Raw genomic sequence first — 144,179 nt, 5'->3', positions numbered from 1 at the left:
CGATTTCACTGTGATTCCGATTCTCGGTGACCCACATCCTCCTTCATCACCCTCTTCAAAATCTTGGTAACATTTTCTTTCTCATTTATCTGTTTTATTAAAAGTTCTCTTGATGGGGCAAATTTGATGTGACGGGTTATAGAAAACAACCTCAGACCTTTCATAGGGTAGGGGTAAGGCTGCTTAAACACCACCCTCGTATGATCAACTCGTGGGATTACACGGGGTTTGTTATCTTTGTTGTTGCTTCAATACAAACATTTTCGGAAACAGTCTCTCGACCTTCGCAATTTAGGGTAGGAGTAAGACTATGTTCACATCATGTTGCTTTTGTTGTTATAGCTTCAATCTAAGCATTATTAGAAACATCCTCTCTATGTTCACATTGTAGGAGCACCCTCGCTTGATCAACTTTTGGGATTATGCGGGGTTTGTTGTTGTTGTTATTATTATCACTTCAATCCAAACATTACCGAAATAGTATCTACCTTCACAGTATAGGGTAGGAGTAAGATTATGTGCGCACCACCTTCCACAAAACTCACTTGTGGAATTATATTGGATATGTTGTTGGTTCAGTCGTTTCTTTTCCCCCAAAAAATCTGTCTTTTTGTGTATTGATTGTATTTCTTCCTTGAAGATGAGAGTGGATTACTATTTGAGTAGCATTTGTGTTTTTGTTGGCTCATTTTTGGCTTCTTCTTTGTGCTCTGCTTTAATTGTTGGAAGTTTGTGTCTACATCACTACTTCTTCTTGTTTTTGTTCTCCTTTTTATTTAAGTTTGTGTCTACATCACTACTACTCATTCTGTTTCATTTTATATGGCGGAATTTGATTTGACATGTAGTCTAAAAGAAAGAAAGAGAACATTTAAGCCCCATTAGACTTGTACTCTTAAATTTGATATTTATATGCCTATAAGAGCAATGTCATTATGCGCAAAATGAGAAGTTTAAACTGAAAAGATTTTTGCGAATTAGTCAATCTTTTTGGAACAACTTGAAAAGGGACTAGTGTCGTAAACTTTCCATTTGTTTGTAAATTTGAATATTAGATTATTAGTCCCTGTTTTTAACCAGAACCTGGTTTTGTGATTAGTGGCTGTGGTATTTGAATTGATCTATGTTTGAACTATTTAAGTTGAATATTTTCTAAGAATGTATATTTATCTTGTTTTTTGCATTCAGTGTCACCAAATTCTACTCATTCTGTTACACTTTATGTATGACAGTATTTGACTTGATACAAAGCTTTAAAAGAAAGAAAAAGAACTGTAGGTGCATACCGGAAGTACATTAGACTTGTCTAAACGCCAGTAAGAGCATGTCATTAAGCACAAAATGAGAAGTTCATCTGAGAAGTGTCATTCTTAAGTGCAAGTGATTTAAGATCTTGAATTCGCCTCTTCTTGAAAATGTACTATGCCATTTGTTTTTATTTTTAATGTTTGATGATAAACATCAAGAATTGAATCTGTTTCACATTGTTGGTGCATTTGCCAGTCATAATATGATGGAGAAGGGATTGAAATCAAGTCTCATACTAGCTAAAGAGACGAACAAGAAAAAAGAAAGAATCAGCAAGTCTAAAGCTACTAGTAGTGCTGCAGCATCAATGAAGTTTTGTGTATGTGCACCCCCAACCCACCCTGACTCATTCAAATGTCGTCTTCACCGAGCCACCACTTCAGCTCACCCGAGAACCGGTAAATACTTTTGCTATGTATGAAGAATAAAGGATCGTGATAAGAAACATTCAATTTTTCGTGTTCTCACAAACCATATGTTTTGTTCTTCTTATCAGTTTCGTCATCAACGTCAAAGAAGATTTGCCTATGTGCACCCGCCACCCACCCTGGCTCATTCAAGTGTCGCCTTCACCGAGCCACCACTTCATCTCACACTGGAAAGTACTTCTGCTACAAAAAAAATGGTTTGTGACAAAAGTTCAATTTTTCGTGTTCTCACAAACCATGTGTTTTCTTTTCCTTCCTTTTTTGCAGTTTCATCGCCTGCTCATCACATAAATGGCGTCAAAGGCACCAAAAACTTGAATGCCTTAAAACTGGTCACGTCTTCACAAAGTGGCGGAGTAAGAAATTCTAGCAAGGGGAATGTTCATGGAAAGCCTAAACTATCGAGATTCGGTAGGGCTGCTCTTACTCATGCTGCTGCTGCTGCAACTTCTAGTGTACTAATCCAACCAATTTCTGCAGAATTTGGACAAATGAGTCTTAGTTAGAGGAGCCAAGCGATGGACAAACAAGAAAAAGAAAAAACTCAAGATCAAGATTCTGCTTTTTAAAGAAGTTACTTGAACTAGATCTTGCTTACTTGCTCTGTAAAGTTTCAATTTGGTAAATACCAAAAGAAAATATATGACAACTATGTAACTGTAAATATCTTTTTCTCTTTACTTGGGAATGGCTTTGTAAATAGAGACATAGTCAAGAAGTACTCCTGCAGCTACACTCAAGTTTTTAGTACTGAGAGTGTCTTGTTTGTTATCAATGCTTGTGTTAACTTGACTGCAAATATCCATATGTTACTATTTCTATCCAATTTTTGGCAATCTTCTTTTTGCTATTCTATTATTCTACTGTATTTACATGTTTATGAAAATCAATACCATTTAATTTAATTTTGATTTTACTAAGAAAAAACAGTAAAAACACCAAAGAGAATGGAGAAATTATATATACAAATTTTATAATTATTTATAGGACAAAAGACAAAAATTACAATACTTTTAAGGTAAAATTACCATTTGTCCCTTATAAGTTTATATTTACAAAATCCCTCAAACTGTTACAATAATATAAGCGTTGATACATTAATCTGATGCGCGAGATATATTAATCGTTAAGTAAGATACATTACATGTTATACATGATACACTAATTTGATGTACATTTTATACATGATACACTTATATGATGCTCGAGATACATTAATTTGATGCGCTGATACATTAATCTGATGAGTGAAAATGAGGAATTTTGGGATTTGTAAAATTAATAGGGAATAATGGTAATAAGAGATCTTAATGGTGGAATTTCTGTCATTTCCGTATTTATATATTAAACTTTACCATTTTCTCAAACCCAACACTTAGATTTTGGCCCAGCTATTAAAATCATAAGACCAAGTCCATGAAAAATCTATTACTTTCATCTTTACTTACCTTATGTCACATTAGATAGTCAAACTTTCTCTTAATTGAATTACTTTATTTATGCAATAATAACTCTTAACATTCTTTAATTAAATCCATAATATTTTTTTGGTAGATTGTTCATGTATTAAGTGTGTGTCTATCGAGATGCATATGCTCTTAAAAAAATTAATTTTATACTTCTAAAATGAAAATATCAAAAAATTCGAATCAAACCGACAACAGCCAAACGAATAGTTATTTTTTTCATTAGGTTTAATATTAGAAATTTAAAATCCAACTAAATTGATTTGGTTTTGATTTTAACCAATAATCAATCCAAATCGAACCATGAACATCCCTACAACCACAATATCCCATTGCAAAATATACAATTTTAAGTTTTAACTTCAAAATATAGGATTGAGCGGAACCCATTGGTTAACGAAATTGTAGTTTTTTTTTCTTGATTTCCCATTTGGTGTTCTATACCTATATTAGAGCCCGACTAAATTTAAATTCACCCCGATATAAGGTAAATTGCTTCCTAACAAAAACGACTCCATACTTAAAGTAACTCAAACGTAAAATCTCTTTTTATTAAGAACATATGAGTACTTATCCCTTTATCGCAACCATTTTCATAAGGAAAAATTGTAGTTAGGAAATCAGAGGCGGAGCTACTGTAGCGGAAGGGGATTTGACGAAATCCACTAGCTTTTTCGTAGATTCTATATTTGTATTAAAATATGAAATACAATATATATATATCCCTCCGAACCCATACACATTGAAGCGTTTGGCCCATGTCGCCGGGCACCCAACTATGTCATTCGCCTCCCGCAGGGCGTAGGTTTGATTCTCGATAGGCGCATATAGATTTTTGGATTAATTTCTAAACGTGTGTTTGTATAAAAGTGCATAAAAAATAGAATATGAGTAAGGAAATAATATTTGTGTTGTAATTATTTTTTTAAAAAAATAAAAAATCGGTAAGAATCCATTAAAAACCTAGGTGGATTTCTATAATTTTTTTTTTTTAAAAAGCAAAAATTGTTAAATGAAAAAAAAACAGAAGGAAAATAGTATTTGTATCGTACTATGAAACTACAATCTCTTACTATTGATTTTTAATTTACATTGAAAAAGTTTAATTCAATTTTTTTTCCTCCAAACGTTAGGGTTCTAACTTTTATGGTTGATCTAATTGCTGCTGTTCAACATCTTGTCTTCGGAGTGTATTTTTATCTTTCCCTTTTTATTTTTATTTTTCTTCATTTTTAGTGAATTTAATATTTATATTTATTCGTTAACTTGATAATTGTTAGTTTATATTAAGATCATTATTTATTTTTAATTTTTTTTAAAAAAATTAAAACTCAGTAACATAAAATTCTGATTCGTCTCGGTTAAAGAATGGACAAGAGTGTGTACATCCCAACCTTAGAAAGCGTGGATAAGGCGGAACCAACCACTAGTAGGGCCCCTCTTGTGGCCTTCCTTTGTTTGTCTTCTTCCTCGATTTTCCCGAGAGAAAAATCAATGGCTATACAGTTCCATTTCTACCAAATATTCTTGTTTTTTATCTTCAAATTAATTTAATGGAGGCAACTTCAACTGCAACTGCGCTTCGTCGTCTTTCTCTTATCTCTTCCCATTTTCGTACTCATTGCTCGTCTCTTCAAGTGTCGCCATTCAGTTGCAGCTCCACCGATGGTGAAAATCATGAAAATGGGTGTGTTTTCTGTATGATTGTTCGAGGTAAAGCACCTGCTTTAAAGGTACAGTCCTTATTATCACATTTGTTAAACATCCGGTTTCCTCACTTGGGTCAATTTGTATTTGTTTTCAATTAGTTTCTATAATCGAATTGGGGTCGATTTTATAGTTATTCAGCTGTTTTAATGGAACCCTTTTGAGTAAAAGAACAGTCTTTGAAACTAATTCCACCTTCAATTTTGTGAATTGTTAATGACTACTACACCAATTAGAAAGTAGAATGTTTGGTTTGAGGTGATTTTGGTATTTGATTCGTATTTAACTTATGGGTTTGGAAGAGTATATTTGAATGGCCTGTAAGCACTGGTACATGATGATCCCCTTTTGGGTACAGTACGCTCATTTTAGGTACATTACTAACATGATTGTTTCTAAATTAGGCATTCTACTGATGGATGTCTTAACTAAATTAGTATGAGATACCAAAAGAACAGGTTTATATAAGCTGTACTAGCCTTAGTGAACAGAGTTTACCCTGTACCTGAATTGGTGGGAAATAGCAGGTAACTCGTGGAATTAGTTGAGTTATGTGCAAGTTGGCCCGGACACCGCGATTATTTGACAGAAAACAAAGAACAGGTTTATAAAAGAATAAGTGGAACTTATTAGTTAATGAATAAGCTATTCTTCAAGTTTCAGAGTTGTTGGAGTTATCTACCCTGTAGGTGCGGGCAAGTGATAGAGTAACCTACATTGGTTGATGGAATGAGTTGTTATGGCTTTATATAGTTTTGGACAATCTTTCACTTCCTAAGTTAGCTTTTAAGATTATGCTAAGCCAAGTATCTGCTTTCTTTATATGGCATTCGTGTTGAACCTGTCCTATTGTTGTATTTACCAAGTTGTGCACCATGCTATGTTATTCACACAGGAGATGTTCATCTTCCTGAGCATGGGGCAGGGGTGTGGGGAGAGGTGTTCTTGGAGTATCCATGTTTGTTAATGGCACAAGTTGTTGTCTCCTTGTATGATCTTGGATAGTCCTCTTTTTATTACTTTAGTTTTAGGATTTGTTGGTTTCAAGGGTCATTTTTACTGCAGCAAGAGGTATCATTTAAAGGAAGCAACTTGATAGGCAAAGCCAAGTTTCACAAACTAGATATTCTGCAGAGTTACTAACTCTGGTTTTGAAATCTTGTATTACTTTAAGTATCAACAATTGTAAAGCACAAAACGTTCATAAGCTCCCAACTTGTTGATTGTGATAATGAAAGCTTCAAAGGCTGAGTCTAAGGACAAAATTTATTGTGATAAAAAGTTGCAGACTTTTTGTGAGAATAAGTAATTACAACGATAGCTACTGATTGACTCATGAGAAATAATTTAATTGGATACCCCAGTGGGATGACCTAACAGTCAAAAGAGTTAGAGTAACGACCTTGGAACCAAGATTCGAGTTCCAGTAGAGGTTATATTAGGTGACTTTTTCCCATCTAGCACAGTTATGTATCAGGTACCCTTAGGTTGGTTGAGGAGTGTGTAACCTGCTCGTTAGCTTAGGAGTGTGCAAGCTGGCCAGATACCGTAATATCCTTAAAAAGGAGTTGAAATGGTTACATGCTCTTCTCAGTCTTGCTTCTTATACATTGTGTACTTGCAAACAAGTTGTCGAAAGGTAGATGAAATGAAAAGCTATTTACTACAAAGATATTTCTAGTGTCCTTTTACATTGCATTTTCCTCTGTTTATTATTCTTTGCCTGAAGAGAAAATTTTCTATACTCTGAGATATTCAAAGGGTGGAGATAGAAGGGGTAAATGATGTGGAACAATGCCTCTGCTTTGTGCTACTTTTGTAATTCTTGGTGCAGTTTGATTTAACTACAGGTCTATGAGGATGATGTATGCCTCTGCATTTTGGATGCAAACCCATTGTGTTTTGGGTAAGGTATCTTCTTCCGACCATTATCTATTTCGGCATCTTATGAATGTATTTCTTGCTATCTTGACATTGGAAGATCCGTTTATCCCAGCATATGCATCATGTCATCTGAGTTGATTCTTTTTGGTGTGTTTGCTGAAAACCTGACCTGCCACATTGGGACCATGATAGGAAATTAGTAATAGAATGGTAATTCAAGGAAAATTCCTTATGCATTCAGTTTATGAACAAAAAGGGAATATGTTGCACATTCTTGAACCATTTTACTCTTTTTTCCTGATAAATGGAAGAGTTCAGTCTATTTTGCTCAAATATGAAAGGAAAAAAGAGAGAAGAATTTACAACAGCCAAGTTTGAACTACATAAATTCGACTATAGGTGTGCTGATTTTTAGTTTTGCTTGTATCCTAATTAAAGATAATTTACTCACATGGGTCAAACAACAGCTAAGTCGACTTATCTAAGGAACTTCCACTGAGAAGCAAGTTTCATGTTCCTGGAGCTAATATATTGAAATCTATAGTTTGTTATTCATCTTAGTTTACCAAATTAATATAGCTGAAAAAGTGTGATTAGCCTTATTATCTTTTTTTATCAATATATCTAGTCCAATAATGTCCATAACTTTTGCAGGCACTCGCTTGTCATCCCAAAGTCTCATTTTACTTCTTTGCAAGAAACTCCATCATCAGTAAGTTGCCCTCTTCAAAAGTCATATACCTTAATGTTTTGCTTAATTGGATTGTGCAGACTGTTGTTACATCTTCCCTTTCTCCTGCATACCCTAATCTATCTTTTCCTTTAGCCCATGTACTGATGTGATTCTTTGAGTTAACAAAGAACCAATCAGCCAGGATCAAGATCTGAAACTGAAACAATAAATGGATGGACACCCTACCCAATGCATGAGCCAAAGTGATACGAATCTTTTCCCCTTCATTGTCCATGTTGAGATGCTTCCATTGTTCCACTAGAATCTGCTGCATCATTGAGCAATACATTCTTAATAATGTTAATATGTGAGAAGTCGTTTGAAATACAACCATCTTGTCATGTTGACTGGACTTCTTCACGCTTTCACGCGTATATTAATAAGTCCTAGTGCAACAACAATCATAGCTAGTATGATGTCACAACCTAAAAATGGATGTGATGACACTCGTCTTGTCCCACCAAGACAAGTCAACCTAAAACCAATAATTTTGATGAAGTGCGGAAGTAAAACAAAAGTCCAATAACAATTACTAATACAAAAAACAAGTCAACTTAATTCAATCCCCAAAATCTGGTTGTCACGTGCACAAGCCTCTAATTTAAATACTAGAATTGAAATAATATACGCAAGTTTCAATTGACATTGTCTTTCAAGTAAAAACAAAATCATAAACAAGAGTAAGAAGGTCTGCTGAGATAACAAAAACTACCTATAAATCTCCACAAAAAGCCTCAGAAATGAAGAGAATAGAAGGTATCACGAAGATCCGGGCTTGTAACCTACAAAAATCTGTTGAAGCAAGGGTGAGTACCAAACCACACGGTACCCAACAAGCAAACCTCTAAGCATAAGCTAAGGGAACAAAATACGGGAACTCCTTACACCCTATCTGAACCTCTACACTCCTGCACAAACCATCGCAACCTAACAATTCACAGTTTACAAAGCACACAACTCAACAACCACACTCTAATAGATTACATATTCTCAATAACAACTCAATATTCAATAGTCACAAGTTTCAGAGAAAAACACTCAGAACACTAGCAAAACACAAGATCAAGTTCATCAATGATAAAATTGTGCAATACAATGTCAAGTATAGTGGTACATGTCTGACCTAATGATAAACACTCGTTGTCTCTCAGTCTGAGACCCATAGGGACATATCTATCCATGCATCTGTCGTGGCCTGTGATACGATCCTCAATATATAGTATTCATCGCGGCGCGCGATACATCCCTTAAAATATAGTATTTATCGCGGTGCGCGATGCGTTCTTCGAAATGGTACATTCTCTTATCACATAATACTTATCACAACCATGTCTCAGATGCAATGCAAATTACATGTTCAAACAAATAATGAGGAGGTAACCATTTTAATAACAAGACACAATTCACAATAATGAAACTGTGATACATCAACTAATAAGTAACAAGCCTTCAAATCATTCTCAAACATCACACATCAACAATTAATCACATCACCTTTTTATTATCCTTTTTCCATCATTAGAATTATTCAACATGAACAAGCCAACCCATCACCAGTTCCCATTACTCCCAAACACATATTACAAGGAAGTACACGAATCCCATACACTTAACAAGGGTTTAGAAATTCACTTACCTCATATAATCGAACAATCACTTCGGGACTTGAGCCTTTCTTTTTCATTGAACTTCCAAATCAATGCAATCTATTTAAGTACATATTCACAATATGATTTCGAAACTAACAGCATTCATATTACTATAGGTTTATCCTGAAATGAAGAATTAGGTTGGGGTCCTCCATGACCCTTTTGGGAAGTACACTATCGCATCAGGTGATCGAGATCTCCACAAGTATAACAAAATCTCTGACCCGAGAACTGCTGTGCAGACCCTGAAAACATACTATAATTGCGTCGCCCCATAGGTCGCTGTTGTGAACCAGGATTCGCGCCATAAGAACCCCGAGGTATCTAGCCACCCTTGAATGTCGACATAGATGCATGAACGGGTCCCTGATGTTGCTGAAAGGAACCACTCCCTCTGTGTAACTCCATGCCTCCAGATGAGGCACCATGAAACTGACCTGATGTACAGACCCTTTTCAGGTCCTCAAACTCCTCTCTCTCCATCAATTCCGCCTTTTTGGCGGCGCTCACAATGGACTGAAAAGAAGCCCCCTTTGGAGATGCTCGAAACACAGCTGATTTGATAGAGAGTCATCCCCCTCACAAATCTAGGATCCTCTTTCTCGTCTGGAATAATAGCCAAAGCATGCTTAGACAACTGGCAAAAACATGCCTCATATTCTATAACAAATAAGTTGTCTTGTCTCAGATTCTCGAATCTCAAACGACTCTCCTCTTTCACGCTCCAAGCGATTAGATGGTCATGGAAGGCACTAGAAAACTTCTCCCAAGTCACTGGAGGAGATCCAACTGGCAAAGCCCCCGAATAAGTCTCCATCAGTCTCTCGATGGCACACGAAGCTGGAGTGTAGCATATCGAACCCCATGTGACTCAACTAATCCAACAACCTCTAGCAACTCCCGGCATATAGTCAGAAACTCATGAGCGTCCTCAGTTTCAGGGTGGGAAGAGTGAGGACGCTCATGAATTTCTGATTACATGTTGAGAGTTGCTAGAGGTTGTTGGATTAGCTGAGTCACATGGGGTTCGATATGCTACACTTCAGCTTCGTGGCCAAACGAGAGAGTTGTGGAGAACTTATTCGGGGGCTATGCCATTAAGATCTCCTCCATTGACTTGGGAGAAGTTTTCCCATGCCTTTCATGACCGTTTTATCCCTTGGAGCGTGGAGAGGATAGTTGTTTGAGAATCTGAGACAAGACAACTTATTCGTTATAGAATATGAGACCCTTTTTGCAGTTGTCTAGGTATGCTTTGGCTATTATTCGAGAAGAGACAGAAAGGATCCGTAGATCCGTAAGGGGGCTGACTTTCTTTATCAAATCGATCGTGTTTCAGGCATCTCGAGAGGGGGCTTCTTTCCATTCCATTGTGAGCGTCGTCAAGGAAGCAAAATTGATGGAGAGAGAGGAGTTTGGGGACCCTAAAAGGGCCCGTACATTAGGTCAGTTTCATGGTGCCTCATCTGGAGGTAGGGGATTACACAAAGGGAGTGGTTTCTTTCAGCATCGGGGACCTTTTCGTGCATCTATGCCGACATCCAAGGGTGGTCATATACTTCGGGGTTCTTCTGGCGGTTCCCACCAGCGACCTATAAGGCGAGAAAATTATAGTGGATTTTTAGGGTCCGCACCGTAGTTCCCGGGTTAGAGATTTTGCTATACTTGTGGAGATCCCGATCACCTATTGCGACAGCGTACTTCCCAAAGGGGTCGTGGAGGGCCCCAACCTAATCCTTCATTTCAGGTTGAACCTATAGTAATGTGGATGTTGTTAGTTTTGAAACCTTATTGTGAATCAATTTGGAAGTTCAACGAAAAGGAAAGGCTCAAGTCCCGGAGTGATTGTTCGGTTATCTGAGGCAAGTGAATTTCTAAGTCCTTGTTAACTGTATGTAATTTGTGTACTTCTTTGTAATATGTGTTTGAGAGTAATGAGAATTGGTGGTGAATTGACTTGTTCATGTTGAATAATTCTAATGATGGAAAAGGGGTAATGAAAAAGGTGGTGTGGTTAATTGTAGGTGTGTGATGTTTGAGAATGATTTGAAGGCTTATTTGTTGAAGTTATATCACGATTGTGAATTTATTATTAAAATGGTTACCTCCTCATTATTTGTTTGAACATGTCATTTGCATTGGTTGTGATAAGAGGATGTACCATTTCGAGGGACGTATCGCGCGCTGCGCGAGGGATACTATATTTTGAGGAATGGATCGCGCGCCAAAATGGATACTATATATGAGGGTCGTATCGCACGTCACGAAAGATGCATGGATAGATATGTCCTCCATGGGTCCCGGACTGAGAAACGACGGGTGTGTATCATTAGGTCTGACATGCATTACTATACTTGACATTGCATTGCATATTTTCATCATTGATGATCTTGTGAGTGCTAATATTGACTTGTTATGGAATTTGTTAGAGTGTTGTTGTGTTGTAGAGGTTCAGATAAGGTGTAAGGAGTTCCCTTAGCTTGAGTTTAGATGTTTGCTTGTTGGGTATTGTGTGGTTTGGTAATCACCCTTGCTTCTATAAATTTTTGCAAGTTACGAGCTCGAATCTTCGTGATACCTTCTATTTTCTTTATTGCTGAGGCTTTTTGTGGAGATTTTTGAGGTAGCTGTTGTCATCTCAGTAGACCTTGTTTCTCCTGTTTATGATTTTGTGACAATGTCATTTGAGATTATTTCAATTCTAGTATTTACATTAGAGGCTTGTGCACGTGACAATCAAGTTTTGGGGATTGAATTAAGTTGACTTGTTTTTCGTATTAGTAATTGTTATTGGACTTTTGTTTTACTTCCGCACTTTATCAAAATTATTGGGTTTAGGCTGAATTGTCTTGGTGGAATAAGATGAGTGTCATCACATCCATTTTTGGGTTGTGACATGTGATCCTACAAATAGGGTTTGGGGAGGGTAGGATGTATACAAACCTACCTTTTTGGTGGCAGAGAAGTTGTTTCCAAAAGACCCTCGGCTCAAAAGAGAAGGAAAAAAAAGAATTCGAAGCCAGGAGAAAACAAATAGAAAGATACAAAGCAAATGTGCAACAAAGAATAAGAAGCTATGCGAATACTAAATGATCCTACTAGTACAGAGAAGTGTAGAGGAGGCTAGCTTTGGATGTGAGTGTACTTGATTGGCCGACGCTCTACCTCATTCACCAAAGTTGGTCTGGCTATTGCTCTGTAGAACTTACTGTTAAGCTTTGCTAACACATTCTTAGCGCACAATACCCTGGAAGTGAGCATATTTCAGCCACATCGCTTCAATATGATCTGTGACATCCTCATCTCTCCCTGTCTACTTGAAACTTCTTCTTTTGGATATGACTTGTGCATCGATCTTTACTTCCACCTCTGCCTCATGCATTACATCATTGAACTTACACTTTAGGTACTTTGTTTAAGTCCTACTTAATGAAAGTTTGCCTCTAGGTTTTGTCTCCATACTTCTAGCTTATCATTAACTCCATCACGTCTCTTGTCAATCAATACTATGTTATCTGTGAATAGCATACACCACAACACTTCCCCTTGAATATGTCGCGTCAATTGCTCATCCTATGGGCTGATCCCTGGTGCCACCTCTTCACATCCTGAAAGTGGTTTGAGTCCTCTCCAACTGGTTTAGCTCAGGTCTTGGCTTCATCGTACATATCCTTAATAACCCTAATGTAAGTCATAGGTACACCTCTAGACTGCGTACATCTCTAAAGGACCTCCCTAGGGACTTTATTGTACGCGTTTTCTTGGTAACACCATGTGTAGGTCTTTCTTCTATCCCTATACTGCATCAACATTTTCCTTACAAGATGAATGATTTCTATAGTCGACCGCCTCGACATGAATCCAAATTAGTTCTCTGAGATGGACACTCCCCTCCTTATCCTTGTCTCCACCATCCTCCCCTAAACTTCTATAGTATGACTTAGTAGATTAATACCTCTCTAATTGTTGCAATTGTGACGATCACCCTTGTTCTTGTACAATGGGACCATTGTACTTCACCTCCACTCTTCTGGAATTTTAGAATGTCCTAAAAGTGACATTAAACAACCCGGTCAGCCACTTTATACCTGCATCGCCTGTGTAATTCCAAAAATCCACCAGGATTCATCTGGCCCAGTTGCTTTTCCTCTTCTCATCTTACGAACAACCCCCTCAACCTCTGCAACCTTTATTCACCTACAACACTCAAAACTCTAGGACTCTCGGAATGTTTGCAGTCCCCCAATACGATATCCTTATCCCCCCTTCATTCAATGATATATGGAAATATGTATGTCACCTCTGTCTAATGTGCGTCTCTTCTACCCAACACTTTGCCATTCTCGTCCTTGATGCCTATCACTTGGCCCAGGTCGTGAGCACTCCTTTTCTTGCCTGACAAGCCTTTACAACTTCATATCCCTGCTTTTGTTCTCGAGCTCTTCATACAAGTGCTCAGAAGCTGTTGTCATAGCCGTTGTGACCACTACCTTTCACCTGTTATGAAGAAAAAATTAGTTCAAATAACATATCTGTAGCAGCTTAACTGTTGATTTGAGTTTTTTCTGCCCTTGAATTTGGACAGCACATTGTATTAGTATACCTGATGAGTTGGATGTGCTTACCAATTCATACCTAAAAACTAGCATGCGTCTTATTTTTTCTGCTTTCTTTGAAAATCTGCCAAAGTAACCATTCAGAGTTATGTTCTTTTGTTATAAGATTTTTACATTGTCATACTCTATTGAAAGATGTTATTTCCTTTTGGGTAGCTTTAATTAAACGGCCCAGCTGCTCGCCTGCTTTCACAACATAGTCAGAATTCTGCTTTATCCCTTAGAATTATATGGAAGTCTACAAAATTTTTGATGAATTTTAATTTATTTATTTTTGCATTTAATTGCAGGTTGTGGCTGCCATGAGTTCAAAATTGCCCTTGATTAGCAGTGCAGTCATGAAAGCCACTGGTTGTGGTATGATAATTTTTTTCTTGATGACAAATCATGACTGTTTTGCTTCATACCATATGTATATTGATTTTCTTTTTCCTCTTTATTTCCCTTCAGGGAAACATATGTTTGTTTCTATAACTGTGTTGATTGTGCTGCTAGTAATTCTGTTCTTGTGACATCTCTCTCAAGTCCTTTGTGTTTTGCTGTTTAAAATGGTAACCAGGCAATTACCAAAAATAGGAGTGGTTCTTATTCTAAAATGGTGCAATTAAGCTGGATAGTAAACCCTTGTGTATAAGCTATATGCTTCTGATGGGTAATACTGCAATATTACAAAACATAGAAGCTCTTTTCCCCCTTTGTGTTATGTGGGATAATATCTTGAGTTTGAATAAGTGTAAGAAGTAGAGAACCTTGAGGTAATGGTTGTGGAAGCAGAGGAGAGAAGGCATTCACAAAATGCTCACCATGAAAATTGATTTTCTTCCTGTTGGGTAATCCCCCAGCTACGGATTGTAGACATCAATAATTAAGCATCAAGTAACTTAACAAAAAATTCTTAAGCTTTAAAGTGTGGAGGATATGTATTGATTCACCTATTTTTGGCTGTCTTGCAGAAAATAGTACTTAGATTTGAAATGATTAGAAGTAGGGACTGTACTGGTTGTAGCACAAGCAACACTGAATTTGTGCTTCGGCACTAAGCACTGTCAGGTAGTGTTAAGTTAACTTCCCCTCCATAGTCTAACTGTCACCTTGGTGGAGGACAGATGGCTAACCTAAAGCTTTTAGGTGTAACAAATATGTGGCTCCACAAACTTGGTGACGAGTTTCACTTGGATACCTCAACTAAAGCTTGTCCCTATAGAACACCTGAACTCCATTCAAATTATCCTATTAGACACAACTTGCTGATATTGCACATGAGGTGAATCTTAATCGTAGTACAGCACGTGAATTGTTCCAGCATTTGTCCTTCCTCATTCTCTCAACTAGCTTCCTCCACCACCATATCCAATATGTTCCCTCTCCCTGCCACCACCTCCACCACTTTATGTTCTCTCACTGTCATCAACTCCACCGTGTATCTACCATTTTCATTCATCTTCTCTTCCAAGCACACCATTATATCCACAATTCCTCTTCATCTTCTCTCCCACTGCTGCCACATGCACGAATTTTCAAATTGCAAAAGCTTATACTTTTTAATTCGAACTGTCAAAACATACCAAATATAATTTAATGGCTAGCACTATGTCAGTCACTGAATTGGGAGGGCGGGTAATCGGAAACAGAGGACTCCAAAGATATGGTGGTTTCATTAAAACTTTCAGTTGATAACTTTCAAAAGAACTTTTTGATGCACCAAATAAAAAACCAAATTTGAAAAATTAGATTTTTTGTTAAAATCCATCACTGCACTTTGATGGCCAAATTGATGGCAAAAAGATTCTCCAGGAAGACCTCATAGGGGCCTATGACGGTGGGAGTTCTGAATAAACATAACAATAGTATAGTATAGCTCTTTTCTGTTGTCAAAAGCCTTTTTCAGACCAAAAGTTGGGTGGTGTTGTCTGATTCGCTACTTTTGCCTTGTCCTTGTGCGTGAAGTTCAAACATTGTGTTTTTTCTACTGACTGGTCATGGATGGTTTAATCGGTACACATTAACTGAAGCCGAAGTATCTAATAGGTACAAACCTCATTTGAGGTATTCAAGTGAAAATTGTTGCCAACTTTAGTGAGCTGCATATGTATTTCACCAAGCTTTTATTAAACACATGTTGTGACTTAATCGGAGAAGATGGCTTCAGTATCTTGAGAGGAAGAAATGAAAGGAAAATAGGAGAAGAGGATTCAAAGACCTCGAAGAAGAGATTAAAAAAACATGTTTTTCTATGGTCCCAAAAATTCCACGAATTTACTTAGTTCGTTGGTTTCTTCTTGAATTCGAATTGTTTGAATTCCTACACAAACTTTACCAAGTTTCGATCTGTCACGGGTGTACTTAATTATAATGTGTCTTTTAGAACCTTTTTGAGAATGGTCACTTGGACAGTGTATCAAATTTGTTAAGAGATTTTGATGTTTAGTTTTTTCAAAGCAAGAAAACTTCTATTAGTCAGTGTTTAGCCTAATTAAACTGTAACCCATATCTCCAATATCCTTAATGTCTGTTTTCCTTATCCACTTTCGCATTCTAATTTTTGACGAACAAAGGCCAACAAGAACTATAGCTACCAAACTAAGCTTTAGGCAGGGGCGTAGCTACCTTAATTGGAGGGGGCCTTCGGCGGAAAATTATATTATTTATATATGGTCAAAATAAGTCTATATGTATATATAGTGGATGTCGAACCCCCTTCGGCTATCTATTTCTACAGATTTGGAACCCCCTTATTAAAAATCCTGACTACGCCTCTGTCTTTAGGGGTGGAAAACCCGAAAATGGCCAGAAGGAATAGTGGAAAATTTGTAGACGGAGATGTTGAATTTCCTAACGTAGGTACTTTGAAGAGTAATTTTATAATCAGTTGGTGTGGGAGTAAATTCTGCAGAACTTTGCTGCTAGAACTCCACTTATCATTAAATGAATAAGGATGGCAACAGTAATTGGTGTTGTCAAAGGCTCGTTTGAGCCTGAAACAAGGTGCAAAACATGTTGAGTGCTTCATTTTGCTTAGCATATGCTTTAATTTCGTTAAAGACTCTTAAGACCGGAAGAGGCGATACTAAATCATTGATATTTACTTTATTGCAATCTTTTTCAATTTCTTAGTCCAAATATTTGTTATTTATGTTTATGATTATTAGTCTTGGATCATACATACGTATTCATATTTTTTTTCTCCATTTACACCTTTCTTATTAGCCCACTATTTGTTTACACTTGCGTTTATTGCCCCAACGAACCTTAGAGCTTTTTTGCACTTTTAGCAGGCATCCAAATGATGCCAATTATGTTTGCTCTCTCCCCTCACCTCTCCCCCAATTTGATGTAAAATCACTGTCTAATTTTACTCACGAAAGTTTAAAATGTGCAGATTCGTTCAACTTGTTAGTTAACAACGGGGCAGCAGCTGGCCAGGTTATATATCATGTATGATCCCAAAACTTGCAAACAATAGTTTGATACTATTATTGATCCAAACAGCTTCTTTTGTGTGCTTTTGCTTTAATAGCTAGTATTCTACTTAAGAATGCTTATACTTGTGATGATTTATTTTTTCATGGCAAGTTCAGACCCACATTCATATAATTCCTCGTAAAGCAAGCGATTGCCTCTGGACTTCTGAGGTGCTAATTTCCCTTTACATTCCTCATTTACGGTTGTTCTGATAGCAGTTGATAAAGTTGATTGTTTTACAGACCTTAAGTAGATGTCCGCTGAAGTCAGACGAGGCTCAGAAACTTGCAGATGGTATTAGAGAAAACTTATCAATTTCGAGCAACATTGAAGATAGTAAGGGGCAAGGATCAAGTCTCGTTGTAAACTAGGGATGTACATGTTCTGTCGTTCAGATCGAGGTATGCATACACACATGCAAAAAAAGAAAAGACGTGTACATATCATGCAACAATCACTGATTCTGAATTCACCGACTCTAGATTTTGAATTTGCCTCTGTTGTAAACTATTGTGATAAACATGAGCATACGAGATGTATTTTCGACTTGTTGTTCCATTTGTTTTCTGATTCAGTTGCTGCAGGACTGATCAAATGAGCTGCATTTGTTGTAAATTAGCTTGTGAACTTCTAGTGAGTGTTGTATATGAGCAATCTTTGTTCTTCTTCATATCTATGATACTTTGGGTGTCCAAAAATTTGCTCCATTCATCTACTTGACACCTCTAATTATGTATGATATAATATTATTTGTTTCGATAGTTTTAACTATCGTAGCAATATCTTGCAATAGAAAATATACTATATCATATAACATAATTAAAGTTATCGATTTCGGAGAAAACATGATTGTTAAAGTAGGAAAAAGGAGAAATATATTTTTAAACTATCGTAAATGTTACGTAGGTATTATCCGTCATATTTTTGTGGCATTGATACCCGTGACGTTGAAAAATTAGAGCATATGTCTTTTATATTAATGGAAATGTATGTGTCGTAATTTTATCCACTGATTTGATATTTATTTACGTATCCCTATTTAGTCTTCTGTTAGAGTGAAGGACATATATGTTTTAGTTTTTGACAACATGATACTAATATTTCAAAAGTATAATGGAGAATATTTACGTATCATTTGCGATAGTGCGAGGTAAGTCGTTTTTCCCTTATAACGAAGGTTTGACAGTATGATATACATAAAGAATATCTCTTTGGCACAAAATTTATTTTCTTTACTATTTTTTGACTAGGTCAATGTATGTTTGTTTGATTTGAATCAGTAACCAATACAAATATATGTAATGATTTCTGTTCAAACTATATTAAAATAATAAAATTGGATAATTTAATTATATGGATTCGTATCCATAGGAAAAATCTAAATTTAAGTAGCAATGATTTGATAGTTCGTCCCAAAAGAATAATATTTTCATATATAATTATAATTTAAGTTTATTTTTTTAATCAGACAAGTTTTAACAGCAAATTTATTGATAACTTGTTTTAGATTACATATTATATACTATATATTGTATTTTAAAATAATTTTTTTTTAAAATTATGAATTTAATTAAATATCATCGCATAAATTGAAACATGAAAAATGATACTTTTGGCACATGCAAGCTTTTTGTATGATCCTATCCATCTTTATCTCCATAAAATCTTGTACTAAAATATTTAAAGTGAAAAAATCATTTTATTTAATCAATGAGTGTGATGGTATGACTAATTCTTTTTAATTAGAGATCTGAAAATTGACTTTTGGTAATAGGGAATTTTTTTTAGAAGAGATTTTATTAAATTATTTTTAATTAAAGTATTCTCGATTAATCTGAATTAATTGAGTTGATAAATTTTAAATATCAAATACTTTAAAAAAAATCACTTAATCATAAAACAAATTCATTATCATTGATATATAAGTGGAACTAAGATTTTGTGTTTAAAAATTTAATATTTAGAAAAAAGGAAAAACTTTATAATTAAGACAAATATAAAATATACACTAAAACTATTGGAGTTTATATAATGATAGGCAGAAGACTAGCTCCGCTCCTAATCACCTATGGGTGAGAGTAGGGTAAATGTGATCGCAAAACTTTTCGAATATCTTGAGATTTGCTTATCCTTAAATAGACGTCTTGATTCGTTTTGATTCAAATTCTGAGAATTAAGAAAATATTATAATCATCTCACTAGATATAGATCTTAATACTAATATTGAATATTAATCGAAAAGCAACACTTCCTTCTCTAATAATACTTATTACTTAACATGAATATGAATTAGTCAGACCAATAAATATCAAAGTGATATAATTATTTTTTTTAAAAAAAAGCATTAGAATATGACCATGAAAAGGTGACTTGGACTTACTATGTAATAGGCTTAACCCTACAAGAAAAGGTCAGCCAAATGAATTTAGCCAACAACTCCTCTCAAAGGACAAGTAGGCATAGCCTTATCAAGATAAAAGATTAAGAAACATTATCCAATTATTCTTCACCAGTACCACTCTTTTATAAAATTAATTAGGAGTATGTCCATCTGGCTGTCATTTTGAAGTGACATTAACCTAACTAGTAATTGTTAAAAAGTCGCTAATATATCCATCCTTGATCAGAGATTTTAGACTTGAGTAAGAAATATAAAATTTTATTTGGGGAAAAAGGATAAATATATTCCCTAACTATTGTTACCGATAAGCAGATATCCTCCGTCATACTTTTGAGAACATAAGTGTTCTTGTTGTCCAAAAACTAGAGTATATGTACCCTTTATACTAACGGACATACACGTGTTATAATTCTATCCATTATCCACCGATCCGACTTCAGATCGATGGATAAGATTGTGCTATGTCCCTATTTAATCTTCCGTTAGAATGGGCATATACACTATAATTTTTGAACGGTAGGTGTATCAATGTCCCATAAGTATAATGTAGGTTATTTGTATATCATTTACGATAATTCAGGAATATATTTATATTTTTCCCCTTAAATTTATTAGAAGTGTTACTCTGAAAGTCTGAATGGATCCTACAATGCTTTGATTTGAGTTGAGTCGATGCTTCAATGTAGGCTCTGAACACCAAATGATGGAAAATCAATTTTTTTCTAAAAGGAATGGTTCAAACAAAGAATAAATACTTTCTTGTGTCTAAAATAATTATCGTGTTTTTTATTCATATGCCTCTTAAAAAGCATTAATAAAGAAAATCTTTTAATTATTTTATCCTCTTAAAATATTGTATCGTGTACATCTTATTAAATGTATGTATATAATCAATATAAAAGGTAAAATTAAAAAAAGAAAAAATACTTGATTTTATCTTGGTTTCTATGATGAGTATTTTGAATAATAAGATAGTTTTAGTAAAGATGACAAATATTTTTGAGATGGAGGGGGTATGGTTTTTTCTTAAATTGGAAAATTTTGTGTTTTCCCTTAAATTATTTGGTATTTATTTAGTGTAGGATTTTTCAAAATATTTTGCATTAATTTATTGGTATAGAATTAATTTCAAAATTTTTTCATCCAATCAATTATATTAATGATAGAATTATTATCTTATATAGAATATGTGATGAAATAGTTCTACGAAATTTCATAAAATATTCTTACTTATTTCATTCTACGTATCAATAAAAATAAAATTAAAATAGAAGCATCATATATCAAAGAATATGTTTTTGATACCGTTGCAATAAAAGAAAAATATTCATATAACTAAAAAATATGTTAAAATTAAACTCCAATTCATTTTATGTATATTTAGAATCAATTTGAATAGAAATGAAACGTGTGCCTATAATCACTTCTATTGCCCGGCCCAAATTATTCACTATACTAAAAATCGAGAATAATTTATTCTATTATTTTTTCCGTCCAATAATACTTGTTCACTATATTAAAAAATAGATGTTCAATAATATTCATCTAATTTATAAAATTAGCAAATAAATTTACACTTAGTTTCTAATTTATTCTTATCATTAATTATAGGCATTTTTCCTGTTACATTTTCAAGAATTGTATTTATTATATTCAAAGGTTAATATAGTAAAAATTACCCTTCTATTTATAGTTTCTTACACTATGTCTGGATCATTATCACTCATTGTTTCACAAGGTATTGTATTGTACTGTATTGTAAAATGTTTGACTAGATTATATTGTTTGTTATTATTTAATAACATTTTTATTGTTTGATTTGACTGTATCATACCTTATTATAATTAAAATTACCTTAACTATTCTAGGATAGGAGATTTGATTGAAATTAAATAATATAGGGTAAAGGGTAAAATAATATTATGAAATACTAAATAAGGATATAATTAGAAAAAGAAATTAAGTAATAATAAGAACATCAAATTAATTGTTTCATAAAATGAAATTTTCATTGTAACATAACAACGAAATATAACAATATAATACAATATATTTTAAGTAACAATACAATACAATTGGTAATTTATTGAAAATAGTTTTTCTATCTACCTGAGGTAACAAAAGATTTGCATTTATCCATCCTTTTTGAATTTCATTTTTGAAAATTACGCAAGCAAGGATGAATCTACGTGGGATATAAGAGTGTTATTTCGAGCTTCTTCGATAAGAAGTTACTCGATATATAAGATATTTTGTTATGTTAAATGTATTTATAGAGTAGTAGAAGTCGTGCTTTGACGAATTCAATATTCACTTTCAGACTTCAAGTTTAAATTTTAAATATTATATTTTAAAATTTTTAAATCTTATAATAAAAATTTTGAATTTGTATTCATCCGTCCTATGGTATTTATTGAAAAACCAAATACAACTAAATTCATATTAAATACAGTATACCTGTTTTTATTGTCGTATTCTACTGTATAAAATTATGAAATCATCTGTTATATACAAATTTGTCTATTACAAAACCTTCATTTATTTATTTTAATTTTTTAGAAGGATCACATTAGAAGTCGTGCATTAAAATAAAATACTCAAAAAATATGCCACGTCAACCTCATATCAATATTTTCTTTGTGGGGTTTATTTTTATCTATAATCCCATGGATAAGATAATTTATAGTACATTTTGGGCCCATTAGTCCATTAATATACATCACTATCATAATGATTATATCAAAAATTATAATAACCGTTAGATTAAATCAAATTTGATCATCAACGGTCCTAATATGCCACGTGAATATTTTGCTTAATAAAAATAAACAAAATCACACAATGGGTATTTGCCGCGTTACACTTTTTACACCATGTTTGGATTAATCATTTTATCTCTTTTTTCACATGGTGTACAAAACGACGACGCTTTTGTTAAAACACAAAACGACAACTCTTTTTTTAAAAAAATTAAAAATAATAATTATCAGAAGTCATCTAGTTCGGGTTGCCGCCGGTAACCAGAGACCGCCATGAACGGCGGTGTCGAAACCAACAGATCGGCACTTCACGGTGTATGCCTGATTCGATGGAGGTAATAAAAACGCCGGAGTGTTCGTCGATGGAGTGATATTCGACGTCCGTTTGTACGGACCGAGCCATTTGTTTTGCATGAAACGGTGTTTCCTCCATGGAGGAAGGTGTAGATCTCTGCTTTTCAACGATCGTCTAGCGGCGTCGCTCATTGTTCTCAATATCTGCTTTAATTCTTCGCTTTTTCCGACGAAAACTTTCGGTAGCGACTGCGATAACCGTTCGTAGGAGTTCGTCGGTCTCGCGATCTCAAATTCCGCGGCGAAATCTAAATCGACGAAGTAACGAGTTTGACAGTTAACAGCGTCCGATCGAACAACATCGATGAACTCATAGTTACCGGCGGTAAGTCCACCGGAACTCTCCCATTTCGCTTTACATACAGCAGCATTATAACCAAAATCTCTCAAACACAGCATCACATTCCTTCTGAGTACCGATTTATTCAATTTCAAACACGAATAAACTTCTAACGCTTTAAATACATGAGAACACAACACATTCCTAAACAAATCTGTATCGCTTTGAAAAATCATTTCCGGTACGTTATCAACTGACGACTCATCTAACTCAGTATCGGAGTTATCATTCTCCGATGACTGATTTTGATCCAAATCATCAGGGAAACCAAAAACCAGACCTGAAAAGCTAGGTGAAGCGACGTCGGTATCAGCATCGGCGCTGTGTTCACTGCCGCTGCTGATGTAACCAAGTTCCCGGAGATCGGCGCCGACGATTCGAGCCTTCACTTTATCGTTTAACGGGTCAGTTACTCTCTTCATTCTGCCATTTCCAGACATTTTTTTTTTCTTCAGAAAATAAATAAATTAAAATTATTTAAAACTTTTTAATTTAAGATAAAATATGATAGAAGGTTTGGTTATATATAGAGTGGAGAAGTTTGTGGGGTTATAACTTATTACCGAATATTCGAAAGTAGCTACGCCTTTAAAAAAAGGATTTTACTATTTTTATCTATGGAACCAAATAGATTTTTGCTTTTTAATAAATGAAAAATATTTTTATTTTTATCCGTAAAGAAATCTAAATCGAGTTTTTATAATGACGTCATTTGTTTATTTTTATGTTGGTTAATATTATTACAAATCTCTTCTTTTATATTTATATAATTATGCATTAAAGTTTATTTCATTTGTGAAATTATACTGAGTATATTGCTGGAATAAGGAATATGCTTTCTTGGAAGAGTTATATTTTCATACTAATAATTATTAGTAAAAAGATATAATAACTTAAAACAAAATAAGAAATTAATATGGAAATTGTATTAAAAAAATTAGATGTGTTATTTAGTAGTAGAGTATACTCAATGATTTTATGTTTGATACAATAACAGTTAATTTTATTTCATATATGATAGAATAAAGAACAACTTTGGAATAAATATTGGAAACATAAATATTTACATAATTATTACATAAAATAAAGCCTTTGCATTATTTAATCATACATAATAAGACATTTTGGTTGGTAAGATATTGTATAATCGAGAGTATAATAGAAACAAAAAAATTTTTAGGATCTGAGAGAAGAATGAAGTGTATGTATACAAATTTTATTTTTATTTTAAAAATATAGAGAACTTATTTTTTTTATAAGTATACAAATAAAGTAAACATATTAGTGTTTGACAATAAAAGAAGTACAATTAATTATTTATTCTAGCATTTATTTTTGTATAAATAAGTTTAAGAACAAAAACCAACCTAAGCACATAGAATATTAACAAAACAAATATGGTCTTATAATAATTTATGTATCATTATCTATTTTGTAATTATTGTGTATCATAGTTGTTGCATACATATAAATATTCATAAACCAAACCATCATCAGCACCTAGATTATAAAAATAAAACGTGTGGTTTTATAATAATAACAATTTTAGATACAATTATCTATTTTATAATATATTTTTACACTATAATCTTTACATTATTGCATAAATAACTCTAAAGAAACAAAGCCTCATCACCTCGAATATTCAAAAGTATTCCATTAGTTTAGCAATAATTCACATATTGTTATCATTATCCTTATTATAACTTTCGTGGAGTATTAATCTAGGGGGATATTTTTTTGGTTTCGATTTATCTTTTTTGGAAAATTATTTAATTATATAAATATTTTTATTATATTTATAAACTTTATTAATAGTTTGGAATAATTATATACATTTCACTATATCAGATTCAAGTTAAATATTTACGTGAGTTACATTAGATACATGTTATATACATATTTAGTGAGAATCATATTTAAATATACGATTCACAAGTGATAATTGTTTATGTATCTCAAATATATAAAAATCACATTATATATATCTATCAAGAATACCAAATTTACGAGTGAGATATGAGAACGACGAACAAGATCATAGAGTCAAGCAAAATTTGCTTATATATACATAGATACATTCTATTTCACTTGGATCAAAATCTAAAATAAATTACTTTTAATTATTTCGAGATACATGTAGCTGAATGTATTCAGATAGATCAAAAATTCATAAGATATTTAATATTATAGATTTACTTATATCTAAATATTATATTTCCTCTGCTAAAAAAGAATGACTTATTTTTTTTTAGTGTTTCTTTAAAATAGAATGCTCCTTTTTTTTTAAGTCTGTTTCTTTAAAATAGAGTGCTTCTTTTCTTTTCTGATAATATTTTTTCACGTGTTATGCTTAAGATCACAAGATTATAAGGTAAATTTGACATGATTTCAAATTGTAAAATATAATTTTTTTTTAATTTTTTAAACAACATGTCAAGTCAAATTAAAATCACGAGATACATATATATCATGTAGACCAGTCATTTTTAAACAGAGAGAGTATTGTTTTATCAGATAAGTATAAATTAAAAAGGGGAAGTGAACTGACACCTGAAAAAGGATATACTGAGTTGTATGCCAGTAAAGGGTAGGGGTAAAATTGGTAATATATTAAAGTTGTAGGAGGCATATCCAAAAGTGCCGATAAGATTATTCTTGTCGTACATACCTGAGACGTGGTGTTCTCTTATTGGTCCACGTATAATTAAGCCATGTGAAGCATTTGTTATGCACGTGATTGTCACGTGAGGACAAAAGAAGTGTTGAAAAGGCATTTAATTTGTACTCATTTTTTGGTTTTAGTAAAGTTCATGTACAAGACTATTAATAGGTTGACCCTTTGGAAATTGGGAAGTTAAGGGAAAGAGTAAAATTAATACTACTCCCTCCAAATCATATTAGTTGGTTACGCCATAACGTATTTAAAAATTATATTTAGAATGATAAGTATATTTTCATAAATCAATTAATAAGTTGATGTTTAAATCATAGTTATAGAAAGTAATCTTTATTAAGAATAATAAGGGGAGAGTTATATTATATAATATATGTTTGATTGAATTAAATAATTTTAATTAAATTTCTTTTATTTTTTCAGAATTATTTTACTTGTCACATTTCTCATTTACATATTTTATGAAAGAATATGTTCTTTGACTATCTTTTATCGTTTAAAAATATTAATCTCTTTAGTCGGAGAAAGGCTGAAAAACTATAACATCTGATGTGAAAAAGATAAAACGAAGGTTAATCTCTTTGCAATAAATAAATAAATAAGTTAATCTAATGAATCTCAATATTGGAGTAGTCAATGCTTATTACTTTCACAATTTTTTTTTTAAGTAAGAGCAAAATAAGTCTAATTATGTCATAATTTTTTAAAAATGATAATTACTTTGGACTTTTAGACACAACCTTAAAAGAATTAGAATGGTGAACCAATAAATATCAAATTTTAACCTTGCCTCTCAGTTTAGAAACACTTTGCTTTCTAATAGGGAAAATACCCAAGTACTTCCTCAGTCTATGCCTGAAATTCCAGAGACACACTTATACTTTACTAAGGTTCTATTACCCTTGAACTTATTTTATATGTAATTTTCTAGCCCTTTTTAGCCTACGTGGCACTAGTTCGGAAAAAAAAGTCAATCATCGTTGGGCCTACAAGATAGTGCCACGTAAGCTAAAAAGGGGTAAAAAAATTATTAATAAAATAAGTTCAGGAGGGTAATAGGACCTTAGTATAGTATAAGTGTGTCTCTGAGATTTCGGGCATAGATTAAGGGGGTACTTGGACATTATCCCTTTCTAATATTGAAACTTTTTGACACAAAATTAGTTTTAATTAGACTCCTAATGCAAATATGAAATATTTAATTAAAACAAAAAAAGAGAAGAAGATACAAGTGTGTATATAAACATAAAAAATAAAAAAAAAACTACTCTGTCCTTCCTTCTTTTTTTTGTGTGTGTATTTATTTTAATTTGTCATAATTTGAATGATATAAAAAATAAATTAAAATAAAATAAGACTCGTCGTATGTCTCAACATGAAAAACAGAACTAGTTTAAATTATATATACATAAATTTATATTTTATTTAGATCTTTGATATTCAATCATTTACCTTAAAAAAGAAATTAATTACGTTATTTGTGCAATATTATACTAGGACAAAAGATAATCCAATCAATCTAAATATTATATTTATTAATATAACATTAATATATAATATTAATATGTTATAAAATATATGTAATGACCATCTAATTAAAAAGAATGCTTAAAAGCAAAATTATTTTTTCTTTAAATTATTAAATTCGATTAAATTCGTAAAAAAAAATAATAAAATTACGTGTTATCTTTAGAACTAGGGCTGTATATCGGTCGGTTCGGTTTTGAAGTTTATCGGGTTGACTTATTGGTTATCGATTTATAGTGATGCTAAACCGTTATAAAACCATTAAGATATTGACTTATCGGTTATTGGTTTATCGGTTTTTGATCGTTATCGGCTCGGTTGTCGGTTTAACCGTTAAGATTTGACCCAAAAGAAAAAAATATTGAAAATCACTTAGAAACAAGGTGACAAACCAAATAAACCATGCACTTGAGTTCACAACAATCAAGTGTTTGAGACAATAAAAAATAAAAGTAGGAAATTAAACTCTAAGTCGAGGACTTTATATACAAAATGATGTAGATATAAATATTTAATTTACTATTGGATTATCAATTAATCCGCCAAGAAAAAATTTTAAACCGTTAAAAACTGATAACTCGATAACAAATAAATCAAAATTATTATTAAAATCACTAAACCAATAACCCAATATTATAAATTAATAACTTTTTTATCAATTTGAGTTAACGATTTCGATTCAATTTTGAATATCCTTATTTAGAACACTTGGTAGATGAGATGATGTAGAGTTTTGGAGTGACCTATAAAAAACTGACAGATGAAATGATGTAGAAATTTTTGGATGTATTTAAATGGATGGTTATTGTGTTATGTCTTTACTTGTGTTAGAAGAAAGTTTGCTGGCATTTGTGGGTTCACAAACATTTTTGACACGTTTCTCCTATCTAGAAATTCCACCTATTATTAGGTGAATTCGCGAAAAAAGATTACGAGATGAAGAATCAAATTCTAATTAATAAAATGAAAATTTAAATAGTTAATTAATTAGCGTAGAGTGCGTTCAAAATTCTCAAATTTGAAGGGCTTCCATTTTCTAATGCAATAATAGGTTATAAATGTGTTTTTTTGGGGGTTGGATAAGTTGAATGAATACTAATTATACAAAAGATAAAAAATTTTATATAAAAGAAATAATTATTAGAAAAAGCATGTCGAGAAAGATTATACAAATTGATTAGATTAAGAAGATATTGATTAGAACTAAGTTATTCTTTACATTTTAAAAAGGCTAGAAAAATACACTTTATTAAATCATTTTTTATTACTTTTTAATAGTTTAACGCAAATTATTCAATTAAGCTATTAAGATAATCCGAATAGACAAATTTAAGGACCTTAATGCGGAATTTATATTTATCATTTTTAACGATAAGAATATTTTACCATGGTCCCGGACATACAATCTCAAAAATAACTTTATCTACAAACCAAACGACTCTTCTATCGTTGTAAGCAATTTCCTTTCTGCCTAAAGGTTTTTGCCATTCAAATCCACTTGTTAAATGGCCAAGCTTCTTCAAAATGGTAAATTTAAAATCCATATAATATAGCATTTTCTGCCTGTGATTATATATGACTACACGCTGAAATGTAGTAAAATTTCAAACTACAAAAAAATGGTAATAATGAAGACCAGTCATCACTTTGAACTTATGGTAAAAGGTAGTGTATACAAACACATACACTCTCAAAATTGAAGCTTGATTAACACAAACTAGTCTGGACATACCGAAAGAATCACTTAAGCAGAAGCACCAGATGCCTTGCCTTTCTTCTTTTGAAGTTTCTTCATATAGAATTCCAACTCTTTCCCTTCCAAAATGTACCTGTCGGTTTCAGTTGAGACGAATCAGCTAGAGTAGCGAAATCCAAAATCAGATTTGGGGCGGGGAGAGGGATTACTGCACCTAAACTTACCCATCAGCTCGGCCACATTGACCAGGGCGGGATGAGATGCAGGCATATAGCCTACCAGAGCTGAATTGCTCTTCAAGGTGACTATCAAGGGTACGATCCTTCTGACGTTTCTCAATTTTCCGGACTACATGGTTGCTCTTCTTAGCTTCCTCAGCAGCATCTCCCTCCTTGAATGTTGACATAAGAAAAGTATCAGTATATACACTAATAAATATATCACACACTTCTCGCACATCACTGAACGAATGGAGTCACTAGCTTATATACACATATAGAGAAAAAGAGGAGAAAAAACAAATTTAGGATGACACTCGTTAGCAATCTACAGATCCTCGCAATAAATAACTTTATGTAGAAGTGTAGAACGGTGTGACTATTTTGAGGTACCTCGGTTGTAGTTTCCTTCTTAGCGGCCCCCTTCTTTTTCCTACCAATGTCAATACCATAGTGCTGGAGGTACCACTGTTTAAATGGTGCTGCATCAACTTGAACAATTGCACTCTTCACAAGAGTTTGTGTACGGACAAGCTCATTGTTCGAGGCATTGTAAACCACATCAAGGATACGAGTCTTGCGTGTGACTGCCTCACTACCCCATGAATAGTTTCCAGTGTCCAACCTCAGTGCCCTCCACTTCACATTACCACCACGCACACGAATTCGTCTGACTGTCTTGTTACTGGAAATCTTGGTATTAGCTGGTTGACGTCCAAGCTCGTACCTTTACATAATAAAAAGAAGATAAGCAAATTGGAACAAACTCAACATGTGCAGCCCCAAATCTTGGTGTGCGTAATAGGTTTACAACAGCATATCTTTTTTTAAAAAACTTTTTTACAACAACATCATCTTCTTAAATAAATTTACTTTTCCACACATTGTACCTCCACAAAAGCCATTTTGTCTTGCACTCAGAAAGAAAACACAGTAAGCTACCAGTACCACTCTGATTTGCTATTAGAAACTAAGTCGAATCATCAAAGATATAGCCTAATTGTCCAGAGGTATTCTTTAGTTACAAAGGAAAAGAATAAAATCAAATTCCATTTTTAAACAAGAGAGCAATTAATCAACCCCAAGAATCTTGTTTAGTTCAATGTCATCGATTCAATAGGAGAACATCTATGAAGCTCAACGAAACTTGACCAGTCATTTATCACACTTCAGGAAAACAGACTGAACAACCTCACAATCAAATGAATTCACAGTGACACATAGTGTTGCTAAAAACAAAAAAAAAGCTCACAAAAGCCACAAGGTAAGAGCTTTATGCAAGAAGCAAAGTACAAAAGCACAATATTCATCTTAATATAATATCTTTTTCAAAATGGAAAGGAAAATGGCCTCAGAACGACATAGATGAAACTAAAACTTGTGAATGACAGACAGGACTGCTACTAATTATGTAACAAGGGAATATTTTTTCCCTACTGGAACCACCTCTCTAGCTCCGGAGGTAGGGGTAAGGTCTACGTATACTCTATCCTCCCTTACCCCACCAGTGGGATTACATTAGCTATGTTGTTTATTATCTATCTAAAGCATCAATTCACAAGTAAGCAAGTCTTTGTTTTGCATTGCTTTTCTATGACGATTAAAAAAATTCAGTAATGAATGAAACATTATAAATTTTGGTATTTCATTAACAGAAGACAAGCTAATGAACACACACACACACCAGTCAATCAACTATGTTCCAACATTAGATTAACCGCGACTCAATTCTAAAACTAGGTAACTTCAGCATATTCAATGGAACACAAACATATACAACAACAACATACACCGCATAATCCACAAGTGAGTCTCGAACACAAACATATACAACAACAACAACATACACCGCATAATCCACAAGTGAGTCTCGAACACAAACATATACAACAACAACAACATACACCGCATAATCCACAAGTGAGTCTCGAAAGGCTAGGATGTATGCAAACCTTAACTAAATATGTGAGATAGAGAGAATGTTTTCGATAGACCTCAAATACACACACACATATATATACACATAATATATAACGATATAGGGGGCAAATTTAACATTATAAATTTTGAACAAAAGAAAAACGAAAAACTGACTTTCGCTTCTTCCTCCAAGTTTTCTGCTTGCCACCAGTGGCGCGTCTCTTGTGCATAGAATCTCTTGAGATACCTTTACAACATACGTAAACAAAACACATAATATTATCAAATTCATCATATTTTTTTCATATAGTTAAAAAATGAAAATATACAAACATAATTATATCGAATGAATCTGCACAAAACAGCAAAAATGGCAGAAAATTTGAGATAATTACCCATGATTGCTGAGAGCTTAAGCCGACCTTACTCCCCTCACTCTGCTCCCCTCCTTGTAGTGATGAAAAGATAACTAAAAACCCTAGTTTCAATTTGGGCCTTAACTAATTTTGGGCTTTGGGCTCCAAATAGTTTTTGGGCCAAAAATTTAGTTTTTTTGTTAGTTAATTTTTTTTAAAAAAACTAGTGGAATGACTCGGGAGATCCCTCTATTTCGTTTGTTAATTGAACCCTTATACTTAGCAGTTTACTAACTAAATCCGTAAACTCATTAGATCACAATATTTCAAACCATTTTCTCATCTAATTATTACTCGTGTGATATATTCAAGTCTGTCTGATTCACTAGATCGTCAGGAAGGAAAACAAAGACAATATATTGTGCTTTAGGCCTCAAAGTCTTCTTATTTTTCTTTAACAAATTAAGTGACGACTTCTGTGTCAAAATCAGTATTTTTGCAAAGTTGAAAGAAGTGAATTGAAACTTTGAATTAAGTTTTTTTTTTTAAAAAAAAGAAATTACTTCATTATTTTAAATTAATAAAACACATGTTATAATGCCATTACAAAATTCTTTTAAAAAATTATTCGACTTATTAGATACCAAAAAATAAAATGTGATTTTCTTTTTTGCCCAATTTTAGGCCACATTATGGTGGACAAAATTTCTAATTTTTCCTAATGTGATTTTGTTTTACTTTCAATCTTTAATGATGTATCATATTTAAAATATTTTTTCTCTTACCACATATTTTAAAATATTAATACAAGCTAATAAAAATTACTAGGTCATGAATTAAATTTTTTAGTTGTAACAAGAAGATAAAGGATCTCAATGTTTGGCAATACAATGACAAATATTTAGAAAATAATATATTTGAGCTATTAGATAACAAAAATAAATGTAGGTTATTATTTTATCTCAACATTTCCTTAAAAATACATTTGAGTTATTAGATATCAAAAAAATAAAATGTTGGCATTTTTTTGCCAAATGTTAGGTCACATTATGATTGCAAAATTCCTAGTTTTGCTTAACTTGATTTTATTTTGTTTTTATCTTATATGGTAGAAATAAATCATGTTCTCTATTATATACATCGAAATATTTTATAATAAACAAAAGATATATTTTATCATTTATGATGCATCGTGTGTATATGATAGAAATATTGTAAATGACAATCTTATTTATTGTAAAATATTTCAACAATCGGCAAAGAGTTCAATAAATATTTATAAGAAATTTTATATACTTCTAAAATAATACTAGTTAAGTGTAAATGTTTTACACAGTGGGTATATAATATAATTTTCTGTGTGAACATTATACTAAGTACATAACTTTAAGAGGCAATATAAAATCTTAGATAAAATTATATTAATAACAACAAATTATGAGTGAAATTAAATGTATTGAACAAAACTTCATAATTAATCTCATAGGTCAAAATTATATTGATATTGACACAGAAAAATACACATCTATTTGTAGCAATAGTTGAATTTAAAGTAATTGAGTATATTCTACAAATTTTTTTAGCTTTGTTAGTTATATAATATTTATAATTATAATATGATCCCTGGTGTATGTTGTAAAATAAGTTTTAGTTGATTCCAAAGTAATATAATTTTTTTTTAAAGATAATATGTGTCACGACCCAAATCGAGCCGCGACTGGCACCCACACTTACCCTCCTATGTGAGCGAATCAACCAATCTAAACCTTAACATTTCAATATAATATCAACAGAAAGTAATGCGGAAGACTTAACTCATTAATAAAACCCAATTCAATAACTTCTAAAAACTCAAACATTTATTATTATTCTTCCCAAAATCTGAAAGTCATCATCACAAGAACATCTACTTCAAATTACTAAATCTAAGAGTATCTAAGAAACTAAAATACATAAACAGCTAGTCCATGCCGGAACTTCAAGGCATCAAGACATGAAGAGGAAGATCCAGTCCAAGCTAGAAGCATTAGCTCACCCTGATATCCGGAGTAATGAAGACTGGCTAGAGTTGCGGTTGAGTTGAAGACGATGGCACGTTTGCTGCACTCCACAAATAACAAAGAAGAAAACATAAAAGTAGGGGGGGTCAGTACAAACACAAGTACTGAGTAGGTATCATCGGCCAACTCAAAATAGAAAACAGTATATATCAGATAACATCATAAAATCAACTACAATACTCAACATGCGACATTTACAATTACCATAACCCTTGGTCATAACACCAAGCACATCAATGAGGACTCACGCCTCCCCATCATACTCATTTGGGAATTAGGTTCATTAGATTGAATATATTAACATCTTTCAAGATTCATTATCTTTATTCCTCTCGTGTCGGTACGTGACACTCCGCTCCTCAATATACTATCCTGGTGTCGGAACGTGACACTCCGATCCTCATTCTATCCTGGTGTCGGAACGTGACACCCGATCCATATTCTATCCTGGTACCGAAACGTGGCACCCGATCCATATTCTATCCTGGTGTCGGAACGTGACACTCCGATCCTCATTCTATCCTGGTACCGGAACGTGGCACCCGATCCATATTCTATCCTGGTACCGGAACGTGGCACCCGATCCATATTCTATCCTGGTACCGAAACGTGGCACCCGATCCATATTCTATCCTGGTACCGGAACGTGGCACCCGATCCCCTAATCTCACTACTTTCGTTCATCAAGCCTTCTTTTATACCAAGGCATCATCATTAACAAAGTAGATTAGGGTTTCTTTTTGAAGATTTAGGATTCAATAGTTTCATCATGCTTATTTCATCACAATTATATCATCACATTCATGCAAGCATACAATTAATCATATAGAAGACTTTACAATACAACCCAACACATATCATTCGCTATCAAGAGTTAACTACGAAAAAAACCATAACCTACCTCCACCGAAGATTCGTGATCAAGCAAGCAATTTCCTCAAGATCTTTGCTTTCCTCTTTGTTTCCCTCTCTCTCTCGAGATCGTTTCTCCCTCTCTTTCTGTTCTTTTCTTTTTCTTATTCAAACCCTCTTTCTTTTACCCTAATTAGCATATAATTAAGTATGAAAGATGATGAGTTTAACCCACTAACTAACTCAAGGTTACCTCTTTTAACCCCCAAGTAATTGAGTTATTAATATTTAACCACTAACTTTATAATTATAAGCCGGAATAGTCCAAAACGCCCCTTAAAATAATTACAGAAATCTGACCCAGTCTGGGATTACGCAGCCTGTGACGGGCCGTCGTGCCTGCGACGGTCCGTCCTGCTGCTCCGTCACAGAGTTCAGAGACTCAATTCTCTGAAGAGTCTGTGACGGTCCGTCACGCCTGTGACGGTCCGTCCTGCCATTCCGTTACGAAGTTCAGAGAGTCGATTTCAGTACCCATTTTTCAGAATTTCTAAGTGTTTTGAAACGAGACCCCTCGACGGTCCGTCGTGCCCATGACGGTCCGTCGTGGGTTCCGTCGTCCCAGCCAGTTTTTCCAGAAATAAAATCTGCTGCTCAAAACGACTAAACAGGTCGTTACAATATGATTGATTTTTTTTAAAAAAAATCATTTGTAAGTGCAATTTAAATTGAATAATCGACACCAATAATGAATCATAAACCAATATTATTTTTTCCTTGCTAATGCCTTTGGCTTTAAAGTCATTTAATAAGATTCTCTAGATCTCATGAATTTTGCTCAAACCCATAATTTGAATATGGTAAAATTTGAAAATATTGAAACGTTTAATATAGGACTTTATAGTTCAAATAAAAGAAAGATTTCTTCTTTTTTTCTATTGAAGTTTTAAACTTTTAAATATTACAAAAATAATTAAATGACAATTTTGTTTAACGTTAGGTCTATTTTAAAAGGTTAAAAAGGCTAACATTATTTAGCTAAGGTTTCTATAATTTTGATTAATGTGTTTTAGTGCAAAGAAAAATATAGAAGACATCAACGAGTCAAATCAAATATAAGATTTTTGTATTGAATCATAAAGTAAGAAATTAGTTATAACTTAAGAGAATTAAACCAGCAAGGAACCAAAATAAATAGCTTAGCTCTTCATTCTACCAAATTTCAATCACTATGATTTTTTGATATCTAGATACATTCAAATAGGGAAAAAGACAGAGCAAAATAATTATGTATCACATATACACGTGAATCACAGTAGATATTGTTTAGAATCTAGCTACGATACATGACCCAATTGATATACTATTAAATTACATTTGGGACAAGCGTTAAAAGGAATGAGCATGTGCACTAAAGATGTCTATGAATATAGGATGAATTGTCTCATTAGGGTTATGTTATGACACGGTACATGTATTTAGTGTGATTCACATGTATTCAGAAAAACCAGAGAGAGGCAAACACGATTTATTATGTATCCACATACACGTGAATCCACTTGGATTCAATGTATCTAAAACAAATTACACTTAATTTTAATCTCATTTATTCCGAGTATATATATCTGGACACACCAAATTTTTTTTGTAAGATTCATAATATTATAAGTTATAATTTATTAAGTAATTAACACCTAAACTAGTGAATTAATTTAAGTTTTTTCCATTTAAACAAGCAATTAATATATAGGTTTAATGAATAAATAAAAAAATAAAACATGCTTAGCATTGAGACAATTATAATAAAAGGGTTAATATATTTTTGGACTAAAAGGTAAAATAAAGATATTGCTGAACTATTTCTAATTGGTTAAACTTATTCTCGAGCAAAAAAAAAAAAGTAAAAGAAGGATATTTATGAGTATTTATAATAAAAACTAGATAAATAAGCTTCCAAATTTGCATACTACTACGTAAATTAGGAAAGAAGTATTAAGTATAATATTTGTAAAAAAAATTTCATAAATTTGAGTTTGTTAATGATTCTACTAACTAAATTTCCATAATTTGAAACGAATTAGTATTCTTGAGTGCGGAGTTAAAACGGTAAAAAAAATTGTCAAAAATTTCAAAAGGGCATATCAATTTCTTTTAAAACTAAAACGGTAAAAACGCTAGCGACTTGTACTCTCAAAAAGTGAAATCGCTGCAATAGCAGCGATTTCTTAAAATTGCCTTTTTTTTTTTTCAAAAAAAAAAAATTAAACAAATCGCTCCACACGGAGCGATTTTCAAAATAAAAAAAAAATTAATTTTTTCTATAAGTCGCTGCAGAAGCAGCGACTTCCATCAAATTTTTAAAAAAAATTTTTTTGCTTTATTTAAAAGAAAAATTGATTCAATTTTTCTTTAAAAAAAATCATTGGCAACGATTTTTAATTAGTTTTTTTTTAAAAAAAAATCAAATCGCCGTAAAGACAGCGATTTACACTAAATTTATATATTTTTTTTAAAAAAATCAATTAAATCGCTGCAAAAAAAATATGAATTCTTAATTAACACATTTTTTGCTTTACACTTAAATTTTATTTTTTTGTAAAACTTAATTTAATCGGCTAATTTTTTTGCAGCGATTTAATTGATTTTTTTAAAAAAATATATATATAAATTTAGTGTAAATCTCTGCCTTTACAGCGATTTGATTTTTTTTAAAAAAATCTAATTAAAAATCGTTGCGAATGATTTAAAAAAAAAATTGAATCAATTTTTCTTTTAAATAAAGCAAAAAAAAATTAAAAAAAAATTAAAAAAATTTGATGGAAGTCGCTGCTTCTGCAGCGACTTATAGAAAAAATTAATTAATTTTTTATTTTGAAAATCGCTCCGTGTGGAGCGATTTGTTTAATTTTTAAAAAAAAGAAAGAAAGAAAGAAAAGACAATTTTAAGAAATCGCTACTCTAGTATTCTTATTCTATTTAAATTAAGCTTCTCATCCTCTCATAATAAAATTACTTTAAATTTCACCAAATTATCACACAATTCAATATTTTCATAATTATAATTTTCAATCTTCTTTAATGGATTGTGTTTGTTCATACTCCAAAATTTCACTGTCTCAATTTCGACGATTTTCTTCATTCAATTTACAGAGTAGTACTCTGTTTAAGAAAAATCCATTGCCATTAATGGTTAGTTGTAGAAATAATCATAATAATAACGATGAAAAATGCATGTTTAATGGATTAACAGCTCCATTAGTGCCAAGGACAGAAACAGGGAGATTGTTGAGTGTGTTTATGCAGAATGACAAAGCATTGTTTAACGGATTTGTGGAGAAAGAATTAGAGAGATTGGATTGTATGAAGAATGATGCATTACTTAGAAGCGTTTTTAGCGTTGGCACTGATGAAGCTATTCTTCATAGGTTCGTAGTTTTAGTTTCAATAAGAGTTTTAAGTTATATGCACTGACGTTGCTTGGTTAGAAACTTTATGTCGTAGAATTTTTGTAGTCATAAGTCTAATTTAATTATGTTTCCTTCATTGTTGTGTCTGTTAGCTTAGGATTAATATGTTGTCGTTGTAGGTCAACTCACTGCAAGAAAATTGTTATTCAATAAGAGTTTAAGTTTTATGCACGGACGTTTCTTGGTTAGAAACTTATGTCGTAGACTTTTTGTAGTGCATTAAACTTAAGTCACTACGAATTTTCATATTAATCCATAAGAAAATCTTCATATAATTCACAGTTTTTTGTAGTGACTTAAATTTAATCCAGGACGGCCTGTTTACCTAGGGATTAGTATGAAAATTTGCAGTAAAATAAGTTTCCTACGAATTTTCATACTAATCAATAGGAAAATACCCATGTAATTCATGGTTTTTTTTGTAGTGACTTAAATTTACTTCAAGGGTATAGCTACCCGTTTAAAAAAAAATTTAGGTCAAAATTTGGTTTAATAAATATAATATATAAGTGTTGACACGTCTTGATACACGTTGAAGGTTTAGTGTACGTGGTTAAGGAGTTGTTTGAGGTTGTGTGTTCTATCCTTATATATTTTTTACTTTATATTTGACATTCTTTAATAAAAATTCTGGTTCCGCCACTGTCTTGCTCTTGATTTTTATGTTTATGTTATCGAAATTTTTTATTTTATTGGGTGTATCTATAGAACATTCATGTGATAGAGTTGGAGTATAGTTGCTAGAGCTTCCAAAACATAATAAACAGAAAAACAAAAGCAGCTTTTAACAATAATAAATATGCACGTCAATAAAGAGTGTTGAAAATCTTTATCAATATTAGTTAATTGTCATTAGATTTAATGTCCCTATATGTATTAGGAACACTAACAAAGATTGCTAATTGTGGATTAAAATGACTAAGTTATGTGACTAATTATATCATATTGTGGATAAATGAATGTTTATTTCTGCATTATGATAGCAGGATGTTATGCATATGAATATAACGAAATGTTTACTAATATTTGAACATTTTGAAATAACAGAAGAATTTCTGAGAAGATAAAGTTGGAGTGTCGAAACACTGTAGAGGATATTATGTACATGTTCATAGTCAACAAGTTCTCTCAGATAGGAGTGCATATGGTTCCTAAGCTCTCCAATTGTATATGCAATGGAAGGCTCGAGATATTTCCGCGTAGGGACTATGAACTCAAGTCTATTCATAGTGTTGAAGTACTCGAAATGGTCAAGGAAATAGGATGGGAAGACATGAGAAAGTCGAATGTGAAAGATAGTTGGGGTCTAACTCAAGTTCAAAAGGATCAAATCCGTCATGTCTATGGTGCTTCGATTTTGTATGGATACTTCTTCAAGTCAACCTCGTTTAGGTACCATTTGGAACAGAGTTTTGTTAAAACGTATAGTAACATCTCATTTCCAAGGTCATGGCTTCTAAAACAAAAAGGTGTTCCCTTAAGTGACACGGGATCAACATCAGTTGATCCAGTGTCACTTAACGAGGGGAAGAAGTATGACAATTTTAGGTCTTATGTTACAAATCTTGACGATGAAATAATGATAATGTGTTCAAAACCAAAATTCAAAGAGGCAAAGAGTCTGATTGAGAAGCATTGTTCTGCACTTTTTGGCAATGAGAGTAATGAGGAAGTCTCAACCTCATTCGCGAGTCTGAAGAGGTTTGTGTTGGAGGCTCTTGCATTTGGTACTTTCCTTTGGGACGCAGAAGATCACGTTAGGAAATTTTATCAACTCGAAGAGTTTTGATCTCATTTACATTTGACATAACGAGGAAGTTCACACTCCACTAGTTTCACCATGTAAGGGAAGGGAGGGGGGGGGGGGAATGTTTTCCCCTATACTACATTGTGTTTTTGTATCCCGTTAATCTAACGGGACACAGAAACAAAGAGCTTCTAGGTTATAGTATGTATATAGTAGTTGCAAAAGTTTACTGCAGTTGTCTTGATGTATAAAAGGATTTTGCTATTATCTAATCTTAAATAAAAGTATAATGGCTTGATCTAAAACAATACATTTGATTCAAAATTTCAATTGAAAAATGTTAAAAGTTGTTTGGAGTGTAAAGAAGGTTTTGCAAAATCGGAGTTTAAAATAATGGCATGAATGAGTCTTTTCTTAAACGACAATGACATAGATGAATCAAATTTTAACAGATGAAATGAATGAGTTTTTTATTAAAGTGACAATTTTTTTAAGCATGACATCTATTTTTAAAAGGTAAAAGGTGAACGACGTTTAGTTAAGGTTTACATAGTTTTAATTAATGTATTTTAGTGCAAAGAAAAACATAGAAGACGATAATAATCAAGCAAAATCTTTATTAATGGCAAAATCAAGATTTTCATTGAGTTTTTTTCTTTTTAAGAAAGACATGCTAAATGATGCTAACAAATAAACGTGTCAAATTACATATTAATGAGTCAGATCAAATACGAAAGTTTATACTTGATTTCAATATTAAATCATTGCGTAAAAAGTTAATTCGAACTTAAAGGAGACTTAAACAAAAATATATAGCTTAGCTCTTCATTGTACCAAATTTCAATCACCAATTTAATTAGGAGAAACTATCTTATTAAACATACTTCATACTATATATGCAAATTTTATCTATTATTTTAAATAATTATGTATTTCACTATTAATTAAATTCATATATTTAAGAGGATATACTTAGATATATATATACTTTTGCTATCAGATACAGTAAAATAAAGAGAGAGGCCATCGAATCTCAGATACAGTAAAATAAAGAGAGAGGCTACCGAATCTCAGATACATATGAATCACATCAGGTACTACTCCATATCTTGTTTGAAAGATAGGAGAGTGACGAACGAGATTTGATATGTATCCAAATATATGCAAATTCACTTGAATACAATGTATGTAGAACAAATTGCATATATTGCTAATTTCGAAATACACGCATCTGAACGCACTGCTAAAATTTATAATATTGCAAACTAGACTGAAGCAATTAACACCCTAAAGTATTGAATTTATATAAGTTCTCCCATTTAATTAAGCAATTAATATATAGGTTTAATGAATAAATAAAAATAAATAGCATTCAGACAATTATAACAAAGGTTATTGGTAACCAAAAGATATAATAAGGATACTTTTAGGAGAAAAAAATTACTCCAAAATTAAGAATTAAATTAAATAAATAAACTTCCAAATTTTAACAACACTACTACGTAAAATTAGGAAAAAACGTATTACTATAATATTTGTAAAATTTTTCATAATTTGAGTTGGTTAAGAATTCTTTTTACTACTAAATTTTCATAATTGGAAACATATTGGGATTCTTCTACTTACTATGAAACATAATAATACTACTTTCAATTTCACCATTTTTAATATTTTCCTCTTTTTATCATAATCAAATTTCGTTAATGGATTGTGTTTATTCATACTCCCATATTTCACTACCTCAATTTCGACAATTTTCTTCATTCAATTTACGAAATTTACAGAGTAATACTCTGTTAAATAGCAAGAAAAAGAAAAATTCATCGTCAAATCGATTGTCGATAGTATCTAGTTGTTGTAGTGACAATAATAATAGTGTGTTTAATGAATTAATGGCTCCTCCATTAATGCCAACAACAGAAACTGGGAGATTGTTGAGTGAGTATTTGCAGAATGACAAAGCATTGTTTTACGAGTTTATGGAGAAAGAATTGGAAAATTTGGAATGTATGAGGAAAGAAGCATTACTTCGATGTGTTTATAGCGTTGAAACCGATGAAGTTATTCTTCACAGGTTCGTATTTCAATAAGAGTTTCAGTTATATGCACTAACGTCATATATATACTATATGTGTATATAATTGTTTGTTGTTGTGTAGGTCACCTTAGTCTTACTTTTATCAAATTTAACTTATAAATCGTAATCGTTCAATAGAATTTTTTACACTATCAGGTGCTAGTAACATAGGCAACAAGTAGTGTCCATGTATTATCATAAGAGTGAGTTCGACTTAATATGTGGAATTACATGTCGTTGTAGGTCAACTTAACCTTAACTTAGAGGTTCTAACGAGTTAATTTTCAAGTAAAATTGACTTCAAGCTAACTTTTTTATAGTTTAATGATGTAAAGTGGCAATAAATTTTTAATTGTCGCTAAATATATATATATTATATTTAGCGGCAATTAACACTCTTTGTATATGTCTCTAAAGCGTTTAGCATTTTTCCATCTAATGACACCTAATTAATGACTGTAAAGACTTTAGCCCTCTTTATTAATATGTTTATTTATTATCGCTAAAAGTTGTTTTTGTTTTAGTAAAAAAAGCTAATTTTCACTACATAACGACATTTAGTTCTCTTTGTAAATGTCCCTAAAGCTTATGGTAACACCAGATCCAATGACAATTAACTAATGCCGGTATAGGTTGTATCGCTCTTTTGAAATGACAGGAAAATCTATGAGATGAAAAAAGTGGAATGTCAAAAAGTTGTAGAGGATGTTATGTACATGTTCATAGTCTACAAGTTCTCTGAAATTGGGGTGCATTTGGTTCCTAAGCTTTCGAATTGCATGTGCAATGGAAGGCTCGAGATATCGCCATGCAAGAACTTGGAACTCGAGTCGATTCATAGCGATGAAGTACTTGCAATGGTTAAGGAAATACGATGGGAACACAAGAACAAGTCGAATGTGAAAGATAATTTGGGAGTCACTCAGATCAAAAAGGATTATATTCGTTATGTGTATGGTTCTTCGATGTTGTATGGATACTTCTTAAAGTCCGCTTCGTTGAGATACCATTTGGAAAAGAGTTTTGATACAACTAATTCTAACAACCTCTCATTTTCAAGTTCATGTCACTTGAAACAAAAGAGTGTTCCCATCGAGGGGAAGAAGTATGACAATTTGAAGTCTTACGTCGAGAAATTTGATAATCAAACAATGAAAATGTGTAGAAAACCAAAATTCAACGTGACGATGAGTCTGATGGAGAAGCATTACTCTGCTCTTTTTGGCGATGAGAATCAACATGAGGAAGTTTCAACGTCATTCACGAGTCTAAAGAGGTTTGTGTTGGAGGCTGTTCCTTTGGGAGGCAGAATTTCACTTTAGGAAATTTTATCGACTTGAAGAGTATAGATCTCGTTATTATTAACCTAACGAGGAAGTTCACACTCGACTAGTTTCACTATGTAAGTAAGGGGGGAAATGTGTTTTTCTCGATACTACATTGTGCTTCTGTGTCCCGTTAAATAGATAGAAAGAGTCTCTACGTTATAGTAATTGTCAAGTATAAATAATTTTACTATTACTGAATTTAAATATTGGAACAAGATTTGGAGATGTATAAAACTTTCATTATTGCCAATAGTAATGTACATTCCTTGTTCTTTATTTTCAACTTCTTTTCGGAACAAATAGCTTACAACTTTCATCATATCGTGACTAATTAATTTCATCATATTGTGACTAATTAGTTTCATCGTATGGTGACTAATTAATTTATGGTGGATCTAAAATTTTCTATTAAGGAAGGAACTGATCCAAAATAAAATAGTGTTGTCTTCGAAAGAAAATCTTCTTCGTGGTTTTTGACTAAACTTTATTCATAGTTTGTTGTACAAAAACAATATGGATATATACATTTATATGTTATATACATTTTTTATCGAAGCTTACTATCTATTGTATTTTCCTTTTGTTTTCTTCTTTTTTTTAAAAAATAATATTAATCATGTTCATTATTATAACTTTTTGTGAAATATTTTTATTATAGAATGCTAATACAAATTTATGCAGTATTTTAAATAATTTGTATAAATTATGAATATAACTCTTATATTTTTTTAAAAGAAAAATCAAATATTTCTCTCAAAATCAATGAACAAATGCATGATAAACTTCAATTTTTTTTAAAAAAAATTAAAATTGTATGACCAAATGCTAGTCGGCCAAAAATATCCTTCAACTATACGTCAAATTTAAACTACATCCTTCAAGTAGTCTTAGCAGAAAACATCCTTTAAGTATTTAAAAGTGAGCAATTTTCATCCTTATATTAAATTTCGTTGAAAAATTTAGTGATCCTACAAAAACATGAGCAGTCACGTGACAATAAATAAATGTTTTCCTGCATAATTTAATTACTTGCTATATATGAAGTTCCCGAAAAAAATATTTTAAATCATAGACATTATTGCTTACGAAAATGAAAAAACGTTTGGAAGGTGTTATTTTTCTTATTTAGTAACGCAAAGAAGTTGGAGATTAATTATCTTTATCTTTTTCATAGTCAAATTGTATTTAGATCAATAAAATTTTTGGATCAATCTGATATTGAAGTGATCAAAATATAGATTATGTCTCGCATTTGAGTTTCTTTCTACATTATTAGAAGCGGAAATTTCCAACAAACGTCACTTCTATCATATTCAATTGAAAATAAACATATTTCAACTAATAATATTTTTAATATAAAATGTTTTCTAATAAATTAAAATAAAAGGATGAAAATTATTCGCTTTACAATACTTGAAGAATGTTTTTGTCACGACCCAAAACGAGCCGCAAGTGGCACCCACACTTATCCTACTATGTGAGCGAACCAACCAATCTAAACCCCAATATTTCAACCATAATAAACAGAATATAATGCGGAAGACTTAAAACTCCTTAACGAAAATCGATTAAATAACTTCTAAAACTCCATACTTATCATTCCCAAAATCTTGAAGTCATCATCACAAGAACATCTATCCTCAAATTACTAAATCTAAGAATGTCTAGGGAGCTAAAACAAATACAAGAGATAGTCCATGTCCGAACTTCAAGGACATCAAGACATGAATGAGAGAGAATCCAGTCCGAGCTAGGAACAATAGCTCACCCTGAAATCTGACGTGGTGAAGACTGGCTAGAGTTGCGATTGAGTTGAAGACGACGGTACGTTTGCTGCACTCCACAAATATAAAAGAAAGAAACATACAAGTAGGGGTCAGTACAAGCACAAGTACTGAGTAGATATCATCGGCCAACTCAAAATAGAAAGCAATATATATCAGATAATATCATAAAATCAACTACAATACTCAACAGGTAGCAGCAACAAATACAATGATCATTGATAATAACGCCAAGTACACCCATGATGACTCAAGCCTCCATACCATACTCATTTGGGAAATAGGTTCATTAAATTGAGTCCATTAACATAATTCAATTGGGTCGGATAGTTAGGGCATAAGTGACCCCTTTCTCTTTTAATATAAATGTCAAGTAATAATATATATAAATGATGTGAAATCCCATTTGGCATTTAAAGAAAAGTAAATTGAGTTGGATATTTTAAGTTGACCAACTAACACCCATAAGGGCATATGTAGACCAAAAGTTGGACGTGAGGGTATAAATGGACCAAACTATAAACGGGGGTATATCTAGACCTTTCGAATAGTTTAGGGGCATATTTGACCCTTTTCCCTTGAATATAAATGTCAAGGGATGATACATAAAAATGACGTGAAATATCCATTTGGCATTTAAATAAAAGTAAAATGAGTTGGATATTCCGAGTTGGCCAACTAACGTCCAAAAGGGCATATGTAGACCAAAAGTTGGACGGCGAGGGTATAAATGGACCAAACTTTAAACGGAGGGTATATCTAAACCTTTTCAAATAGTTTAGGGGCATATTTGACCCTTTTCCCTTTTTTTAAAGACAAACTTCTACCCTAATTATCATATAATCAACTATACAATTTGATAAAAGTGACCCATTATTTATTTTAATATTATTTTCCTAACCACTAACTAAATAAATTAGTAAAACTGCCCCATTAATTTCATAGTTATTATTATGAAATAGTTTAAAATACCCATTTAGAATCTAACGAAAGATATTTTATAAAACACAAGGCTTTAACTCTCAAAACGACCAAAAGGATCGTTACAATTTTCAGTTAAAAGTAATACTTTAAAATAGAGATATAATTTAAGAATGATTTTCACCAAAAACTCGTATATACCCATATTTGAGCTAGAAAATTGTAATCAAATTACAATTAATTCTCGGTTCTCTTGAGGATACCATTTTTCAACCACTTGACACTAGAAAGTTACCCATTTTGTCAAATAGTTATAAATTACAATCAATATCTAAAAATATATTTATTTCCTTTGATTTATTACTTAATGCTTTTAATCATTTAAAAAATTATTATTCAAAATAATCTTTTTACCTTCCCACAACAAAGTTTTCAAATGTAAGATAGTACATATTACAAGCACGTGACTAACATCTTATTAGCTTAAATTAAACTTTACTAAGATATTAAATTCAAATTATAAACGTGTCAAACATAGAAAGGTCAATGACACGTATTATGTCGTCAACACTAAAAAAAAATTAATTACAAAAAAAAACAAGAAACACAATTTGGCACAATAAAAACCTTTTTCTCAAAAGCAAGAAAATAAAACAGGGAATTAGTAAATCAATGCACTAGGTTAAAGCTTTTGTTCTTAAAATAATACAAATTACTCGAAATTATAACCAAAAATTGTACTTCCAATTCTTGAATTACACAATGAAACTGTTTTCTTTATTAGTTTTTATTTAAATTAAACCATTAATCAGAATCTACATGCAGGTACTTTACACACAAGCACAAGTACAAATTTTAGAATTTTTTTATTCAATTTAATTTAAGAATAAATTGGCTAAAGATCAATTAAATTTAATCTTGAATTTACCCTATATGGACTTTTTCCTTTATGTTTTGTTAAAATAAAATGTAATTTAACCTTATTTTCGGAGAAAAAAATATTTTTAATAAACTTTCGATGGAAAGTCGAATTTCGAAACATGCGCCAAAAAAGAAGTGAAGCAATGTTTGGATAGTTGTTATATTTAATATTGTATTATTAAATATAATGTTCATTTCTATTTCTATTTAAATTTTATTATCGAGATATTAAAAAATTTTATCGTCACATAATCATGAAAGTTTTATTAATTTGGTATGATCTCGTTATCTTCTCTTTTATTCTCATAGTATTATTTAATAATCTTATTGTATATATTACTTTACTTTTTTATAATAGTTTTACCTTATATTTGATATTTTTTTACGTTTATTCTTCAAAATGTGTTATATTAAAACAATCGATAATCTATTCAAATGATATATTTATTAAAGCTACACAATATAGTAAGATAATACGATACATTATAAAAATATATCAACCATCCAAACACATAGGGTTTAAAAAAGGATTATTGGTATATATTATACTGTATTATTTTGTTAATTTAAATATAATATTTAAATTAATTCTTATCTAAACTTTATTTCAGCCTATTTTTAAATTTATCGTCCCACTACAATGAAAAATCTTATTTTGCGCAAAAATCAAACTTGGTATGATCGCTTTCTCTTCTCTATTACCTAATAATCGATTTAGTATTATCTTATCGTTATTTTTTAAGTTTTCTTCTCATTTAAATTTTACTTATTATTTCATAATAATTCTAATAGGTGAACAACCTGTAAAATATATATCTACATGAATTAGCTTATTGACTCTCCAAAAATATTGTAATAATCGATATTAAACATCCCCAACTCGTATCTTATAAATTTTTCGATACATCATATTAATAGTAGCGATAAAAAAAAAATAGAATCTAAACGTTATACATGTATTAAAATGATACAATATAATAAAATATAATAAACTATCTAAAAAAGTGCTAAATGATCAAAAAATTCAATCAGATTTTTTTTAACCTAATTTTTTTAAAAATGGAAACAAAAATCAATCTTTTTTCAATTTTTAGTAAAAGATATTAAAAATAAAAATATTTTTTAAAAAAATAAAAAAAATTCATTCTGATTAAATTTTCCGACCAAAAAGATTTTTCCGAAGAAAACATAGTGTAGGGTTTAAAAAGGGAAAAGGAGACAATAGTGAACACAATTCGAGGTTGAAGGAAAAAAAGGAAATCTAATTGGTTTAGATAGGCGGCAGATTAATAAAACACTGATACTGATGATTATGTTTAATTTATTTAATTAAAAAAAAGCATGGGTGGCACACATAAATTAACTATTAATATAATTTTAATAATAAAAAAACCACTTACACAGTTTATATTCAGTGAACAAAGCTTCACGAATATCAACAAACTTGAATTAATTAATCGATAAACAGCTGTATACAAAATATATTACTTTTTCAAATAATTTTTAGAAATTTAACAATAGAAAAAAAAAATTCTCTTTCACTTGTCAAAATCATATATATTTATCATAATATTCATATTAATTTATGAAAAATCTTGATAAATTTGAAAAATAAGTAATTAATTAATAAAAAAATAGATAACTATAATTGATCTTGATGTATATATTAAAAATAATAATAGTAAATATGTAAAAATGAACAAACAAATTATGAATTCCGATAGCAATACTACAACTTGATAAACCCTAAACCCTAGTTAGCTAATCAACATTTTTCCAAAGATGATTAATGTAAATACACATTAAGAGAAAATCTACCATATAATCAATTGAATTATTGCATATGCCTCAATTTAATAAAAATAAAATACTTAAATTAAGACTATACAAATTTCAATTAACACTCTTTTTCTTCCATTTCAGCCACTTACACAAAAAAACACATATAGCTTAACAAAATTGCTTTCATTACAATATTAACAGACTTTAAATTCTGAATATGCTTCTAATCAAAACAAACTTCCGCATGAGTAAAACATGAAGAGAAGACAAGAATTTCTCATACAATGAATAATTAGAGGGAAAATGTGGTACATCATATATAAGATCAAACAACTTCATGAAAATAATGAAATTAATGTCAAAAATATAATTATTGAACCAAACAAGTTTAAATATTTGATTAGCCTCTGTGAAAATACATGTGATGTTTGATCATATCTCTCAATTTTCTTCTCAACAATAGCAACCAAATGAGTAAACACAAAGAAATTTGAAAATTAGAACACATCTACACATATTTAAGTGTAGATAACACAAATCAAACTATATACTTGGTTTAATTTTACAATAAAGTTTTGAAAAAGATAAAATGTATGGAATACATTATCCATACCCTAGTGAAATAAAGAAGTGTTGATTTCTAACAGACCCCTCAACACAATAACACATAACAAATATACAATAAATAACAAAGACACTACTAGTAAGGAGACTATGCCAAGCAAATTTTCCAACAAAATTAACCATTTACGTCAAATTTGGGCTTCAAAGAATTGCTAAAAAGAAAATAGTTTGAAATTTTAGGGCACAAAAGGTGAAACCACTCAAAAATTCCAAAGAAATTGCTTTTCTTGAATTTTCCCCCCAAATCTTTCCTAGGATATATAACCACCAAACTATATCACAAACATAAAAAAAGAAGGGTTTGAAACATAGTAGGTACTCGTTAAATAGTTGAGATACGTGCAAGAATTGCCCCAAACAACTAATTCATAAGAAACCAATTCGACTAAAAGAAACCGAAGAAAGAAGGTAAAAGGGAGCTCCCTTCAGTCCAAGCACAGATAAAAAGGAGAGAATTTATCTCCCGCATCATTCACACATTCACAATAGTATAAGATTACATACTTCCTATTGCGTTTGAATGAATGAGTCGGGAGATAATTCAAATCCTTCGTCTACCTATGAGTGGACTAAAGGAAGCTCTCTTATACCATCTTCCACATTACATCTAAATCACAAAATTAGAATCTTAAAAAAGGGGACTCATAAGTACTTGATATGCATAACATAGATTTTTATAATTCATGGTACTAATCCTACTTTTTGTGTGAATTTTGAAAGAAAAAAAATTAGAATCAATTTTTTTCCAAATTTCAAAAACTCAATTTCAAGTTTGGAATGAAAAATTAACTACCAAATAAAGTTTGAAACACAAAGTTAGAAGAAAAAAATTCATTTTGTGTGCAAATAGATCTTGAATCAAAACCTAAAAGGACAAAATGTTATGTCCCTCTTAACAAATTTTATTTACAAATAAAAATCAAATTATAGTGTTACCTAGTACTGCTATAAATAATATGCTAGCAAGAACCCTAATTCAAATAGCTGAAAAATTCTCACCATAGTAAAATAAACGACAATATAAACAGTGTAATCTCACAAATACGATTCGAAGAAGTTTAAGAGATACCTAATCCTTATTCCAACCTAACACAAGTAAACATCACTTTAGGAAGATTCAATAAAATTGAGACAATACAAAAAAAATTATAACACACAAAGATAAAAGAGGAAAACAACATTAAAAAAAGGCCTAAAATGGCAAAAACAAAGAAGATAATTAACACTATATCAATGACAACATATTAAACATATTTTAAAAAAATAGAAGCATAATCATTCAGTAACAAGACAGACGTTTTCCCCCCTTTTAAGGTAAAGCAAAGGCATTTATATATATATATATATATAAAAAAAATTAATTTTTTTTAAAAAATTATATAGGAAAAAAACGTTTAATTTCACAAATTATGTCAAACATCAAATAGTAATAAAAGGTTTCATCATCAGAGAATATATATATGTGTATAAAAAAACAATAATTTTTCTTAAAAAGTAACATTTACCTGATCTTGATCATCCTGCAAACCCTAATACAAACACAAAATTTTCTTGGATGAAAAAAAAAACCTAGGCATAAAATTAAGATAGAACATTCAAGAGTGTGACTTAACAATCGATGAAAAATCAATAAAGATCTAAATTCAAATCTCACAAAATCAAAAAAAAAAAAACTTTAAAACTATGAAGAATGAAAAGAAGATAAAAAAAAAACAAAAGAGTGTGACTTAACAATCAATGAAAAATCACAAGAAATAAACAAAAACTAAAAGTAAGAAGAAAAAAATAAATACACAAATATAACTTAATGATCAATAAAAACCCACAAAAAATCCAAATTTTTGTAATTTATCAAATTCGAAGAATATAAACTAATTCGAACACCAGAATTATATTTTAAAAAAATACATAAAGAAAAGAGTGTAACCTAAAGTTCTCATGACCAATGAAAAATCATGACATGAACTAAAAAAGAGGGGATTCCTTTCTATCTATTTCCATACTAAAATTTCTATATGTACACCACGATTATTTAAAAAAAAAAAGGAAAAGAGTGGGATTTTGGTTGATGTGGTGTCATTATCTAAGAAGAAAATAATGAAAGTGATATAAGAAGATATATATATATATAGATAGATCTATTAGAAAGGGAAAATATTGAAGAATTTTATTTCCTTTTTTTAGATGAAGAGAAAAGAAGATGATATAAAAAGAGGCAGAGAATGTGCATTTATATACACATAAAACTCCCCCTTAATACGGAAGAAAAATAAGCAAAGTGTAATTGACCATTCATCTTTTAGGTTCTTAACACTTCCCTACTCTATTTTCGTTATTAAAAATAGATGATCTTTAATTATTTGTCTATTTTGATAGATAAAAAAAAATGTTACATATTATATGCTTGATTAATTATTTAAAGAAGGTGGTAAATTTTTTTAAAATCTTAAATTTTTATTTTATTCACTTTACAATTAATAAGGATAAAATGATAAATATACTATGTCGAAAATTGTTTTACTAATAAGTGTGATAGTTTAAAAGTGGATAAGTAATTAAGAATTTATTATTTTACAAAATTAATACATAAATGACAGTGTTTTTCTTATTTACTCTTAAAGTTTCTCTCTGTATCTCTAACTATTTCACTTTAAAATTGACGCACTTATTAATAAAAAATTAATGACATAGTGAATTTATTATTTTATTTTTATTAATTATGAAGTAAATGGATTAAAATTTAAAGTTTTTAAGAAGTTTTATTTTTTCAAAGTAATTAATTGAAGATATAATAGGTAATGAATTTGTTCTTTCTTGATTTGTCAAAATAAACAATAATTAGGGACAATCAAAAAATCAAAAGTGGACAAGTAATTAGGGATAGAGAGAATTTTAGTATTGGAAGTTTGAATTTAATTCGTATAGAAAAACTAAATGATTAATTTATGTTCTTTTGGTCAATTTAATTAATTAAAATAAATTAACTCAAGTGAAAAATTTACTTCAAGAATACTAAATAAGTGTAAAATAATAAACTTACTTGGTTTCTTAAAGAACGCGAAATCTATAATTATGACATATAAATAAAAACGGATGAAATAATATGGTTAGGTGATTTACTAGTAACATCACATTGACTCTTGTGTAGATGAACTTAGGGGTGTTAAATGGACGAAATTAGAGTGAATAGATAGATTAAAATAAATTGAGTTTATTTACCTTCTATAAAAGACATTGCTTGGAGTAAAATGAGCTACTTGAACGGATCGTGTAATTCGTTAAATTTTAATAAGTCCAAATACAATTGTCTATTTTCTTTATTATTGCTATTTATAACATATAAAATTGAAAATTCTTATTCTTCGGGCGATAAAATCGTTTAGTAGCTAGTTAATTCAAATATCATAATACATGTATTAAAGTTTAAATATGTATAAATAATATTATATTTGATAGTTAATCATAAGAACTATGTACACAACTAATACGATATTTAATTCATAATTAGAAAACATAAGTAAGAGAATAAAATGAAATAATCCATACATGAATAGATATATAATAATAAATAACTAAATCCTGCCTATAATAATACATATTTTTTAAATCTATAGTTCAAAAGTATAATTTATATATTTTGTGAAATAATCAATACATAAATATATAATACATCAAATAATTAAATTTAACATATTTTTTCATAACTAATTCAGGTATTACTAATATTAGTATCACTACCAACCGATCTTAAATAAACTATACACAGTATGGCTTGGTGTATATGGTTGATGAATGGGATTCTTAAAAGTTTGGAGTTTTTGGAAATTAAAAAATTTCGATTCAAGTGTATGTTTTATACTTATAATAATGTTTTTGGAATCTCTATCTAAATCATAATGGTATGTTTACGTTTTTGAAGTTGTCATATTAAAGTTTTAATGAATTACATCTGAAATTACTTATTTTATTTAAAATTAGTATTTCTTTTTTGTGCTTTGCGCGATTATATAAAAAATTTAAATATATTTTAAAATAATTAATTTTATTATTTTTTAAACGGAAAAAGACCTAAAATACCTTTAAAGTATTAAAAATGGTACAAAATTACCTTTCATCTATCTATTGGCTCAAAAATATCTTTTTCACCCACCTATTGACTCCAAAATACCCTTGTCATCTACCTTTAGGTTCAAAATTGACATCTTATTTAAAGGTTTTAAATTTGAACTATTTATACTTTTTTTTTTTGAAATATGTGATACTCTACTATTTTTTAAAATTTAACTTATTAGTATAATTTATAAATCAATCCACTACCCGCTCATTACTAATTAAATCCCACCAAATTAATAAACACGTCACATTACTAATTCAAGAACACGAAAGCTACTGTCAATGAGTGTTTTTAAAAATTTGAGGCGAAAATATCTATAGAAGTAAATTATCATACATTCAAGTGTTTAAATTATAAAAATTACTGATAAACATAAAAGTCTAACTATGTTCATCTTAATTATTTTTTCATCTCAATTATGTGATGTTACTTCATAGATAACTTTTTTTAAAAAAATAATATACTAAAGGTTTTAAAACAAATCATAAATATTTATAAAATTATATTTAAAAAAGTGCATGAATCAATTCGGGATGTACTACTTCTTTGCCTTTAATCATAAATTTCGAATTCAAAGTTGAAAGAGAATCTTATTGAAAGTGTCCTCCTAAATAAGCGGCTCAACTTAAATTTAACTGGGTTTCGATTCGAACTCGAATAATTTTGGATGTCATTTTCAGGAATCTATAATTTAGTCGTGTTGTAGTAGTGTTTATGACGATTTTGATATTATAATTGGTTTGTTAATTGGGTGGTGTTTAGTTAGTAATGAGTGGGTAGTGGGTTGGTTTAAAAATTATATTAATAAATTAAATTATAATCAATAGTTAAGCGCCAAGTATATTAAAAAATATTTAAACAAAATTAATTTTAAAATTATTAAATTAAGTGGTCAATTTTGAACCCAAAGGTGGATAATAAGGGTATTTTGGAGTCAATAGGTGGATGAAAAGGGCATTTTGGAGCCAATAAGTGAATGAAGGGTAATTTTGTACCATTTCCAAAACTTCGAAGGTATTTTAGGCTCTTTTCCATTTTTTAAAAACATAAATAATATAATGAAAGAAAGAAACACAAATTGAAATACGATTATAATATAACTTATTCAAAAAATATAGCTATATTTTTTTTCATACTAATAAAAAAGTTGAAAGTGTATAAATATTGATATTAAAAGTAATAACAAATAGTATTAAATAAATAGTATTAAATAATATTAGTATTTACTGTGTACTAATCCTAGTCCTATTAGGATTAGTACTCCTTAATCCTAGTCCTATTAGGATTAGTACTCCTTCCTATATCTCCTATATATATCTCCAATGTATTCCCTTATTAGGTTAACACTTCAATACAATCAATATTCCTTCATGGTATCAAGAGCCAGAAAACCTAGATCTTCTTTTCTCTAGGTTTTTTTTCTCTCTTTAGGGCACCGATCGTTCCCTCTCTTCTATTGGGCGGCGGCAACCATGACAACCGAGGTGGATCCTCTCGATTCACTTTCTTCTGGCGTTAAACTCCTTCTCGGGCATCTTCATGCCCTGATTCCCGAAAAATTATCAGACATAAATTACCCTACATGGAAAATCACCGTTCTTACAGCCCTTGAGGCCAATTACCTTCTCAAATACGTCGATGGAAGCACAGAACCGCCGCCGGCAGTCATCACCACCACGGACAAATCAGAAAAAATCAATCCGGCCTATGTCGTCTAGAAAGCTGTGGATGGCCAGATCCGATCATGTTTAATTGCGGTCATCTCTCCCACGGTTCAGAAACACGTCCGATCTTACACAACTGCTTCAGCCCTGTGGACGGTCCTCGCAACACGGTATGCATCAATTTCCCACTCTCATATTTTTCAATTGCGTGATCGTCTCCACACAATTACCAAAGGCACGAAAACTATGGCGGAGTATTTAGACGAGGTCTCCACCATCATCACAGTCTTCAACACCGTGAACGAAATCATTCCCGAAAAAAATCTCGTCATGAGCGTCGTTCGGGGGCTCCCATCAGCTTACTCCTCCATTAAACAGGCGGTTCGCATCAGTCCAACGCCCGTTGACCTGGCTACTCTCTCCTCGTGGCTAAAAGTGAAGAAATCAACGTGGATCTGGAGAGCAAATTTCTTCTCCGAGAAGCTGCTGTTATGGAGCCGGCCACCGCCCTCACCGCAAGCCAGAACTATCGCAGGGGGCGTGGTGGCGGCCGGCAGGGAAGTCGCGGCGGCTATGGCAGAAACAGCGGAGGCCGCGGGCGCGGCGGTCGGCAGGCAGTCGTCCGCCGTACGACAGTCAGCAGCACGACAGCATCAACAGCCTGCACTCCTTCGGCAGCGGCGGGCAATCATCTTCCAGCGGCGGGCAGGGCACTTACGAGCGGGATCGTCCAACTTGTCAAATCTGTCAGAAAACAGGACACACCGCTGTTCGTTGCTGGTTTCGGTATGAGGAGAGCCGAAATATTGATAACCGTGCCAATTATGCATCTCAAGCCGGCCCCTCCTCTGAATGGCGGTTGGATACTGGGCCAACATGCACGTTACTTCTGATCTATCCAAGCTTAACGCTCCAAATCCATATCATGGCTCCAATGGTATTACTGTTGGCAACGGTGAGTCTCTTAATATTTCTCACACTGGCACGGGTACCATTAAAAACCCCACTGCTATCTTTCACCTAGGTAACCTTACCCGCGTCCCTTTTATTAAAACCAATCTCCTTTCAGTTCACCAATTCACAAAAGACAATAATTACTCACTCTTGTTCACCTCTAATGATTTTCAGATCCTAGACAATACTACCAAGAGGGTGATTTTTCAGGGCCCCTGTGAGCATGGTCTGTATGTTCTTCCTGGCACAAGTTCGTCTGCCCACCCAGTTTCAGAAAGCGTTCATGTGGCTCCGATGGCTCTTTAGGCTGATGGCCACAGTCTGTTGTGGCACAGTCGTCTGGGTCACCCGTCTACTCAAATAATAAATTCTTTGATGTCTCAATTAGGTTTTTCTTCCATTCATGTAAACAATTGTGACTCCTGTTCAATTGCTAAATCTCATAAATTACCTTTTACTTTATCTGAGAAGCGTACAACTGCACCTTTTCAACTTATTCATTCTGACCTGTGGGGTTCTACTGCTGTTCCTTCATTTGCTGGTTTTCGCTATTATATTTGTTTTGTGGATGATTTTACAAAATACACTTGGTTGTACCCACTAAAACACAAATCACAGGCATACACCACCTTTGTCATTTTTGAAAAAAAGGTCAAAACACAATTCAATTCTCATGTTAAACTTTTTCGAAGTGACAATGGAAAGGAATATGTAAATAACATCTTTGGCCAGTTTCTGCTATCCCTGGGAATTATACATCAAACCTCCTGTCCATACACTCCCGAACAGAATGGGGTGGCTGAGCGTAAGCATCGCCATCTCATTGAAACGGTGGTTACTCTTCTACATCAATCTCATCTCCCTGTCTCCTTTTGGGTAGAAGCTCTAGCCACCGCAAACTACCTCATTAACAGAATGCCCAGTCACACCCTCTCCAACAAATCACCCTATCAACTCCTTTACCAAGAACTTCCCAATTATACCAACCTCCGCGTCTTTGGGTGTCTTGCCTACCCTTGGCTACGCCCTCATATTACTCACAAATTACAACCCCGATCCCGTCCTTGTATTTTTTTGGGCTATCATCCTACCTCCAAGGGGTATCGCTGTCTTGACCCACAAACTCATAAAGTCTACATATCTCGTCATGTCAAATTTGTCGAAAATGAGTTTCCCTACGAGTCTATTTCCTCCTCCACAAATACATCATTCATTGGCGTCCTTCCCCTTTTTCCAACATACTCACAGGGTTCCTCACCACCTTCCCCCATACCTCCACCCACTACCCAACCACCCCTCATCACCCCTTCGACCGTCACCCACAACACACCCGCAACCACCACCCACACTCACAACCAACCCGAACCACCCCATACCCACAACATCTCCAGCCCGATCCTTTTTTGGTCCTTTCCGGCCACCCCCGGATCACCACCGCCCGTGCCACCCCCCAATACTCATCCCATGTTAACCCGTGGCAAAGCCGATATCTTTAAACCCAAAACCTTTCAGGCTACCATACTACCAAATACACCCCTTCCCGATAGTGAACCAACAACCTACTCTGTTGCCTCAAAAAATGCTTATTGGCGTCATGCTATGGATGACGAGTTTAAGGCTTTGACTGATCAGAAAACTTGGTTTCTTGTACCTAAGCCCCATGGGCGGCACCCAATGGGCTGTAAATGGGTGTACAAAATTAAACACAATGCAGATAGCAGTATTTCCAGGTACAAGACTCGTTTGGTTTCTAAAGGATACAATCAGGAGTATGGGCTTGATTACTCTGAGACATTCAGTCCTGTTATTCGGCAGGAAACCATTCGCCTGGTACTGTCACTCGCCGTGTGCAACAATTGACTTATCAATCAATTGGATGTTTCCAATGCTTCCTTCATGGCATGCTTGATGAAACTATATACATGACGCAACCACCGGGCTATGTTGATCCCCGCTTCCCTCAACATGTTTGCAAACTCCAGAAGTCTTTGTATGGGCTCAAGCAAGCCCCCCGTGCTTGGTACACACGTCTGAAAACGTTCCTCCAGGGACTCGGCTTCACGTGTTGCGTACACGACACGAGTCTGTTTACTCGACATTCAGCACACGGTACAGTCATTCTTCTTGTCTATGTAGATAATATCATTATTACAGGCTCTACTGCAGCTCTCATTCAGGATGTCACTCGAGCTAGGCATACTACCTTCAAAATGAAAGATCTTGGCCAGTTACATTATTTTCTGGGAATGGAGGTTTCTCGGACAGGCAGCGGCTTGTTTCTTCATCAGTCAAAATATGCTCGAGATCTGTTGCAAAAAGTTGGACTGGAAAAATGCACAAGTCAACCAACACCGATGGCAGTCTCTTCGTCTACGAATGGAGCCGACACCCCCTTTGCCGATATCACCCACTTCCGCAACCTCATTGGGACTCTACAGTATTTGGCCATTACCCGTCCTGACATCTAGTTTGCTGTCAACCGAGTTGCTCAGCGCATGCATCAACCAAGTGAACATGATTACCATTGTCTAAAACGCATTCTCAGGTACATTTTTGGCATTCTTGGTCGTGGTTTACTCATTCGACCCGGGGACTTGGAGCTTCGGGGATTCTCAGATTCAGATTGGGCGAATGATAAAAATGACAGAAAATACATCGGGGTTTCTCATTTTTTTGGGGCCGAACCTGATCTCTTGGTGTACAAAAAAACAACCCAAGGTCTCTCGGTCCTCGACTGAAGCTGAATACCGCGCCCTTTCTCTTCTCGCTGCTGAGACCATGTGGGTCACATATATTCTTCACGAACTCCGCGCCACTCACACTGTTCCTGCTCTCTATTGTGACAACAAATCAACCATCTGTGTGGCCAAGAATTTCGTCCTACACACCAGAATGAAGCATGTTGATACCGATTGTCTCTTTGTTCGCGATGAAGTTCAGGCCGGCACCATGACTGTGCAGTATGTACCCACTGAAGAACAACCGGCTGAAATTCTCACCAAGCCTCTCCCGAGCCGACCGCACGATTACCTCAGTTCCAAGCTTCCGTTCGCTTCCGCTCAGCTCAGCTTGAGGGGGATAATAACAGATAGTATTAAATAAATAGTATTAAATAATATTAGTATTTACTGTGTACTAATCATAGTCCTATTAGAATTAGTACTCCTTAATCCTAGTCCTATTAGGATTAGTACTCCTTAATCCTAGTCCTATTAGGATTAGTACTCCTTAATCCTAGTCCTATTAGGATTAGTACTCCTTCGTATATATCCTATATATATATCCCATATATTCCCTTATTAGGTTAACACTTCAATACAATCAATATTCCTTCAAAAAGCAGTTAATTGACAATCTAATTATTATAGTTTCATGCTAAATTCAACCATTCTTATAGCATCATTATTGGTTCAATCAATAATATTAAGTCTATTCGGTCGATCATAAATTACGTGACTTTCTTTTGTATGATGACACAATAATAAAAATAAATAAATAAAGACATATTTATGGTAAATCACGGTGAAATAGAAATACTTGTATTCTAACATATAGTTATGCACGAAATTCATAAGTTAGAGCTATATATTTTTCTATTGACATTTAATGTTCGCACAGACAATCATCAAATGTAATTTGTGGCTCATAAAATTTATCAATATATAAAAATTTGTGTCTAAATTCTCATTTTCGTACAAGTATTGTAAAAAGAGAGAATTAAGTTGCAATAGTGCATCATTACGATAATGTCATTTTGAAGATGATTAACTGAAAAATGTTGTGCAAGAACAAAAGTATACTAAGTCATACTATTAAATAGTTAAGAAGGTTGATTGAGATGAGGATGAGAAGGAATGTGGTTAAACTCGAGAATCTATTTGAATTCATATCGGGGAAGATTATTAATAGAAATTATTCATCTTTTGAGGAGATTGTTAGAGCAATAACGAAATATAAAAAGAGAGATACTTGTGATTTACATTAAAGTGAGTTGTGACACGTGTATTTGAGTCAAGACTCAAATAAGACAGCGAAAGGAGACTCGAAATACTCCCAATTGAGTTGGGGGTTCTATAAGGGATTGGCCTATTTTTATTTGTCGGTGATCGATGGATATATTGACACAACATATTCAAGCGTGTCATGGTATATATTATTTGTAGATGATATAATAGCGATTGATAAAACACGTGATAAAATTAACGATAAATTGCAGAGTTGAAGACAAACTTGAGTCTAAAGTCTTCAGATTAATTTGCAGGACTTAAATAAAGTATATGTTGTGCAAGTTCAATATCACATCACAAGAGACGAATGAGAAGTACCGATTGATATACAAGTCATCACTAGGAGAAGAAGTTTCAAACATCTTAGGTCTAAAATTATTTTTAAAATGAAGAGAGCAAAAAATAAGTTTTTTTTATCGATTTTTTTTTATATATCATTTAATTATTTTGAATTGTCAATTAGTATAACCTATAGTTATTTTTATTTAGTTTTCAAATATATAAATTTTATTTTTAAAAAATTTAAGAATTTCTATCTCAAATTCATAATCAAATTTTAATTATTTGAATCTCAAATTCTAAACAGACATAAATTGCCAAATTGAGACTGAGGGAGTTTTATATTTTATTTAGATGCAATGATTATTAATTTTAACTATGTACTTTTTCTTTTTGAGCAAAATCTATAAATAATTGACTGAAATTTCATTATTTTTGTCTAGATAATTGTTTCACCAAATAAAATGAACTTCGAGACAAGTTTTTTTAATAAAATTATTTGACCTGACAAAGAAAATTTAAAGAATTGGAAATTTAAAAGAGCAAGAGAAATAATTTTTACATTTCCAAAAAAATGTGTCATGAACAAAAAAAAAATTGTATACCTTTCTAAGAGTCATACCATAAAAGCTAATAACTGAAGTGTGAGAGTTCAAGATTTTTAAGCTCCACATCAATATCTTATTTAATTGATGTGAGATTCAAAATCTCTCTTTACGATAATAATATTATAACCATAAATATATTTCATTATATGAAAAATCGTTAAAATTTATTGATAATTCAAACACGCATCTAATAATTCATGTCAATAAAATTTTCTTTGAAAATAAGCTTATATTTATTTTTGTGTAGCATATATACCCCACATATCTTTATGAAGAGAATCATATCTCCTACGATGACAAATAGACCAATGTGCTGTGTTCAATTCATTGCACAAGGAAATTTGACACTAATTAATTATTTTGACTAGACTAGACATGATTTCCCCCCTTGTTTTAGGGTTTCAAATCGAGAGTTCAAATATATTTTTTTTAATTAAAATAATTTTATATTCAGAGTTCGATTCAAAATCTTTAATTAGTAATAGTAAAATTAACTTATTATTTTACCATACACGAATTTTGATGGTTAGACATGATCTATTTGTATATGCTCTATAAATGCAAAAAAATAAACAATTTTGGTACTAAATAAATAAGAGATGTGATGATCTCATCTTGTTTATTGGGACTTGGGGGAAGGGAAGTTTCCTCATAGCGAACGATAATTCATAAATTACTCAATTATTATTAAACGTTCTCTATTTTTCACGCTTCTAACTATTATTTCGTTTGTTTTAATCTACATGACCAGAAAAAATCTCATTCAGAGCGGAAAGAAAATTAAAGAGATAAAGAGAGTCAGATAAAGGTATATAGATAATTAGATATTGCTTCCGAAAGACTTTTGATTCAAGTAATATATATTAAATCAATTTTTAAAAAATTTCATAAAAATAAACCGAACATAACAAATAATAATAATTAAATTACATACATTTGAAAAATAAAAACTCCAAACATAAGAAACAATTTATAGTAATAATAGAAATTATAAGTCCAAAAAAACTATAAAAATAATATTTTATTACTACTAATATAAAGTTATATAAAAAAAAAGACAAATACGATACATCAAATAACCATCAAAAGAAGAATAAAAGATCAAGAGAAGTTATTCCTCCCAATTAATTTAAAGTCTTTGCAAGATTCTTCTATTCATTTGTTTGAGAAATACACTACATTAACCACCAAAGGAATAAAATACTAAAAAATAATTAATAATTAATTATTTTTTATATATAGATAATCCATATTTTAATTCATAAAACATTTTATCGTTTTAATTATTTGCCCACTCAAAGTTTGTGGCAGACAAGTTGTTCATTTTCTTGATGAATTTGAAAGACTGAAAAATGCAATTTGGTTGGCTATTCCCTTCAAGCGTGGGTGTGGCCTTGTTTTTAGCAGGCAATTGTCGACATTGGTTTTAGGATCTTATATTAGAGTTCATTGATACGATTAAATTAAAATTCACGTATCGTAGAGTAGTTAATAAAAGTGATATTTTTAACAGATTAATTTTTTTATTTTTGAAGAGTTTGTATATGAAAATTTGATCAAGAATAGAGAAAATGTCACCACATTATATAGTTATGATAGCATACTATTAATCGTATGTGATCTAAATTATCTTATGATTATAATGATGAGATTTTTAATTACTACATTGATTTATCCTACCTAAAATATATGAGATAAGATTTCTAAATTGGATGAGATATGATATATATCTTAGAATTATGATTGAAATGTTATTTGTATTGCAGGTAATAGATGATATAAATTTATTCTAAAAGTAACTTAAATCGTCAATTATTTTATGATTATAATGGTTAGATTAATTTATCCCACCTAGTATATGAGATGAGATTTTTAAATTGGATGAGATATGATGTGATATATATTTTCAGAATTAAGCATGAAATAAAATTTTATCATTAGATGATAAAAAATTATTCTCAAATTAATTTATATTGTCAATTAAATATTTTCGTTGTCCTTATTTATTTATTTATTTATCTATTTGACTTGACATACTTATTTAGGAAATAAAAATTGACATAATGAGTTTACCATTACTCCTATAGATTGATAGAATTCCCAAATTAATTTACTCGTTAAAGAGGTTCTGCCTTTTTTAAAAACATTAAGGAGTCATCTGGTAATTGAGTCTTTAATAAAGCTAATGTATGTATTAGTAATACCTAGAAATCCCTCATATTAATAATACACTCTTTAATATACAATCGAGTATAAAATATTTGCATTAGTTATACATAACACGAAAATGTCTACCTAACAAAATACTATCAATACATAAAGTCAATGCTTGCATTATATTCGTTAATACATTCTACCAAACGATGTCTAACTCTCTAAATAAATTGAAGGTATAATAAATTAAAAAATATTTTTTTTGATTTGTCAAAAATAACAAATAAAAAATCAAAATTGAATAAGTAAAAATAACAAAGAGGTACAATAATTTTATTTTTATCTCAAACTTAATTATGAAATATTTCACTTTATTTCAGGTATCAAACCAAACCCTAAATAAATAATTAAGCAAAAGACCACACTTTATTCTAATGAATTTGGTGAGACAAATAACACATGGCCTGTCTCCATTTAAGATCCCACTCAACAGTCCACACAAATAAAAGATGTTAGAAACCTCCAAAACATGGGAGAAGTAAGTACAAATTGGATCATTGATTATTCCATACTCCATACTATTGACATGAAAATGACTATTATATTCATCTCAAAATGACAATATGTAAAGTGTTATTAATTAAGCTATAATTTGTAAACATACAATGCTATTTAATATCTTTGATTGGATTCCTGTTTTCTTTTGTCCATCAACAACTTCAGTTTCATACTAAACATCAATTTTATGTTATTCAATATTTGAATGATTTGCTTGATGGATGATTTACAAATGATATTTCTAGGCAGCCCCGATTGGCCTGTAACGAATATGAAATACATACTCACACCAAATAACAATTTTAATGTCATTCTCAACTCTTGAAAATAATCGACTCAAACTCATCATACCCTTTTTTGTGACTCGACTCAAGCTCATCATAGCCCTTTTTGTGACTCGACTCAAAAAGTCATTCATATTAATAAGATATATATAATGACTTTCTTTAGAATTCTATAGAAGCCAGGAAGATTTTGAGTACTTTGCTAGCAAATTCATATAATGCGTCGTTTGGTTCATGGATAGGAATATTCTAAAATTAATTTAAAATTAAATTTATACTTTATTTGAATAAAAATATAACTAATCTCATGATAAATGTATACCTCAAATTTGATGTTATTTTATCCCACGTAAAAAAAATTAATTCTAAAACTATAATTGACCACATGATGTCACGATCCAATCAATCGGGCCGTGGGGGCACCCACTCTAACACCTAAGTAGGCGAACCCTCGTATTCTAATAGTTAAACATACGAAAACTTTAAAGAAAACAGAGATAATTATAATAACACTCCTTTATACATGATATCTTTAGACAGACTTTCAGTTTAAACTTGTAATGTAATTTAAACAACTCTCATGGATCTAGTCTAAACATGTACAAGAGTTACGAAGAGTACGGTTGAACAAAATAAACAAAAGACACAACTCTCACAATGCGGAAGAAAGAATGAAAGTTGTTGGAGAATTTCTTCGTTTTCACCTAATGAAACGTCACCAATCCTGCATTCAGACTATGTCGAAGAAATAACAAGAGTAGTATCAGTTGAAACACACGAACTCGTAGACATCATCGTTCAACCCGACGCACGCCTCGTAATATAAGAAAACAATTGGAAAGACCATGAAATAAGTCATTTGCTTCTCCATTTTCTGACAGCTCATTCCCCCGATTCTTGATCATAGCCTAATCATTCTAACACATTAACGGAACCCCAAGTCCACCCACGAGCACTCTAACTAGTCGCTCACTTCCCACTCTTACTTCATAGTCACATTACTCAACCATGGTCACATGGTACACTACAACAACCTTCATTACCACTCATCCCAACCTCTTTCTCCCAAGGTGAAACCTGCCTAAGCATATTTCATCACATCCGAACCTCTATTCCTCTATTCACGACACAGGAATAACCCTTGCTATTCACTACTCGCCACTTGAATATTTTTTCCTTATATCCCACTAGTTCGTTTAACATAAAGGACTATCAAATAAAACCTATTACATATACTTATTAAGTACAACATATATAAATCAACTCACCCGTATCATCACATGCATACTAGAACATAATACAATAACTTTGACATGAAGGACGAAAAATGTATTTCAAATCCCTCGAGCTACAACATTATATCAAGTAGTTGGTCCACTTATGGAACCCGAATCCAAACTGTTATTGTACCAGAATGTGGTATCCAAACCCATAGTTATGGTGGAACGTGTCAATCTAATCCAAGTTAGTTATACTGAAACGTGGCAATCCAATCCATCACACCACAATCATAACCACAAGTATTCTTCCAAGTCATACATTCAAAAGGGATTCATGACATATAATCATTCATTTATCCCATATACAACAAATATTAATCAACAATGCAACATTCGCATACTTACATGCATCATAATGAAGAAATAACAAAAATACATCACACAATCATAGAATCATAACTGTTACCTACAAATATTATTTGTCACACAAATCATGCAAACCTTAGTTCGACCATACTCAGCCCTAATTCGTCTTCTAAGGCTTCTAGGGTTTAGATCATAAATCAATTGGAGCAAGAAGGCCTACAGTAAATCCAACAATAGATTCATATATATTACGCAGTCGGTACAGATTTAAGCTACTCAATTCATAAAACCTAGGCGTCAAGCGATTGCACAGAGTTTTTGACTTCTACTCGGGTTTCCCAGGCTTCGTGACTATGAATTTGGCCAAGAATTAGCAAGATTTTGTCATCTTCACGCTAGAAATCTCTTCTCCTTAATTCCCAAGCTTACAACAGTCTTTTTGAGGTTTCCAGGGTATTTTACGACTTATTTAGATGTTTTAGGAAGATAGAGAAAATAAGATTTCTCGTAATTTTTATTCTTCCTTGCATATCCTACTCTGGCGCCAGCTAACCCCGCCATGGCGAATATGATACCATCCCCCACTTTTTGCGCATTTGTTTGATGAGCTAAGCCTAGTTTTCATACAAGTCAAAAGCTAGCCTGGGACCTAAAAAAGCAAGATCCAAATCCATCCATATATTTCCTGTATTTGACTAGTAGGGCTAATAAATGATCCCTTGATCTATGTCATGTTCATCCAGTTCTGATTAGAAATTTTAAAATGAGTGGAAGGGGGGGCTTTATTTGAAGTAGAGACAGAGCTTCTATCCTTATAGTCAAGTGACTTTCACATTTCATAGAGATTTAGAAAACGAGGCTTAGGTAGATGTTGTAGGGCATTCTAATGCGGGAAAAAATCCTTTTAAAAATAATATGGGTGACAGAGGATTGAGAACCATAAGGTGAGCGCCAAAACTTTAGCACTAACTACTCCCACACACACATGATAAGGAGGTTTGGGAACATCCATACTACCACTTGTACCAGATATGGATCCGGACGAACCCAGAGCCAGTGACGATTATAGCCCATGGTCAGGCTACTCCAGAAATAGTCTAGCTCAGTTGCTTCTCTTGAAGTCGCTTCCTTAAATTCTAGTTCCCACTTCAGCTTTGTCGATCCTCCCAAGTTTCTTATCCCGATGAAGACTTATAAATCGTTTTCACCAAAACCAAAGGTTGAGCTTACCTCATGTCAATTCAATCTTCTCACGAACTTGAATTATTTATTGAAGCCTCCAATTATTTTTGTTGGAGAGATGTGGTTACGTTCCCTATGCCTCTTTTATTTATGACATACTATGGTGCCTCGGGGCTGTCTCACGAAAATCTTCGATCCAAACATTCGCATTTACACTCTCTTAGAGGATGAGATATGCCTTCGATATCACAAAAATATAGCAATTCAAGATCTATAGCGGCTTCGCGGGCTAATAGAAACACAGAAGTTTCATATAACGGTGCCTTGAACAGGCTATGAAAAGAGATTTTAAACGGAGGGAAAACCAATCTGAGAAGGGATGGATGAAAGGGAGTTTGCTGCTTACAAATCTGGTTGTCAGGATTTGGAGTGAAATCTGTTCAATTTTTCGGCAACCTCACCAATACTTAAGGGCTAAAAATGGCGAATTAGAAATGGAGCTAGCACTGATTTCTGGTTCCACCACTGACTCTGATTCCTCGTAGAGTCACCATCTTCTTTTAGTCTAGTGGAAAAGGCATACACTAAGGGAAATCCTTTCCCCTTAGGAATTAGGAATAAGTCGTTTATGCACTATTCCCATCTACCTTTCTTAGTGTGATTTTACATATCTCATTTACATCAAGTGTGATCAATAAAACAACCTTCATATACATACTAGTATCATAATGAAGCAATAATATACCTACATCACACAATCATAAAATCTCAACCATCACCTATCACGGAATATTCATCACACACATCATGTAAACCTAATTCGACCATACTCAGCCCTAACTCATCGTCTAGGGCTTCTTTCTAAGGTTTAAATGATAAATCAACCGGTGCACGAAGGTCTACTCATAAATCTCACTATTGATTCACATTTATGCACTGAGCACATATTTAAACTACTCAATTCATTAAATCTAGCCTACATGGGCGCCAAGCAGTTGCACAGAGTTAGTGACTTTGTTTCCTGTTTACCGACTTTTGTGACCGTGAAATTGGCCAAGAATTTGCAAGATCTCGTTATCCTCATGCTAGAAATCTCCTTCTCTTTCTTTCTCAAGCTTAGAGCGACTTTTTTGAGGTTTTTAGGGTGTTTTACGTCTTCTTTAGGTATTTTAGGAAGATGGAGAAAATAGAATTTCTCGTAATTTACGTTCTCTCGCCTATTTCGCTGCGGCGCCAACTTATCCCAGCCTGGCATCGCCGCCCTAGCGGCATCTGGCCTGCTATAGCGGGACAATGGCCCAGAATTCCTCGGATTTTTTCTCCTCCTAACTAACGATGCTTCGGGTCACTACATTAATGGTGTAATAGACACCCACAAAGTTAAAGTGTATTTTTAAAAATTCGAGACAACTTCAATTGTTATTTTATGTCTTTTCTCTATAATCAATTCAAAATTTATAGTATATTGTATAATACTAGTTTTCAATATATTGTACTCAATAATGTTAAGAGTAGTTAAAATTCCAATGTTTAAATAATTAGGTTTATACTTGTTATCCAAAATTCATATTCAATAAATACGAACACTAAACACTATTAAAAATAATAACAAAACAAGATGAAAGAAAAAAAATTGAGTCCACTAAATTTACAATATATCCTTAAAGAGATAACAATTTGAGATATTGATATAGTATTTCTTATCTACCACATCATGTAAAACTATAGTTTCATATAACTTTTTAAAAAATACAAAATTGAATTGTACTTTTAAGATTCTTTTAGCTGCACAGAGTATTTGATCAGTAAAAAAAAGCTGCATAATTACTATTCACCAGATGAACTTTATCATAAAATATTTCACTAAGTCAAATGATTATACTTTTGAATTTTCTTAGCACAACCTGTCACTCTGTTGAAAAGTTGAATTGTAATATCTGTCTGCTCATGTCATATATTATATTCTATTCACAATTGGCTGTTTCCATTAATACATAAAGGTCCCTTTATTTAACTGAAAAACAAAACTCTTTTAACTAAAAGTAGTACTTGTACAATGTTGAGTTTTAATCCTAAAAATTAAAGTATATATATCTTTATATTAACGGATATAGATTTGTCACGTTCTTATTTAGAAATGTGATATTTATTAAATATTAAATCGATTAATAAAATTATATTACGTATCGCTATTTAGTTTTCTGTTAGAATAATAGGCATATATACTCTAATTTTTAAACGATAAAATTATCAATATTTCAAAAATATAACGAAATATATCTATATACCATTTACAATAAGTTGTTTCCGTTAAAACCTAAAGGTCCCTTTGTTTAACTGAAAAACAAAACTCTGACTAAAAGTAGTACTTGTACAATGTTGAGTTTTAACCCTAAAAATTGAAGCATATATACTTTTATATTAACGGGTATAGATTTGTCATGTTCTTATTTAGAAATGCTACATTTTAAAAAATATTAGATTGATTAATAAAATTGTATTACGTATCGCTATTTAGTCTTCTGTTAGAGTAATAGGCATGTATACTTTAATTTTTAGACGATAAAATTGTCAATATCCCAAAAATATGACGAAATATATCTATATAGAATTTACAAAAACTTAAAGATATATTTGTCCGTTTTCTCTATATTATATTCACAATTAGCTGTTCCCATTAAAACCTAAAGGTCCCTTTGTTTAACTGAAAAACAAAACTCTAACTAAAAGTAGTACTAGTACAATGTTGAGTTTGCAGTTTGTACAGTAATATTCTACTAGTAATTTGATATTTTTATTTACTTTCCTCTATAAAAATTGAAGTAAACGATAAAAGAATGTGGTGCATTTGATAAATTTGAGTTTTGAATATAAAAAAATATAATGTAACGGATGAATTGAAATTTTGAATCTCAAAAAATCTTCCGTAAAAGTGGGGCCTTATGGGGGGTGGGGGTGGGGGGCATGAATCTCAATTAATATCGAATATCGAGTGAAAAATATAATAGAATTGACATGAAAAATATCTTTTGTTCTTGTTTGATTTATATGACATTTTTTTATTTTTTTAAGACTCAAATTATGTAATTTTGATTGATATTTTAAAATATATATTTTTCATTATATACATGACAATGATGAGAAGAAGTAGGACAACTTTCCTGTATATTTTTTGTAAAAGTTTTAATTATTTAATTGATCTAATCTAATTTCACATTAAATTAATTAAATTGATTTTAGAAAAAAGAAATAGCACATAGATTAAGATTTAGAAAATATACTATTTTATGCAGGTTCTTGTATGAAATAAAAATTCCTGAATTAACAGAATGTTGATAAGAATATTTAACACACGAAGCAATCGTTTGGTTATAAAAATTGAATTTTTCGAATATTTGGTTGTGGATATATTATTTAATCAATTAATATCGAGATAAAATTTATATCCAAATCTTGGAATTATCTATTAGAAGGTGGAATTATTACACCTAACTTATTTATATAATCTAGATAAATATTATAGAAGGTGCGTTTTGAATAGTAATAGCGATGATATACGTTATTTTTCTTATTTTTATCGAACTTATTTTTCTAAAGTTTTGACCAACATCTCACATTTGTGAATGAGATTTGTAGTCTATTGATCTTCTCGTATGAATTAGAACAATTCTCTTTTCATGAGCTAGCAGGTTGAGTTAGGTCTATGATACAATTTTTTATATGGTAAATGAACAGAACTCATCTTACACAATGTTGAACATCCAAATTAAATTATACATGCATCGTATGTTCAGCCTGATTATATGAGGAGTTAAGAGATTTAACCTTAATTTTAACCATCAAATATGAAAAAGAATGGAAAAGGGTAAAAAATATCCTTAAACTATCTGAAATAGCTCAGATGTATCCTTAAATTATATTTTGGCTCAAAATTACCCTTTCCGTCAAACTATTGAGTCAAAAATACCCTTCTAACAAACGAAAATTGTTAAATGCCATGTGGATGTCAATGCTATATGGCACCCCAATAGAGTTCCACTGCCACATAGACTAAAAGAAAAGGGCCAAAATATCCTTAAACTATCCGAAATAGTTCATATTTACTCTTAAACTATATTTCGACTCAAAACTACCCTTCCCAATCAAACTATTGGGTTAAAAGTGACCTTCTTATTGGCGGAAGTCGTTAAATTCCACATGTGTCATATTGACTAAATCCCTAAATCTTAATTACTCACTTTTCCCTCATTTCATTATTTTTTATAAACGATTTCATCCCTTCTCCCTCATTTCGCGGCTAAGGTTTCACAGTTTTCTTCGTCGCTGGGTTTCAAAGTGTTTATTTGTCGTTATAGGTAATAAAATTTTTTCTTATTTTATCGTATTTAAAACCACGAAAATCCACTTTGAAACTCAGCTCAGAAGAATGTTATGAAACCTAGGCCGCGAAACGAAGGAAAACTTGTGAAATTCTAACAATCATACTTTGAAATCGTAAACGTAATAAAATAAGAAAAAATAATTACTAACCTACAACCATGAATATCTACTTTGAAACTCAGCCCTGAATAAAGCTACGAAGCCTTATCTGTGAAATTAGGGGAAAGTTGTGAAATCATAACTATCATGCTTTGAAATCGTAAACATAATAAAATAAAATAAAATATTTACTAGCCTACACAAGCATAAATATCCACTTTGAAACCCAACCACGAAGAAAAGTATGAAACCCTGGCCGCGAAATGAGGGAGAACGGGTGAATATATCATTTTTGAAATAATGAAATGAGGGGGGAAGTAATTAGAATTTAGGGATTTAGTCTATGTGGCAGTGGAACCTTATTGGCATGCAATGTAGCATCCATATGACATTTAACAACTTCTGTTGATAGGAAAAGTACTTTTGATTCAATAGTTTGACGGGAAGGATAGTTTTGAGTCGAAATATAGTTTAGGGATGAATATGAGCAATTTCGCATAGTTTAAGGGTATTTTTGACCCTTTCTATTTTTGTCTACGTGACAGTAGAATCCTATTAGCATGCAATGTGGCATTCATATGACATCCACATGGCATTTAACAACTTTCGTTAGTAAGAAAGGTATTTTTGACCCAATAGTATGACGGAAAGGATAGTTTTTAAGCTTAAATAAAGTTTAAGTTATATATGACCTATTTCGAATAGTTTAGGGGTATTTTTAAATCTTTTTCGAAAAAAGAACTATATATAATGATAATCATATTGCTTTTGTGTAGTCTAAATCTCTAACCATTTGATGTTTTTTTTTTAACAAGATAAAATGATCACTTCCTGTTGTTTTACCACTTTCTTTTATGCCCATAGAATTATTTTAGGAATAATTTGTCTAAAACATAATTCTTGTGCATGCTAAGTAATAATTAATGAAATAAACTTTGGGTTAGGGTATATATACTAGGGGTAGGGTAGGGAGACAAGAGTTGCAATATTTGACTGGCATTAAAATATGGTTCAAATATCTTTTTAGATAACTTCACTAAGTTTTAAAACCTAATTATGTCGTTTAGGAGGCTAAATAAAATATAGAAAGTCGTGTGATAAAAAATTGTGGTTTAGTAATTTTTCATATATTATGAGTTAAATTGTGTTTCAGTATTTATTTATATATATGAGATTAATTTATATCCATTGACGGTGGATAAAAAAAAATTATACCATCGGTTCAGTTTTAGAGATATTTATTTTTTTAAATTTAATTATTATATTTTCATATTTAAAGTTTAATGATTCTTTTAGTTTTTTTTTTTTTAAAGACGTTCTATAAATTAAAGATTATTTTGAAATAAGGTTCAAATATTTTTATACTATCGACTTTGAGTATTACTTACATAAATTGAAATACATATGAATGTATATGAATCAAATGTTATTTCAATTAATTTTGGTATCGTCAATAAAATGAACTAAGAATAAAAAAGTTGAAGCAATGGAAGATCTATCAAAAAACTTTTTCATGTTAGAAAGAAGACTTAATAAGTTATGAATAATTTTCTTTTATGAAATCAATTAGTCTAGATTTTTTTAGAAAAGAAAAGTAAAAAGTTATCCTTGATGATTGTCTCAAATTGCTGCAATGATGTTGATGGAGAATGAGGTAAAAATAATGAGTACAAGAAAACACTGCAAAAATTTTTTTTTATCTTTGGCAATAAAAAAGAATCCTTAACAAACTCATACAATTAATTTAGAGTTCAAATTATCATATAATACTTTTATTATTATTCAAATATTAATAATAAGTAATATATTTTAAAAAATAAGTATTTCTAAAAATAAGCTAATAGTGTAATTTATTTTGTCCACTGTCAGTAGAATATAAGTTAATCTCTTCATATATTATGAGTTATCACGTATTCTGTTTATTAACTTTTATTTGTTATATTTTCTTATTTTAGAGTTAAATTTTGATCAATATATTACGATATATTTTTCATCGTATTGATGTGTAAAAAAATAAAATTATATTACTTTTCGTATATCTTTAAATATCTAATTTTTTTGTTTAAAATATCGAATTAACACAGTTTAATAACTTTAAAAATTAATCAAACTCATTTTTAAAAAACGCAACAATTAAAAGTGAACAGATGGAGTATATGATATTTAATATGACGTTTGGTTGATGATTCAAAATCCACATAACTAAAATATTTATAAAAATATAAGTCATGAGAGCATTTATCTATTATTTTATGCGAGATAAAAAGTATAATAACTAATTATGAATAATTTATCCATGCATAATTAAGAGTTGCACAAAATAATACATATATTATAACATCACCTCTACTTCGCACCTTATTAATATTTGTATAACTCTAAGCAGCTAGCAAACTATGTAATAGTTGATAAGATTTAGAATTATCGGAAGAAAACAAAATATATTACCTAAATTATAAGTCTAAATATTTACGACTATAAATTATATAATACATGTATATCACATGCATATCACTCATATATCATATGCACATCACTTGTGGGTCATATAATAACAATGTAATATACATAAAAGTACATTGATATACATATTACATACACAAATATATACATTAAGATGAACACTTTACCCTTTACAACACAAAAGAACCCTAAGAAAATACCTTAACACTATAACATTGCAAAAAAATTAAATCATGACTAAATTGCGACCTCGACAATTTTCTATCTAAGGTTATGTCCTCGGTTAATCGATCAAAAGTAATCACCTTTTCTCAATATTTCTCTGAACTACCTTACTTTTCTTGAATCTCACTACATTAAATCTCTCGAACCTACTCACTGGACTTCTGCATCTCTCGTCTTCATAATTTAGTTGAAGATATGTTTATCAAAATTTTATTCTTATATATAAAAAATTAAGATCAACTTTCGCATATAACAAACACAAAAATCATATTTGTATGTTATCGATAGAGTTTGCATGATTGTGTTCCATAGCAAACTTTATGTTTGTCATGGCTATTTCACTATACATATATACAAAAGAAGCTGGCTATTTCACTATACATATACACAAAAGAAGCATTTGTATAATTTGTTTCGGTATACATATACAAAAGAATCAATTGTATAATTGTGTTTGTGTAAAGCGAGAAAGAGAAAGAAAAAAAAATTGGATCGGAAAAGATCGTATTTGTATAACCATAAGTGTATAGGATGAAAATATATGCATTTGTATTTGTATATATAATCTTCTTTCGCTTTATACAAATAGAATGTATACATTTATATTTGTATAGAGTGTGAGAGGTGAGCGAGATTTGGGAGAGTGACAAGCGAAATTTGAGAGAGGGGAGAGAGAGGAACGGAGATATATGTATATTTACAATTTTCTCTCGCTTTATAAAAAATACAAACACATTTTATACACTTGTGTTTGTATAAAAGCGTGAGAGGCGAACTAGACTGCCAGCGAGAACGAGAGTGACGAGCAAGCAACAATTTGCTATGAGGTACGATTAAATCAAACTATGTTTATATGATTTAATTTGAATTAATAGTTTGCTATTATATATACATTTTTTCAAAAATTAATCATTTTTCAATAACAACGATGGCTAAATATTAAAAGTAAGAAAAATTACGCAGCTAAGCAATTTTATACTATTTAATTACTCATCATAGCTATAGTTTGCTATAATTACCACTCGCGACTAACATTATACATTAATTACATGGGTTGAATTCGAGTTTGTATAATTAGTCAGGTTTATATATGTATAATTCACCACGATATACAAATACATATGTATTATATACAATTATTTTTAACCTATATACATATACAATTCAATTCTCTCCCACTCTCTTCCCTCTCTCACTCGCCTCTCTCAATCTCGCTCGCCTCTCTCCTTCCTCTCCCAATCTCGCTTGCCATATACAAATACATATGTATAATTATACAATTATATATATACACAATTCATCTTTCTCCCACTCTCTACCCTCTCTCGCTCGCCTCTCTACTCTCTCGAGATTTCGCTAGCCTCTCTCCTTCCTCTCCCAGTTTCGCTCGCCTCTCTTCTCCCTCTCCCAATCTCTCCTGCCAGATATACAAATACATATGTATAATATATAATTATCTAACCAGTATACATATACAATTCACCTTTATCCCACTCTTTCCCATCTCACCCTCGCCTCTATCCTCTCTCTCCCAGTCTCGCTCGCATCTCTCCTCCATATAGCATGTAGCTACAAATTGTAATTATTAAACTATAACATGAAGAATAATTAATTATTTTTTAAGTGACTATATGTAAAAGTTTCCCTTAAAAAGTAGGGTAACTTTCACATATAGCAAATAAAAAAATCATATCTGTATGTTATAGCAAACTTTGCATAATTGCGCTCCATAGCAAAACATATAACTGTATAATTTGCTATACATATACAATTGTATGATTCTCTGGCCTATATTGTATAAATCGTTGGCATCGTTATACATATACATGTATAATTTGCTGGCCTAAATTGTATAATTTGTTGCAACTGTATAATTCGCTGACTTATTTCACTGCAAATTGTATAATTCATTGGCCTATTTCGCTGAAATTTGATTTGTATACAATTGAATCGAAGTAAAATGTTTATTGTATAATTATAAGTATATAGGAAAAAGATATATGTTTTCTTTCGCGTTATACAAAAAACAGAAACACAATTTATACACCTCTGTTGTATAAAGCGAGAGAAAATTGTATTCCACTGCAATTGTATAATTTGCTGGCCTTTTTCGCTGCAATATTTGTATAAAATTTGCATTTGTATACAATTGAATCGAAGTAAAATGTTTGTAATGTATACTTAAGTGAATTTCACCATTATGCTGCAAAATTTGTATGGAGACTATGTTGTTACCTAGTACAGAATTTAAGAACCAAAATCTCTGTGTTCATCTGTTCTACATCGACTGTATAACAACATACATTTCTGTCAAGCTTGTTGACAGTGTAGTAAAAATTCCTTGTCCGTTTCCGAATTGTAACCAACTTTTGGACCCTATTGGTTGCTAGAATATTTGGGATTCCGATCTGTTTGATAAATAGTCTAAAAAGTTGTGTAAGTACTCTGTTTTAGGTTGACACAACTGCTCTGCTTTAATTTTGGATGAGTGCGGTGACGTTGCAACGAAATCAAAGTGCCCAAATTGCAAGAGATTATTTTTCTTCCAGTGCAAAATTCCATGGCATGCTGGATTCAATGCGAGGTGAGTGGAGCATTTAGAGATGAAAACGACGTCGCTTTTGATAAGCTTGCTAAGGATGAAAAATGGTAGAGGTGTCCTAACTGTCGCTCTTTTGTTCAACTTAGTGAAGGTTGTCGTCATATTACTTGCAGGTTAGTTATATAGGAAAACGTTTACTATAAGACACAATTAAATCAAACAATAGCTACTTCATTTATTTTAGATTATAAGTTTGCTATTATATATACAATTATCTCTAAAAAGTATTTGCAGCCCATTATTCAAGATGGAGAAGGCAAGCCCAGAAGCCCAAACCATTTTTCAACCAAATTACTCTTTACCAACATACCAATTCCATTTTCTTCTCCAAATCTCAAATCAACAAACCCTAGATTTGTTCAGGATCGAAGCAAATCACTATTCGCTGTGAAGGAAGATGGGGAAGCAACCGGTGAAGCTGAAGGCTGTTGTATACGCTATATCTCCATTTCAACAGAAAATTATGCCTGGTTTATGGAAGGATCTTCCTGGTAAGATCCATCACAAAGTGTCTGAAAATTGGATCAGCGCTACCCTCTTGCTTGGTCCACTCGTCGGAACCTACTCGTAAGTACTGTTAATTGTGTTTTCGCTGTTGTTTTTTCACGTAATTCACTTGTTTTTCCCTTTGGTCTAGGACCTGTATGGAGAGAAATGGATGGAAAGGATTTGTGTAGCCGATTTAAGCTGATTTGGGTTGAAGCTTTGTTAATTGATTGTTTTTTTCTCGATTTATAATCGTATTAGAGCAAAATGAGCATAGGGGATTTTTGGGTACAGTATATTTGTACAATATGGAATTTTGTTCTTTTGGGATAGGACCTGAATCGAGAAATGGATATAGCTATACAAATTGGTTAATTGATTGTTTTTTCTCGATATCTGACCTGATTTGAGTGAAATGTGTATAGGGAATTTATGGGGTATTGGGATTTGGTTCAATTGGCAAAGGTATGAGGTATTTATCCATCAAATTTGTAAGCTGAAATATGGATTCCTCAGTAGTAAAAAAATGGACTTTGGGGGGATCTATGTAACTTACTGTAACTAATTTAGTGTCGAGGTGTAGGTAATTGGTTAATTTTTCTCGAGATCAGACCTGGTTAGAGCGAGATATGTATAGGGTATATATGGGTGCAGGGCTTTGTTGCAATAGGGGATTCCACTCTTTTGGGCTAGAAACTGAACAGAGAAATGGATATATAGAATTTGTGTAACTGATTCGAGCTAATTAAGTATTGAGGCATAGTGAATTGATTGTTTTCTTGCTCAAGATCTGTCCTGATTAGAGTGGAAATGGATATAGGGGATTTAAGGGTACATGGTTCAATTGGCAAAGCTAGGAGGCATATTGTTGAGTATAGAGATTGATATAGAGGATTTCGCTCTTTTAGGCTATGACCAAAATAGAGAAATGGATATAGAGAATTTGTATAACCAATTTGAACTAATTTAATATTGAGGTGTGGTTAATTAATTGTTTTTTTAAATCAATCTCTTGACTTCATTAGAGCGAAATAGATATGGAGCATATATGGTACAATGCCTTGGTTCAATTGGAAAAGATAGGAGGTATATTATTGACTAGAGAAATTGATATAGGGCATTCATTTTCTTGGTATAAAACCGGAACTGAGAAATGGATATAGAGATATTGTACAACCAATCGGAGCTAATTTAATATTGAGGCTTGGTTAATTGATTGTTTTTTCTTGATCTTTGACCTGATTATAGTGAAATGGACATGGGGGATTTAAAGTTACATGGTTTTGGTTCAATTGGCAAAGTAAGAGGCGTATTATCGAGTAGAGAAATCGACATTGGGGATTTTTCTCTTTTGGGCTAGGACCCGGATAGAGAAATGGATATAGAGACTTTGTATAACCAATTCAAGCTAATTAAGTAATGAAGATTAGTCAATTGTAATGTTTTTTCCTTTATATCTGACCTCCTTAGAGCGGAAATGGATATAGGGGATTTATGGATACAAGGCTTTTGGTGCAATTGGAAATGGTTGGTGGCTTACTATCCGTCAAATTTGGAAGCTGAAGCATATGATTCCTCGGTAGTGAAAGAATTGATGTAGGGGATTTATATAGCTTACCCAAACTAATTTAGTATTGAGGTGTGCTTGTGATTGTTTTGATATATGATATTCTCCTAAATAGAGCGTAATGGTTAATATGGGTGATGTATTGCTCATGGTCAATTGGTAAAAGGTGGGATGGACCCTTATCCGTTGAGTTTGACTGTTTGAAGCTGAAACAGTAGATTCTTCGGGGACATTCATATAGCTGACCCGATCTAAATTAATGTTTAGGCGTGGTTGATTGGTTGTTTTGGGACTTTGACATAAGTAGAGCCTAGTGAGGTGAATATAGGTGATTTATGGATCAAGAATCCTAATAACATACAATAGTATCAAATTAGGATTTGATAGATGTTATTGCATTGGTATTATATTGGTTGCCTTGTGTGCACTCTTCAATCTTCATAATCATGGAACTATGCCTATGCTGCTAAAGTTGGAGATATAGTAATTGCCAACGATCGAAGGATCCTTGGGTAATCTGTCTAATTCAAGAAAACTTGTTATGTCCTGAAGTTCTTTTTACTCTTTAAAGTTTGCTTTTCTCACTTCATTTGAAAATAAGTGTGGCCATGAAGATTTCTAAGAATTTAAGGACATCCAAAAGTCTCTCATCACTTTTCTCACTTTCATTATATTTTTCTTTTTCAAATCTACTGTAATTTGTTTAAATAAAAAAATAAGCCTATTTGTAGTTCAGTTTTTCTTTTTAAAGGAAATTACATTCACACAACCAAATATTATCAGCAATAATTATAACCAACGCAATTCCATCCTTTAACTCCAACTCTAAAAATTTCAAATGGAGTGATTTTTCTAATAGTATGTAGTAGCTCATAAATGAAATCTAATCGATGGCATTAAAATAGGGTAATCTTCCTCCCTTTGAGCTGGCTTTTGGATGTGAGTTGGACCCTAAACCTAATTTACAGTATTTTCAAAATTCCTAAATATTAGTCATGTTGATTTTTACTCCCCTGTCCATCAATGGCTGTCCACTCTTGACTTGGCACACCTTAAGAAACAATAAATAGTAGGGGTATTGTTACTATTACACGTAGAATATTGAACAATTTAATGCTTTGGGAAACATATTAGGTATTGAATAAGTATTTGATAGCAAGAGTAAAATAGACACAAAAGGGTAAGTTATCTCTTGGTTTTCAAACGGGACAAGTATCGTTGGACAACTACTTTTAGTGTAGTGGACAAGTAAAGGTGGATGGAAGAATTACTTCCTCCGTCCACTTTTATTTGTTCGCTATACTAAAATTAGATATCCACTTTTACTTTGTCATCAAAAAGAATATATCCACTTTTACAGATTTGAAATCAAGAAGTTTATCACTTTGTTCCTAATTTTCACCCTTGTTATTACCTATAGTCATTTCCCAATGCATTGGATTTATTATATTCAGTGGGTGATATAGTAAAATTGTCTTCTATTTATTGCTCCCAAGGGATGTGACAAATCAATACTGGACAAGTAAAAATAGACAGAGGGATTACTTTCTTGTTAACGCTCATAAATTGATTTATGTCATGTAAGCTGGTGTTTGAGGTTTCAGTATGCAATAAACTCTTTTTTAGTTTGTCTTCTAGCTATTTGCAAACTTGACCTGTTTAAAGGAGCTGATTGCTGACACCTTCATCATGTTTGGGCTTCTAAAATTTAGATTCTTTAGTTCAAACATCTATGCCATTTTATGATACTTGACTGGTTACAAAACCTACATATTTAGTTTGCCTTGTGGATTATACAAGCATTATGGAAGAAAACAATAAATAATGGTAAGTTTGAAAAGATAAGTTGCATAATAATATATATAATTGCTGGAGTGTTGTCAAACATTTCAAATTCCCAAATAGAAAGACGTCCTTTCTCTCGATTAGGGCTTTCGGGAGGATCTCTTTTTAGTTTGGATAGTTGGCTGTGTTTCAACCTCATCAATTACAAGATGCAATGAATTTTTTTGACAAGTTTAGGTGCCTGAAAATGCATATAACAGTCGTCGTTATAATTAACACAACCTGTGTTTGTGTGTGTGTATATCTGGCTCTTGAGGTTGGATTTGTTGATGACAGTACGCGTAATGATCACTAACCGCATTCTTTGTGCATGCAGGTATGTGCAGAACTTCCTGGAAAAGGAGAAGTTAGAACACAGATACTAAAACTGTTTCTTCATCAGTCTGTTGGATACATCTCTATTCCATTTTGCAGTTTTCAACAGGAAATAAGCTGCCATTGTTGCATTTTTTTTTTTGGAACTTGTTATTTTGAAGATAATTTACTTGTATGGCGCCCTATAAATAACAACTAAATTCTCTGTTGGGGTCTTTTGATTGTCTTGTGCATCCTAAATCTTATTCAGAAATAGAGTTTTGAAAATAATTTGTAATACATTTCATTGACTTGCTGTTGAAGTCCCATTGTGATTGCACAATGAACAATTTTTATTAAATTATCATGTGTTTTCTTGGCTTGATTAAGAGTTGGCAAGGGTAATCGATCCTTGTTCAACTCAACCACCGCATCGACCTTTTATCTAATAAATGCATCCCTTCCAGAAGTCTGGGTTTGTTGCATGTATTAGCTCTAGAATTACTACGGTTATCCGAGTAGTAGATACCTTTACAAGTCTAAATATTTGCACAAAGATTTCTCTTAAATCTTAATTTGTAAGTTTATATTTTAATTTTATTAGATCACTTCAATATGACCCCAAATTAGGATACTGAATATTGAATGTTACCAGGGCCAAACAAATATTACTATGCACACAAGTTTCAACAATATTATAATGCTTGCATATCTATTATTTGAGTCTCCAACTATTATTTCAAAATAATGAGAATTTTTAAGCATAACAAAGTTTAATTTAGATTTATAGTTTTTGGGTTATTAAGTAGATGCACTGCAACAAGTTTTGTATTTGGGATCCATAACATAATTTCTTACATTAACCAAACTCTAAAATTAATCATTTATTTAGTTAAAAGAATTATGATCTATTTCAATTAAGATATTTAAACACGTGATACAATGTTTTTCAATTAAATATTTATTACTCAAAAGTTTAAAAGTTTCTATATATATTTTTAAGCGCTCATTATATAAATAAGTTAACCACTTAAAATATGTACGAAAAAACGTCTTAATAAGTTTAAAAGCATTAGTCTTGTTCCACTTGAGACTAATACGTAGAATTAAAAGAGGTGACATATTTCGTATCATTAACTTACCAAAATATCTCAAAGCAACAACTTTCGCAAAATTTGAACAAACCATAGCTCGGGTTATTGGAACAAACTATAGTTCAACTAATACATGACACTTGGGGGTCATTTGGTACACGAGATTTAAGTAAGAAATATTCAAGAATTACCTTATGATAAAATTTTATATTACGATTGAAAAATAATTTAATTCGCGTACAAGCGTATATTTTACTTCCATAAATAGAAACCCTTATGTATGTGGGCACAAAACCCAAAGCTGAAGAGGCGCACATACTGTTTTCCCTCTCAACTCTTCTCTACCTTTCAAATTTCAAAAAAAAAAAAAAAAACTCTCAAATTTCATCTGCATTTTCACCTCAGGTTTGATTATTTTTGCTCTAAAAACTTTATTTTTATAAATTGGGTTTGGCTATTTTTGTTTTTCTTGTTTTATGTACTTTTTTTTTTTTTGCTGTTCTTTAATTTCTCTCCTGTCTTTATCATTGTACTGATAATCATTTTTTAGCTAATTATATGTAAATCTTTTGATTTAAGTATTAATTTAGTAATCTGATGAGTATCTATAACATAAATCCTTACTCTAATCTTGGGAATGTTGCATACTTTGATGAGGGGGTTGGATTTCTTGTTCCAAATATTGGTACTTTTATGCAGTGAATGCTGATAGCTACTAGGTTTTTTCTTCATGCTATTATAACATTATTGGTCTTTCAAAGTTGAAAGCCTTTGATTGTTACGGAACTACTCCTTTCGTTTCAATTTGTTTGTCTGGTTTTGACTTGTTGTGTAAATATGACTCTTGAATTTTGTGATTTTTAAACTAAAAGTGCATAGAATGCACCAAAATGTTTTTAAACATGTCACGAGAAAAGTTATAATGAAAGAGTTGATATCTAAAATAATACTAGAAGTCACTTATGATGTGTTCAAACCCCAAGAATTTTGGAAATGAGGCATAATTGATCGATTGGTTTCTTTGTGTGAAGTAGAAGTCTAGAAGAGTGAAATGTGTTCAAATGAAACAAAGATTCATAGAGTCGACCCCAATTAGTTTGTAGCTGAGGATTAGTTGTTGTAGTAGTTGTAGTTAGATGCTTAGATATTTGACCTTTCTGTATTTCTATTGGAAACAACGTCACTATCTCAACGAGATAGAGCAAGATTTGCATACACTCGACCCTCCCCATACCCCACTTGTGAGATTACTCTGGATATATGTTATTGTCTTTGTAAATAGTAGAAGTTTTAAACATTACACTAACTTATCTTCAAATTGGTGACAACTGTTTTCCTATGAATGGTTATCTCTATGCAATTAGCAGGTGAAAGAACATTTGGTGTTTGCTTCACATTTTAGCTCTGAAGTGCATTACAATACACATCCTTTTCTTTTCCAGATCAAGAAGGTCTTTTGAGTATTGTAGTCAATGGCAAATGACAAAACCAACAGTTACGAGGAGCTCCGTAGGCAAAGGGTTCTGGACAATAAGAAACGATTTGAGGTAGTTAACTTCGTTAAAGCACAACATCTTTTAGTTCTTTTGCTGGTACTTTTAGACTAATCAAAATCGTTGTTGCATTCATGTTGGATCTTCTAAAAATGCACTACTTTTGGAGGATCCAACAAGCACCAATCGACATTTTTGAAGAGCCGAACAACATAGCTTTTGGATGCTTCTTTGAAAGAAAAATTAAGTGATTGAAGGCTTGCACGTGAACAATCTACAAGTACTAACATTAGGTGGCATTTGGATTTAGTACTTCTCAAGTTTTTGAAAACAATTATGGAGGATAAGTGTTACGATGAAAATTCTTTTGGAGAAAAGTTGTATGTATGAATAAAAATCTACGTTTTGGTTGTATAAAACATATCCAGGCCTCTAATAGTAGTAAAAGAAATATGTTGCAGAGTTCACAATGAAGCAATAACCTGCTAATGACATTTTGTAGGAATTATAAGATTGCTTTCTCTATCTCTTACTATGTTCCCTTCTTTTTTTTCTTTTTAGGATCTGGGGATTTTGAATATATCTAAAAACCTTTCTGATATTACAAAGTCTGAGAAGAAGTCCGACTATAAAACTGAGGTGACATGTTATGATCATTTCATTCCTATAAATAAATAATGCGGTTCTTATGTAAGCATGCATGAGCTGATATTGTTTTCTTGTCATGCATAGCTACGCCGAGTTAGACAAAAAGCAAAAGATGTGTACCTGTCGGAGCCAAGAAGGTCTGCACGGGCAAGGAATCCTGTTCCAACATACCGTGATGAAGTAAGACTTCATGCTTTTCTTTCAGTACATAGTACATACTGGACACCACCTCATGGATGACAGTTGCTTCAGAATAAAGAGAAATATTATGAAATCTTCATAGGTTTGATAATATATTAATAAATAAAAGCGAACCTCAAAGAGAAGAGTATAAGCAAAGAGCTAGACTGACCTTACTGATCCTACTTACTAATTAACAAGCAGGAAGAATATAAGATCTAGCGAAAACACAGAGTTTATAAAGCACTCCATGATGCAAACAACTCTTCACACACAGTCTTGATAAATATTTTTGGTGAAATCTCTTGCTATATCCACTGTTTGTAAGTTTTTTCGTCTGGTTATCAGTTTTTCATTTCTTCACTTAGTTACTTATCTATATCACCGCAGATTGATATAGAGCTTCCATCTTTACGGAAGAGATCAAAATTCAGCTCTTCATGGGCAAGGTGAGATGGTTTAATTTGAATTTTTGATACCATTTGCTTCTGTCCGAACTCTGGAATAATTGCTTTGGATTGGCAGTTATCTAGCAAGACCATTGGAAGAAGTGAAAGTTGCTTCATATGAAGAGAAGGTACTAGCTTTAAAGTGTGCGGAAAAGCTCCAGAGTAATCTGCAGTCGGATAAGCCATTTTTTATCAAGACTATGGTTCGATCCCATGTCTACAGTTGTTTCTGGTTGGTAAGTTGCCATAGACTTCAGCTACTAGAGCTAAGGAAGAATGAAAGAAGCAACAAAAAAAAGTCTCTTAACTTTGAGTATGCACATGTTGACATCTCAACTCATCTCCACTATGTTAATTGAACGCTCCAACTTACAAAATGATCATCAACTACCTCCGAAATTTATGTGTCACGTTAGCATTGAATGTCCACAAGACACAGTGTGGACGAGTTGGAGTGTTAAGTTGTTAGTTGAGACCAAATTGAGGTATCTAGATGTGCACTGTCAAAGTTAAGAGTGCTTACTTGTCAGCTTAGCTTAAATTTGAGTGTTCGTTACCTTTTTTATGCTACACTCATTATGGCCTATCTTGCGCAATGATATCAGGGACTTCCTACTAGATTTTGTCAAGACCATCTTCCCAAATCTACTGTAGATGTTCTGCTAGTGGATGAAGAAGGTTTAGAGTATGAAGCTCTCTTTATCGGCAAAAGAACTGGACTAAGTGGAGGATGGAGAGCTTTTGCACTTGATCATAAGCTGGATGATGGGGATGCTCTAGTATTTGAGTTGGTCGAGCCCACAAAATTTAAGGTTGGATTTCGATATACAACACTCTAATCCGTTGAATAAGCTGACTTATCATATGATCTTATGAAAGATCTCAATGTCAACGCATAAGCTTGTCTCGTTTGTGATGTTATTGCAAATCTGTAGACAAACAGCTTCAATCCCTTCTTTGCCAGTCCAGACTACCCGTTCCTTCAATAGTTCTTCTTTTCTAAGTGATTTCATGTACTTATTTCAAGTATCCTTACTGAACCTAGGCTCTATTGGGAACAATCTCTCTATCTTTGCGAGGTAGGGGTAAGGTCTCCATACACTCTACCCTTCCTAGCCCCACTCGTTGGATACACTAGGTATGTTGTTGTTGCTGTTAATTCAGGTATTCTTATTTATAATGTTTATAGGTCTACATTGTTCGAGCATCCCAATGTTCAAGTGAAGTGGATAAATCCGAGGCAGAAAAAGAAGAAAGTGAAGCAGAAGAAACACCAAAGAGTGAAACAAAGAAAAAAAAGAAAAGTAGCAACAAACCAGAAGTTCCAACAATAGCTAAAGAAGAGGTCTCTGTAGTAGTGACTTCAGCTACGAGACGCAGTACTAGAAGAAAGTAGAGAAGCATCATTCTGTAGACATGTGAGAAATCAAACCCTTTTGTTGTGGGTAAGCATACCAAAGTTTTGTGAAGATTTTGCAAAGACATGTTAAAATATTTGGCAGTAAATCTCATTTGCCAATAGCTAATTAGGCAACTTGCCTTAGTAACTCTTGACAGTTGAAGAAATGCAACTACAGTTCTGTTGCACCATTTTTACTTTGCTTTACTATGCTCTGAAGCAACTTAGCTTGTTATTTTTGGAAGAGCATATTTGTTCTGTGTTCGGAATTCTTCTATGAAGTTATATCAACGATCTTCAAGTTGCCATGATGAATGCTCCCCCTCTAAATGTGTCCTTCAAAATACTATTAAGAATCATTGGCATTTTGGTTGCCTGTTCAGTCCTTCAATAGAACTTCTTGACTGGGCTTCTAACGTTCTCAACACGTTTTATGTGAGTAATCGGTCTATATGGTTGTCTGAAATAGTTTGGTTCCTGAGCGGAACCATTCAAGATCATGTGGTTTGTCAAGTTTTTTCAGCACACTCGCTCCCTCACTATTTATATTGATCAATGAAGTGTTGATTGAGTCAATTCAAACACATCTTCAATATTTCACTGGTATATGTTATCTTACAACAGTACCTGTCCCACCCTAGCATTTTTCATCTCTACTAGAATTTAAACAGGTATCGTGACCTAAGACGATCTAAATAGCTAAAACACCCCTCATTTATACCTAAAACTCAAACTACATCCTTGTAGTTATCAAAAGTTGCAACCTACATAAGTCTGCCAAGAAACTAAAATTGCTGCACTTGTACTTCACCTCAGCAATGAACCAATGCATGCGTTAAGGTCGATGGGTCTTCCAAATTACGTTGCTTGACCAATGTAGGATGGATAGAACTGCATCTGCAATGTAATTGAAATAGATATGGTTTTTGTTGTTGACAAGGAAGTTCTCGGTTACTATCTTTCATAATTCATGTGTGTATATATAGGACTACTCTTTAAATATAATAGCCCGCAAATTGAAGAGGTAAACTACACTAAGCAAGTCTCATACAATGAGCTTTAACCGAGCAAAAATGTAGGGAATATTGTATCCTCATGATCAAGCGAAAATCATAACAGAAACCAATACTGACCAAAAACCCAATGATCAAGAAAATTAAGATGCAGCTCGCATGAGTAAGACACGACGTAGAACGTCCAAGGACAGCAAAATGTAAAATAAAACTTATCATCATTAAAATAAAAGCCAATAATTATACTCTGAAAAGGTAAACGTTCAGAGCGGTAACAACTTATATAATGGTTCAGAACTAGATAGAAGATCAAGACACAAAATTTCATTCAGCGGAAGTAGAAAGCTAAAGGTACAGATTTGTAAATTCTGCAACTTCAATTTGCAGCTTCTAGAAAAGCTCTTCCAGGTTGACGTGCAGCAAGTCGTCCATGGCAGCCAAGAAGCTGCAAAAGCACAAGTAAAAGCACTAATATTACATTGAATACATAGGCAAAAAGATCTGATATAAAATTCTATCACAATGCAGCTTGTAATAATATAAACAGATCACTAGTGAAACAAACCTTGGCGTTCACACCGTCTGGGACAATACGATTCTCGGATTTGTATTTCAGATAATCGGTACGGCTGAACTTAGTGAACCCCCTGCAGTTAAAAAGTAAGCACATTAGCACTCAAAGATACAGTGGTACAAGGACTAGCACAGATACTGTTCTAGTAAGGCTGCGAATAAAAATGTGAAGTGTATTAACATTAAAAGAGGCTTCAAAAGTATTGGACCAGACATTATACTCCCCTTGACTATGTTAGAAAAAGAGACCAAACGATGGTACAGGGGACACAAATAACTAAGACATTGAAACATCAAAAGCTTGTGTGATCTGTCTAGAATGAGCGCTACTAAACCAACCCAGGACTTTCAAAACCCGTAGAATGTTAAATCCTACAGAACTGTACAATCGTCATGAAAAACAAATAGCACAATGACAAGCCAGTCCTTCATAACCAACCATAAGTTAGTATGGGAAATAATTAATTCCACAAACAAATGCAGGACATAAAAATTAAAGGTGATTAGGTAGATCGAAGTCATACCACTTTCTGCTGACAATAATCTTTTGTCGGCCAGGAAACTTAAACTTAGCACGGCGAAGAGCCTCTTGAGCATGGTTAGCATTGCCATCTTTGCACCGAACCGAGAGAAGAACCTGACCAATAGCAACACGGGCACAGACTCCCTGTGGCTTACCGAAAGCTCCTCTCATACCAGTTTGGAGCCTATCAGCCCCAGCACATGACAACATCTTGTTAATTCGCAAAACATGGAAGGGATGGACCCTAACCCTGAGGTGGAAAGCATCCTTTCCTGCAGACTTGGTCATGTACTTGTTGCAAGCAATACGAGCAGCTTCAAGTGCCTCACTTGAAACATTCTCCTTCTCCCAACTGACCAAGTGCACACAGAAAGGAAATTCATCAACTCCCTTTTTCTTCATACCCACATCATAGATCCTGATCTTTGGATCTGGGACACCACGGCAAAACCGTGATTTTGGATAAGGCTTGTTCTTAATCTGGCGGTAACACCTTGCAGGTCCTGAAAGAAAGTAATATCAATAATACAGTGCAGAACAACTAAATTGTACTTTCACTAACAAAGAATAATAAAAAGGTGGTGAGCCTTGTCATACTTGTGTATGCCCATACACAGAAAGACTTGGTGCATCTTAAGATACATTTTTTATCATCAACTTAACCATTTGCATTGATTCATCGAAAAAATCTCACAAGTTACATTTAAAAACCATATGAAAAACTGTTCTCTTACACGTTTTTCCTCTACTACGATGATAACTCAGCTGTTTTTCAATATGGTTGCAGAAAAAAGTTCGCTTTGCAAGAAAAAGAAAACAGGGCAAATGTCCTATCTTTGAACTACCAATTTATCATTTCTAGGACCAAAGCAAAAAGACACATACCGTAGCAACATCATAAAACTAACGGGCAAAGTTTATATCCTTAAGCTACCAATTTTAAAACTTGTAGAACAGCAATCAGTATCAAAAGACACGAACTGTAGCAACAACATGTAGCTCCCACAAATTAAAACTAACTCCCACAAATTTTATCATCATGAATAAGCTACCCAATTTTATCACTTGCAGGACTAGAAGTCGAGTGGCTTGGTCTCAAATGACAGGAACTGAAGCAACATCATAAAACTCCATCAACTATAAACTCAAATGAGCATAGCTCCGTCAATACATTCTTACTATCTCTAGTCTCTATATGAATACTAATATTGGGGAATCTTCGTAACTAAACTTGGCAAGGATTCGATTCATTTACCACCTTTATGATCCCCTCCCCCAACTTCTTTACAAAAAAATCCTACAATTCATTGTGCTCTACATCTACATCTACTAGACCAAACATCGATAAATCGAATGTATCATTTCGCTGCAAATAGGGACTGTAATTGAGCTAAAACTGTAAAGGAAGATGAAAATCAACATAAATTTGCGAGAGAAAAACTTACTTCGACCCATCGCTGATTCTCTTTGGGATTGTTAGGCGGCGGCTTCAGAAACACGAAATTGTAAAGAAACCCTAGCGTGTATATATTTATAGGTGGATGATTTGATTGGGCCGACTTATGGGCCTTACGTCTGAGCATGCGTCAGTAAAGATTGGTGGGCCGATTCAATTCATACCTAAACTTGACTCGTTAAAAAGTGGAAATCGAACTTTCACTAATAACCATTAATTAAGTTATAAAAATATTTTTTGTTTTAAGTTGAATATTATAACTATTTTCGTATTGTAATGGATGTTTTGAGTTTTTAAAATTATATATATTTCAAGACAAACAACTTGCATATAATGTAGTATAACTTACATAAATATCATAGTGTAAAACCTAAATTATCTTCTATCCCTATTATTTTTATAATTACATAAATTTCATATTTTTTAGACATTTCAGATACATAATTAAGGATTCGGATACATTATTATTGAGACATTATGTATCAATCTGTTGCATTTATTAAGGAAAAAAAAGCTGTAAAATCAATTTAAAATCTCATAGTATCCATTTGTTTCACTAATTAAGGAGATTAATTGAAAATTAAATTAAGATTCCACAAATTACGTTATTTCATTCAAAATTATTATCAAGAATTCAAAATCATATAGTGTAACAATTCAAAAAAATCAAAAAATTAAATTTCTTCTTCTTGTTCATCGTTCTCTCTGTTTCATAAAAAAATTTGTCGAAATTTTGATAAGCGAGATGAGTTATGAAGGATTGTATGGAATTGTTGTTGGACAAACGATTTCTTTTGTAAATCTTCAAGTTCATCGAATATCTTTTCGATTTTTGATTCAAGATTATCAAAAAATTTGAGATTTTAAATTTTTCTCCAGTCAATGAAGATCCTTTCCATTTTGATTCAAAATTGACGAAAATTTTGAATTTCAAAATTATTCTCCTAGTTCATTGAAGATTTTTTCAATTTTGATTAAAAATTATCAAAATTTTCAAGAAGATACATCATGAAGATCCTTTCAATTTAAATTGATAAGTGTTGTATTTCTACTTGGTACACTAAATAAGAAAGTGCTGCCCATAAAATTTAGGTTTGAGATCAATACATTATTATTTGGCAATTGTTATGTTACAGATACATTTAGTATAAATTCAAATTTACGTATCATAACTAACCAATTAGTGCATGACGTATTATTATTTATGTATGTTCTTTTGTTTGAGATCATGAAATTTTTTTCAATTGAATTGATAGATATTATATTTTTACTAGATATATTAAATAAGTAAGTGTTACCCATAAGATTTTAAGTTTGAGATCGATAGATTATTGTTTGGTAATTGTTATGCATAAGATACATCTAGTATTAATTTGAATTTACGTATCATAACTAAAAAAATAGTGTTTGATACACTATTATTTGTGTCTGTTATTTTATTTGAGAATTACAACACTTCAAATTTTTTTAAAAATACATTATAGTAATTTTTTAGATCGATACATTATTGTTTGGTAATTGTTATGTATCAGATACATTTAGTATAAATTTGAATTTATGTATCATAACTAAAATAAGCGCTAATACATTAATCGTTAAGTAAGATACATTACATTTTATACATGATACATTAATCTGATGCGTGAGATACATTAATCTAATGTGCTGATACATTAATTTAATGCGCAAAAATGAGGGATTTTGAAAATTTGTAAAACAATTGATTTAAAGCTCGAGCATGTGTCCTTCCTCGATGTCTTTGCTCATAAATTTATCACGAATATAATTTGATATTGTGTACGAAAACATATTCTTCTAAATTTGAATAACCGTAGAAGATACATAGCAACACTTGATACATGATAAAATGATACATTTGGTAGAGACTACTTCTTTTCATTTCATAATGTAGTTTCACGTGTAAAAGATGATCTCCTAAAACTGATTTCTTTTGCAGAAAACAATATGAATACATCATATCTTTTACCTTTCCCTTATGCATATTCTGAAGGTGAAAATGGAGGAGAAATCGGTAATTCTTTGAAAAAAATTGTAAAGCAAAAACTGGAGTTGTTTTGAAAAAAAATGTAGAGAGATATTACTGAAAATAGAGAGAATTAAATCTGAAAAGTAAAAAATGAAGGAAATAAAGATTAAGGAAGTGAAAATAGGAAGAGATAGAGTGAGTAAAAATAGGAAAGGTTGAGGGAGTGAAATAAGGAGTAAAAATAGAAAGAAAAACGTATATAACTTTATGTATTTGGAACAATGGATTTGAAAGGAAAAAAAAAGAATTTTAGAAATATTTTTAAATAACAGAGAATAATAGAAATTATGAAAAATAAAGATGTGTATATAGATAATTTATTTTGCGATGTATATAAGTCTGGTCAAGACAACAATTTACATATAACTTGCACACAATGTCATAGTTATCTGAGGTATTTTAATAGATAAAAATTTATGATTTTCATGTCTCTATAATTTTTTTTATTTCTCTCCTCACTCTTCCACTCAACTTTTTATTTACCCCTTGATGTTGAGTACTTCGTAATTTTTTAAAAATTTAAATATATTTCACTACTCAATAAAAATAATAATATCTTAATATTTCAATTCTTCAATAAACAATAGTAATTTCCTAAAATTAGTCATTCTTTATATTTTGATAAAAAAATTCATTTTTACATACAAATAATATACATCCAGAATATATATTACATACAACTTATTTATTTTCTCAGTGTTTGTATGTATTTTATTTGTCATTTTTATGTTTCATGTTATATTGAACATACAAATAATATACATCCCAAATATATATTACATATTACTAATTTATATATTGAGAACTAAAAAAATAACATTATTTTAAAAATTAAAATGTCGATCGCATGAGTAAGAAACGAAGTAGAACTCCGCCTAAGGAAAGCAAATGTAAAATAAAACTCATCATTTAAATAAAAGTCAATCATTATATTTTATAAAGGTAAACATTCTCAGCGGTAAGTAGGAAATTAATTATAATTGTATGATACATAATGATAATTAGGGCCCGTTTGGATGGGCTTAATAAAAACAACTTTAAAAAAATACTTTTGAAAGTGCTGAAACTTATTTTTAAAATAAGCAGTTATGCGTTTGGATAAAAGTGTTGAAGTTGCTATGTCAAACGTGAAAAGGAAAAAATGGAAGAAAGAGATGTTAGGGTCATATGGGTAATTTGGAGATTGTATAAAAATATTAAGGGCAAAAATATAAAAATGTGGTCAACTTAAAACATCTTATAAGCTAAAAAAAAAAAAGCACCCCTACCCCAACTTTTAACTTTTGACTTAAAATAAGTTTTTTTTAACTTAAAATAAGTTATTTTGAGTATTATCAAACAGTTAAATAAGTGAAAAATCAGCTTTTAAGTGAGTATGACCAGCTTTTAAGCTGAGCCAACCAGACTCTTATTCTTTCACATCAAAGTGTTTTTTTTTGAACTTTTTCTCATTATCTCTTACTTCTCTTTTATCCTTTTCGAGGATTCCTTAATATTTTGTTTATACATAATTTCAGTTACAAAATACAATCATAACTATATTACATATGAAATTTAGATTTTGAAAGATTGCAAATTAATTTTAAAACACATTCTGACTACATATTGTTTATTGGTATATCATGCTATTACGGAACCTTTGCTCTTGATAAACATATTAGTTATATACATATTTTTAAAATATTTAATATTTTGAATGTAGTTGATAGTGTTATACTAATGGAATTTGCAAAAAAGAAAACTCAGAAAAATATTTATGTGATACTCTAATTAAAGATACTATGTAACCATGGTAAAATGAAATTATGTAAATTAGGAAAAAATAGTATTATAATTTATAATTTTGCCTTTTCTTTTAATAAAAAATGATAAACTAGAATTGAATAACCTCTATATTCTTAAAAAAAAATTATATAAAAATACTATAACATCAAAACACAAGAAAAAATCTATTCTAATAAATTTTTAAAAAGAAAGTTATAGCCACGCAAAGCGCAGGCCTATTTACTAGTAGTATATATACTAGTAAGACTATTTTTATTTTCTTTCTTTTTATGACGAGACATCCTTTCGGATGACATTAAATTCACGTAAAATAAAATTAAGAGGGTAAATAAACGTGATCTAATTAAAATGCTAAAATAATTTTTGTTATCAAGTTCGAGAGGATATGATTTATTTATTCTTATTATTTTTGTATGAGAAAATGATATCACATACACACTTATATAAATTTGAGTAATATCATGAATCTTTTTTTAAAAAAATTAACTTCTATATTCTCTTAAACTAATTTTCAATCATAAATCTTTTTTTAAAAAAATTTAACTTCTATATTCTCTTAAACTAATTTTCAATCATAAATTAAAATAACATTTATAAACTTTTTAATTGACTACAAAAATCTCCTCAATGTCCACCAGATGACTCCACCTTTTTCTCCATAACTTGGAAATAGGGTCCTACAAGATTCCCATTTCCACCAAAGAGAATAGGGTCTCTGTTTTTATTTTTTCTTCCTTGTGGTTGGAGTACTAAAGATTCCATTTTTGTCCCTTCTAATGGAAAATAAATAATACTACTGAGTAAGTAAAAAAAAAAATAATATCGGAGATAGGTGATTAACTAAGATATAATATAACTTTATAGCTTAATAAGAAATTATGAGTTTACAAAATCCACAACTCAATTTATAAACTCGAGCTAAGAAAAAAGAGGGAAAAAATGAATTTAATCATTATTTTTTGTGTTATATTTATAATGAGCATTAGACGCACTTAATTTTATTGTTTCAATTTATAAAATATCTTTGAATTGAGTCTTAGCAAACTATGTAAGCTCATCATCAATTAAACACTAGCGAGTCAACTAACTAATGAATTAGTAACTAACTAATAGAATGAACAATAACTAATCCATTAGATTTATTGTGTGATACAATCAACTATTGGATCGTGTTTATTATCAAATGTATGATTTTAAAATTTTTTTTAGAGGAAAAATTACTGAAATATATCTCTTATATTTTTTTTATTTTTCTAAAAACCTTTAAATTTTTTTTTTTAATAATGTATTCGAGTTACATATTATGTATTCAGTTTATTTTATAATGTATCCGAGTTATATATTATGTATTCAATTTATGTTATGATATATCCGTAATACTCTTTAATGTATTCGAGCTACATATTAATGCATTCGGTTTGTGTTACTTTTTAAGGAATTAATGTAATTATAATTTAAAGAGAGATAGATTGTAATTTCATATTAAAACTATGTGATTTCTGTAAAAAATTTAAAAATATATATAGGGAGATAACGATTAGAACATAATTAATTAGGTAATTGACAATCATCTAACTTAATTATAGGTACTAGCGATCTTAGTTTTCAAAAGTTAAATTTACAAATTTTAGATTAAACATCATTTTTAGATATCGAGGACTAGTTCATTGTCTTCCATAATAACAAACACAATAATTGGTATTTTTTTTTATTTATGGGTGATATTGTTATGTAGGATAAATATGTTTATTTATTTAATATTATATAAAATATTTGTTTCATTTATTTTTATTTATTACGTCTCGCTTTTTAAAAATTAACTTAACTAATTTCAAAGTTAAATTAGATATCAGTAATTTGATAATTTCATCAAAAAATTTAGATATTCAAAAACTATAAGAAAAGTATTATAAATTACAATTTTTTTCATATCAATATGATAAAAAAATACGATTTAAAATACTAACCAAAATTTTTATAATTTAACTCTAAAAATAAAAATTATAACAATAAAATATGAATAAAAATAATATTATTTATACACAATTAAAATTAAAAATCATAATTACCGACCGAAACTTATGGGATAGGAAAAAACAATAGAGCAACGTATAAAAAGGTGGAGTTAGCGTTGATCTTACGCCAAAATTATGACTTGTACAAGAGGATTCTAGAAGCTGGACCCTACTGAATACTTCTTTTATAACACTCCAATTTCTCATTTTAATCTCCTCTTCTTCCATTTCTTTCAAAATTAAAGTATTGTTACTCTGCTATTGGCTCAAAACCTCTGCAATCTCCGTCTCCTTCAATTTCAACTCAAGCAAATCCACCTCTTTCACTAGTTTCATCACTTTCAGGTACTTCAAAATTCACAGATCTAGTGTTTTTTTGAATTTTTTTGAGAGAGTTTTGGATAGCTACTTCCATGATTTTGAGTGAGACTAAATTTTTTACCAATTTGTTAAATATTAGTTTTATATATACAGTACTGTATGATGAGCTGAAGGAAGAATTTGTATATGGATATCAACTTGAATGTATGGTTTATTTGAGGAACGAAGCAGATCTAGTTTTTTTTTTTTGTTATTAGCAAAATTAATTAATTTTTGGATAAATTTTAGCTGCTAATTCGGGAATCAGAGACGGTGGATTAGAAGCTAGTTAAGTTAATTGTATGTGGAGTTTTTTTTATACTACTAATTTTAACATATACAAAATTGTGTGATGAGTTGAAGGAAGTATTTGTATATGTTTATCCACTTGAATTAGGCGGATCTAGCTTATTTGAAATTTTTTTAATAGGTTTAGATAGCTAATTCCAGGATTTTGAGTGAGTTGAATCTGAGCTACTCAATTTTACTAGATGTGCAGTTTTTAGTTGTAGTTTTACATGTACAGTATTGTGTCACGAGCTGAAGGCAGAATTTGTTTATGGATGTCCACTTGAATGTATGGTTTTATTCATGGAACGAAGTAGATCTAGAGTTTTTGGTTATTAGCAATTAATTAGTTTTAGTTTAGCTGCAAATTCGGGATTAAGAGCTAGTAAAGTTAATTGTATGTGAATTTTAATTTTTACATATACAAAATTGTTTGATGAGCTGAACGAAGTATCTATATATATCTATCCACTTGAATTAGGCAGATCTAGCTTCTTTTTTTTTTTTTGAACAGTTTTGGATATCTAACTGTAGGATTTAGAGTGAGTTGATTCTGAGCTACTAAGTTTTACTATATGTGCAATTTTTTAAACATTAGTTTTATATGTACAATTTTGTGTCATGAGCTAAAGGCAAAAATTTGTATATGGATTTCCACTAGCATGTATGATTTTGTTAAGCAGATATATGTTGTTTTGTGTTATTAACAATTGATCAGTTTTTGGATACGTCATAGTGGCTAATTCGGGATGTAGAGTCAGTGGATTAAGAGCTAGTAAAGTTAATTGTAGGTGCAACTTTTTAATATTGATTTTTACATATACAAAATTGTGTTATGAGCTGAAGGAAGTATTTGTTTATATGTACCCGCTCGAGTTAGGCAGATCTTGCTTTTTTATTTTCTTTGTTACAATTATTTAACAGATTTTGATAGCTAATTCCGTGATTTAGAGTGAGTTGATTCTGAGCTACTAAATTTTACTATATGTGCAATTTTCTAAAATTCATTTAAGTGTACAATTTTGTTTCACGACCTGAAGGCAGTATTTGTATATGGATATCCACTCGAATATATGATTTTATTTGACGAATGAAGGAGATCTAGTTTTTTTATATTAACAATTAATTGTTTTTGGGTACGTCTTAGCTGCTAATTTGGGATTGAGAGTAAGTGGATTCAGAGCTAGTAAAGTTAACTGTATTTGCAAATTTTTAATATTATTTTTGCATAAACAGAATTGTGTGACGAGCTGAAAGCAGTAGTTGTATATACTTTCCTACTGGAGTGTGTGATTTTATTAAGGAATGAAGCAGATCTTTTTTTTTAGTTATTAGCAATTAATTAGTTTTTGGATTACGCCTTAGCTGCAAATTCGGGATTTAGAGTCAGTGGATTCTGGGCTAGATAAGCTAATAGTATGTAATATTTACTATTATTTTGTACATGTACAAAATTGTGTGATGAGCTGAAGGAAGTATAGCTGTCCACTCGTATGTGTGGTTCTGTTCAGAAAATTAAACAGATCTATGTTTTTCTTTTGTGAACAATCAATTAGATTTACTTGTAAGGTTTGGAGTTGGTGAATTTTGAGTGAGGTTTTTATTATAGTAAAAATAATTGTATGTAATGTGTTTGTCTTTATGAATTTGTGATGAGCTGAAAGTAGCAGGTGTGATAGGTGTGATATTAATATCTTTAGAATTGCACATGATGTATGTGTTTTTATTTTTATGTTGTTGTGTTTTGCATCTTTTCTTTTTGTTGCTTTTGTGGAATTTGAAATTTGTGGTAAAAGGTGTCCATTTGAATATCAGATCAGGGTTTGGAGTTGAAGGTACGGGGGGCTAATTGATGGCGTCGAAGAGGATATTGAAGGAGCTCAAGGATCTGCAGAAGGATCCCCCCACATCATGCAGTGCTGGTAATTTAGCTGAACTATTTATTCCATTATTTAATTTATTAGCTTTCTGGGATTATGTTTTCTTAGCCAATGGAACTATAGGTCCCTACTCATGTATTGATGATAGTGTCCTTGTTTTAGGGTGTTTGTGTTTGTTTGACTCTTCGAGCTTCTCTTTGCAGATAATGGCTCGGAGTTACTTATAGCAGATATGTTAAATATAGTAAATAATTACCTTAGTTGGTGGTGAAGCTATCTGCTCTTTGATTTAACAAGCAGTATGGCATGGTAAAATGCCCGTGAAATAACGTCATTTATGTTATCTGATTTGTGCATTGACTGCATTCCAATCGAATACACATCATTTTGCACTATTTGGTCACTCTAGTCTCTAGCGACTCTTTTTATCGCACTCTTTGCTAGGAGAATACAAGATGTCATTGATGACAATTAATATGTGAAGAACGGTACTTCAATTTGTGTGTTATTCTTTTTTGTGCTTCACTTTTCCTTCATTCTAAGTTTGATTGACATTACGGTTCATCTGTGAATAACAAAAATTATTAAGATGGAAAGGAAGTCATGGTGGCTATGCTGTCAGTGATTGCAACCTTTGTGGAATGTTAATATGTATAAGGGAATGCAATCCAGATGTTCACTTTTCTATTTACAGTGACCACCTGAAAGAAACCTTTATGCTCATATTCACTAGCATATTTGGCTTTATACAGGTCCAGTGGCAGAGGATATGTTCCATTGGCAAGCAACAATCATGGGGCCTACCGATAGCCCTTATGCTGGAGGTGTATTTTTGGTTTCAATTCATTTCCCTCCAGATTATCCTTTTAAGCCTCCAAAGGTATACTTCAACTCCAGAATATCCCTAATCTTCACTTATGTCGTGTTCACTACTTTGTTTTTTCTATTGAGGAGGAGAGTGATCATTTTGCTTGCATTTGCTCATATGTTGGAGCCTTAGTAAATCCATCTCAAATATGAGTTTTTAGAACATTCTCGCAGAAGCAGTACATATTTTGTTTTTGTAGGTCTGACCTTCAGTTCGTGTATTTACTTGTCTCTTTAATTTTTGTAACAACGAAGGAGCTAGCATCAGTTTGCTGTTAGTACAAGTTAAACTGTATCTGGATATTTAGTGTGTTGTCTTGTCTTTTTTTGAGCACTTCTATGAATTGTGTAATTAAAGTTCTTTTCATTGTAATAATCTGAGGTGGTGATTTTACAAATGATCTTTTTGCTGTTTCAGGTTGCCTTCAGAACTAAGGTTTTCCATCCCAACATCAACAGCAATGGAAGTATTTGTCTGGATATTCTTAAGGAGCAGTGGAGTCCAGCATTAACCATATCCAAGGTTTGGAGCTTAATCTTTCTTTGCATTGCCCCATTTAACATAGTTTTTGAGTCTTAAATTGCTTTTTACAAAAATCCAAAGTCCATAATTGATACTGTAAGTTCTCAAGGATGATTCTGTTCTGTGGTTCATAGCAATCATTGAATACTCATTGATTTGATCAAGGTTTTTGACACCTTTACAAACTTGACTCTTCATTTTGGCAAATACTGCTTGGGGCCAATAAAATCATGGCTTAGGGTCAAGCCAGATTATCCTGCTTAGAAATACATTTCAATCTATGCCTAGTTGTGAGAGAGCCATCAGATATAGTGTCAAATTCTGCCAAAAATGAGAGATATAGTGCCATAACGTGAATCACAATGTTGATAATAGTAATCCTTTTGTTGTTTGTTTTTCTCGTACAAGTTGTTCTGTCTTGACAAGTCTCTAATTGCACGCCAACTAGTAGTAGAATTTAGCAGTAGAGGAAGGCCAGTGGATAGAAAGACTGTCTTGATTGTCCAAAAAAACAAAGTGGACTCATGTGTTCCTACTACCTTGGCATTACAAGGATTAAGTCTTATAATTTGTGCAATGGCGAAGACTTATCTGGACTTCTGCTATTGAAAAATTAAGTTAATCAGCATAGGTCTCCGTACTCTCATTTTTTTGATGCAGCTGTCTTGTTTTCTAGACAAGTGTAGTTTTGAAATGTTCCATTTCAAGTGTAGTGAGGTTAACTGCCTTTTTTCTTGCAACTGCAAGTATGCAACTTTTAAATACTCCTTCCAAAGCTGATGTCCTTGTGTGCAAGAGTTCTGTCTTCAGAAATCTTAAAAAGTTTTTCTTCTACTCAAATTTTGTGTCTTTTTCCCGTTTTGAGTTGCCTTTGGGTGAAGGTGTGTAACCAACAATATGCTTGCAGGTCCTGCTGTCCATCTGCTCTCTGTTGACAGACCCAAACCCAGATGATCCTCTTGTACCTGAAATTGCTCACATGTACAAGACTGACAGGGCCAAATACGAAACCACTGCTCGTAGCTGGACTCAGAAATATGCAATGGGATGATGCGCAAAATTGTCTCCAGGCATGTCTGGGACTTTTGTAACAGCAATGTCTTATTGTGCTTGGGGTGAATGAATAAATTCCGTGAAAGAACTTAGTTACTTCTTAATCTCCCTTCATGAGGGTTGTTAAGGGAACAGCTGTTTTCAATTTGTGAATATTTATTTGATGACTAGTAAGGGAGAAACTGCAATGTAATTCTACTTTGTTTGCCAGTTTGACATGCGCCTTTCCCCAAATTTGTCTGACAAATATAGTTTACATCTTTGAATTCTGGGATTGATTTACAAATTATCAAACACTAGTTTTTCATCATGTTCTATTGTTGAAAATGGAAATGATGACAAGTAATTTTATTATTGCGAGTGTATATGCCTTTTGGTAAAGCACCGTCGTGCCGAGGGTCTCCTTAATGGAAGAAAAAACAGAAGAGAGAAATATTATTAAGAGTACTATGCATACAAAAGAAAGGATGAATGACTCTTCACATATGAGAAATCAGTCGTCACGTAATGCTTGTTGGTTCTTTTATTGTATTTTGGCTATATATGTGTAATATAACGAGATATTGATGCTGATTTGAACCCTCAGTGTGGGTAAAAACTTGTTCCACTAAAACCTGCAATGTGCATGAAGGAATTAGTAGAAAAAACGAGTACAAAAGAAAATCAATATAATCTATAAGAACTAGGATAAGTAAAAAATTATAACAAGAGACGTTACACTGCTTCACTTTCTATATATACATTATCAGTGTATCAAAAGTTAATCCGTTAAACAAAAAAGAATGACCTTGTGAGGTGTTGCAACCAACATCGATGGTATTGTAGATATGTTTAACAGTGGCCTTGTTTGCGAACCAAAAATCGCGTTTGACATGATGAATGCAATCGAGTACTCCTTTGGTATAATCTCCACAGCCTCCCTTTACACAAAATTGTTTACCTTCTTTATTTGTTACATTGAGCCATCCAGACATTGTGAGTGTTTGTTTCTTTGAACAAATTGGAGATGTCTACATACAATATCACAATTTTTACTATATAAATAGCAAGTTAACTTACTCTAACAAAATGTAGACCAAAACACATTGCAAGTCTAATCATATGATGATAAGTTGATGTTATTACTGAATTTGAATATTGTAACAGAGTTGAAGTCAACAACTTACATTTAAGTAGAAAGTTAACTTACTCTAACAATATGTTTAATTAAAATGTAGACCAAAACTTATCACAAATCTAATCATGATGATAAATTGATATTATCACTGAATCTGAATATTTTAACAGAGTTTGAAGTCAACAACTTACATTTGACAAGCAGAAATAGGCACTTCTCCACTGCTCAAATGGGGCCAAATTCACATTAGCTGTGGGGTTTTTCCTATCTGATGAATGAAATAAGACATGTTAAAACTTGTAATATTTTCTTATGGGCATATTAAATAAACATGTTCGTTTAACTTAGTTTTAGCCAGCATTTCTATTCTTTAATTTTAGAATACGTCTGAGCAGACACTTAAATTTATATAAAGATCACATTTTGCGACAAATCAATTCGTGTGTATCTCATATGAATTGCCACATAAAATATCACGTAAAATATATGTGTCTACTTGTATACTCTTAAAAGCTAAAAGGACGTAAATATAGATAGTACGTTTATGTATTATGCTTTTCTTAAAAAACACAAAATGAATAAGCAAGAAAGGTATCTTGAAATTTTATGTATACTTTCAGCACTAACACCAGACATCACTAAGAAAATGCCCAAAAATAAGCTTAGTATCCCAATTCTTCTTCCATAACTCTGAGAATTTTCCATAGTTTTTTTAAGAAGAAAAAAGATAAAATTTTAAATTCTCAAGATAATGAAGAAGTTCGAATTACAAGAATGTGTTAGTTTCTTAATCTATAATTAGATTTTTATATCTAGAAAGGAAGATGCATTGGAGAGGGGATTTTTCTTTCTTAGTTAAAATAGGTAATATACTGAGAATATGAAGTGAATTGAGAAAAACAAGAACAAGATGTAAGATAATTAAGTTTTTCTTGTTTTATGTTTGGAGAAAAAAAGACAAAAAAAATTTCATTGGACTAATCGATATATTAATTCATGATTTAATAGAATATCGATAAATATCTTTTCATTCTTAATTTAAGATTTTGATTCAAGCTTTGATTATAAAATCGTTTTTTATTAAGTAACATTTTGCGTTTATATGAAAATTTCAAGCACAAAGTCAGATATGATCGAAGATTTATCATTTTACCACAAATAATAATATGACTTTATAGACATATTTAAATTTCACTTCGAAATACAAATACTGAAAATCAAAGATTGGGTTATATAACATTTTTCTTATGAAATAATAAAGGAAAAAAAGATAAATATATCCTCAAACTATCATAAATGGTATGCAGATACCCTCTATCATATTTTTGAGATATTGGTGCCCCTGTCGTCCAAAACTAGAGCATATATCTCATTCGATCTAATAGAATAAACAGGGACACGTTGCGCAGTTTTTAGACTTTGGACACAAATATCCCAAAAGCACGACTAAAGATATATACACACCATTTACGATAGTTCAGGAGTATATATATCTTTTTTGCCAATAATAAATAATCATTAGAAATGTATTTATTACAAAACAAAAAAAATAATATTTTTTAACTATTTTTAATCTATTGCCAAATGTTAATTCCCCATAAATTCCACTTATGACTCGGTCACATACATACGTAACTCCATCCACAACTCCAAAAAATAAAAAAATAAAAAGCATAACGCGATAAATATTGCGAATTTCCTCAAACAACTTGTAGTATTTAATCAAACTCGTATGTAATTACTTAACATGTTAAAACAAAAATAGTTTAATCATTATGATTAATTTAATCAAAGTTCGAGAAAAACAAAAAGAAGCAGCTGAAAATGCAGGATCAAAAACACCAATTAAAGAACAAACAGCCTCAAAATTACGTGTCCATAGAGATATTAGTGAATTAACCTTACCATCAATTTGTACAATTGAATTTCCAAATGGTAAAGATGATCTTATGAATTTTGAAGTTTCAATTAAACCTGATGAAGGTTATTATCATGATGGTGAATTTCCATTTAAATTTGAAATTCCAATACTTTATCCACATGATGCACCAAAAGTTAAGTGCAAAATCAAAGTTTATCATCCAAATATTGATTATGATGGTAATGTTTGTCTTAATATACTTAGAGAAGATTGGAAACCTGTTTTGAATATTAATGCTGTGATTTATGGCTTAATCCATTTGTTTACTGAACCTAATCATGAAGATCCACTTAATCCTGAAGCTGCTGATGAATTAAGAGATAATCCAAGATCATTTGAATCCCATGTTAGGAGTGCTATGTGGGGAGAAAGTGTGCATGGATTGACTTATGATCGTATACTATAATGTTATTTTTAAATAATTTTTTAATATCGATATTTATTTTATATAGTTTGGAAATACTGAATGAGTGTGTATTTTTATGTTGTTGCGATTCTATAATTTTGAAAAATAATTTCATAATGAGTTTTTCTTTTTGTATTGATTCTTTTTTTTTTCTTTTCTTTTCAACTTAGCTTTAAATAGGAGTGTAGACAATAAAATTCACGTCGAGAAAATAATAATCAAGAACGGAAAAAATTACAGCAACAATCAATTTTATTATTTCAAATGCGAGTGTTGCAATCTTTATAATTCCTCTGAATTCGCCTTTTTCAAATATAAATTCAAGGGCTTTAAAGCTTGTTCATGAATCTATGATGAACTTGAACTTGAACTTTATCTTGATCTTGACTTTTATTTGAATTCAAGGGCTTCGAGCTTGTTCTTGATCGTTCTTAAACTTGAATGCTTGAATTCTTAAACTTGTAGCTTTATAGAGAATTCAAGTTTATTTTATATAGTTTGGAAATACAGAATGAATGTGTATTTATGTTGTTGCGATTCTATAATTTTGAAAAATAATTTCATAATGAGTTTTTCTTTTTGTATTGATTCTTTTTTTTTTCAACTTAGCTTTAAATAGGAGTAGGAATATTTTTTTTTTGTTTTATATATCAATCGATTGTTACCTAAATGCTTAACGATGATAGAGTGAATAAAGCTAGATATTAAAAAAATGTATTTTGGCATGTTGAAGGTCTCAGGTTTGAAACTCCTTGCCAGCAAAAATAAGGAGTTTGTCTTCTGAGTCGAGCTCGTCATATAAGGCTTGTCTAATGCGGGTTATCTCTCCTATGTGATTTGCGAGCTATTGCATATGAGCGGAGATTTTAACCTGTACGCACCCAAAGAATAGTGACCACGAGTTTCCCTTAAAAAAAACATATGGATGAAGAAAATTAGCTCCATTTGGACATGGCTAGAGGTTCTACTCTATAGTTTGGATGTAATTATTTAGAGTCCTGCAATATTTTGTATACAAAATATATGTCTAAATGACGTTTGAATGTTATTTTTAGAAATTCAAAAAATAAAAATAATGACTCAAAACGTTTAATTTTTATTAAATTTTAGCTCCAAATTAATACAAGTGAAGCAAAAAATAATACAACTAATAATTGTTCATCTAATTAAAAATTTCATAAGTGAAGAAGAATTGTTAAATGATTGAAAAATTACACTCGTGAATTTTTTTTATTTTCTTAATTAAAAATAAATAAACTCCTAAGAAACATAAAACAAAGAAAATCCCTAAAATAAAATATTTAGCTGATTTTGCTATCAACTATCACAATAATGTAGCCTCAATCCTTAAAGTGAGTTTTAGAACTTTTTGTTGAATTTGATACCTAATCATTCTCTTTAACAATGGAATTGATCACTAGCGGAATTTAATTATATGAATAAAATATTCGTAAAAAATAACATGTTAAGTCTTATTATTGTGAGATATACGAAGCATCCAATTAAATATTGATATACTCCTTCATCAAATAGTTCAATTCCATCAATCTTTTACAACTTTTTCTTTTTTAAATAACTAGTTCTAGCGTTTCAAAGACACTTGAGTCTCTTGGAATCCGTGACACTGTTAAATTATCGTACATCAAACAAAAAAAATAATAATCTCTCGATTAAGTCGAATTCAAAATTCCATCTTTACCTACACAAATACAACTCTCTTTACAAGTCATAAAGTACCACATGAACCTAGAATAATTCTCAATTACACAAAATGAGTCCTTCAACTCGAGATGACCTAATAGATCATAGTAACATTTAAGGAAAAAATCTGAAATATATTCGAATTTTAATCGAAATTACAGTTACCAAACTTTGAAAATGACCTTTTACCCCTTCCCTTTCCTCCCTTACTATTTAATAGTGTATTTTAAAGGTATATATGTGTGCACGTGGACATCATAAATATTTCATAATTTTAAATAGTAACGTGTCCACATAGACATATATATACTTTTAAAAAACATTATTAAATAGTGCATGGGATAAAAGGTCCTCCATAAATTTTGATATTATAACAACAATTTCAGCCAAAGTGTAAATATTTTTCAAACCCTTTTCCCTAACATTTATGTTTTATAACTACAAAAAATATATATCTGATTAAAGAACAAAATATTGATTTAGAAGGTAATGTTTGTCTTAATATTCTTAGAGAAGATTGGAAACCTATTTTAAATATTAATGCTGTGATTTATGGTTTAATTCATTTGTTTACTGAACCTAATTATGAAGATCCACTTAATCATGAAGCAGCTGATGAATTAAGAGATAATCCAAAGATGTTTGATTCAAACGTTAGGAGGACGATGTGGGGAGGACATATGCATGATGTGTATTTTGATCGCGTTTTATAGAATTCGGAGCCTAAAGGGTATAAAATATTAATAAAAATTCTAAAACAGCATATAACATTTTGTATCAACCAAAACGGTAAAATACAACAGCAATCTCTTCCATCAAAATCGCTGCTGTAGCGATTATGCAAAAAAAATGTAATTTTTTATTAAAAAAATTAAAAATATTTTTATAAAAATCAATGCCTAAGTAGCGATTTCCATTTTTTTTAAAAAAAAATTCATGAAAATCAACGGCACACATCTTCATTTGAATTTTTTTTTAAAAAAAATGATAAGCACTGCCAAATCCTTTTTTTTAGCCATTTTGATTAATATAAAATTTTCTATATAGTTTTAAAACTTTTATTAATATTTTATACTCTTTAAACTCCAAACTCGCATTTTTTTTAACTTAAAATATAGAATTTGAAGCTCGAAAAACAAAAGAGTTATTTAATTCATTTCAAAAATACTTTTAAATTATGCAAAACTGAACCAAAATGCATTTTAATTCATAATTAAATCAAAAAGAATATTCTTCAAATAACATAATTTAACACATTTTTCAATACTTTTTCATTAATTAATTAATTGATTATGGATGTGAGTCTAAACCAGGCCACCAAATCATAGAGAAATCAGAGGTAGCAGACATGTTGACTCAATTAATTCAATTTCTGTACACATAACCATGCTTCCTTCATTCCAATTATCCAGCGCATCGGCTTAATTGCGCACAGATATAACTAATCTTCGTTGAAAAATTACATCGTATATATAAAATTAAATAAAAAATTACATCGAAAAAATGAATTTGAGTCTAAACCAGGCCACCAAATCATAAGAGAAATCAGAGGTAGCAGACATGTCGACTCTATTAAATTCAATTTCTGTACATATAACCATGCTACCTTCATTCTAATTATCCAGAGCATCGGCTTAATTATGCACAGATTCAAAATAAAAAAACATAAATTATGAGTAAAATCAACAAAAGAAAATAAAACCATTGAAGCTTTGAAATTATTGGTTGCTCCTTGAAAGAGTTATATATATATAGGGAGCTGCTAGGGTTTAAGATTTTATGGTATGGATTGATGAAAAGCCCAATATTAGTTGGATGGGCTTTTGTAATTTGGTGCTACTTGAAGCCCAGATCAATGTAACATCCTCATTATTATTTATGAAAAAAAATTATTATAATTAAATCGAACGTCAAGGAAAATGTGACACGTATACAAGTGACGTATTTAAACCAAATGAAATATGGCCATATCACTTCAATAAAAAATCAGAGAGAGTTCGAAGATCAAATATCGTAGACTTCTTTATAAGTAATAAATATTCAAGTACTTTTCCTATATATAAGTACTCAAGATCAAGACAGAAAATCAAAATTTAGTTTTATGTTCTTAAATTAAAATACAAGTCTAAATCAAGTATGTCAAATTCAAGATTAAGCTAAAAGACCCTCAAATTTATTTTTGAAAAGAAGATCTATTGGAGTCATGTTGATGATCACTTTCTTCAGAAAAAGAATTATGATAACAGTTTATTTTCATACAAAAATTGTTGTCACAAATTGGGGTGAGATGAAACTTATCCTTCATTCCTTCACAAGTAGGGGTGTAGAATTTTTTATGGACGTCTTATAGGACCTTCGAAATGGAATCACTTAATCCGGCCTAGAAAAATGGTGCATTTTCAAGTTGAAACGAGCTTTAAAGCACGCAAGACAGATTTTATCAAATTTCATGTACTATAACTTATGAATTTTTTTGATTCGAAAATCCTGAAATAAACGATCAAAATTTTTCATGAACGTCCAATAAGACCTTTGAAATGGAACCAGTTCATCCCGCCGAAAAAAATGATGTATTTTCAAGTTATAACGAACTCCAAAGTAGGTATAGACAGTTTTTTCTCGATTTTTATATGCTATATATCCTATGAATTTCTTTTATAAGAAAATTCCGAAATAAAATATTTGAAAATTTTCATGAACATCCATTAGGATCATTCACTAAAAAATATTTTAAATTATCTAATAAATTTTTAAATATTAACTAAAGAATCAAGACATAAATTGTTGAAAAGACATCTAAAGAAAAATTGCACTAGATGAATTGAGTGACTAATTAAACTTTCATTTCATTAGTGAAAATACAATTTCTACCATCTAATCCATTTCTAATTTTTTATTTTTTCCTAAAATAAAAGGCATCTCAAATTTATCGCAAACACTATATTATTTGCTTTCTTGCAACTACTTTTATCCTTCATATGCTATCTCTACCTTTCTCTGTCCGTATTTATTGGAATAACATTAATTACGCTTCAATCTCCTATCACTACTTCCTTACGAGGATTTTTCATTTCATTTGTCTTCCTCTTTTCCTCAAATAATGTCTAATACTAAAACGATTACTTGTAATAATATCGTAAAAATCACTACAATATTGATAATCGTGAACTTTATAACATTAGTTCATGGTGCATCAAAAGTACCTTGCTATTTTATTTTTGGTGATTCATTACTTGATAATGGGAATAATAACAACCTAAATACACAAGCAAAGGCTAATTATCCACCTTATGGCATCGATTTCCCCAATGGACCTACTGGACGATTCACAAATGGACGCAATATGGCTGATATTCTTGGTCTCTTTTCTATTTTCGATATTTCGATTAATTTTATTTCAAGACTTGAAAGATCGATTAAAGAGAAAAGCTTTTTCATTCTGTTGCTCGAACCCAAAACCTTTTATTAAGAGAGAACGGGGTGTCATTTTTGTTTTACCTATAATAGATTTATATGTTGAATTTTTATTATAAAAAATAGAAAATACAATCTATTCATTCTTATCCATGACATTAAAAATATATGGTGTTATTTCTATTCTAATACATCTTATTTAATATAGTCAACCAAACTGTCGATAAAAACAATAATATTATTAACATAACTAATCTCAAACATACGAATATACCTAATTAAAAAAACTACACTACATGTACCTTTGTATGTATGTGTGTGTTTTATATATGTAGTAAATGTTGTTTTCGTATGTTAAAATTCTTTCTATATTAAAATTTCTTAAATGAAAATCTTGATTATTTGTTATTAAATCTTTTTTTTATAAAAAAAAAAATTCACAGGGCAACTATTAGAATTTGATAACTACATTCCACCTTTTGCAAGTGCAACTGGTAAGGAGATCTTGCAAGGTGTAAACTATGCCTCTGGTTCAGCAGGAATTCGTAACGAGACGGGAAGTCATCTCGTAAGTTTATATACAAAACACATGTCATGGATTTATTGAATTAAATATTATAAAAATTCGATGGCATATGTCCCTTATATGATCAAACTTTTCCCTAGTTAATCATTTACATCTAACCTACTATCTAATGAATGATGTTCGTTTACATGTCATAAAACTGAAGTTCATATAAAAATAATTATATAACAAACATTTTGTCTTTATATATTTATAGAGTTCGATAAATTATATTTCAGGGCAATCGCATATATTTGGATTTGCAACTTCAAAACCATCACAACACAATTTTAAGAATGGTGGATTTAGTGGGCAATAGAGCTGCAACCAACGCACACTTGAACACATGTTTGTACATTGTTGGAATAGGTAGCAATGACTACATCAACAACTACCTTGCACCCAAACATTACTCAACAAATAGTTTGTACACACCAAGTCAATATGCAACATTATTGGTACAACAATATGGTCAACAACTAAAGGTTCAAAATTAACTTCTATCACTAGTTCAAATTATTCATTCTTAACTTGCAAATTTATTTAGAAAATTTTCAAAGATTATTATAGTGTTAAAAGGGTATGTTAGTTGTTGTTTTAAGATCATTATGTAGTTAAAAGAGTAGTATGTGTAATGGAATAGATCTGTTCTTTGTTAATAGTTAGTGTTAAGTATATCCTTCTTGTTACTAGTTGGGATCGAATTTACCCCTAAACTATCCGAAATGGAATAGACTTATCTAACCATTAATAGTTGCAGTCAAATTTGTTCCTAAACTATGCGAAATGAATAGACTTATTTACAGTTAAAAGTTGTGGTCAAGTTTGTCCCTGAACTATGCGAAGTAGAACAAATTTACCTATGTTAATAGTTGGGGTCAAATATGTCTTTGTTGTAGCCTGTAGGTAAAGTTTGCCCTTATTTTAAAGGTGAAAGCTTAGCACCTAGTGATGTCACCTATCACAAAATTAAGGATTAATTTTTAATACGGAATATTAATTTGGGACCTTTCACATAGTTCAAGAACAATATGGACCATTTTATCAAGTTCAAGGGCAAATTTGGACTTCTCACATACTTCAATTCGCATAGTTTAGAGATAAATACTAAACAAACTACTTCTACATGCCTATGAACTTTTGCTTTTGAATTATAGCACAATCTTGATTTCCTATGTGTTGAATGATTAATTAGCATCACCTATATACTATTTCCAGGTAGGAATAAAGTTTGTGTACATTTTATCATGTTCAGATCCAACTTGTGAGATTATATTGTGTATGTTATTGTTGTTGTCTTAATACAATTATATATTTGGTTTGATGCTAGACTTTATATGAAGATGGAGCAAGGAAAATAGCCCTATTTGGATTGCCCCAAATAGGTTGCATTCCTCAAGAGTTACAAAAACACAATACAAGAAAGTGTGTGGATTCAACAAATGAAGCAATTCAACTATTCAATGAGAAGCTCAAGTCTCTTGTAACTGATCTGAATACCAACTTCCCACAAGCAAAATTCACCTATATAAATATGTATAGCATTTCATCACTTATGAGTACGTACATCAATCTAAAGTTTTATTTTTCTCCATTGTATAGAAAATCTCGGAACCTAAGTGTTGTTATAGAGACGTTTGACTATATAAAGAACTACTCTTTAATCTATAAATTCAATTTTATTTGTTTTGCAGGTACTCTTAGTTTCTTGAATTATCCGTGCTGCAAAATTTCGACTACAACGGCTGAAGGACAATGTGTTTCTGGACAAGCTCCATGCCACCTAAGGGCAGCACATGTGTTTTGGGATAATTTTCATCCTACAGAGAATGGAAATATAATTGCTGTTATGAGAGCATACAATGCTTTTCTACCTTCAGATAGTTATCCTATGGATATTAGTCATTTGATTGAGAGTGGATAATAGCCAATCTGAAGTTTATTGTTAGTACAAATAGATTTATGGTTTAGTCCTGGTTGTTTAATGGAAATAGCTAGCCTATCTAGGTAAGGTTGTGTATACATCACCTCTCGTGAAAAAGAACTGCACTGAGTATGTTGTTGTCTTTTAGATTTTTTTGAAGGTTGTAATGATCTGTATGTAAACGAGTTGTTCTCCCATTTTGAGCTACAACTAATGGAATATGTAAATGAGTTGTTGATGACTACCTAAACTTTCACTGGATTGGTGAGGGTTTGTTTCTCACCTTGAAATCTCCTCTCCTCGTTTCCCATCACTGTGAGATTACGGGAGAGCTGCTTGCGAAAGAAATTCATGGCTTCTGTAGTGTAAGAAAAAAGCACAGAAGAGAAAATACCCCTATATATTCATTTGCACCGAAAAAGAGCTAACCTGAATCGGAAGTCACAGAGCTCTCTTCTCTTTTAAGAGCAGCAGCCACCACTCAAGCCCGTACTGTGTTTATAATTCGGGAGAGCAGAGATAGGACAAAGTGGTGACTGACAAAAAGTGATCACGTTATTTTGAGCGATGCAAGTTGTTGGCTAGGAGGACTGGTATAAGAATGAAACTTCCATGGCCATGGTTGACAAACCCATTGAGGAAGAACAATCTTTCCCAACATTATCAGACCTCCCTAGCTCAGTAAGAACGAGAATTACGGGGAGGTTCCCAGCCCTGGAGAGATGACAGCAGAAAACTCATCGGAATGCATGATTAGCGAAGCACAGATTAGATAAGCAGATGAATTTCCAGAGACCAAAGAGCCAATTCAGTACTAAATGCCCATAGCAATTTACGACATCTAACAAAACTAGGCTAGATTGATTCTCTTAGTACAAGTCAAAGTACAGTTATGCACCTGAGCATTCAGAAACGACAAATTCAAATGTCCACTACTTTCCACATTAATTTACAACTATCTATTCTGCATTGTGCACCTATCTCAAAACAACAGCTGCGTTTCTGAGAGCCAAGTACCTCTGAACATAGTCATTAGGGAGCGACCTTATTGTCTTAAAAACCTCAGTATTAGCATAACGGAGTTTAGTTCTTGGGTCAAAATACGGTGCCTGCATGTCAAACATAAGAGACATTGGTGGGATGCACAATAAAAAATCAGAAAGCAAGCAGAAACTAAGACCATATAATCATAGAAGACATTCAGTTGAGAAGGTACCTCGAATCCTGTTATGTCACATATCTTTTTGCCAGGATGCATAGAAGGTGGCGTTTCAATGTTAACATCTGTGGAGAAAGAAACGAAGTCAAAACCTCGAAATATTCATTAAGCTACGAATTATAGAAAGGAATCCGTGCAAAATTATGCCTCTAGACTGGGAAACAAATACTCTGTTGGTCCTGAAAACATAATTTGAACAAGTTGTCCAGTGATTGATGATAAAAGTGCAGCATATAAACAAGAAGGATATCATTTCCCCATCTACAATTCAATTCGAAATATAATGGTCTGCAATCACCTTCTAGCTAATAGTCAAATGTCTGGGGGTTCGGAGACTGTTAGCAAATGTTCTGTGATGTTGCTGGAAAATGCAGCAATTTTCAAGGCAGTTTTCATCAGGCTTGACAACAATAGCGCAATGCCGAAAATGCATCTAGATTACACAACCTAATTAATAATAGAACTTAGCAAACACATAATGCTATCCCAACCATTAGCAACCACAAAATTATGGGAGCAATTAAAGTAAAAGCAATATCTGATCTGCCTGTAAGAGTTCTTCAAGCAAATTCAGTTAGAGCTATTACTACATGGGCAGGCCGTCAGGGGAACATGGTTGCAATGGGAAATAAAAACTGATGACATGATTTGCAGCTCAATGTGTCCTAGGAAAGAAAATAAACCAACGCTCCGAATTGAACTGAAAGGTTTTCAACTCCTAGGTCTCACAAAAGTTGAAGTGTATTGAGTCAAGGAAATGACACAATTATTTTATTTTTTGTGAAAAGTAGTATCAATGATGGGTTCAGTAATTTGATTGTCAAGATCTAAAAAGTACAAAATTGAACTCAGTTTCTATCAAATTATGCAACAAGAATTCAATAAATTGTTTGGGCATTTCAGTATGGATATTAGATGTTATAATCAAAAGCAGTTTTACCTACATCTACTTTTTGTCAATATGCTCATTGGGTATGTTAAACCAAATTTCCAACCAAGTCAGTAGATCAAACTCAGTAGCAAACCAAAACCACTCGACAAAGGTTTGGCTACCCATCAATTTCTCTTCAAGGCAAAGAGAAATATTTGCATACGAACAAAATTATAAAGATTCAGCAACTGAAGTAAACTAAATAAGTATATCTACATTGTATCTTCTCATATAAAAAAAAACACCTATATTGCCGAAACCCAGACCACGGCTCCATTCTTCATTACAGGCAAACAAATTGAAGTGCATGATTTAAGATCAAAGTACTATGTATCTTAGTCTGCTTATGCCACTGATCTCAAATGCCCACAGAAAATTAAAAACAATAAAGGTTGATGACAGGAACTGAAAATGTAGCAATGCTATAGTTTTTTTTGAAATTAAATATTTTTTCTGAAACTATGTAGCAATGCTATAGCTATGCTAAACATAACATGTTTGTGTGAGTTCATCTGCAAATTTCCTTCTCCATCGACCACAATCGATCATCAATGGAGAAAGTGTAGATTATATTTCTTAATACTGAGAGAAAATGGGCATAAGCGTAGTTCAATCTTGTGGTGTATACGTTTGTAGTGAGTAGGACAATCACTCATTTCTTTTGTATTCGGAGCGACAACCTATCTAATGGATAGGACAGAGGTCTTGTATACCTTTGGTATTGTATAGGTTCAAATCCTATTGGACACAATCTATTTCCATATATATCTTTTTTCAGATTTCGATAGCAAGAAAGAGGAATAGCATTCGCAGTCCGAAGAAGAGAGGAAGGAGGCCCTCCTCCAGGAAATAAGGAAATTAATTCTACTGGGAGAGTAGCAAAAGAACTCTACTAGCCTAGAGAAGGCCTAGAGCCGTAGAAAAAACACCTATGTCTGTACCAGTCCCGGAAGAGCGAAAAGCGGGTCAGATTTATGCCGACGGCAGCAAGAATAAGTCACAAAGCTTGTATTGCTCTACCACGACCCTGTTTCACGGTTTAGGCAGCTCCCATTTCGCCCACCACTATAAAAAAAAAACGAGAAAATGATCAAATCATCCATAATGTATAGGGTTGGACTAGTTTGGTTACCACATATTTTTCCATCTCCCAAGCCTCATTGTCATTAAAAACAAACTTTTCTACTGTTCACCTAAAAAAAACAGCCTACACCAGCGGTCTCATACGATCACCATCTCTGCTGCAAGACAACACCATTCACCACCAGCATCGGGGATTCATTTTATTTCATCTCATAGACCAGAGAACTCTCATATCTCTGCACCAACATTCACGTATAAACCTCATTCTACCTACCAAAAAAGGAAGAATAACAGTTGAAAGAGGAAAGGGAAAAAGAATTCTACGGCCTCAGCCGGGAAACAATCAACGGAGATATAATACGTACTTGAACTTTCCTTTCCTTTTTTCTTGTTTCTGCTTCTCCTAGAAGAGATCCCCATTTGCCCAAATGTGGGTGTGATATTCAGTGTTCATAGTATCCCAAAAGAGGAGCATTTACTGGTAAAGCTTGCAGGAAATGCAATCAAGTAAATCTTATCCTCTTGCCTAGCCATGTGTGAAGCAAGATTTATATGGAGGACAAGCTGCAAAAAGTGAGACTAACATGGTTCATGCATGTGAAGAGGAGATGCATGGACACCCCAGTGCGAGGTGTGAGAGGCTGGTTATGGATGGTTTCAGGATAGGTAGTTGTAGGCTGAAGAAGTATTGGGAGAGGTAATGAGAGAGGTAATTAAACAGGACGCGACTTCAGCTTATCGAGGATAGGACCATATATAGGAGGTTATGGAGGATACAAATTAGGGATACAGGGTGAGATAGAAAGTTGAGTGTTATCTTAATCATCCTTCCATTCTAGTAGACAGTAGTCGTATATTACTCCTGTAGTTTCTTGTTATCTCATTTCTGTTACTATTTAACATTATTTGCACTTCGATTATCGTATTATTTTGTCTTGATTACTTCATTCCCGTTGTTTTCTTTTTTCAAACTGCTTCATAATGCTTTTATATGAGCTGGGGGATCTATCAAAAAAAAAACCCCGCCCTCCAAAAGCAGGGTTAAGGTCTGCATATACACTAGCCTCCCTAGACCCCACTTGTGGGATTACCACAGCTATGTTGTTGTTGGGTTGTTCTGAGCTTTTGTGTTTATTAGCCACCAGAGATACACTTGAAACACATCCCCATTACATTTAAACATAGTTTTGACTCTATATAGAGTCCTTAATGGACTAGCAAACTCAATCGACGGGTGCTGTCACTGAGAAGCGGAGAGTGGAGCTCATGAATACATTATGGATCATTTCAGTTGAGAATTATACAAATTAAAAGAAAAAATGTTGTAAAAAGCTGAATTGGAAGATCGAAACTCACAAGTAGGTAGATGAGGAGGATAATTTTCGTAATTTTCTGCTTGTATAATCTGCTTGAGATGTTTCCAGTGCCGTCCTCTTGCTTGTCCTTTAGGGTACTTGTCGTACATCTGAATCTTCTTAAATTTCATGTGAGTTGGAAGTACTAGTTCTGCTTCTAACACTTCTCGCTCCATTAATTCAGATCCGACCGCCGATTGATGACAGCTATTTACGGTGGTGAAGTTCCTGCCGATGATTCTCCGACGGGGAAATGAAGGGGTACCAGAAGACAAGGGGAATTAAAGCGGGTTTTACTTATTACTTGGATCTTAACCCGTAATGATGTCTATGGGCTTATGATCTTTTTTTTTTTTCTGTCTCTTACCGTAAGATTAGTGGTGGCAAATGGGCGGGTTGAATCAAATGTGAGCGAGTTAAAAATGGGTAATAATTCAATCCGATCATATTTGATATGGTTGAAAATTGATGGGAAAATTATATATAATGGAAAATTATTAATTTAAATTAAATGTTAGATTTACGATTTAATTGTACCCTGTAGCAAACATGTGTTAGTCGCCTCTCTCCCTTAAACTCTCGCTCGCCACTCGCCTCTCGCCTCTCTCGCTTTATACAAATAATAATGAATAGATTGTGTTTCTGTGTGTGTAATGCGAGAGAAAGTTGTATATACACGTGTAAATACATATCTTTGTCCTATACACTTATGACTATACAATACAAATATTTCATAACCCAATTTTCTTTTGTCTTTCTCTCTTTATCACTTTATACAAACACAAATTATACAAAACAATATATAATTTATGTTTGTATATAGCGAAAGAGAGAACGATATTTGATATACAAATGATTTATTTTGATTCAATTGTATACATATTCAAATATTATACAGATATACAAACACATACAAATGAATTGAAAGGTTGCCAACGACTTATACAAACGAGAAACTGCGTCAATTTATACAAATGGTCTACCAGTGAAATTATACAAATTTGAAAAGAAGTCTATGAATTATACAATTGCTTCTTTTGTATATATGTATAGCTAAATAGCATAGCAAAGTTTATTATGGAGTTCAATTATACAAAATATAACTATAACATACAAATATAATTTTTGTGTTGACTATAGATAAAATTTGCTCAAAATTGATTGGATAGTAAATAGGTTTAAGTAAATATTAGTTTATTCATATTTTCATGAATAAATAGTACTTTACTTAAGAATTCAATACATAAAATATATCTTAATCTTTCTTTAGATGAAAAATGTTGAGCATGCTTTGTTTAGTTTTCTTTTCTAATTTTATTATCTTGCGTTTTTCAATTTTTTTATTTCATTCTAAAAATAGGTTTTGTCCATTTGAAATGAAGTGGACCATTGGTCATGTTTTAACCACACAAAAAAAAGAGTTTATTGTATCATATTTTTTTTTAAAAAAAAATTAATCCTATAACTTTTCCATGTAAAATAAATTCATGTGATAACAATATGAAATATTTTAAATTTCATAGTAAATGAATATTTATATTTTGGAACTAAAACATGCTTAATGCACTTTAAGAAAGGTTAATACTAATACACAGTTTGCTTATTTTACATTATTATTTGTTATTCAATATAAAATTGAATAAAATAAAAAACATAATTATAATTAACAAAAGAAATGTACATTTGGCTAATTCATATTTTACCCATATTTTATCCTTTACTCGTTTTTTATCCATATTTTTACGGTTCAAATATGGATTTCAACTCATATTTTACCCATGTGAAAAATCACTCACCCAACCCGTTAAAATATGGGCGAGTTGAGCGGAACACCAAAATATGAGCTCATTTTGCTGGCACTACTTACAATTAAACAATCATTATCTTACTTATATTTAGTGTAAGTGATCACAGTCAAATATAATAATTCAAATAAATTGAGACCGAATTTCGAGTGAAATATTATGAGAAAATGTTATTTGTGATGGTTGGTTTACTTTAGGTTTTATTAGATCTTATTCCATAAAAAATTTAGGGAAAATGCACAAGTACCCCCTCAACCTATGCCGAAATTCCATAGACACACTTATACTTTACTAAGGTCGTATTACCCCCTGAACTTATTTCATAAATACTTTCTACTCCTTTTCGGCCTACGTGGCACTAACTTGAGAAAAAAAAGTCAACCAGCATTGGACCCACAAGATAGTGCCACATATGCCAAAAAGAGGTAGAAAATTATTAATAAAATAAGTTCATGGGGTAATAGGATCTTAGTATAGTATAAATGTGTCTATGAGATTTCAGACATAAGTTGAGGAGGTACTTGTGCATTATCCCAAAAATTTATAATAGAATGAGATTATATTTAATGCAATATTAACCTAATATTTAAATGTTGTTTTTCTAATGGATATAAAGACTATAACAAATTTCGTGTCTCATAATTAGTGACACTCGAATATTTGCAATGATACATGCATAATTTGATTTTTCTTCTTTCTTTCATGTACTTTTACTTTACATGTTCTTGAACGTCTAGCTTTCATTTCAAATCCCTTCCAAGCCTTCAAAATATTGACTTCACACAAAACATTTGACCTTCATTTCTAACACAATGTTGGAGCATCTCTTATATTCCTTAAATTTTCTACAAATTTTAACCATTATATAAAAAGGAGAAATAATATATTTAATCGTGTTTCATAGTTATAGTTTGCGTATTTACTAATTGTAAATACAATTTATGCTGCTTCATTTGTATAATTAACGGTGAGTTTGTATAATTTGCGAGTACATTATATAATTGAGCTATTTTTGTATAAACTCAAAACGACAAAGTTATACAAACATTAACATCAAAACATTAAACAGTTATACAAAATTACATAATACAAAAGTCTATAACTATAAAATTTCTGAATTATACAAACCTGCAAATCATTTATACTTGAAACCCCAACCCACACAATTATCGTTGAATGCTGGTCACAAGTTGTAATTAACTATAACTATAACTATGATAACTTATTAGCTAGTATGTGTTTGCTTAACCATGTAATTTTTCTTAAAAAAATAATGAGAAAATTGTATATAATAGCAAACTATTAATTCAAAACAAATGGTATAATCACAACTTGATTTAATTGTAACCCATAGCAAATAGTGGTCATTCGCCTCTCTCCCTTAACTTCTCGCTCTCCACTCTCAGATCTACCTCAACAATCTCCCCCTCGCCTCTCTCACTTTATATAAATATAAATATATAAAATGCGTTTGTGTTTGTATAAAGCGAGAGAAAACTGTATACATACATATCTTTTCGTTTGCCTCTCTCCCAGAGAGTCTAACTCTTCGCTCTTCCTGATCTCGCTCGCGACTTTCACTCATCTCTCTCACTTTTATAGAGTATAAATTGCATTTGTGTTTGTATAAAGAGAGAGAAAATCGTACATACAAAAACAAATACATATATTTTCCATCCTATACACTTATAATTATACAAATGCAGATATTCGCTGACCTAATTTTCTTTTCTCTTTCACTTTTTCTCGTTATATACATATACAAATTATACTATTGATTCATATATGTATACCGAAATATACATATTAATAGCCACATTAGTATATGTATACCGAAATATACATATTAACAATCATCATATATGTATACTGAAACATATATATTAAGATTCGTAGCGAACATAAAGTTTGCTATGAAGCACAATCTTACAAACTATAACTATAACATACAAATATGATTTTTATGTTTATTACACGTAAAATTTACTCAAAAATAAATAAATCTATTTTTTCTACTATGGCCACTTTAACCCGTAGCTGGAGATAAGCCCAATGGGCCACTTCATATTGGGCTTTGAACAAAGCCCTATGTAAACATCTCTCCTTATTAGCATTACCCCTTCACTCTTCACTGGAAAAAACCCTAAACTTCTGAATACAGAGAGAGCCGCAGAGTTTGCGCAGGAAGAAGCTCTCATCCAGAGCGAAAATGGTGAGAGGAAAAAGAATATTCGCTTTCCTTCTTCTCCGTTTTCAGTTTTCTCTAAGCAATTCACTGATTGTAATCTCTTAACTTTTTCTTTATTTTTTGTTTTGATTTTTGCAGACTTTCAAGCGAAGGAACGGAGGTCGTAACAAGCATGGACGTGGCCATGTCAAGTTCATCCGCTGCTCTAACTGCGGCAAATGCTGCCCTAAGGTCCTTTCTCTATTGATTTTTAACAACTAATCGGATCCAGTATTTTATGATAATGTTTAGCGGCCTAGTGAATAATCGGTTCATGTATTAGTGTTGTGTGTTTATATGTGCAGATTATTTTAACGCAAGTGTATATTTTAACAGTGAAATTATATGATTATAGTATTGAGTAGAATATAGTGGTGTTCATCTTGTCCATTGTGAATATAGATCCGTTCATATGTGAATGCGAATTAAAAAGACAAGTAAATGCATGATGTGTTTTTTTGTTGAAACATTTTCTATATATGTATTATTTTATGTGAATAAACTGAATTGGATCCTGGAGTTTAAGTTTGTGGTAGATGACAATCAATAATGTATTAGTGTTTTGTGTAAATATGCGAAGATTTTGTTATGCGAGTGTATAATTTATCTTTGAAATTATATGATTATAATTTTGAGTAGAATATGGTGCTTGGTCCAACGAGAATGTTGATCATTTCACATGTGAATTCTTATTAGAAAGAAATTAACATTTGCACAATGAGTTTATTGTAGACGGTTATAATTTTCTTTAGTTTGGTGTCCTTTTATGGAGGAGGGTATGGCTAAGGTTGCACTCACACCACCCTCCGTACACTCCACTTATGGATTTACATGTGGTATTTTGTTGTTGCCTCCTATATGGAGGCAAGGTGTTCTAGATTTGAGTACTTTTGGTGCTCTGTTCGATAGTGTTTCTTAAATAAAAATTTCCTCTAAGTGATGATTAGGATGTGCTATTGGGCATTGTATTTTGTAGTTGTAGCTGAAATGAAATAAGAGATAGTCATGCAAATGATGTTTTAATTTTAAAGGAAGTGAATGTGGGTTAGATTTAAAAAATGCAGACTAGGGATCAAATTAAGCATTAAGGGGTCCTCTGGCTCAAGTGGAAGATTTCCCAAGATCATTTTGTGTGATTAAAACCAGGTCTCTAATATGGATAACTTAATCAATTCCAAAATATATACCGGGATAACCCACAGTACAAGAAAGTTTGATTTTTTCCTGCTAATTTTCACATGTGTTTCATCCTATCATCAGTTTAATGCCGGATGCTACATTCTCTACTGTTAAAACCAATTTTTGGGGGTATCCTGCAAATGTCTATTGTAGAAGCTCCTTATACCCCTTTGTTTTGCATTTGATCTCTTAGTATTAATAATACAAGACCATTTCTGCTATTATTTTCAAATTAGCTGATGTTATTAGATCTATCTGGGTTTCAGGACAAGGCCATCAAGAGATTCCTTGTGAGGAACATTGTTGAACAAGCTGCTGTACGTGATGTTCAGGAAGCTTGTGCTTTTGAATGTGAGATTGTTAAATCATTTTCAAATCCTATGTATTGCACAATAGTTACCTAGAATTAACATTGCTTTGTCCTCTTTATGCAGTGTACACTCTTCCTAAGCTATATTTGAAGATGCAGTACTGTGTTTCATGTGCAATTCACTCCAAGGTGGTTAGAGTCCGCTCTCGTACTGATAGGAGAGTTCGCGAGCCTCCACAGCGTTTCAGGCGCCCAAGGGTATTCCATCCTCCATATTATCGTCTTAGCTTTGAGATAAAGTTTCCTTGATATGTGAATTTTGGAATGGTATTAAACTGTGTATGAAACAGACCTTGACTATACATGATGGTACCCATTCTGACATTCGGTTGATCTCATAGCTCACTTTGTTATTCCACCTACATATAGAAAATATATGTTGCTCAAACTCTCCAAAATGTTTTTGCACCTGTTGTGGTATTCTTTCAAATGCACTGCTTTTGGAGGATTTGCACACACATGGTGGCATATTTGAATAGTTTGAGCAACATGGCATGAGCCAGGAAATACTATTTGCCTGCTGTTGGATACAAGAAGGATATCAACACTGTTTTTGTCACACAGACTAGCTCAAATATTGCCTATCTGTTCTATTTTGCTATTTGTATAGAATAATAATGAGGTTTCTTCATGAACTTTGCCATTCTATAATATTCTTTTGCTCACTTTGATTTTGTTTTTTCTGTGGTTACTCCAGGATGATCTTCCAAAGACAGGACAAGCTCCACGCCCCGCTGGAGGACCCCCTGCTGCTCCACGCACTTAAATTATTAGGATTCAGGTTTTGGTTAATCTGATAGTTATGGCGTGTTTTACATGTGGTGGTTTTGACAGTGTACTGTTTTCATTTAGATAATGGGACATATTACCATGTTATGGAATTAAATTTTGAATGGAAACCAGATATTTAAGTTTTCTTAATGGACGACTTTTAATTTGTGTTTCTGATAACTTGCCAACGTCTGGCTGAATGGTGTTATTAGTTATTTCATTTTCCTGTTTGACATTGATGGATAGGATAATTCTTCCTTGTATTTTGGCATGTCAGCAGTTGTAACCTGTCTTTTCTAAGTATACAAGGATTATTGTAGACACATGAACCAAATAGATGATTGTTATTTAGTAGCAATAATTTGCTTGCGTGAGCATCGAATAATCATGTCATGATGAAAGTTCAACCTTAAGTGTTCTATATGTTACCCTATTTGACAATATTAGAGTTCTGTGACTTCGTATGGTCTTTCTCTGCCTGCTCTCTGTCACCTGTGCTCATCAGGTAAGCTGGATTTCTGATTGTGTGTTCAAAGTGGTTATCTTGTAAGAGTAGTCAATCGACAGAAATGAGAATAGGATGATAACGACAGACAGGAATTGTGCGTGTATATATATATATACACGTATTTGGGATATGCCTGCCTAGATTACTCCGATGTGTGATTTGATTGAAATTCTGATCGTTCAGACTCGGAAGGTGAAACTCTCATTCCAGTCAATCCGATTGGGATGCCTTGGACATGACATGTTACTTGGACAGAGTAACGTGCTTCCTCAAGGTAGAGTTCGTTTTATAATAGGAGCCCAGGTTCTCAAAAATGAGTATTGACTAGGTTACACTAATCCTTATGATTGGTAAAAATATAGAAAAAACTAGAACTAGATGGAGTCCTCAATGAAGCACTATTTAAGGTAAAGGAGGAGGATACATCTTTATATTTTTGTGCTATACAATTTTATGTGACCATATACATGGATGCAAATTAAGTTGTGCATATGCCAAAATTCCAATAATTAGGAAAAATTGTACTTCAAAATATATTTATAAATGTGAAGTAATTTTCAGTAATATAGAGATATGAAGGCTGTGATTATGCAGAGCAAGTAATGCATTTAAACTTGATGTCCAAATTCTGACCTATAAGTAAATACATCAAATCAACTCAAATTGATGAAAAAATTGACTTTGGTTCGATTTTTGAAGTAGAAAATTTCGATGGGGACAAAGTTATTTAGCTTGTATATATCACACGCTCACACAATGTTGGTTCTATGATATACAAATTAAAGCATATGCCTTAGGCTTCCAATTTTTGTGGGGGCGACTCATACATAGGATGTTTGGATTATTTTTTAGAAGCAAAACGTGATAATTATTTTGGGACTAAATGAATATAATAACAAAATGTGATAATAATTTTAGGCGGAGGAGTATGTATTTTTATTAGAGCTGTCAATATGGGCCCATATAGGTTTTCATATTTTACGGGTCAGGCTAGGCTAGCTCATTTCTGTTGTGGGCCAGAAAATGGCCGGTCCAATCCACAAGTATGTGGGTTACATGCTTGCCGGACCAGTCCACTTTTTTTTTTTAAATTATATTATTTTTAAAATTATTAAATTAAATTATAAATTATAAATATTATCATAAATATTGACAAAATAGTATTACGTGATTTTAATGTTACTATTTTTTTTATCAAATCTACAAAAAATTATTTTTACAATATTTATTAAGTTTTTTTCAAGTAAAAGTATAAATATCTAAATAAAAATATTAACCTAATTGTTTTGAGTTTGGACTCTATTTAATTTTAAATTTTAATATCATATTATATTATATTTTTTAATTAATTTTTTTGGCCCACGGGCCTGTCCTACCGATATTTTTCAAGCTCCACAAATCAAAATGCTTATTTAGGCCGGGCTAAAAAGCCCTTTTTTCAAATGGGCTTCAAAATCGTAGCAAAGCCCTATTAAATCCCGAGTTAGGCCAAGCTGGCCAACAGGCCCATATTGACGATTAATCTCCTAGATCTGTTTTCTTATATATTCTAGTAATACTTACTGTATTTTTCTTTCTACAAATGATATTTATTTTATCTTATAATCGTGGTGTTCAGTTAGTTTGATTGTTGGTTATTAAGTGTTATATTCATGTATTAAGATGAATGTAACTATTGTTATGTTGGTATATCAGTTTATAAGAATAATTGATTTTACATTATTAATTTATCCATTACTAATAAGCGCCTAATTAATCAACAAATGTGGACAAAAGAAGACACTAATATAATGTATAATAACAAACATTATCTTTATCCAAATTTGTAACCTAATAAGTACAAGATCTAAAATTATGAAACTAATAGAACTTTTATCTTCCTGATTAAGTTGGACAAAGACCTCCAACATAGTACATTGGTGATTTTTAATATTTAACTTCTTGTCCTAAATTAAGTAATATTTAGTTAGTATTCATGTTTTATTTTATGCGAAGGGGATACTATTTGGAAAGTCATAAATTTGACTAAATCTCTTGAATCATCATTTTGAGTTATATAAATTTTTTTATTAATGTCGCTTATATATACATTTTTCAAGGAGCTATCATTTACTTCAGGTAAAAATAAAGTATGCGTACAACTGCTCTTACCAAATTTCATTTTGGAGATCATACTGAATTTATTTTTGCTATCATCGCACATTAACTAATATAAATTGATTTTTTTTTTTTCAAGATGTAGAGAGTACCCTAGGTATTTGTGGTTAAAAAAACTCAACTTTCATGAGAAAGACAAGACATCATGAAAATGTCTCAACACATCAATGTTACATACATAGTCATAAGTTTTTTTTGATATGGACCAAACAACCTAAAGGGAAAACATGCCAAAGATAATTTCTAATCAACAAGACAAACAACTTCATACATATATATGTTGATTGGAATTGAAAGTTCTTGAAAAAAAAAGTATTTTCAAGTACCAAACATATATACCAACCACCAACTATTGTGTTCATATGTTTTTGTCTTTACTTCTTTGCCTTTGGAATCTAAGGGGGAAAAATGATAGATTGATTGAAAGGGTAGAAGTTGCTTTGAATTTTTTTTTTTTGGGTAGTGTGAAATTAATTTTATTAGAAAAAAATATGTTTGACCTTCTATTTGATACCATAATTACACATAAAAGTTAAGAGATAATGATAATGATAAGCATAACTTGATTATAAATCATTTGCATTTCTCTTTAAGAGAAGATGGGAGGAAAATTTATATAAGAAAATTTATGAATCATTATAACATGTTTATACGTTTAATTACTCTCCTTTTAATTTGTAGTCTAATACAAAGATCAATTGTTTTTGTTAAATTAGCTATATGTGTTTGTGTATTATCAATGATTTCTATATCGGAAAACTTTCACATATAGCAAACATAAAATTTTATATTTGTATCCTATAGCAAAGTTTGCGTAATTACACCCCATAGCAAAATATAAATGTATAATTCGCTATACATATACAATTGAAGCGAATTGTATAAAACGAATTGTATAAAACGAGAAAGAGAAAGAAACTTCGGCAGAGAATTGTATAAAACGAATTGTATAATTATAAGTGTATAGAACGATTATATCCAATTTGAATTTGTATAAAATGAGAAAGAGAGAAAGGCAAAAGAGACTTGGGCAGGGAATATACAATTGAATCGAATTGGATAAAACGAGAAAGAGAGAAAGACAAAAGAAATTGGGCAAGGGAGTATTTTATTGTATAATTATAAGTGTATAGGACGAAAATATATGTATTTGCATGTGTATATACAATTTTCTCTGCTTTATACAAACAGAAACACAATTTATACATTTCGTTTCTGTTTGTACAAGTGAGAGACGCGAGGATGACGAGCGAAATTAGGGAGAGCGGCGAGCGAAATCTGGGAGAGGGGAACAAAAATATATGTAATTATACGTTTTCCTCTCGCTTTATACAAATAGAAGCAGATTTTATACACTTGTATTTGTATAAAAGTTAGAGGAAGCGAGTGAGAGTTTGAGGGAGAAAGGTGATTGACAAACAATTTGCTATGGGACACAATTAAACCAAAGGATGATTATAAAAATTAATTTAATTTATTAATTTGTCATTATATACAGTTTTCCTTATATTATTTGGTTAAGTTGAAAAAACGTAAGTAAAAGATTACAACTTACAAGAATGAAATATTTATCGTTGATCAATGAGTTCTTCAAGATATATAGTATCTTTTATACATAAAATTAGATTGTTTGATTCAATATAAAATCAGATAAAAAATAAGTGTTTAATTAGTATTTCAATTACAAATAAGAAAAAGGAGAAATATAAATAAAAACCATGAATCTGATATATAACCTAGTAGTTCTAAAACAATTATACATACTGATAGCGTAAATATTACGTTATTAATATAATTTAATCTATTTTAATAAGTTATCGATTTTACTTTTCAAGTAATTAGCTCTACCAATCGCGTTAGTATGTGGCGAATTTATTAATCATTTTATAATGCACGTGAGTTTATGTCTTTTTTTTATAAAATTAGATATTTTATAACCATATTTTCAAAAGTTGATCAAATCAAGTACATGATTGATTTCTAAATTATTTACTCGAAGGAATTAGAATTTCATTTCCACTCATTATTTTCTTTTTTTCCCCTTTATTTAAATTTAATGATGCCTACCCCCCCCCCCCCCCAACCTAAAATGACTTGTTGCTTTCTATTTGGAAAATTTATGAAAATCAATAATAGAGTGACTACCCTACCTAAATATTTCCATTACTAATGCATTATAGTAATATTGAAAGCAAGATGAAGAAAGTGACATAGAACTACCTAAATACCTTTTTGAAAAATCAAAGACAAATATCATACTCTCTAGTCTCTCCGTTTCAGTTTACGTAACACTTTTTATTTTTTAGTCTATTTAAAAAAAATATCATCTTATATAATTAAAAACAACATTTTTTAAATTTTTTTTTTATTCATAATGAAATGATTTACAGTCACAACGTCAAGTATTTTAGACTATAAATTTAAAATCTCTTTCATTTCTATAGTTTAAACATTATATCAAGTCAAATAATATCGAAAAAAATCCTGAGATAGATGGAATATATATTAAGATAACAAAGGGAGACTTTGTATATAAGTAGTATACATGTCAATTTTTTGTGGAACAAATGTAGGCTCAATTATGGGCATTACGTACGTGTGATCCTTTTCAACTCAAACACATGACTTGATTGTGTTTTCATTTATCTCTTTTCCTAAGTTTAACGTGTTATAGCAGGTTAATAATTATTTTTATATTACTCGATGAGTATTTATACGCAAGGTAATTGTGTAAACACTTTAAAGGTAAATTACATATATTTTAATATTAAAATATTTAAATTAAAGAGATATTTATGCTTACATGCTTAAGGTGCCAGAACATGTTACTAATAATTGATATATCGTATGAAATTACATGTATTTGAAAGTTTATATTCACAGGTATTTATCAATCGTTATTTTCAGAATTTTTCGATATCTATTTTATAAATTATATTTTGTTTATTTGACAAAATTGTATAAGAATTCACAAACTTGACATTTGTTACAACTCGTAGGATTTTCATATTTATGAGAAAAATATCTTTAAAAATCAAAATTACATATTCAAATAATTTTTTCTACATCAAATCAATATAATTTCGTATTATAAATTTTAAATTATAATTTCATATCATATAACTAAACGAACGTTGCTAGTTATAGGGATATTGAAAAGGAGAGTAATTTTATTTTTATTTTTATGGATACTGAAGCCAGTAGGGAAAAGTCTGCAGGAGAATCTCTGAACCAAACATGGTAAAACAGAGGAAAGTGCCACTTTTACCGCATTTCTTCGTTTGGTATTCGATATTTATATTTATATTCAACTGTTTGAATTTGTGTCATATAGAATTCCATTAAAGAAAAAAAATACTTTTTATCAAAAAAAAATTATATAAAAAATACGAACCTAAAACCTCTAATTAAAAAAATAGCAATTCTATGCCTCTATTCACTACAGCACATTTGATATAAACAATCTCTTTACGTCAAATATAACTCTTTTTTAAAAAAATAAAATGATATATACACATAAATTCTTCAAAGTTATATACTCTAACGATGTAAAAGAATAATAATTAAAATTTCAACTCATGATAACATGTTATATACACACTCTATATTTAAAGTTATCATATCAGACTTATTATTATAACAAAATTATATATATATATATATATATATATAAATAAATAAATTTAAATTCTTTTTTTCTTGATTAGTACATTTATCATTGTGCATATGTTCTCTCCTCAATCATTCCCAAATATTTTTCTTTTCAATATCTCCACCACTTCTTCACAAAATTTGAACATCCAAAATATAATTAAAAAACAAAAACAAATCTTGAAAATCCCAATTTTCTTAAATCTTTGTGATTGATTAATTGCATGGGATTTAATTTTTGATATTATAATATTTCTTTTTGGTCATCATAATTTTTCTTCTTGTTGATGGAGTATTACTATTGCAGTGTTAGATGGAGGATTATACACAAAAAAATCCTTCTATTTTTTACACTCTCATTCTTCTTTTTTGTAGCCTACAAAACCCTCAATTCTACAAGTCTCTTTGGTAAGTTTTATATTTATTTTTTCATAGTTTAAACAAACACACTAATCATGTATATAATTCCGAGAGAATCTATCTGAAACAATTTTTTTTTACTTAAAAAATAAGATACAAGATTTGTATATATTTTATTTTTTTCAATTCTTCGGTAAATTAGTATTCGTTCTGTTTCTAAGTAAGTGATGTTTTAGACTTGTCATTTTATATTTAAATAAATGACTTTTTTTTAAGAAGAAGAAATTAAAAATGTTTTTTCATTTTTATCTTTCTTTAAACAAAGGGAGTTTTACATAATCAATAAACTAGTAAAAAGGTTATTTCTTTTTAAGGTATTTATTGAGAATAATTTCATAAAAGTATATTTTATTTTCTAGAAATGAGTAATTTGTATAAGCTCAAAAAACCAGTTATTTTTTAAACAACAAAAGTATATTGTTGTCATTTATTTATCAATAAGGATTTCAATGTTAAAGATCTTTATACATGAAGTGTAATTTACTTAATTCATGTTTATTTAATATTGAATTATTTTTTATGTACTTTCCATATAATTTTCAAGTAAATAAATTTTATTTTATAAATTTTAAAAAGAATTTATATTGGAGTTTATAATTGAAATTAAATGTTTTCATCTATGCAGAGATCAATTTTGGATTGGCTGCTAAAGCTGATTTTTCCATCCAGGTTTGATCACTTTAACTATGTATTTTTTAGTCATTTTAAGTGTATATTCAATGTATAAAAAGTATATAATTAGTGTGAATAAACTTGGTATAATTCTCACTCATAAATAGATAAAGATTAGGCTAATAATGCAATTAATTTAGTTATATGGTGGCAAACCTACATGAATTACCTTATAAACACAATATTAAGTTACAAATTAAAATTAGTATGAGAAAAATAGATGTTGTGTGTTTATTTTAACTTAATCTATCTTCGAGCATGTTTGAATGAGTCTATAGCTTAATTATGACTTATAAGTCAAAATTCAAATTGGAATTTCTAATTTATGACTTTTTTTTATTAGTTTGACTTTAAAATAATTTTTTTTAAAATTTTTTTGTCAAACGTTAAAAAAATATTTTAACTTGAAAATATCTAAAATACGTCAATTCAAACTGACTTGTATACAAAATACCTAAAACAAGGGTAAATTTGATCATATTTTCAATACAGTGAGTATACATTATGATACTTTTTATAGTAATATTTTTTTTTTTTAAAAAAAAGATAGTAACATAATATATTTTTATAGAAAATATATAAGATACACATATTTGTGGATCTAAAAGCCCTAGCAATAAGCATTACTTCAATATGTTACATACAACAAATATCTTACGTGTTGGTTCTCCCAAATATACATACAATTTCAATTACAATTAAATTTTTTACGTGTAGATATAATGCAATTTGCTACGTTTTGAAAAAAAAAAAATTACTATATACATTTACAAAAAACACAAACTCTTGTTGTATATTACAAAAATATCCACTAATAATGCTATTTATGAAATTTTCTCTTTAGTGATTTCGTTCATTTGTTATGTTTATTTATTTTTCTCTTGTGTGCTTCTACAATTTTCAAATAATTCTTCAAATAGACATTAGTGCGTCTCTCATAGACAAATATCGAAAACTCATTTCACTTCTATTGCATTTGTGGTATTTTTCATCAGTCAATATCAGATCGACCTTTAGATCACTAAGTACCTTAGGAATGATTCGATCATGAAGCTACTTCGAATAGACACGAGTGTGAGCCTCTCGTAGACAAATATCAATGACTCATTCTACTTCTATTGCATGCGTTGTAGTTTTCATCAATCAATATCAGATCGACCTTTAGATCACTATATGTACCTTACGAGTGATTCGATCATAAAAGCTACTTTCTAGATATGGATGTTTTTTCTACACATTATGTATCGATAATTGAATGCAGATTCACATGATCAATCGATAAATGAAAAAAAATTATGTAAATGATGAGACCGACCTCACGTAAAAGTCTTTCTTTTCTCTTATTGTGCTTTCCCAATTATCAAATAATTCCAAAAATATAAAAATCAGTAGTCCTTTTTGTCTTCATCCTAAGTATTCAGTCTCAATTTTAGAATTTTCTTTTCAACCAGCGCTTTAAACGGAACAATGTCTCCCATATGGTGTAACTAAGCCCACTTGTTTAGTAACCTATCGTTTTCGATTTATTTATCATATTTTAATATTATACAAAATTTAAGAAAAAATATAACGAATTTTTTTTTAAATTTTATTATCTTAAATAAAAGATATATTAAATATATTAAAAATATTCTTTATCTTTAATTATATAGTCTTAAGTATGTCAGGTAAAAAATTTGAATTAAAAAGTTATTAAAAGAAAAAAGAGACATTCTCTATTAAAACAGACTAAAAAGAAAATACAGATAAAACAAATTGAAATAGAGGAATAATAGATTATAGTCCAAAATAACTCAACCAAAAACTTAAAACTTTGAAAATTTAACCAAACACATTGATATTATATAGTATATATAATTTCCCCTCAAATTATATATCATTTTTTATATTTATCTAAATTTTTAATAGTTACAACAATAACATATTTGATGTAATTTCATAAGATTGGAAAATCCAAAAATAGTGTGTAAGCAAGTCGCAAACCTTAATTTTACATTAATAGACAATTATAGTGTTTCTAATAGTTTCTTCGACTATCTAACATATAAAATATTTTAATAAATATTTGATGTCCATAGGTATGGTATAGTTATTATAATTTTAAATATATTCTTTCTTTTTTTAAAAATAAATTAAATCTTGATATTATTTTGAGCCAGAGATTCAAGAAGGCGACGACAAATACAAGGAGGAGTTTAGGTGGCTTAGGATCATCGCCGCCGCGGTGCATCTTGAAATGCGGCAGATGCACGCCATGTCATCCGGTCCACGTGGCGGTGCCGCCGGGGACTCCGGTGACTGCAGAGTACTACCCAGAAGCATGGAGGTGCAAGTGTGGCAACAAGTTGTACATGCCCTAATTTATATGATAATTTTTATATAACAAAAATTGTGAAGGACATGAATGTCATTAATTAATTTACATTTAATTAATGACTAGATAGCTAGGAATATCAAAATGAACTAATTAATTATTGACTCTTACTTTATATTATGGGAGGAAATTAATGATAGTGATAATATTAATTAGCTAAGTGTATGTCAATACTAATTTTAGAGCTACTTAATTTGTTCTCCAATTTTTTGAATTTAAGTTATAAATTTACCATTTTAAATATTAATCTATTTGCCATTCTTTATAAAATATTAATCAGAGTTTCATTTTTCGTGATGGTCCAGAGTTTTAACATGTACCCATAATTTATATATTTAATAATAAAAAATAATTATAAAAGAAATCGAAGGACATAAATTATATCTATGGTTTCGTAAAAAAATTTACAATGTAAATAATGTAATTATATAGAGGAGACTTTTTTCTTTTTAATTATTTCAAGAATGAGGGAACAAAAATTAGTCTATTTGCCATTCTTTATGAAATATTAATCAGAGTTTCATATTTCGTGATGGTCCAGAGTTTTGACATGTACTCATACTTTATATATTGAATATTCAAAAATAATTATAAAAGAAATCGAAGAAGGACATAAATTATGTCTATGATATAATAAAAAAAATTACACTGTAAATATATAGAGGGGACTTTTTTCCTTTTAATTATTTCAATAATAAGGGAACAAAAATTAGTCTATTTGCAATTCTTTATAAAATATTAATCAGAGTTTCATATTTTGTGATGGTTTCGAGTTTTGACATGTACCCATACTTTATATATTAAATATTAAAAAATAATTATAAAAGAAATTGAAGAAGGACATAAATTATATCAAATAGTTTCGTAAAAAATTACATTGTAAATATATAGAGGAGACTTTTTTCCTTTTAATTATTTTCAAGAATGAGGGAACAATAATTAGAATTGTTTATAGATGTTTCATTATTAGTAGAGTCAAAATTTAAAACTTATTAATTTAAAATTCTAATTTATCCAAATTAATTGGTTTTAACACAAGAATTTACATATATATATATTTTATAAATATTTTAAAATTAATGAAAAAAATGTAAATTATAATTTTAAAATTTTATTAAATTTATAAATAAAATTTTAGCTCCGCCCTTGAACACCGTGTTCAAAGCTAGAAGGAGCTGGGATATTTGGCTTGTATTAGCAGAGTGGTATGTCATGTCTGCCATTCAACTTTGGGGGCCTTAAATGGGCAGAAATAACATGCAAATGCCCATGTTTGTGTAGGACGATATTCGAGAGACGAATTCAATATTTAAATTTATTGATTTAGTTATATTATTAATTTTATGTTTCGATAAATATGAGAGGCGTTGAGGGTTAGTTGGAAACCTTTTTATTTTGTAAATATAAAAATAACGTTGTGTATATTTTATTCTCCTCAAATTCTATTTGTAGGATTTCATATGATTTGTTGTAATTTATGTTAAAAGATTTGTTGGTATATACGTGATCTAAGATAAAAGTATTGGTTTAATTGAACTCGCTTTTAAAAATGAGTCTGGTGTAATCGATAAAGTTATTGTTATGTGATTAGAAGGTTACACGTTTTGAATTGTGAAAGTAGTATCTTACAGAAATATAAGGTAAAATTGTGTACGATAAAACCCTTATAGGTGTGTCCCTTCTATAATATATCGCTCATATCGAAAACTTAATGTACAAAAGAACTTGAATTATTAAACATCCAAAGGTGGGCACCATACATAGACTGAATGATTGTGTTGTACAACTCCTATTTAGATATCTGGAAAAGGATTTCTTTTTTTTAATAACAAAAAAAAAAGGGATACATATTGTGTTCGAACGAATCCAGTATTTCAAAATCGTATATGACAACATACTAATTTAAAATTTAGAATCCGTCTCAAATTAAACCCAACACCCTGATCAATTATAGAGGGGCATACAGTTGGTACATTATAATAATCAAAATTTAATGTTTTAAACTCATTTTTATGTGTAATTGTAATTTACTAAATACGTATAATAATGAATTCTAAACCTAGCAAATTAGTATAAACCTTGATAACATTCTAAACTCGAAATCAAAAAATTTCAAATTCTAAATCGTCTTTAATTACAAATTATTTCTTGGGCTGGACTTTTATTTCTTACCACGACAGAAGTGGGCATGGCCATGAAATGGGCTTTTTATAGTCTTAATAGGCTATTTCCATCTTTTAGGTAGAGGAACTTTCACATATAGCCATTTAAAAATAGCTTAATTACACTCCATAGCTATAGTTTGATAATTACATTTCGTAAACTACATGTTATATGGAGGATAGAGGTGAGTGAGACTGGGAGAGAGAGGAGAGAGGATAGAGAGAACGGGAAAAGAGTGGGAGAGAGGTGATTTGTATATGTATATCGGTTAGATAATTGTATATTATGCATATGTATTTGTATATATAGCAAGTGAAAGTAGGAGAGAGAGGAGAGAGGTTGTAAAAGAACTAACTAAATGTGTACAAGTTCCCTAAAATTACTAATTGTAATTACACATTGTTAAGAGTGTAAATATAGTTAGTTAGTTAGTTTGTTAGAAAAGGTCAGTAAATTAGTTGGGGTTTTGAGTCATTATATATGCTTGTAAGTAGCATTAGTACGGTTAAGTTTCAATATCAGAGTTTTCCTCCTCTTCCTCATAGCTTCTCTGTTCTTCCTTTTACTTTTCAATGGAGTTTTCTTTCTCCAATTCAGTTTCTTAACATGGTATCAGAGCAACACGAGCCTAGATTTGAACAATTCCTACATATCCAGTAAAGGATTTTCATATTTCAGTTGAATTTCTTCTTATTAGTTGATTTTCTTCTTCTTCGATTTCATGGAGGTTCAAGGAACTGCTTCAGAAACTTCCATACCAGCTTCAGCTCCTTCTTTCGATCATCTTCATCCTTTGTATCTGTATCCATCAGATTCACCTGGATCGTTGAATGTTGGGATCTTACTCAGTGGAAGTGATAACTATACTTTATGGAGCAAGGCTATGGAGTTAGCTTTGCTTGGAAAGAATAAGGTTGGATTTATCGATGGAACAGTGAAGAAGACACAGTTCACAGGGGATTTGACTCAACTTTGGGATCGCTGTAATGCCATAGTTGTTTCGTGGATATTGTGCAATGTAAGCAAAGATCTTCACAGTGGAGTTCTCTATGCTCAAATTCATACTTGATTTGGGAAGATCTTAAGGAAAGGTTTAACAAGGTAAATAGCTCTCGTATTTTTCAGCTGCATAAGGAGATTTTTACTCTTGTTCAAGGTGTCTCGTCTGTGTCATTGTACTACTCTAGATTGAAGGATTTGTGGGATGAATATGATTCTATAATGCCTCCTCCAGCTTGTACATGTTCTAGATCTAAAGAGTTTTTTGAGCAATTACAATATCAGAGAATGTTACAGTTTCTAATGGGGCTTAATGACAATTATAGTCAGGCTAGAAGCCAAATTCTGTTAATGCCACAACTTCCTAGCATTAATCAAGCATATGCTATGGTTAATCAAGATGAAAGCCAAAGAATGGTAGCTGGATCAAGTAGAGTAATGACTGATATGGTTCCTACTGCAATGTTTACGTCTAATTCTGGTCCTGGTGGTCATAAACCTAGAAGATCTTATAATCCAAATGCTCTTTGTGATTACTGCAATATCAAAGGTCACATGAGAAGTGATTGTAATAAACTTCTAAAATGTGATTTTTGTCACAAAACAGGCCATCTTAAGAGTAATTGCTATAAACTAATTGGATATCCTGCTGAATACAAAGGTAAAAGAGATACAATTGTTGCTAGGAATTCTATCTATAATGCAGGACATGTGTCTCAACAGTATCAATGTGATAAGACAGAAACAGTTCAATCATCTTACAATTCTCAGATGCCTCAGATGATGCAATCATCATTCTCTAATAAGATGCAACTCCAGCCTCCAAGTGTTTCTTCTTCACATAACAATGAATCTCAGATGCCTTCTTCACATTACAATTCTCAGATGCCTTTATTCACTCCATTGCAACATCAGAAATTACTCAAAATGCTTAATCAAACTAAACTTGAAGATATAAGTGGTACATCAAATATGACAGGTAATCATACTTCTCTGAAGTGGATTATAGACACTGGAGCATCCCATCATATAGTAAGAAACCATACATGTTTATGTAATTCAGTTATGGTAGAGAATGCAGGTCAAGTTCAGCTGCCAACTGGTACTTCTGCCAAGGTTTCACATGTTGGAGATTGTCACATAGGAGGAGGTGATGTTCTTAGAAGAGTATTGTGTGTACCAGCTTTCAAATTCAATCTTCTGTCAGTGTCTCAAATGACAAAAGATTTGAATTGTTGTGTCACATTTTACCCAAGTTGTTGTGTTTTACAGGACCTAGGATCTGGGAAGGTGAGAATGATTGGTAAAGAGGAAGATGGACTTTACACTTTCTACTCGCAGCCTGGTCAGTATGATCACAACAAGATGTTACAACCACACCATTGCATGACAACCATTCAGAGTGTGGAGGCAAATGCAAATATATGGCATCAAAGGTTGGGACATGTTCCCATGGGAGTCATCAGAAAGATTTCATCATTTCACAAGTTTGGTAATAAGTTTGCTTTACATAAATGTGATATCTGTCCTCTTGCTAGACAGACAAGATTGCCTTTTCCACACAGTACTAGTAGTTCTACATGTGTTTTTCAGCTTCTACATATGGATGTTTGGGGTCCCTATAGAGTTGAAACATATGATGGCATGAGATATTTTTTTACTATAGTTGATGACTATTCTAGATGGACTTGGACTTTCTTAATGAGACTTAAATCTGATGTTGTTAGTTTGCTAAAACAATTTGTTGCTGAAATAGAAACTCAGTTTGATAAGAGGATTAAAAGGATAAGATATGATAATGGCACTGAATTCTTCAATACCAATTGTGATGATTTGTTTAAACTTCATGGCATCATTCATGAGAGTTCTTGTCCATATACACCTCAACAAAATGGGGTAATGGAAAGAAGACACAGACATATTTTAGAAACTGCAAGAGCTATCAAATTTCAAGCTGGTTTTCCTGACAAATTTTGGGGATTATGTATTCATGCTGCTACTCATGTGTTGAACAAAATTCCTTCTACAACTTTAGGGAATGTATCATCTTTTGAGAGATTATATGGAAGACCTCCTCTTTTAGACTACATGAGAGTCATTGGATGTATGTGTTTTGCCACTAACATTACTACACATGATAAGTTTAGTCCAAGGGCAATTAGAGCTGTTTTGATGGGATATGGTACGACTCAAAAAGGATACAAGCTGTATGATTTGGAAAACAAGAGATTCTTCATTAGCAGGGATGTAACTTTCTTGGAAACAGTCTTTCCTTTTCATGATCACACTCCTAAACAGAATCAGCTAGTACAACCTGGAGATATGTTTGATTATGATGTCCTAGTTGCAGATTCTACTTCTTCAACTGTTTGCCAAGACAGTGGTTCTCCTTCTTCTCAGAATTGTGAGGATTGTGTAAATGATTTGTCACAAGTTTCATGTGACATTACTCCACCACCTTTAAGAAAATCAAGCAGAAACTCTAGGCCTCCTATTTGGCACAAAGACTATGTAGTCACAGCTGGTTCTAAGAAATGTAATTACTCTCTTGCATCAGTCTTAGACTATGAAGGATTATCACCTACATATCAAAGTTTTGTGTCAAAGTTTTCTGTTGAAACTGAACCATCAAGTTACTTAGAGGCAGTACAAGATCCTAGATGGATAGATGCTATGAAGAATGAGATCAAAGCACTAGAAGATAATGGCACATGGGAAATGGTGACATTGCCTAAGGATAAAAGGGCTATAGGTTGTAAATGGGTATACAAGATCAAATATAATGCAGATGGAAGTGTAGAGAGATACAAGGCTAGACTAGTTGCTAAGGGGTACAATCAAAAGGAAGGATTTGATTACCAAGAAACTTTCTCTCCAGTGGTGAAGATGGCAACTGTGAGGTCTGTTGTATCTATTGCAGCTACTAATCACTGGATAATACATCAGATGGATGTATACAATGCATTTTTACAAGGAGATTTATATGAAGAAGTATATATGAAACCACCTGAAGGTCTTAATAGAAAAGTTGGCAGTGATCAAGTTTGCAGATTGTTGAAATCTCTTTATGGCCTTAAACAAGCTTCAAGACAGTGGAATATTAAACTAACTACTACCTTGATTGATTCAGGATTCATTCAGAGCAATAGAGACTACTCTTTGTTCACTAAAAGGAAGGACAACAGATTAGAAGTGGTATTAGTGTATGTAGATGATTTACTTATAACAGGAAATGATTCCAATATGATTCATGAGACTAAAGCAGCTTTGCAACATGTATTCAAGATTAAAGACTTAGGAGAACTAAGATACTTTCTTGGATTGGAGTTTGCTAGAAGTGACAGTGGGATACTCATACACCAGAGGAAGTATACTTTAGAGTTACTAGCTGACATGGGATTATCAGGTGCTAAACCAGTATCAACACCTATGGAAATGAATTTAAAACTCACTTCCACAGAATATGATGATCACATGGATTCTTCACATAATGATACACTTCTTGAGGATCCTGCAAGTTATCAAAGATTGATTGGAAGGTTATTGTATCTCACCACCACTAGACCAGACATATCTTTTGCAGTTCAATGTCTAAGTCAATTTATGCATGCACCAAAAATTTCACACATGAATTCAGCACTCAGACTGGTCAGATATTTGAAGACAGAACCAGATTTGGGAATTCTAATGTCATCAACTGGGGGAGATAGTTTACAAGTATTTTGTGATGCTGATTGGGGTTCATGCATAAACAGCAGGAGGTCAATCATTGATTACTTAATCAAATATGGAGAATCACTTATCTCATGGAGGTCTAAGAAGCAGGTTACATTTTCCAGAAGTTCAGCTGAGGCTGAGTACAGAGCCATGGCCTTAACTGTTGCAGAGATTGTTTGGACTGTTGGTTTGTTTCAGGAATTAGGAGTTGCTATCTCTTTACCAGTATCTATTCATTCAGATAGTACTTCAGCATTGCAAATTGCAGCCAATCCTGTGTTTCATGAAAGAACAAAATACATAGATATTGATTGTCACTTCATTAGAGAGAAGATCAAGAATGGAATGATTATCACTGCCTATCTACCATCTTCAGAACAGCCTGCAGATATGCTTACCAAGGCACTTGGAAAAGGCCATCATAAGTATCTAATGTCCAAGCTAGGAATGAAGAACATCTTCATAGCTCCTAGCTTGAAGGGGGTGTGTAAAAGAACTAACTAAATGTGTACAAGTTCCCTAGCATTACTAATTGTAATTACACATTGTTAAGAGTGTAAATATAGTTAGTTAGTTAGTTTGTTAGAAAAGGTCAATAAATTAGTTGGGGTTTTGAGTCATTATATATGCTTGTAAGTAGCATTAGTACGGTTAAGTTTCAATATCAGATTTTTCCTCCTCTTCCTCATAGCTTCTCTGTTCATCCTTTTACTCTTCAATGGAGTTTTCTTTCTCCAATTCAGTTTCTTAACAGAGACGAGCGAGATTGGGAGAGGCAGGAGAGAGGAGAGCAAGAGAGGGCAGAGAGTGGGAGAGAAGTGAATTGTATATGTATATAATTGTATATTATACATATACATTTGTATATAGGGCAAGCGAGATCGGGAGAGGGAGGAGAGAGGTGAGCGAGAGAGGAGAGAGAGTGGGAGAGAGGTGAATCTTATATGTATATAGGTTAAATAATTGTATATTATACATATGGATTTGTATATCCTGACGAATTATACATATATACAAACGTGACTAATGACATAAACTCGAAGTCAGCCCACATAATTCATGTATAATGTTAGTCGTGGGTGGTAATTATAGCAAACTATAGCTATGATGAGTAATTAAATAGTATAAATTTGCTTTGTTGCGTAATTTTCCCTTTTAGGTATATGCTTCTCAAGATAAATTTAAAAAACTAATAATTGCACATGAATAGATTCTTTCTTTAACAAAAGAAAACAATTTTGTCCCAATTTTTCAAAAACATAAAATGAAATTCTTTTAATAAGACATATAAAAGAATTTTTCTCCAAATATGAAATTCTTTTATATATATACATTAACAAAGAAGGTAATAAGAATATATTTGATTCTCCAAATAATTATACTAGATAGTGCCAAAGAGACATATATACCAATAATTATAGAGTTAGGTGAACATTATAGTGGCTCATAGATCTCAAAGATCATTAGATAAGCTTCAATAATTAAAAAAAAATCCATTAACATGCATGCTTACTCATTCCCTCATATGATTCTATCTCCTTCACCCTATCTTTGTTCACCTAATTAATTTTTCTATTAGTCACTTTTGTTTCAATAATTCATGTGAATAGAGCTATTTTTTTAAAGATTTTTTTTCAAAATTTATGATTTTAGCATGTCTTTAACATTTCATTGGTTAATTTAAAATTTTATAACTTGAAATTTAAATATGTTATACTAATTGTATACCTTTAGAACCTTATCATTAAACCAAAAAATAAAATAAAATAATAATGCACAAGTAACCCTTCAATCTAAGCATGAAATTTCAGAGACACACTTACATTGTACTAAGGTCCTATTACCTCCTGAACTTATTTTAGAAATAATTTTTTACCCCTTTTCGGCCTACGTGACACTATCTTGTGGGCTCAGCGCTGGTTGACTTTTTTTTTCAAGCTAGTGCCACATAGGCCGAAAAAGGATAGAAAACTACTTATAAAATAAGTTCCGGAGGGTAATAGAACCTTAGTATAATATAAATGTGTCTCTAAGATTTTGAGCATAGGTTAAAGGGTATTTGTGCTTTTTCACAAAGAAAAATATGAAATTAGTCACGGAACGTGTTGATAACTCCTAGCTAATTCATTATTTTCAAATCATCATATATCATAAGTTTATTTATTTGATATGTAGATTTTTATTCTAATGCATGGTGAAGTAGGGGAATTTAGGGGAATTGGAAAGAAGGTAAAGAAATTATTTTCCACTTTGACTATCAAACAATAAAAAAATATGTTTTATTTATTTTTTAAAATATCAGAAAATAAATTAGAAAATAGCTAATAAAGATGATACGTTCGTATATAAACTAAAATAGAAAGAGTAAAAGTTAGAATATAATTCTAGTTTAAAATTTTAGTGGAGATAAAAATATTTAGGTTAATTTTTCTTTTTGTCAGTTTTATGAACATAATTATTTCGTATTTGTTATTAGTAGAAGATGACAAATATTAAAATATGTGAAAACTGATTCGACACTACGATTATAAGCATAATAAGTCATGGTGACTAAAAATCTTTTTCTCTTTTTGGTTGTTAAAAAGTAGTGATTTGTATATAATTGTCTATTTATGAGTTTAATTTGTGATACCAATTACAAGAAAAAAAAAGTAAGTTTGTAACAACCACAAAATTATAATGGTAGGGAATACTTTGATAATTCCACTTTTCATAAATCTTTTTCATGTACTGTTTTCCCCTTTTTTTATCTTCTTTTATTTTATTTTTCTACAATAATATCAAAGTTATTTTTGTCATTTTTTCCACGTTGCATTAGATATTTAAATTGCAACTTGTAATTGGTGTGCCCACACATATGTGGCGAAAATACCTTATGGCCATATTTTAATTTTTTCGTTGTCCATGTTACGATATTCAAACAAGGTCTATTTCATTAAAAAATTATGTTATGTATTTATTTTAAAATAATTTTTTTGTTGGCTGCGCAACTAATATTATTGTCTGAGAAATAATTTTATTTGTCAAAAATTAAATCAATATTTATTTTTATGTGTATATACATAGGAAAAATTATGTGTTGAATTTGTTGATTTTTAATAGAAATTCTAATAATAATTTTGATTATAGATTTCATAATTGAGTCTTGAAATAGTTTTTCATTCGGATAGAAGAAAAGAAATATTTAAATTCAAAACTTCTAATCGAAGAGGAAGGAAAGAGTGCTTACGATGATCTTTTATATTTATACTTATTGGAGTATTTTGTTGTGAAATGGAAAAAATAATGAGAAATCAATAAATTAAATTTATTGGATTGGATCATTATATTGTTTCTTATATATATTGAATAAATAAAAGATTATATAACTGATAGAGAAAAAAAGAAATAAAATAAAATATATTATTTTATTTTATAAATACTAAACTAAAAGGGAACTAAATTTTACATAATTAATGGGATGTTGAAAAAATATATTCTATCATTAATGGTAGAAGGAAAGTAAAATTTTAACATATTGGAACTTAAATTAACTTCTATAATTTTTTAGCTCTTAAATTCATCTTCAACTTCACTTGGAAATTAGTTATCTTATTTGTTTGATCATTGTTTTCTTATATGATTTCGAATAATATTTTATGTCCATTTTCTAAATATATAGTATTTAGAACCACACTTATTTATGTTTTTCTTTTTTTAATAATAAATTATCGTATTCAGTAATAAAGTAAAAAATTTAAAGATTTAAAAAATATATTTATATATAAATAAAAAGATAATGTATCCCTTTACATAGCTCTATGCCACTCATTATATTTTGCTTCAAATATTCATCAATCTTTCATACGAAGGAAGGGTTAGAATATTTTATATTAATTATAAGAATAAGTTGTTATCTTGAATTAGTTTTATAATTGAGAGAGACTCAATCTTGTTTGGCTAAAGCAATAAACTAAGGAAAATTTGAGCTATAAAAACATAATTAGAATTCGAAATGTGAAGTTGAACCAAACAACTCCTAAGTATTTATTAAAGTTATTGGACAAAATCAAAGTTGCAAGTAGTTGGTGTGCCCAAAAAGTTGTAGACAACATACCTTATGCTAATTTTTTAATCAATTATTGTTTTAGGTTTTATGACTATATTAAAAAAAAATATATAGTATTATCATCAAAAATCATTTATATTGTTGTTTATTAATGATGGACCTCATATTTAACGACGGAGCTAAAAAGGTTCAAAAAATATAATATTAATACCCATTTTTATAATAAATAATTATTTTAAATAATTTTTTGATTTACAAAGCTTAAAAAAGAATTAGTTATTTTTTTCCATTTTATCTTAGAAATACAAGTTTATAAAGTTCTAAAAGATTATCGTCAAATAAATTGGTAAATTCATTCTTTATTTATAATTTTTTAAAAGATATGTAACAAAAAAAAAATAAACAACTAATATAATACATAAAGAGTAAAATTATATTGTTCAAAATTATAGGACAAAATTGAAGTTGCAACTAGTTGATGTGTCCACAAAGATGTGGCGAAAATACCTTATGCGAATATTCTAATATTAATGTCTTATGTACACTATATAATAACAGAGACGAAATTTTATCGACGAGTTTAAAATATAAAGAAATATAGATACAAAAAAATCAAAAGAATTCAACATTTATTACTATATATTTTTATATAAAAGTGTTTTTGATCAAATAAATAATATAATGTTGATTATCCTTAACCCTTCTTGATTACGTTCTGTTAGTATTATTTCAAAAATAATTTTTAACGATAATTAGTTAATACTTAATAGTAATAATTTGATTACTACTAAATATATATTTTTAGTAATAATAGCTTCATTATTGCTAGATATATTATGTGATGCAGATCAGAGACAACAAACTAATGTCAATAAAAAATTTACAATTTTTTTTTATTAAATATATTTATTATTACAAAAGTCATTTTTATTATATCGTTTATATCCCTAAGAAAAGTCACCAAAATATCTAAATTTTCTATAGCTATTTTTAGTTTTAATAGTGACTAGGTTCGTAGAACCTGATCGATCATGACTAGCCCCCCCCCCCCCCCCCCCAAGTTTGACAGCCACATTAATTAATTATCAAGAGGTTAATTAATTTTGTTTAATAATATTTCATTCGCCTAATTATTTATTATATTAAAAATAGTTAAAAATATTTAAAAAATGCATCAAGTTAATAACAGACAAATAGTGTCATAAAATTAGCCTTGCTATTAAATTATTGGGTTAATGAGTTTCTAGTGATCTGATAAAACAAAATTATTGGTTTGATATTGATTATTTATACTAGGTAAACTAACTCATTAATAAAATATTAATATCAATATCTTATTTCTGTTGGTTACTACTTTGTCATTTAGTTTTTAATTCACATTATTGTTCTAATTGCTATTCCACTTATATAGAATTATTTTA

General features: G+C 31.2%; 14 protein-coding genes, 2 long non-coding RNA genes and 3 other non-coding genes across 30 annotated transcripts in view; 10 read left to right on the top strand and 9 right to left on the bottom strand.

Annotated features, from left to right (window-relative positions):
* Positions 1 to 2,511, top strand: part of LOC101251095 (uncharacterized) — a 3,583-nt gene extending 1,072 nt beyond the window's left edge. For 4 of the 6 annotated variants that reach the window (XM_010323476.4, XM_069299765.1, XM_010323472.4 and 1 more), the window contains 4 exons: positions 1 to 66; positions 1,504 to 1,706; positions 1,805 to 1,906; positions 2,004 to 2,511. The exon at positions 1 to 66 is cut by the window's left edge and continues 105 nt beyond it. In XM_010323476.4, the coding sequence (XP_010321778.1) occupies positions 1 to 66; positions 1,504 to 1,706; positions 1,805 to 1,906; positions 2,004 to 2,242 (610 nt within the window). In that variant the 3' untranslated portion in view covers positions 2,243 to 2,511. Of the gene's footprint in view, positions 67 to 107; positions 1,418 to 1,503; positions 1,707 to 1,804; positions 1,907 to 2,003 lie in introns of those variants that run through there. The other 2 variants (XM_019214172.3, XM_026031398.2) reach the window with 2 other exon arrangements.
* Positions 2,512 to 4,572: 2,061 nt separating this feature from the next.
* On the top strand, positions 4,573 to 17,951 carry LOC543934 (histidine triad family protein). 3 transcript variants are annotated; one of them, NM_001247610.2, is made up of 7 exons: positions 4,721 to 4,935; positions 6,760 to 6,815; positions 7,448 to 7,505; positions 14,082 to 14,148; positions 17,171 to 17,226; positions 17,370 to 17,423; positions 17,496 to 17,803. In NM_001247610.2, the coding sequence occupies exons 1-7, from the start codon at positions 4,756 to 4,758 to the stop codon at positions 17,622 to 17,624; spliced, it is 600 nt and encodes a 199-aa protein (NP_001234539.2). In that variant the 5' UTR covers positions 4,721 to 4,755; the 3' UTR covers positions 17,625 to 17,803. The 3 variants fall into 3 exon arrangements, with proteins under 3 accessions (XP_025887093.1, XP_025887094.1, NP_001234539.2); XM_026031308.2 differs by lacking the exon at positions 17,370 to 17,423 and having other exon boundaries at positions 4,573 to 4,935; positions 17,496 to 17,951; XM_026031309.2 differs by lacking the exons at positions 6,760 to 6,815; positions 7,448 to 7,505 and having other exon boundaries at positions 4,573 to 4,935; positions 17,496 to 17,951.
* A 4,437-nt stretch (positions 17,952 to 22,388) lies between these two features.
* On the bottom strand, positions 22,389 to 24,381 carry LOC101250804 (uncharacterized). The gene has a single exon (XM_004240388.5). It carries the CDS (start codon positions 23,545 to 23,547, stop codon positions 22,648 to 22,650), a length of 900 nt encoding a protein of 299 aa, XP_004240436.1. The 5' UTR covers positions 23,548 to 24,381; the 3' UTR covers positions 22,389 to 22,647.
* A 4,462-nt stretch (positions 24,382 to 28,843) lies between these two features.
* Positions 28,844 to 31,671, bottom strand: LOC101250510 (small ribosomal subunit protein eS8y). Its single transcript, XM_004240387.5, has 5 exons — positions 31,541 to 31,671; positions 31,320 to 31,392; positions 29,619 to 29,952; positions 29,232 to 29,398; positions 28,844 to 29,140 (listed from the first exon to the last, which is right to left on the bottom strand). Exons 1-5 carry the CDS (start codon positions 31,542 to 31,544, stop codon positions 29,056 to 29,058), a joined length of 663 nt encoding a protein of 220 aa, XP_004240435.1. The 5' UTR covers positions 31,545 to 31,671; the 3' UTR covers positions 28,844 to 29,055.
* A 5,928-nt stretch (positions 31,672 to 37,599) lies between these two features.
* LOC101262317 (UV-B-induced protein At3g17800, chloroplastic-like) lies at positions 37,600 to 39,669 on the top strand. The gene is made up of 2 exons (XM_004240581.3): positions 37,600 to 37,838; positions 38,928 to 39,669. Exons 1-2 carry the CDS (start codon positions 37,600 to 37,602, stop codon positions 39,667 to 39,669), a joined length of 981 nt encoding a protein of 326 aa, XP_004240629.1.
* A 1,659-nt stretch (positions 39,670 to 41,328) lies between these two features.
* On the top strand, positions 41,329 to 43,308 carry LOC101262016 (UV-B-induced protein At3g17800, chloroplastic-like). Its single transcript, XM_004240580.4, has 2 exons — positions 41,329 to 41,701; positions 42,363 to 43,308. The coding sequence occupies exons 1-2, from the start codon at positions 41,331 to 41,333 to the stop codon at positions 43,024 to 43,026; spliced, it is 1,035 nt and encodes a 344-aa protein (XP_004240628.2). The 5' UTR covers positions 41,329 to 41,330; the 3' UTR covers positions 43,027 to 43,308.
* Positions 43,309 to 49,414: 6,106 nt separating this feature from the next.
* On the bottom strand, positions 49,415 to 49,706 carry MIR319b (microRNA MIR319b). Its single transcript, NR_130077.1, has one exon. It is a non-coding gene; the product is annotated as a microRNA MIR319b (primary transcript).
* A 26,802-nt stretch (positions 49,707 to 76,508) lies between these two features.
* LOC101250221 (cytochrome b-c1 complex subunit 8-like) lies at positions 76,509 to 80,776 on the top strand. The gene is made up of 2 exons (XM_004240386.5): positions 76,509 to 76,790; positions 80,438 to 80,776. The coding sequence occupies exons 1-2, from the start codon at positions 76,621 to 76,623 to the stop codon at positions 80,484 to 80,486; spliced, it is 219 nt and encodes a 72-aa protein (XP_004240434.1). The 5' UTR covers positions 76,509 to 76,620; the 3' UTR covers positions 80,487 to 80,776.
* A 940-nt stretch (positions 80,777 to 81,716) lies between these two features.
* LOC101249925 (putative B3 domain-containing protein At5g58280) lies at positions 81,717 to 85,989 on the top strand. Of its 2 annotated transcripts, none has more exons than XM_004240385.4 (8): positions 81,717 to 81,914; positions 82,952 to 83,056; positions 83,564 to 83,641; positions 83,735 to 83,830; positions 84,221 to 84,279; positions 84,356 to 84,515; positions 84,885 to 85,091; positions 85,469 to 85,989. In XM_004240385.4, the coding sequence occupies exons 2-8, from the start codon at positions 82,982 to 82,984 to the stop codon at positions 85,673 to 85,675; spliced, it is 882 nt and encodes a 293-aa protein (XP_004240433.1). In that variant the 5' UTR covers positions 81,717 to 81,914; positions 82,952 to 82,981; the 3' UTR covers positions 85,676 to 85,989. The 2 variants fall into 2 exon arrangements, with proteins under 2 accessions (XP_004240433.1, XP_019069951.1); XM_019214406.3 differs by having other exon boundaries at positions 81,800 to 81,914; positions 82,877 to 83,056; positions 85,469 to 85,869.
* Positions 85,990 to 86,892: 903 nt separating this feature from the next.
* Positions 86,893 to 89,292, bottom strand: ACI29 (60S ribosomal protein L10). The gene is made up of 4 exons (NM_001247822.3): positions 89,233 to 89,292; positions 87,789 to 88,290; positions 87,257 to 87,338; positions 86,893 to 87,136 (listed from the first exon to the last, which is right to left on the bottom strand). Exons 1-4 carry the CDS (start codon positions 89,240 to 89,242, stop codon positions 87,068 to 87,070), a joined length of 663 nt encoding a protein of 220 aa, NP_001234751.1. The 5' UTR covers positions 89,243 to 89,292; the 3' UTR covers positions 86,893 to 87,067.
* Positions 89,293 to 95,302: 6,010 nt separating this feature from the next.
* On the top strand, positions 95,303 to 100,327 carry LOC101249087 (ubiquitin-conjugating enzyme E2-17 kDa). 3 transcript variants are annotated; one of them, XM_019214130.3, is made up of 5 exons: positions 95,303 to 95,435; positions 97,535 to 97,660; positions 98,371 to 98,498; positions 98,904 to 99,008; positions 99,916 to 100,327. In XM_019214130.3, the coding sequence occupies exons 2-5, from the start codon at positions 97,591 to 97,593 to the stop codon at positions 100,057 to 100,059; spliced, it is 447 nt and encodes a 148-aa protein (XP_019069675.1). In that variant the 5' UTR covers positions 95,303 to 95,435; positions 97,535 to 97,590; the 3' UTR covers positions 100,060 to 100,327. The 3 variants fall into 3 exon arrangements, with proteins under 3 accessions (XP_019069675.1, NP_001294913.1, NP_001294911.1); NM_001307984.1 differs by having other exon boundaries at positions 95,307 to 95,435; positions 97,559 to 97,660; NM_001307982.1 differs by having other exon boundaries at positions 95,307 to 95,435; positions 97,554 to 97,660.
* A 2,491-nt stretch (positions 100,328 to 102,818) lies between these two features.
* LOC101261716 (NEDD8-conjugating enzyme Ubc12-like) lies at positions 102,819 to 106,068 on the top strand. 2 transcript variants are annotated; one of them, XM_026031396.2, is made up of 2 exons: positions 102,819 to 103,278; positions 105,693 to 106,068. In XM_026031396.2, exons 1-2 carry the CDS (start codon positions 102,954 to 102,956, stop codon positions 105,917 to 105,919), a joined length of 552 nt encoding a protein of 183 aa, XP_025887181.1. In that variant the 5' UTR covers positions 102,819 to 102,953; the 3' UTR covers positions 105,920 to 106,068. The 2 variants fall into 2 exon arrangements, with proteins under 2 accessions (XP_025887181.1, XP_019069896.1); XM_019214351.3 differs by lacking the exon at positions 105,693 to 106,068 and having other exon boundaries at positions 102,825 to 103,644.
* Positions 106,069 to 106,500: 432 nt separating this feature from the next.
* Positions 106,501 to 106,607, bottom strand: LOC112941733 (small nucleolar RNA snoR100). The gene has a single exon (XR_003247306.1). It is a non-coding gene; the product is annotated as a small nucleolar RNA snoR100 (small nucleolar RNA).
* Positions 106,608 to 106,711: 104 nt separating this feature from the next.
* On the bottom strand, positions 106,712 to 106,820 carry LOC112941734 (small nucleolar RNA snoR100). Its single transcript, XR_003247307.1, has one exon. It is a non-coding gene; the product is annotated as a small nucleolar RNA snoR100 (small nucleolar RNA).
* Positions 106,821 to 108,182: 1,362 nt separating this feature from the next.
* LOC101261418 (GDSL esterase/lipase At1g29670-like) lies at positions 108,183 to 111,353 on the top strand. Its single transcript, XM_019214587.3, has 5 exons — positions 108,183 to 108,565; positions 109,064 to 109,188; positions 109,425 to 109,670; positions 110,516 to 110,744; positions 110,880 to 111,353. Exons 1-5 carry the CDS (start codon positions 108,307 to 108,309, stop codon positions 111,107 to 111,109), a joined length of 1,089 nt encoding a protein of 362 aa, XP_019070132.1. The 5' UTR covers positions 108,183 to 108,306; the 3' UTR covers positions 111,110 to 111,353.
* LOC138349422 (uncharacterized) lies at positions 110,532 to 111,823 on the bottom strand. The gene is made up of 2 exons (XR_011221900.1): positions 111,539 to 111,823; positions 110,532 to 111,005 (listed from the first exon to the last, which is right to left on the bottom strand). It is a non-coding gene; the product is annotated as an uncharacterized lncRNA (long non-coding RNA).
* A 54-nt stretch (positions 111,824 to 111,877) lies between these two features.
* Positions 111,878 to 116,153, bottom strand: LOC101248581 (protein EIN6 ENHANCER). The gene is made up of 3 exons (XM_004240379.5): positions 115,699 to 116,153; positions 112,326 to 112,393; positions 111,878 to 112,218 (listed from the first exon to the last, which is right to left on the bottom strand). Exons 1-3 carry the CDS (start codon positions 115,871 to 115,873, stop codon positions 112,087 to 112,089), a joined length of 375 nt encoding a protein of 124 aa, XP_004240427.1. The 5' UTR covers positions 115,874 to 116,153; the 3' UTR covers positions 111,878 to 112,086.
* LOC138349423 (uncharacterized) lies at positions 114,189 to 115,362 on the bottom strand. Its single transcript, XR_011221901.1, has 3 exons — positions 114,708 to 115,362; positions 114,453 to 114,612; positions 114,189 to 114,324 (listed from the first exon to the last, which is right to left on the bottom strand). It is a non-coding gene; the product is annotated as an uncharacterized lncRNA (long non-coding RNA).
* A 3,421-nt stretch (positions 116,154 to 119,574) lies between the features above and the next one.
* On the top strand, positions 119,575 to 122,229 carry LOC101248302 (small ribosomal subunit protein eS26x). The gene is made up of 5 exons (XM_004240378.5): positions 119,575 to 119,714; positions 119,829 to 119,921; positions 121,175 to 121,259; positions 121,343 to 121,476; positions 121,976 to 122,229. The coding sequence occupies exons 1-5, from the start codon at positions 119,712 to 119,714 to the stop codon at positions 122,042 to 122,044; spliced, it is 384 nt and encodes a 127-aa protein (XP_004240426.1). The 5' UTR covers positions 119,575 to 119,711; the 3' UTR covers positions 122,045 to 122,229.
* The last annotated feature ends 21,950 nt before the right edge of the window (positions 122,230 to 144,179 follow it).

The sequence above is a fragment of the Solanum lycopersicum genome, chromosome 6 (genome assembly GCF_036512215.1).
Source record: "Solanum lycopersicum chromosome 6, SLM_r2.1".
NCBI lineage: Eukaryota > Viridiplantae > Streptophyta > Magnoliopsida > Solanales > Solanaceae > Solanum > Solanum lycopersicum.
Note: the sequence above shows the minus strand (reverse complement) of the source record. Positions and strands in the feature narration are given on the sequence as shown.

What these genes read in the sequence shown, in the direction of transcription:
- LOC543934 (NM_001247610.2), top strand. Translation starts at nt 4,756, where the DNA reads ATGGAGGCAACTTCAACTGCAACTGCGCTTCGTCGTCTTTCTCTTATC. An exon ending in GCAAACCCATTGTGTTTTGG is followed by an intron (nt 6,816 to 7,447) that starts GTAAGGTATCTT and finishes TAACTTTTGCAG; the next exon opens with GCACTCGCTTGTCATCCCAA. An exon ending in CATGAAAGCCACTGGTTGTG is followed by an intron (nt 14,149 to 17,170) that starts GTATGATAATTT and finishes TAAAATGTGCAG; the next exon opens with ATTCGTTCAACTTGTTAGTT.
- LOC101250804 (XM_004240388.5), bottom strand. Translation starts at nt 23,547, where the DNA reads ATGTCTGGAAATGGCAGAATGAAGAGAGTAACTGACCCGTTAAACGAT.
- LOC101250510 (XM_004240387.5), bottom strand. An exon ending in ACTTGGAGGAAGAAGCGAAA is followed by an intron (nt 29,953 to 31,319) that starts GTCAGTTTTTCG and finishes TATTATGTAAAG; the next exon opens with GTACGAGCTTGGACGTCAAC. An exon ending in AGAAGGAAACTACAACCGAG is followed by an intron (nt 29,399 to 29,618) that starts GTACCTCAAAAT and finishes TCAACATTCAAG; the next exon opens with GAGGGAGATGCTGCTGAGGA.
- LOC101262317 (XM_004240581.3), top strand. Translation starts at nt 37,600, where the DNA reads ATGGTTAGTTGTAGAAATAATCATAATAATAACGATGAAAAATGCATG. An exon ending in GATGAAGCTATTCTTCATAG is followed by an intron (nt 37,839 to 38,927) that starts GTTCGTAGTTTT and finishes TTGAAATAACAG; the next exon opens with AAGAATTTCTGAGAAGATAA.
- LOC101262016 (XM_004240580.4), top strand. Translation starts at nt 41,331, where the DNA reads ATGGATTGTGTTTATTCATACTCCCATATTTCACTACCTCAATTTCGA. An exon ending in GATGAAGTTATTCTTCACAG is followed by an intron (nt 41,702 to 42,362) that starts GTTCGTATTTCA and finishes TTGAAATGACAG; the next exon opens with GAAAATCTATGAGATGAAAA.
- LOC101250221 (XM_004240386.5), top strand. Translation starts at nt 76,621, where the DNA reads ATGGGGAAGCAACCGGTGAAGCTGAAGGCTGTTGTATACGCTATATCT. An exon ending in CCACTCGTCGGAACCTACTC is followed by an intron (nt 76,791 to 80,437) that starts GTAAGTACTGTT and finishes TTGTGCATGCAG; the next exon opens with GTATGTGCAGAACTTCCTGG.
- LOC101249925 (XM_004240385.4), top strand. Translation starts at nt 82,982, where the DNA reads ATGGCAAATGACAAAACCAACAGTTACGAGGAGCTCCGTAGGCAAAGG. An exon ending in TTCAGCTCTTCATGGGCAAG is followed by an intron (nt 84,280 to 84,355) that starts GTGAGATGGTTT and finishes TTGGATTGGCAG; the next exon opens with TTATCTAGCAAGACCATTGG. An exon ending in TCTACAGTTGTTTCTGGTTG is followed by an intron (nt 84,516 to 84,884) that starts GTAAGTTGCCAT and finishes CAATGATATCAG; the next exon opens with GGACTTCCTACTAGATTTTG.
- ACI29 (NM_001247822.3), bottom strand. An exon ending in ATTATTGTCAGCAGAAAGTG is followed by an intron (nt 87,339 to 87,788) that starts GTATGACTTCGA and finishes TTTTAACTGCAG; the next exon opens with GGGGTTCACTAAGTTCAGCC. An exon ending in CAGACGGTGTGAACGCCAAG is followed by an intron (nt 87,137 to 87,256) that starts GTTTGTTTCACT and finishes GTGCTTTTGCAG; the next exon opens with CTTCTTGGCTGCCATGGACG.
- LOC101249087 (XM_019214130.3), top strand. Translation starts at nt 97,591, where the DNA reads ATGGCGTCGAAGAGGATATTGAAGGAGCTCAAGGATCTGCAGAAGGAT. An exon ending in CCCCACATCATGCAGTGCTG is followed by an intron (nt 97,661 to 98,370) that starts GTAATTTAGCTG and finishes GGCTTTATACAG; the next exon opens with GTCCAGTGGCAGAGGATATG. An exon ending in ATCCTTTTAAGCCTCCAAAG is followed by an intron (nt 98,499 to 98,903) that starts GTATACTTCAAC and finishes TTGCTGTTTCAG; the next exon opens with GTTGCCTTCAGAACTAAGGT.
- LOC101261716 (XM_026031396.2), top strand. Translation starts at nt 102,954, where the DNA reads ATGATTAATTTAATCAAAGTTCGAGAAAAACAAAAAGAAGCAGCTGAA. An exon ending in TCCAAATATTGATTATGATG is followed by an intron (nt 103,279 to 105,692) that starts GTAATGTTTGTC and finishes TTGATTTAGAAG; the next exon opens with GTAATGTTTGTCTTAATATT.
- LOC101261418 (XM_019214587.3), top strand. Translation starts at nt 108,307, where the DNA reads ATGTCTAATACTAAAACGATTACTTGTAATAATATCGTAAAAATCACT. An exon ending in ACGAGACGGGAAGTCATCTC is followed by an intron (nt 109,189 to 109,424) that starts GTAAGTTTATAT and finishes ATTATATTTCAG; the next exon opens with GGCAATCGCATATATTTGGA. An exon ending in AATATGGTCAACAACTAAAG is followed by an intron (nt 109,671 to 110,515) that starts GTTCAAAATTAA and finishes GTTTGATGCTAG; the next exon opens with ACTTTATATGAAGATGGAGC.
- LOC101248581 (XM_004240379.5), bottom strand. Translation starts at nt 115,873, where the DNA reads ATGGAGCGAGAAGTGTTAGAAGCAGAACTAGTACTTCCAACTCACATG. An exon ending in TCCTCCTCATCTACCTACTT is followed by an intron (nt 112,394 to 115,698) that starts GTGAGTTTCGAT and finishes CTTTCTCCACAG; the next exon opens with ATGTTAACATTGAAACGCCA. An exon ending in GTGACATAACAGGATTCGAG is followed by an intron (nt 112,219 to 112,325) that starts GTACCTTCTCAA and finishes TTTGACATGCAG; the next exon opens with GCACCGTATTTTGACCCAAG.
- LOC101248302 (XM_004240378.5), top strand. An exon ending in GGAAGCTTGTGCTTTTGAAT is followed by an intron (nt 121,260 to 121,342) that starts GTGAGATTGTTA and finishes CTCTTTATGCAG; the next exon opens with TGTACACTCTTCCTAAGCTA. An exon ending in AGCGTTTCAGGCGCCCAAGG is followed by an intron (nt 121,477 to 121,975) that starts GTATTCCATCCT and finishes TGGTTACTCCAG; the next exon opens with GATGATCTTCCAAAGACAGG.